Below are 121,763 nucleotides of genomic sequence, written 5' to 3'. Positions count from 1 at the left end.
AGCACGGATGGATGGCACAGGTGGGTGCCTGTGCTTGGAGCCACTTCCACAGGGGAAATCCCCCTGGCCCTGCCTCTTGGCTTGGCAGGGGTCCCCCTTCTGCTGCTGCTGCTGCTGCACTGGGTCAGGATGCACCAACTCACTCCCCTGCCACCCTGCATGCCCAAGGGGACCCCACACTCCATCGGGGTCTCTCCATGGTATTTTTGCGTTCCCCGGTTTAGCGTAATAAGTACTTAGTTTTCTCAGTGATTGGTAAGGATTAGCTCCAGAGCCTTTGTTCCAGCAAAGTCCAATCTTGTCACTTCACTTACAGTTGTTTCTTTTTTCGAGACTCTAGTACCCGGCAGGAGGTTCTGGGTACCAGATCTTACTTTTGTTATTTGAATTTACTGCTAGGGTGGATATACATGGGGTGTTCTCCACCGCCTCTGTATACTTCCCTCCCTCTCAACTGATACAAATTGTTTCGATTATTCATTTTTCCAAAATCCAACCTTCAGGTCTTTGGAGTGTTTTTGAGATATGTATGCTATCCCCTCTCAAGAGCTGCTCTGGAGTTAAACTCTCACTTCTTTAGGGCTATTTTTTTGCTGATTTAAGTTCTCCACAGATCCAGCAATTGGACAATCCTAATTCCGTTGCAATTTCTTGCATGAGGTCTATAAACAAGTTCTTGTCTGAGCCTGGCAATCTCTAATAGTTATATTGTTTTTCTAATTGATCATACTGCCCACTTAAGGTCTTTAATCTTTCTTGTTCCAGTCTTTTTTTTATTCTCATTTCTGATTTTTGTTTTTTTATATCTAAGGTCACCTATTTTATTTTGCTTTCAGGATTTATGCTTTCCCTGTTTCTTGAAAAACAGAAAGTCTTATTGAATTGTGTACAGTTTCGGTCATCATTTTCCTCAAGGAGGTCAATGAAGATGGGTTCACTGTTAGTGATTATCCTATTTTTATACCTGAAATTCTTGCTCACCCAGTACGTCTTGCCTCCCATGATACACATTTTTAATAGAGTATGGTCATAGCACAACTGATTTACTTAGAAGTAAGCCACAAACACTGACTTTTTCTTTCCCCTTACTCATACTGTACGGTTACATTGATCACATGTGGGAATGGGTGCTTGGTTTACATTTCTGTTCTGGATGTTGTAAGCAACTGTCTCTGACTGCCCGTTTCCATATCTTACCTTGATGTTATAACATGCTATTTTCCCATCTAATTCACCCCTTGCATATCGAGTGCCGTTAAAGGTACAATACCTGTCTTTTCCCCGGCTGCAGCAATTGGCTGGGGCAGGGTGTGCCGGGGTGTTAATCCGTTAATCCCCGCACTCATCACTGAGGCTTTGATCCACAGGGCTTGTGGAACTTCCTGGGTATGACTTAATCGGTTGGTAGGTGGCTAGGCTCAGGTTTACGAGGATTTCCCACAGGTATACTTCTCTGCCTTTGCCTACCCCCACTGGGTTGTCATCAGCAGTGAGGTGAGCCATCTTCTTGGCACCACAAGTATTCACAGGGGACCAACGCCCAGACCGAGCTGCAGACTGTCTCTTAAAGGCACCCACCTGGATAATTTGACCGTGTTTGCCCCGCTGGGTACTTTATTCGACCTTCGACACTTGACTGCTAAAATTTGAGCCCCGCCCTCCAGTTATCCACTAACCCCGTGCCGGTGCAAGAATAACCACACTGGAGAGTTTAATTCAATGAGATTCAAATTAGTGGCAAGTATGAGGAGTTCGTCAGTCAGAGACAGTTCTTCTTCGAGACACTTAGTACACAGAGCCTTAGGTCTCGCTCCTTTAATACAATGTGTGACCCAAACCTTGCAACAAATTTCGCACCTGAAATAGACAAACGGAAAACATGCCCACCTGGGTATTATACACCTTATTTGATCTCTATTCATTTACTTGACCGGTGCAACTTTATCTTGAGATCTCCTGGGGAGGAGGCAACTTTCCACTCGGGTGTCTCTTCCTTTGTCTCAATCTTTTTCACCCGAGAAGCGTCTGTCCAGCCCTTTTCTGCTGTCCGGACTGCTGTGTCTGTGGTCAAAAGGACAAGAAAAGGACCTTCCCAGTGAGGAGAGAGGGAGACCTCTTTCCAGGTTTTTATAAGAATTTGGTCTCTCGGTTGGATTTTGGGTATGGTGAACTCAAAAGGAGCATTTTGTGTTATAATTTCCTGTTTCCACAATTCTTGCAAATTTTTATTTATTGCTATTAGATAGGGTTGTATTTGTCTATCCTCTATCCTAGGATGTCCCACTGGCATTCTGTGGTCATAAGGCATTCCATATAACATATAAAAGGGAGACAACCTTGTTTCAGAGTTCGGTATAGTTTTGATATTTAATAATGTTAATGGGAAGCATTTTGGCCAGGATATTTTTGTGTCTACAATTAATTTTGATAATTGTGCTTTTAATGTCTGATTCATTCTCTCGACTTGTCCTGAACTCTGGGGATGCCATGGGGTATGATATTTTCACCAAATTCCCAAAGCTCCAGACAATTGTTTAATAATTTTTGAGGTGAAATGTATTCCATGATCTGAGTTTATAAAATAGATTATTCTGTATTGAGGAATAATTTCTTCCAGAAGAAATTTTGATACAGTCTGCGCTGTAGCCCTAGAGCTGGGGAAAGCCTCTATCTAATGAGTTAATTTGTCCACTAGTATTAGCAGTAAGGGGGCACCCAAAAGCCACAGCTCCATTTGCCTTCCCCAACTCGTTTGCAGTGACACAGCACCAAGAGATATGGTCAGACATGCCACTGCTCCCTGCAAAGAGCCCCCGAGTGCCCAACGCAGCCTTATGTCACTGGCCCAACACCCACAGGCAGCAGAGTCACTGCTCAGTGCCCCCTGAGACACCAACCATTGCCATGAGCCACCACTGTGGCTGCCACCACAGCCCTGCTAGCCCAGGATGCTCTGCCAGCACCCCAGGAGCTCCCCAGGGATCCGGCCATGAGGATCCCACACACGGCTCCCAGGAGCCAGGACAAGGCCCCAGCCCAGCAGGAGCAGTGGGGCACAGCGTGTCTGGCAGGACCAGCTCCCCTGTCCCAGCCCAAATCAAAGTGAGTGGGTGTCCTGAGCCCGAGGCTGCAGAGCTGCACCCACTGAACCCCTCGGGCTCTGCCGGCCCTGCAGTGCAGGGCGATGCTGCCCTGAGGATTTGCTGGAGCAGTGCTGGGCTCCCAGGGACTGCCAGCACTGTCAGGGTTCAGTGGAGCCAGCCCCTCGCTGTGCAGGGGGACAGGGGGCAAGGCTGGAAACAGTGCCTGCTGCAATCCCTTCCTGCAAATCCCCAGGTGCAGGGCAGGTACCTGAGCCACGACACACACCAAACACCACCACAGACCCACACCAGCAACGCCCTTTTTTTAGAGTTTTCAAAGCATCTACTGTTCAAAGCAATGCAAATCTGGTAATGGGGCCGCTGGGGGTCAGCAAGGTCTTTCCAGGTCCTGCAGTGGGAAGACACGAATCAGGCTGCTTGGAAGGAAGGAAATGTGCTTCTGTTCACTGGCAGTGGTCATCAGTTCTTCTTCTGGAAAGAATGCTTTCTGCTCTGCTTGTAGAGTTCCTCTATAAAGACAGGAATGTCATGTCCCAAAAGCATTGAGGCTGCCTGCTGATTAGGAGGCAGTGAGGAATTAAAGGGTTAGTTTGGCTTCAGAGAAAGCCCAAGGTACAGCCCCGTGCTCCCTCCTAGCACAGCCCAGCTCCCCTGACCTCCCCACTCACCAACACGGAAACAAACACCGAACATATCCACAATGAAATCTGCTTTGGGACGCTCTTGTGGTGGAGGAGAGGCTACAGATGTCAGCCCTGTTTTGGTAGCAAGAGGGAAACCTGCAGCTCTTGCAAAGACAGATTGAGGTGTGATGCCCCAGGAGCATGGAGGCTGCCTGTGCAGTGACCCAGCACTGGACACAGCAAACAACCCAGAGAGTTCAGAGGGATTCAGAGCAGTGAGGAGTTTAAGGGCTGGTTTGGCTCTAGAGCAAGCCCAGGATACAATCCAGTGTTCCCTGCCATGGAGATGAAGCCCAGCTACCCTGCCCTCCCCACTCACCAACACGGAAACAAACACCGAACATATCCACAATGAAATCTGCCTTGGGACGCTCTTCTGGTGGAGGAGAGGCTACAGATGTCAGCCCTGTTTTGGTAGCAAGAGGGAAACCTGCAGCTCTTGCAAAGACAGATTGGTGTGTTAGGCCCCAGGAGCATGGAGGCTGCCTGTGCAGTGACCCAGCACTGGACACAGCAAACAACCCAGAGAGTTCAGAGGGATTCAGAGCAGTGAGGAGTTTAAGGGCTGGTTTTGCTCTAGAGCAAGTCCAGGATACAACCCTGTGTTCCCTGCCATGGAGATGAAGCCCAGCTACCCTGCCCTCCCCACTCGCCGACCGACTGCAGCACGGCTTTTCCCCCGTTGGCAATGGCAGCTGTTGACATCATCTTGGCAGCGATGGAGCCAGCGGCGATGCCGGCTCCTGTGAGCCCCAGTGCGCCTATGCACGCTGGGATGCCAACCAGTGCCACTCCTTCAGGGAGGACAGAGCAGTATTAGGGTGCTTTCTGTGACCCAAATCTCCCCCTGCCACCAGCACCAGAACCAGCCTCCCCAAAAGCACCCAGGGACGAGAGCAGGGAGCGAGGGCTGGGGGTGCAAATGTGGGGACAACCCATGGGCAGCAGGAGAGGAGCAGTGTGCAGGGCTGCAGCAGTGGGGACAGGCAGAATTCCAGGCAGTGGCCAGTGCTGTCCCTTTCCCTCCACCTCCCTGCATCCCAATTCTCCCCAATCCTGGTTCTTTCAGCCCCAGCGCATTCCCCAGGACCACCGGGAACTGGGACCGGGCAGTGAACCCAAGCACTGCTCATCCAGTGCCAGATCCTCACCTGCTCCCACTGTGGCTCCAATGACAGTTTTAATGGCTCTGTTCCCTGAAAAGGAAAATGGCAGGAGGGCAGGAGGAACAGGAGCATGGACAGCAAAGCTCCCCTGAGCAGTGCAGAGCACTCTGTGCCAGGCAGAGCAGGATCCCAGGGCCAGCAGCAGCTGCTCCATCCTCCCCCTGCCTTCATCTTACTCCAGCCCCTGAAGACCCCTGGGAAGAGGCCCCTGGTGGGGTGAGTGCCATTGCCCTCCAGGGTGGGAGGAAAAGGGAGAAGGGGCTCACCCCAGAGTGCCCACCCACCCTGCCCTGCCCTGCCCTGCCCACCAGCCCGGAACAACACAGGACACAGGGCACATGTCAGCCCAGTCTGTCACCTGCCACCAGCACCAGATGAATCAGAGCTCATAACAAACTCAGCCACTGCCTTGCTAGCCCCTCCCTGTGCAGGGGGACAGGGGGCAGGGCTGGAAGCACTGCCCACTGGAATCCCTTCCTGGAGCACAGCAAATCCCAAGGCATTCAGCAGGTACCTGGGCCCTGACTGCACACCCAGCACCTCTGCAGCCCCAGCTGCACTTTTGCTTTCAGGGCCCCTATCACTCCAGCACATCCCCAGCTCTTCAGAGGGTGGCCAAGCTGCTGGGGCTTCCCAGTGCCTATCAGGCTGGATGTCTAACCTGGACACTTTCCCCTGCACTTTACCTGGACTTTTCTCATTCTCAGGACTGTCACCAGGATCATCCTTGGGTTTTTCACTAGGATTTGTCTCATCCCTGGGTTCCTCATCTGACGTTTTCTCCTTCTTGGGCTCTTCCACAAATTCCTCATTTGTAATTGTCTCCTTATTGGGTTCCAAATCCAGAGTTGGCTTCCTCTTGGACATCTTGGCATCAAGTGATGCCAAGACTATCTTGGACTCTCCTGCAACAAGTGATAGTAGAATAGATGTCAGCTCAATTTTGGCTCCGAGAGAGAAACCTGCAGACCCAGGCCACACTCTCACAGCAGCAATCCTGAGTCTCTCCAGCCCCAGCACTCGCAGCCCCCACCCTGGCAGTGAACCCAAGTGCCAGTCCTCCTTTACCTGCTGGGGCAAAGTGCTCCAGTGGCAGCTCCTTCACCTCTGTGTCTCACGGCAGGAGGGCAGGAGGGAGGAGAGGAAGATGAAAACGAAGAAGATGGGGAAGGTGGACGAGGGAAGGGAGCAGCGATGCCCATGCTGCCCGCTCTGCCCACCTGTCTGCAGCGCTGCTCACCTGCCCGCAGTGCCCACTGGCCTGGAACGGTCCCGATGCTCGCCCCGGGAGCGCCCTGGGACCGCTCTGTCCCAGCCACGCCTGGGAAGGAGGCAGAGGGCTGAGCGTGAGTCTTTATTGGGGGGTCAAATACAGCAACAGGGGCACGGGAGTGAGAGGGGTGGGGTCCCAGCCGGGGTACTGAGGGGTTCCAGAGTGCGGGGTCACGGCACACAGCTGCGAGGGTCCCGGTGTGTACCGGGGGTCACGGCACAGCAGCCACACCAGAGCCCTGTTGGGAGCCCTGGTGGCTGTGGTAGCTCAAGCCCTGCCAGCCCCAAGCACCTCGCAACCACTCGATCATCACCCACACCCCTCCACCCCCAGTCGGGATCAGGGAGAAAGTGGAAGAGTAAAAGCCAGAAAACTCGTGGGTTTAAAGAAACAGTTTAATAGGGAAACTAAAAGCCGTGCACACAAGTTTGCAACAAAGCCATGCAATGCCTGGATGGGAGCCAGTGGCCATGGTGAAGCAGAGGTGGTGCAGGGGCTGTGGGGAGCACCTCCTGCCCAGCCCCATTCCCATGCTTGGCCTCTGCCCAGTGCAGCCCAGGTGCAGGCACTGCTCATACGGCTTCTGTGCCCACAGCCACCCCAGAGCTGATATCCTTGTGTTTGGAGCCATGGCCAATGTGTGCCTTGGACTCAGAGCCCCTCAGTGGCTGCAGGGTGCTCAGGCTGGTGTTTTAGGGGATGGCTGCCTCTTGTGGGTGATGGGATGCTCCAGGATGCAGGCGAGGGTAAGTGGTTTAGGCTGTGGGGGCACCTGAAAAGCTTCAGTCCAGTAAGAGTCTCCTGAGACTGTGCCAGGGTCTGTACCTGCAGTGACCTGTGCTCCCTGAGCACATCCAACCCCTCTCTGCTTCCCCTTTCTGTCTCTCACCAGTGCTGCCAGTGGACACAGGAGTTCTTGCCACAGGTCAGACACCTGCCTGCAGAGCCCCTGATGCCCTCAGCCTTGATCCCTACCCCAGCAGGTCCTGCCTCTTCGAACCACATTGGGGATTGATCCCTTCAGTAGATTTAGGTTGGATTCAGACCAGTGAGGGGTTCAAGGCTCTACAGAAGCCTGTGATTTGGCTCTACAGGAAGCCCAGGATATATCCCCGTGTACCCTCCCAGCACAACCCACCTCTCCTGCCCTCCCCACTCACCAATTCGAAAACTGAAGGCAAAATACTTGGTATTCATAGAGAAGTTGATGGCCTCACCCTTTACCAGTGCTGCAGGGAGGACAAAGCAGTGTTAGGGTGCTCTCTGTGACCCACATCTCCCCTCTGGTGCCACCAGCACCAGAACCAGCCTCCCCAAAAGCACCCAGGGAGCAGAGCAGGGAGCGAGGGCTGGGGGTGCAGGTGTGGGGACACCCCATGGGCAGCAGGACAGGAGCAGTGTGCAGGGCTGCAGCAGCAGGGACAGGCAGAATTCCAGGCAGTGACCAGTGCTGCCCCTTCTCTCCCAGCAGTTCCACCAGTGAAGTCCATCACAGCTCATCCCGTGTCAAAATCTCACCTACAACTGCAGGTCTAATGATGATTCCAAGGAGGAATGCAATGGCAACTAGAAACCAATCTAAGAAGGAAAATGACATAAGGAGTGTGGACACTAGAGCTCCTCCTGGCAGGAGCCCAGTGCCCTGTGCCAGGCAGGGCAGGGACCCGGGGGCAGCAGCAGCTCTCCCAGCCCCACCCTCCTTCAGCCCTGCAGACACCCAGCAGGAGAGGGGAGAAGGGGAACCCCAGGGACCCTGTGCCCCCATCAACCTGCCCCACTGCAGGTTCTGTACCCTCAACCCCCTGAACCACCCAACTTACCCATGGTGGGCTGGGTGTGAGCAAGAGCTGAGATGAGTCTGCTCTAGGCCTGGTCCCTTGGGAAGCAAGAACAAGGCAGGCAGGGGGGGTCAGTGGGGCTTTGCTGCCCTGCATGATCATCCCCAGCCACCCCTGCCTGACCCAGGAAACCCCACGAATGCAGGTACCCCTCAGACCCCACCCAGGCTCCTGCCTGGCCCTGGGCTACCTGGCTGCTCCGCTGGTGTGCGTCCAAAGGAGGACAGGACTCAGACACACAGGGATATTGAGACGTACTGAGAGAAAGGAGCTGGTTTTACACCCTTCTTCAACACCCAGTATTTCCTTATGTAGGATTTTTTTTACTAAGTGACCTATCACAGATTGCCACGTCAGGAGCACTTTCTTTACAGGATGATAACATGTTGTTCAGGGACCTGGCAGATTCCAGCGGACTTCTCTCCCTAGAGCGTCTCCAAGCGGCATTTCCTCCCAAGGTCAGGGCAGATAAGCTTCTGTGTGCTGCCATGGCGTTCTGCAGGTGCATCCCACAGCCTGTAACTCAGTTCTATCTTATCTCACTCTCTACACCAGTGCAGCAAGGTGAGCAGCACCCTGTTATTGTTCCTCCCTTTAGAGAGAGGGTGCTGTCCCCAAACACCCCCCATGGAACCCAGCACACCACACCATGGACCTGTCCTGTGAGTACTGTGCTCTGAGGGTCAAAGTGCTGCAGGAAAGATCCCAACAGGGAATATCAGGACAGGTAATTTACAAGTAATTGCTTAATAACTGAGGTTTACTTTCATTCTCATCAACCCTTGATGTTGCTGTCTGTGCTGGAGCAGGGCTGGGGCTCCCCCATCTCCAGGACATTGAACCCTGGGGCTGTCCCTGTGGGAAGCTTGTTGCTCTTCCACTATGGGGAACACAAGAAATTCTTTTAAAAATAGATAATCTGGAAGGAAATTGAGTCAACCAAAATAACAGTGTATCTGAAAACCGTTTATTGACAACAAAAAAAATGAAGAAAAAAAGAAGTTATCCTACAAAAAAGTGCTAGAAAAGACAGAGAAGGAGAAAGGAAAATGGAAAAGGAATGGGGGGAGAGATAGGATTGGGGTGAGCTGGGTCAGACACAGATGGCTCAGGCAGGAGCACAGGGATGATGCACCAGACTGGCAGGCAGGAACACAGGGAGGTGGGACAGACATGAGGGTGAGTATGAGCCTGCGAGGGCAGAAGAGCCAAAAGACAGTCTGGAGCAAGGGCAAAAAGAACAAAAAGCAGGCTAGGGCCAGGGCAATGAAGCACAGAAGCCTGGCAGGCTGGAGTCAAAGCTGAACAGCAAGAATCACAGGCCTCCAGACTCAAAAAATCCCCGGAGTCAACAAGGCCCAAAAACAAAAGCACAAAGAATTCTCCTAGTCAAAGAGCCCCAAACTCAAAAGGCCCCAGAGCTTGTGGTGCAAGCCATACATCCCTCAGCATGCTTTGCCAGCACCCCAGGAGCTCCCCAGGGATCTGGCCATGAGGATCCCAGACACGGCTCCCAGGACCCAGGACAAGCCCCAGCCCAGCAGGAGCAGTGGGGCACAGCGTGTGTGGCAGGACCAGCTCCCCTGTCCCAGCCCAAATCAAAGTGAGTGGGTGTCCTGAGCCCGAGGCTGCAGAGCTGCACCCACTGAACCCCTCGGGCTCTGCCGGCCCTGCAGTGCAGGGCGATGCTGCCCTGAGGATTTGCTGGAGCAGTGCTGGGCTCCCAGGGACTGCCAGCACTGTCAGGGTTCAGTGGAGCCAGCCCCTCGCTGTGCAGGGGGACAGGGGGCAAGGCTGGAAACAGTGCCTGCTGCAATCCCTTCCTGCAAATCCCCAGGTGCAGGGCAGGTACCTGAGCCACGACACACACCAAGGAACACCACACACACACACCAGCCATGCCCATTTATTAAACCTTGCAAAGCATTTATTGCTCAAGGTAATCCAAATCTGTTAAAAGGGAAGCTGCAAGTCAGTGGCGGATTTCTAGCAATTGCTGTGGGAAGACACGAATACGGCAGCTTGTAAGGAAGGAGGGAAATGTGCTTTCGTTCTTGTGCTGTGGTCATCTGTTCCTCCTCTGGACAGCATTCCTTGGGCAGATGCTTGGAGAGAGGGCCTGTTCATTTCCCCCTATAAAGACAGGAGTGTCATGTCCCAGAAGCATCAAGGCTGCCTGCTGATGGACAAGAACGAGGCAGGGACAGCCAGAAATGTCTCTCCACCAAGGGTGTCCTCAATGTGTAACAGACACTTGGTCTGCAGCAAGTGCTGCTCCCTGAGCACATCCAAGCCCTTTCTGCTCCCCCTTTCTGTCTCTCACCAGTGCTGCCTGTGGACACAGGAGTTCTTGCCACAGGTCAGACACCTGCCTGCACAGACCCTGATGCCCTCAGCATTGACTCCTACCCCAGAAGGTTCTGGTTCTTCCCACCACATTGGGATTGATCCCTTTCCCAAAGTACAGGTACATTCAGACCAGGGAGGAGTTAATGAGCTGCTTTGCCTTCAGAGAAACCTCAGGGTACAGCCCTGTGCTCCCACCCCGCACATCTCAGCTCCCCTGCCCTCCCCACTCACCAGCTTCAAAAGCGAAGTCAAAAGATCCCGCGCGGTTCCTCCTTGCACCCATTCTCATCCTTGAACCATTTGCCGCTACTGCAGGGAGAAAAACACAGCATTAGGGTCCTCTCTGTGACCCACATCCCCCCCTGCCACAGGCACCAGAACCGGCCTCCCCAAAAGCACCCAGGGAGCAGAGCAGGGAGCGAGGGCTGGGGGTGCAGGTGTGGGGACACCCCATGGGCAGCAGGAGAGGAGCAGTGTGCAGGGCTGCAGCAGCAGGGGCAGGCAGAATTCCAGGGCCAGTGCTGCCCCTTCCGTCTCAGCAGCACCCCCATGTGCACCCCAGCACAGCTCATCCCATGCCAGAGGCTCACCTACAAGTCCAATTCCTACGACGAGCCCCACAAACAAGACAATGGCAGCTGGAAGAAAGGTTAAGAAGGAAAAATGACAGAAGAGCAGGAGTGTGGGCACTAGAGCTCCTCCCGGCTGCAGCCCAGTGCCCTGTGCCAGGCAGGGCAGGGGCCCGGGGGCAGCAGCAGCTCTCCCAGCCCCACCCTCCTTCAGCCCTGCAGACACCCAGCAGGAGAGGGGAGAAGGGGAACCCCAGGGTTTCTGTGTCTCCCCCCCACCTCAATCTCTCCCACTGCAGGTTCTGTACCCCTGGACCCCATCCCCCCAAGCCACCCAACTTACACATGGTGGGCTGGGCAGCGAGAGCTGTGATGAGTCTGCTCTAGGCCTGGTCCCTTGGGAAGCAAGAACAAGGCAGGCAGGTGGGCTCAGTGGCGCTTTGCTGCCCTGCACGATCGCCCCCAGCCACCCATCTCCCACCCAGCAGACCCCGATCCCCTCCCCTCACAAGAAATATCCCTCAGTCCACCCAGGCTCCTGCCTGACCCAGGACTCAGTGGCTGCTCCACCAGAGCAGTGAGGTGAGCAGCTCGCCGTTATTGTCCCCCCTCATAGGAAGGCTGCTGTCCCCAAATACCTACCAAGGGACCGCAGCACCCCTACACCACCAACCTGTCCTGCGTGTGCTGTTCTCTGTGTGGCCAAGGAGCAGCTGGAAAGATTGAGGCCTAGGTTCCGTCATGTCAGGTGATTTTCAAGAAGTTCAGGAACTGCTCCCTGAGTTTCACTTTCGCATTAACTCTTGATGTTCTGTCTCTGCCACAGCAGGGCTGGGGCTCTCCTGTCCTCAGGGTCAGACCCTGGCAGTGTCCCCCAGGGAGCCCTTTCACCCCGAACGCCTCTCACGGGAGGTGCAGGAGCTGAGGGGGAAGGACGAACCGGGCTGGGGGCTCCTCAGGCTGTGCCAGTGCTCCTGTGGCTTCACGGGGCATCTCCTGAGCAGGTTTGGGACCTCTGAAACTCCTCAGCTCTAACTCACACCCACAGCAGTCTGGAGGGCCGAGCTGCAGACACTCTGCCTGCCTCAAATCCCAGCCAAAGCCCAGCTCTGCACCCCCGTTTCTCCCCCTGCCTGCACCCATTCCTCAGCCCGAGCCCGCTCAGGGCAGCACGGCGGCAGCGGCGAGGGGCAGCGGGTGCTGTAGCTCATGTGCTGCTGCAGCTGGTTGAAGGGGACCAAATCCAGTTGCAAATTGATCTGGTTCCTTTTTACCAGCCCCAGGGATGCATTGTCTCTCTGGAGGAGCCTTCTGGACGCTGCTGGTCATGGGGGCCTCCGGCGTGGGGGTCCCAGCCCAAAAATACATACTTCTTAACATTCCATAACGCCGGCCGGCTCCATATGGGCATATGAAGAAGTATGTAGGGTTGGGAGGGAGAGAGGGTGCTGCGGGGCTGGGGGCACAGGGCACAGGGCTGTTCCTCTCCTGGCTGTGTCCTCCAGCTGCAGAGAGACCCTGGAAGGAGCCAGAGGCCATGGTGAAACACGAGACTGGCCAGGGGCTGTGGGGAGCAGCTCCTGCTCACTCCCAGTCCAATCTTCAGCCTCTGTCCACTGCAGCCCAGGCAGAGACACTGCCCACATGGGGCTTGTGTCCACATCCATCCTAGAGCTCCTTGTGCCTGGAGCCGTGGCAAATCCATGTGTGCCTCAAATCCAGAGTTTCTCGGTGGCTGGAGGGTGCTCAGACTGGTGTTTTGGGGGGTTGTTTCCTCTTTGTCGATGCTGGGATGCTCCAGGATGCAGCCGAGGCTGAGCAGTTTGGCAGTGGGGACACCTGGGGAGCTGCAGCTGTGAGGAGATGGAGGCACAGCCAAGGGCTGCATCCCATGAGCCCACACGGACCAGCACGGATGGATGGCACAGGTGGGTGCCTGTGCTTGGAGCCACTTCCACAAGGGAAATTCCCCTGGCCCTGCCTCTTGGCTTAGCAGGGATCCCCCCTTCTGCTGCTGCTGCACTGGGTCAGGATGCACCAGCTGATTCCCCTGCCACCATGCAAGCTCCAGGGTCCCCACACTCCAAATGTCCCTGTGTATTTGTTAGAGCAGTTGAAGGTTGCTGCAGCTGGAACAACATAGGAACGTACCCACCAACCACACCCCCATGCCCCTGACCAGCTCGTTTGCAGTGACTCAGCACCAGGAGCTGCATCCACATGCCCCTGAGCCCCCTGAGCAAAGAACCCCCCGGGTGCCAAATACAGCCTCATGTCACTGGGCCAGCACCCACAGGCAGCAGAGTCGCTGCTCAGTGCCCCCTGAGACACCAACCATTGCCATGAGCCACCACTGTGGCTGCCACCACAGCCCTGCTAGCCCAGGATGCTCTGCCAGCACCCCAGGAGCTCCCCAGGGATCCGGCCATGAGGATCCCACACACGGCTCCCAGGAGCCAGGACAAGGCCCCAGCCCAGCAGGAGCAGTGGGGCACAGCGTGTGTGGCAGGACCAGCTCCCCTGTCCCAGCCCAAATCAAAGTGAGTGGGTGTCCTGAGCCCGAGGCTGCAGAGCTGCACCCACTGAACCCCTCGGGCTCTGCCGGCCCTGCAGTGCAGGGCGATGCTGCCCTGAGGATTTGCTGGAGCAGTGCTGGGCTCCCAGGGACTGCCAGCACTGTCAGGGTTCAGTGGAGCCAGCCCCTCGCTGTGCAGGGGGACAGGGGGCAAGGCTGGAAACACTGCCTGCTGCAATCCCTTCCTGCAAATCCCCAGGTGCAGGGCAGGGACCTGAGCCATGACACACACCAAGGAACACCACATACACACATCAGCAATGCAATTTTATTAAAGCTTTCAAAGCATTCATTCCTAAAGGAAATCCAAATCTTATAAAGGTGCAGCTGGGGGTCAGCAGGGGATTTCTAGATTATGTTCTGGGAAGACACGAATTAGGCTGCTTGGAAGGAAGGAAATGTGCTTCTCTTCACTGGCTATGATCCCCAGGAGCTCTTCGAAAGCACAGCATGGTGCCTGCTGCTGCTTCCAGGACAGAGTCAGGTCTTTTGTTGATCCCAGCCCTTGTTTAGGTTGATATTTTCAAACTAAGGAAGAAATCACTCATATAATCTGAACACTGGCACCAAAGTCTCCCAGCAGCAGAGTTATAAGAACTTGCATTTTTATCTTCAGTTTCCCCGCCACAATCCCAAGGAGCATTCCAGAAGTGTTCTGTTGTGTTGTGCTTTCAGAGGGAGCAGTTTTGGACATTCCAGGAAGAACAAGTGGCAGAAGAGCTGTTACAAGGTGCTGGGAAGGTGCCTTGGGAAGGCAGGTAATTGATGGTACATGACAAAACACTAATATAAATATAAAGTCCCTCAGATTCATGGTTTTATATTCAAAACATCTCACTGAGGAGGTCCGTGATGCTCAGGCACTGACACCAGTGCTGCCTCTGCTCCAGGGAGTGTGGCACAGATGCAGAATGGTTTTTAACATCATAAAAGGCTCAAAGGAATTTGGGCAGCTTGGATTCCTCTAACCACAGAAGTGAAATGTCCATTGGACATCACATTCCCTAAGCTGATGGATTTTCAGCAGACATTCAGCTTTTATTAAAGAAACAAGACCTGGGATACCTGACTTTCACCTGCCAGGTGGGAGAAGGGAATTTATGACAACGAAGCAGTGAAGTTAGACAGAGCTTTACACCCCACATCTCAAAATGAACCCCAAGAACATGGTTTTAATCTTGGAATATTCAAGTGGATGTGGGCAGCACAAGCCACACACCCCAGCTTGGTTGTCTTGATTCTTAGTGAGCCTTTGGATATGCCAACAGGGGAGCTTGGGCCTGTGAGTCCTGCGCTTTTTACCCTCTCTTCTGCAAATTTACAGCACAAACAGCTGGAGCAATTTGCAGAGGTCTTTTTGTTCTGCTGGGAGCCAGGCTGCAGCTTTGAAGAGAAGGGTGAGGGTGATGTTACCTGAACTTTCTCCCCAGCTAAGGCACCAAATCATCCCCCAGCCCACAATTCCTGTCACTGCTGAGGACTGATGACACCTCATGTCTTGTCCCTTCCAGTCTGTACCTCGGCTGTACTCTCTGTAAATTGGCCAGACTTTCCTCCCTCGTTTAGGCATTATGAGGCAGAATTTTACAGGATGCTTTGCAGCCCTGTGATGAAAGGTGCTGTAAAACTGCAAAATGTTACTTCAGAAGATGTAACTAGGTCACCAGTGCATCAGCACCTGTATTAAACAGTCTTTTTCTTATACAAGAATTTCTAGATTTCAGTGTATGGTAATAAGTGAATTATTGAGAGCCTCAAAATAGTTTTTGTTTCAGTCATATCTGTATTCTGGAATAGTGATTAAAAACCTTTAACCTTAATTAAAGACTGCATCCATCCTCCTTTCCTGTATGATGCTGGAATCTAAAAGCAGTATGTAAAACCAATACACAGTTGAAAAGCAGAATCTCACAGATTTCATGTGGGGATGGTGCTCTTGGTGCTCTCTCACCCTCTAATGCCACCATCACCCAAGAGCTGCAGTGACACACAAACACCATCTCTGCTGCAGGAAAAGTGCCTTTATTGAGCACTTGTTGCTCAAGAGAATCCAAAGCTTTTGAAAGGGGAGGCAAAGCCCTGAGGGGTCTGTGGGGCTTTGCCAGCACCTGCCATTGTGCATTGCAAAGCCTTGGGGTCAGGCACCTGCTTGGCTTCTCCTGGGTTCCTCGTCTGGAGTTGTCTCCTCCTCATGTTCATCACTCGAGTTTCTTTTTCTTGGGTTTGTCACTTAGATTTTGGTCTTTTATTTTAGCTTTGCCTCTCTTGGACAGTAAAAAACCGTTTACTCCACCAACTTTGCTCTGTGCATGTGTTTGCCCAGTTTTGGTATCACGACACATGCCTGCAGCTCCTGCAAAGACAGATCGAGGTGTGAAGCCCCAGGAGCATGGAGGCTGCCTGTGCAGTGACCGAGCACTGGACACAGTCAGCGAAGAACCCTGAGAGTTCAGAGGGATTCAGAGTAGTGAGGAGTTCAAGGGCTGGTTTGGTTTGTTCCCTGCCCTGGAGATGAAGCCCAGCTGCCCTGCCCTCCCCACTCACCGACCGGTGGCAGCACGGCCTTTCCTCCACCGTCAGCGATGGCAGCTGCTGTAACCCCCTTGTCAGCGATGGAGCCAGCGGCGATGTCGGCTCCTGTGAGCCCCAGTGCGTCTCTGCATGCTGGGATGCCAACCAGTGCCACTCCTGCAGGGAGGACAGAGCAGTGTTAAGAGTACTCTCTGTGACCCAAATCTCCCCCTGCCACCACCCCCCAAACCTCCCAAAGCCCTTGCTTTCAGGGCCCCTGTCACTCCAGCACATCCCCAGCTCTTCAGAGAGTGGCCAAGCTCCTGGGGCTTCCCAGTGCCTACCAGGCTGCCTGGCAGAAATCTTGGGATCAGGCATCTCCTTGGCTTCTCGTGGGAAGTCACAAAGAATGACAGAATGAATTAGGCTGGAAAAGATATTTGAGATCCAACCTATGACCTGACACCTCCTCATCAACTAAACCTGACTGCCATGTCCAGTCCTTTTATAAACATGGTCTGGGGCAGTGACTCCATCCCTTCCCTGGGCAGATGATTCCAGTGCCCAATCAGTCTTTCAATCAAGAGTTTTTCCCAATGTCTAACATGGACACTTTCCCCTGCACTTTACCTGGACTAGCCTCATCATTGAGCTCAGCACCAAGATTTCCCTCATTCCCGGATTCCTCAACTGCACCTGTCCCCTTGTGCTCATCATCAGGTGTTGTCTCCTCCCCAGGCTCCTCATCTGAAGTTATCTCCTTCTTGGGCTCATCAAGATTTGTCTCATCCCTGCATTCCTCATCTGAAGTTGTCTTCTTCTTCGGCTCATAAGTAGGAGCTGTATTTTTCCCAGGTTCCTCATCTGAATTTGACCCCTTGGGATCCTCATCCGACTTCCTCCCGAATACTGCATCAAATGACAGCAGGATATATATCAGCCCAATTTGGCACCAAGAGAGAAACCTGCAAATCCAGGCCGGTGCTGTCCCTCCCTCACAGCAGCATCCTGAGTCTCTCCAGCCCCAGCACTTGCAGCCCCCACCCTGTCAGTGAACCCAAGTGCCAGTCCTTGGGCAAGTGCTCCAGTGGCAGCTCCTTCACCTCTGTGTCTCACGGCAGGAGGGCAGGAGGGAGGAGAGGAAAAGGATAAGGAAGAGGACGGGGAAGGTGGAAGAGGGAAAGGAGCAGCACTGCCCATGCTGCCCGCTCTGCCCACCTGCCCACAGCATTGCTCACCTGCCCGCAGTGCCGAACTGGAACCATCCCGATCCTCCCCCGGGACCGCCCCGTCCCAGGCACGCCCAGGGCAGAGGGCTGAGCGTGAGTGTTTATTTCGGGGGTCAGACACAGCAAGGGGGGCACGGGAGTGGGGGGGGATCCCAGCTGAGGAACTGAGGGGTTCCAGAGTGCAGGGTCATGGCACACAGCTGCGAGGGTCCCGGTGTGTACCGGGGGTCACGGCACACAGCTGCGAGGGTCCCGGTGTGTACCGGGGGTCACGGCACAGCAGCCACACCAGAGCCCTGTTGGGAGCCCTGGTGGCTGTCGCAGCTCAAGCCCTGCCAGCCCCAAGCACCTCGCAGCCGCTCGATCTTCACCCACACCCCTCCATCCCCAGTCGGGATCAGGGGAAGAGTGAAAGAGTAAAAGCCAGAAAACTCGTGGGTTGAAATGAGCAGTTTAATAGGGAAAGCAAAAGCCATGCACAGAAGCAAAGCAAAGCCAGGAATTCATTCCCTGCTTCCCATGGGCAGGGAGGGGTTCAACATCTCCAAGCCGGGCCCCTTCACACAGGCCAGACACTTGGGAAGAGAAACACCATCACTCCAAATGTGCCCCCCTTTGTCCATTCATTCATGTCACACCTGGGACAGCCCATCGGTCACCTGTCCCTGTCCCTGCCTCCCCCCAGCCTCCCACACGCTCCCAAAGCCCTCCCTGTGAGGGGCAGGACAGGCCTTGGCTCTGGGCAAGCTCAGCCATTACAAACTCATCAACCCCGTGCTCAGCACAAAACCAAAGCTCAGCCCCAGAGCAGCCCGTGGGAGGAAAATTATCTCTAATGCAGCAAAAAACAGCGTGATGACCGAGAGCTGTCAGGAGTCCTGGGGAAGAGGAAGAGAAATCAGTCCAAGGCCCCTCAGCTGCCCCGGCCTAAGCGTAGGGCCCCCACCATCTCCCCTAGCAAGGGAGAGCACCCCATGGGGGAGCAGAACCCACAGACCTCACCTCCCTGCTGCCATCAGGTGTCCCCACACCCAGGGCAGTGCAGGCAGTGGGGCCACACGGGGCACCCCTGAACCTGGACCCTGCTCCCAGGGCCACCCCAGGCCCTGGACATGCTGCTGGCACTGCCCTGGGAGGCCAGTGCTCAGGGTACTGGGGAAATACTGTGCTGCCTTGTTTAACAACGTTACATAATTGTATGTATTTCAGGAAAATAATAGAGAGAATATAGGAACTGAAATTCAGCTGAGTGTGGGGTCAGCCCTTAGGTGACACAAGGGGCACAGTAGAAGACACACAGCACTAGTCAACACAGTCTGTCACTGTCACCAGCACAAGGTGAATCCGTTTATAACAAAGCCATGCAATACCTGGATGGGAGCCAGTGGCCATGGTGAAGCAGAGGTGGTGCAGGGGCTGTGGGGAGCACCTCCTGCCCAGCCCCATTCCCATCCTTGGCCTCTGCCCAGTGCAGCCCAGGTGCAGGCACTGCTCATACGGCTTCTGTGCCCGCAGCCACCCCTGAGCTGAGATCGTTGTGTTTGGAGCCATGGCCAATGTGTGCCTTGGACCCAGAGCCCCTCAGTGGCTGCAGGGTGCTCAGGCTGGTGTTTTAGGGGATGACTGCCATTTGTGGGTGATGGGATGCTCCAGGATGCAGCCAAGGCTCAGGGGTTTAGGCTGTGGGGGCACCTGAAAAGCTTCAGTCCAGTAAGAGTCTCCCCAGACTGTGCCAGGGTCTGTACCTGCAGTGAGCTGTGCTCCCTGAGCACATCCAACCCATTTCTGCTCTCCCTTTCTGTCTCTCATCAGTGCTGCCAGTGGACACAGGAGTTCTTGCCACAGGTCAGACACCTGCCTGCACAGCCCCTGATGCCCTCAGCATTGACCCCTACCCCAGCAGGTCCTGGCTCTTCCCGGCACATTGGGAATTTATGCCTTCACCAGATTTAGGTTGGATTCAGACCAGTGAGGGGTTCAAAGGCTGATTTAGCTCCACAGGAAACCCAGGATACAGCCCCATGTTCCCTCCCAGCACAACCCAGATCCCTGTCCTCTGCAATCACCAATTCTGAAACAGAAGGCAAAATACTTGGAATTCATAGAGAAGTCCATGGTGTCACCATTTACCAGTGCTGCTGCAGTAGCAAGGACAGCACAGTTTAAGGGTGCTCTCTGTGACCCACATCTCCCCCTGCCACCAGCACCAGAACCAGCCTCCCCAAAAGCACCCAGGGACCAGAGCAGGGAGCAAGGGCTGGGGGTGCAGGTGTGGGGACACCCCATGGGCAGCAGGAGAGGAGCAGTGTGCAGGGCTGCAGCAGCAGGGACAGGCAGAATTCCAGGCAGTGACCAGTGCTGCCCCTTCCCTCCCAGTAGCTCCACCAGCAAAGCCCAGCACAGCTCATCCCATGCCAGAGGCTCACCTGCAAATCCAAATCCTAATGCTGCGGCGGCAAGTCCCACAGACAAGGCAATAACAGCTGGAATAAAGACTAAGAAGGAAAAATGACAGAAGAACAGGAGTGAGGGCACTAAAGCTCCTCCTGGAAGGAGCCCAGTGCCCTGTGCCAGGCAGGGCAGGGGCCCGGGGGCAGCAGCAGCTCTCCCAGCCCCACCCTCCTTCAGCCCTGCAGACACCCAGCAGGAGAGGGGAGAAGGGGGAACCCCAGGGTCCCCATGCCCCCCTGATCTGTCCCACTGCAACTTCTGTGCCCTCAACCCCCTGAGCCACTGAACTTACCCATGGTGGGCTGGGTGTGAGCGAGAGCAGAGATGAGTCTGCTCTAGGCCTGGTCCCTTGGGAAGCAAGAACAAGGCAGGCAGGTGGGGTCAGTACAGCTTTGCTGACCTGCATAATCACCCCCAGCCACCCCTGCCCCACCCTGCAGACCCCAGTCCCCTCCGCTCACAAGAAATATCCCTCAGTTCCACACATTCTCCTGCCTGGCCCAGGACTCAGTGGCTGCTCCACCAGTGCAGTGAGGTGATCAGCCTCCCCTTATTGTCCCCCCTCATAGGAAGGCTGCTGTCCCCAAATCCCGACAGAGGGATCTCAGCACCCTACACGACCAACCTGTCCGACGTGTGCTGTTCTCTGTGTGGCCAAGGGTCGGCCGGAAAGATTGAGGCCTAGGTAACCTCGGGTCAGGTCAATTGATTTTCGAGAAGTTCTGGAACCATTCCCTACATTTCACTTACCCATTAACTCTTGATGTTCTGTCTCTGCTAGAGCGGGGCAGGGGCTCTCCCATCCTCGGGGTCAGACCCTGGCAGTGTCCCCCAGGGAGCCCTTTCACCCCGACCGCCTCTCACGGGAGGTGCAGGAGCTGAGGGGGAAGGACGAGCCGGGCTGGGGGCTCCTCAGGCTGTGCCAGGGCTCCTGTGGCTTTACGGGGCCTTTCCCCACTGGTGAAACTCCTCGAGGGCCCCGGGCAGTCTGGATATCAGAGCTGCAGCCACTCTGCCTGCCTCAAAACCCAGCCAAAGCCCAGCTCTGCACCCCCATTTCTCCCCCTGCCTGCACCCATTCCTCAGCCCGAGCCCACTCAGGGCAGCACGGCGGCAGCGGCGAGGGGCAGCGGGTGCTGTAGCTCATGCGCCGCTGCAGCTGGTTGAAGGGGACCAAATCCAGTTGCAAATTGATCTGGTTCCTTTTTACCAGCCCCAGGGACGCATCGTCTCTCTGGAGGAGCCTCCTGGACGCTGCTGGTCATGGGGGCCTCCGGCGTGGGGGTCCCAGCCCAAAAATACATACTTCTTAACATTCCATAACACCAGCCGGCTCCATATGGGCATATGAAGAAGTATGTAGGGTTGGGAGGGAGAGGCGGGCACCGCAGGGCTGGGGGTGTGGGGCACAGAGCTGTTCCTCTCCTGGCTGTGTCCTCCAGCTCCAGAGAGACCCTGGAAGGAGCCAGAGGCCATGGTGAAACACGAGACTGGCCAGGGGCTGTGGGGAGCAGCTCCTGCTCACTCCCAGTCCCATCCTCAGCCTCTGCCCACTGCAGCCCAGGCAGAGACACTGCCCACATGAGACCTGTGTCCACATCCATCTTTGTGCCTGGAGCCAAGACACCAACCATTGCCATGAGCCACCACTGTGACTGGCACCACAGCCGTGCTAGCCCAGGATGCTCTGCCAGCACCCCAGGAGCTCCCCAGGGATCCGGCCATGAGGATCCCACACACAGCTCCCAGGACCCAGGACAAGGCCCCAGCCCAGCAGGAGCAGTGGGACACAGCGTGTGTGGCAGGACCAGCTCCCCTGTCCCAGCCCAAATCAAAGTGAGTGGGTGGCCTGAGCCCGAGGCTGCAGAGCTGCACCCACTGAACCCCTCGGGCTCTGCCGGCCCTGCAGTGCAGGGCGATGCTGCCCTGAGGATTTGCTGGAGCAGTGCTGGGCTCCCAGGGACTGCCAGCACTGTCAGGGTTCAGTGGAGCCAGCCCCTCGCTGTGCAGGGGGACAGGGGGCAAGGCTGGAAACACTGCCTGCTGCAATCCCTTCCTGCAAATCCCCAGGTGCAGGGCAGGTACCTGAGCCACGACACACACCAAGGAGCACCACACACACCCACACCAGCCATGCCCATTTATTAAAGCTTTCAAAGCATTTATTCCTATAGGCAATCCAAATCTTTTATAGGTGCAGCTGGGGGTCAGCAGGGGATTTCTACCTTATGCTCTGGGAAGACACGAATTAGGCTGCTTGGAAGGAAGGAAATGTGCTTCTGTTCACTGGCTGTGGTCCCCAGGAGCTCTTTGAAAGCACAGCATGGTGCCTGCTGCTGCTTCCAGGACAGAGTCAGGTCTTTTGTTGATCCCAGCCCTTGTCTAGGTTGATATCTTCAAACTAAGGAAGAAATCACTCATTCAGTCTGACCACTGGCACCAAAGTCTCCCAGCAGCAGAGTTATAAGAACTTGCATTTTTATCTTCAGTTTCCCCACCACAATCCCAAGGAGCATTCCAGAAGTGTTCTGTTGTGTTGTGCTTTCAGAGGGAGCAGTTTTGGACATGCCAGGAAGAGCAAGTGGCAGAAGAGCTGTTACAAGGTGCAGGGAAGGTGCTTTGGGAAGGCAGGTAATTGATGGTACGTGGCAAAACACTAATATAAATATGAAGTCCCTCAGATTCATGGTTTTATATTCAAAACATCTCACTGAGGAGGTCCTTGATGCTCAGGCACTGGCACCAGTGCTGGCTCTGCTCCAGGGAGTGTGGCACAGATGCAGAATGGTTTTTAAAGTCATTAAAGGCTCAGAGGAACTTGGGCAGCCTGGATTCCTCTAACCACAGAACTGAAATGTCCATTGGACATCACATTCCCTAAGCTGATGGATTTTCAGCAGACATTCAGCTTTTATTAAAGAAACAAGACCTGGGATACCTGACTTTCACCTGCCAGGTGGGAGAAGGGAATTTATGACAATGAAGCAGTGAAGTTAGACAGAGCTTTACACCCCACATCTCAAAATGAACCCCAAGAACATGGTTTTAATCTTGGAAGATCCAAGTGGATGTGGGCAGCACAAGCCACACACCCCAGCTTGGTTGTCTTGATTCTTAGTGAACCTTTGGATATGCCAACAGGGGAGCTTGGGCCTGTGAGTCCTGGGCTTTTTACCCTCTCTTCTGCAAATTTATAGCACAAACAGCTGGAGCAATTTGCAGAGGTCTTTTTGTTCTGCTGGGAGCCAGGCTGCAGCTTTGGAGAGAAGGGTGAGGGTGATGTTACCTGAACTTTCTCCCCAGCGAAGGCACCAGATCATCCCCCAGCTCACAATTCCTGTCACTGCTGAGGACTGATGACACCTCATGTCTTGTCCCTTCCAATCTGTACCTCGGTTGTACCCTCTGTAAATTGGTCAGTCTTTCCTACCTCGTTTGGGCATTATGAGGCAGAATTGTACAGGATGCTTTGCAGCCCTGTGAGGATAGGTGCTATAAAACTGCAAAGTGTTACTTCAGAAGATGTAACTAGGTCACCAGTGCATCATAACCTGTATTAAACAGACATTTTCTTACACAAGAATTTCTAGAGTTCAATGTATGGTATTAATAAGTGAATTACTGAGACCCTCAAAATAGTTCTTGTTTCAGTCATAACTGTATTCTGGCAAAGTGATTAAAAACCTTTAACCTTAATTAAAGACTGCATCTATCCTCCTTTCCTGTATGATTCAGAATCTAAAAGCAGTATGTGAAACCAATACACAGTTTAAAAGCAGAATCTCACAGATTTCATGTGGGGATGGTGCTCTTGGTGCTCTCTCACCCTCTAATGCCACCATCACCCAAGAGCTGCAGTGACACACAAACACCATCTCTGCTGCAGGAAAAGTGCCTTTATTGAGCACTTGTTGCTCAAGAAAATCCAAAGTTTTTAAAAGAGGAAGCAAAGCCCTGAGGGGTCTGTGGGGCTTTGCCAGCACCTGCCATTGTGCATTGCAAAGCCTTGGGGTCAGGCACCTGCTTGGCTTCTCCTTGGTACCTCGTCTGGAGTTGTCTTCTCCTCATGTTCATCACCAGAGTTCCTTTTTCTTGGGTTTGTCACTTGGATTTTGGTCTTTTATTTTAGCTTTGCCTCTCTTGGACAGCCGAAAACCGCTTGCTACACCAACTTTGCGCAGTGCAGATGTCAGCTCAATTTTGGTATCACGTGACATGCCTGCAGCTCCTACAAAGACAGGTGGAGGTGAAGACCCAGGAGCATGGAGGCTGCCTGTGCAGTGACCCAGCACTGGACACAGTCAGCAAAGAATCCAGAGAGTTCAGAGGGATTTAGAGCAGTGAGGGGTTCAAGGGCAGGTTTTGCTCTAGAGCAAGTCCAGGATACAACCCCGTGTTCCCTGCCATGGAGATGAAGCCCAGCTGCCCTGCCCTCCCCACTCACCGATTGCCTGCAGCACGGCCAGTCCTCCACCGTCAGCGATGGCAGCTGCTGTAATCACCTTGGCAGCGATGGAGCCAGCAGCGATGTCGGCTCCTGTGAACCCCAGTGCGCCTATGCACGCTGGGATGCCAACCAGTGCCACTCCTGCAGGGAGGACAGAGCAGTGTTAGGGTGCTCTCTGTGACCCAAATCTCCCCCTGCCACCAGCACCCAAACCTCCCAAAGCCTCCCCAAAAGCACCCAGGGAGCAGAGTGGGGAGCGAGGGCTGGGGGTGCAGGTGTGGGGACACCCCATGGGCAGCAGGAGAGGAGCAGTGTGCAGGGCTGCAGCAGTGGGGACAGGCAGAATTTCAGGCAGTGACAAATGCTGCCCCTTTTCCACCACCTGCCTGCATCCCAATTCTCCCCAGCCCTGGTACTTGCAGCCCCAGCCCAGCCCATTCCCCAGGACCACCGGGGGCTGGGACCGGGCAGTGAACCCAAGCACTGCTCATCCAGTGCCAGATCCTCACCTTTTCCCACTGTGGCTCCAATGGCAGCTCCATGTACTTTCATTCCTGAGAACGAAAATGGCAGGAGGGCAGGAGGAACAGGAGCATGGACAGCAAAGCTCCCCTGAGCAGTGCAGAGCACTCTGTGCCAGGCAGAGCAGGATCCCAGGGCCAGCAGCAGCTGCTCCATCCTCCCCCTGCCTTCATCTGCCTCCAGCCCCTGAAGACCCCTGGGAGGAGGCCCCTGGTGGGGTGAGTGCCACTGCCCTCCAGGGTGGGAGGAAAAGGGAGAAGGGGCTCACCCCAGAGTGCCCACCCACCCTGCCCTGCCCTGCCCTGCCCACCAGCCCGGAACAGCACAGGACACAGGGCACGTGTCAGCCCAGTCTGTCACCTGCCACCAGCACAAGATGAATCAGAGCTCATAACAAACTCAGCCACTGCCTTGCTAGCCCCTCCCTGTGCAGGGGGACAGGGAGCAGGGATGGAAACACTGCCCACTGGAATCCCTTCGTGGTGCACAGCAAATCCCAAGGCACTCAGCAGATAGCTGGGCCCTGACTGCACACCCAGCACCTCTGCAGCCCCAGCTGCACTTTTGCTTTCAGGGCCCCTATCACTCCAGCACATCCCCAATTCTTCAGAGGGTGGCCAAGCTGCTGGGGCTTCCCAGTGCCTACCAGGCTGCCTGGCACAGATCTTGGGAACAGGCATCTGCTTGGCTTCTCTTGGGAAGTCACAAAGAATGACAGAATGAATTAGGTTGCAAAAGATCTTTGAGATCCAACCTATGACCTAACACCTCCTCATCAACTAAACCTGACTGCCATGTCCAGTCCTTTTATAAACACATCCAGGGATGGTGACTCCATCCCTTCCCTGGGCAGATGATTCCAGTGCCCAATCAGTCTTTCAATCAAGAGTTTTTCCCGATGTCTAACATGGACACTTTCCCCTGCACTTTACCTGAACTAGCCTCATCATTGAGCTCAGCACCAAGATTTGCCTCATCCCTGGATTCCTCAACTGGAACTGTCTCCTTGTGCTCATCATCAGGAGTTGCCTCCTCCCCAGGTTCCTCATTTGAAATTGTCACCTTGGGTTCCTCATCCAGAGTTGGCTTCCTCTTGAATATCTTGGCAGACAATCCTGCATCAAATGACAGCAGCATATATATCAGCCCAATTTTGGCACCAAGAGAGAAATCTGCAAATCCAGGCCAGTGCTGTCCCTCCCTCACAGCAGCATCCTGAGTCTCTCCAGCCCCAGCACCCTCAACCCCCACCCTGGCAGTGAACCCAAGTGCCAGTCCTTGGGCAACTGCTCCAGTGGCAGCTCCTTCCCCTCTGTGTCTCACGGCTTAGAGGGAAAAAGGAAGGCGGGTAGGAGGGAGAAGAGGAAAAGGATAAGGAAGAGGGACAGGACAGAGAAGGGGGAATATGGAAGGGAGCAGCACTGCCCATGCTGCCCGCTCTGCCCACCTGACGCAGGACTGCCCACCTGCCCACAGTGCCAAACTGGACTGGAATGGTTCCGATGCTTGCCCCGGGGCTGCCCCATCCCAGGCACACCCAGGGCAAAGGGCTGAGCTTCAGTCTTTATTCGGGGGGTCAGACACAGCAAGGGGGGCAGGGGAGTGAGGGGTGATCCCAGCCAGGGTACTGAGGGGTTCCAGAGTGCGGGGTCACGGCACACAGCTGCGAGGGTCCCGGTGTGTACTGGGGGTCACGGCACAGCAGCCACACCAGAGCCCTGTTGGGAGCTCTGGTGGCTGTCGCAGCTCAAGCCCTGCCAGCCCCAAGCACCTCGCAGCCGCTCGATCATCACCCACACCCCTCCACCCCCAGTCGGGATCAGGGGAAGAGTGAAAGAGTAAAAGCCAGAAAACCCGTGGGTTGAAACAGTTTAATAGGGAAAGCAAAAGCCATGCACAGAAGCAAAGCAAAGCCAGGAATTCATTCCCTGCTTCCCGTGGGCAGGGAAAGGTTCAACATCTCCAATCCGGGCCCCTTCACACGGGCCAGACACTTGGGAAGAGAAACACCATCGCTCCAAATGTGCCCCCCTTTGTCCATTCATTCATGTCACACCTGGGACAGCCCATCGGTCACCTGTCCCTGTCCCTGCCTCTCCCGGGCCTCCCACACGCTCCCAAAGCCCTCCCTGTGAGGGGCAGGACAGGCCTTGGCTCTGGGCAAGCTCAGCCATTACAAACTCATCAACCCCGTGTTCGGCACAAAACCAAAGCTCAGCCCCAGAGCAGCCCCTGGGAGGAAAATTATCTGTAACCCAGTGCAAAACAGCGTGATGACTGAGAGCTGTCAGGAGTCCTGGGGAAGAGGAAGAGAAATCAGTCCAAGGCCCCTCAGCTGCCCCGGCCTAAGCGTAGGGCCCCCACCATCTCCCCTAGCAAGGGAGAGCACCCCATGGGGGAGCAGAACCCACAGACCTCACCTCCCTGCTGCCATCAGGTGTCCCCACACCCAGGGCAGTGCAGGCAGTGGGGCCACACGGGGCACCCCTGAACCTGGACCCTGCTCCCAGGGCCACCCCAGGCCCTGGACATGCTGCTGGCACTGCCCTGGGAGGCCAGTGCTCAGGGTACTGGGGAAATACTGTGCTGCCTTGTTTAACAACAATGTTACATAATGTATGTATTTCAGGAAAATAATAGAGAGAATACAGGAACTGAAATTCAGCTGAGTGTGGGGTCAGCCCTTAGGTGACACAAGGGGCACAGTAGAAGACACACAGCACTAGTCAACACAGTCTGTCACTGTCACCAGCACAAGGTGAATCCGTTTATAACAAAGCCATGCAATGCCTGGATGGGAGCCAGTGGCCATGGTGAAGCAGAGGTGGTGCAGGGGTTGTGGGGAGCACCTCCTGCCCAGCCCCATTCCCATGCTTGGCCTCTGCCCAGTGCAGTCCAGGAGGAGGCACTGCTCATACGGCTTCTGTACCCACAGCCATCCCAGAGCTGAGATCGTTGTGTTTGGAGCCATGGCCAATGTGTGCCTTGGACCCAGAGCCCCTCAGTGGCTGCAGGGTGCTCAGGCTGGTGTTTTAGGGGATGGCTGCCTTTTGTGGGTGATGGGATGATCCAGGATGCAGCCCAGGCTCAGGGGTTTAGGCTGTGGGGGCACCTGAAAAGCTTCAGTCCAGTAAGAGTCTCCCCAGACTGTGCCAGGGTCTGTACCTGCAGAGACCTGTGCTCCCTGAGCACATCCAACCCCTTTCTGCTCTCCCTTTCTGTCTCTCATGAGTGCTGCCAGTGGACACAGGAGTTGTTCTAACTTGCTAAACAGTAGACACCTGCCTGCACAGCCCCTGATGCCCTCAGCATTGACCCCTACCCCAGTAGGTCCTGGCTCTTCCTGTCACATTGGGAATTTATCCCTTCACCACATTTAGGTTGGATTCAGACCAGTGAGGGTTTCAGAGGCTGATTTAGCTCCACAGGAAGCCCAGGATACAGCCCCATGTTCCCTCCCAGCACAACCCAGATCCCTGTCCTCTGCAATCATCAATTCTGAAACAGAAGGCAAAATACTTAGAATTCATAGAGAAGTCCATGGTCTCACCATTTACCAGTGCTGCTGCAGGGAGGACAGCACAGTTTAAGGGTGCTCTCTGTGACCCACATCTCCCCCTGCCACCAGCACCAGGGAGCAGAGCAGGGAGCGAGGGCTGGGGGTGCAGGTGTGGGGACACCCCATGGGCAGCAGGAGAGGAGCAGTGTGCAGGGCTGCAGTAGCAGGGACAGGCAGAATTCCAGGCAGTGACCAGCGCTGCCCCTTCCCTCCCAGCAGCACCACCAGCCAAGCCCAGCACAGCTCATCCTGTGCCAAACTCTCACCTGCAAGTGCAGGTCTAATGATGATTCCAAGGAGGAATGCAACGGCAACTGGAATCCAACCTAAGAAAGAAAATTACATAAGAATAGGAGTGTGGGCACTAGAGCTCCTCCTGGCAGGAGCCCAGTGCCCTGTGCCAGGCAGGGCAGGGGCCCGGGGGCAGCAGCAGCTCTCCCAGCCCCACCCTCCTTCAGCCCTGCAGACACCCAGCAGGAGAGGGGAGAAGGGGGAACCCCAGGGTCCCCGTGCCCCCTGATCTGCCCCACATCACGTTCTGTGCCCCAACCCCCCAAGTCACCCAACTTACGTGTCGTGGTGTGTGTGGGAGCGAGAGCTGCCATGAGTCTGCTCTAGGCCTGGTCCCTTGGGAAGCAAGAACAAGGCAGGCAGGTGGGCTCAGTGGGTCTTTGCTGCCCTGCATAATCACCCCCAGCCACTCATCTCCCATCCAGCTGACCCCGGTCCTCTCCCCTCACAAGAAATATCCCTCAGTCCCACCCAGGCTCCTGCCCGGCTCAGGACTCAGTGGCTGCTCCACCAGTGCAGTGAGGCGAGCAGCTCCCCGTTATTGTCCCCCCTCATAGGAAGGCTGCTGTCCCCAAATACCCACCAAGGGACCGCAGCACCCCATGGCACAAGCCTGTCCTACGTGTGCTGTTCTCTGTGTGGCCAAGGGTCGACCGGAAAGATTGAGGCCTTCGTTACTTCGGGTCAGGTCAGGTGATTTTCGAAAAGTTCTGGAACTGCTCCCTGCGTTTCACTTACTCATTAACTCCTGATGTTCTGTCTCTGCCACAGCAGGACTGGGGCTCTCCTGCCCTCGGGGTCAGACCCTGGCAGTGTCCCCCAGGGAGCCCTTTCACCCCGACCGCCTCACACGGGAGGTGCAGGAGCTGAGGGGGAAGGACGAGCCGGGCTGGGGGCTCCTCAGGCTGTGCCAGGGCTCCTGTGGCTTCATGGGGCATCTCCCGAGCAGGTTTGGGATTGCTGAATGTCCCCGGCTCTTATCAATCACCCACAGCAGTCTGGAGGGCCGAGCTGCAGCCACTCTGCCTGCCTCAAAACCCAGCCAAAGCCCAGCTCTGCACCCCCGTTTCTCCCCCTGCCCGCACCCATTCCTCAGCCCGAGCCCGCTCAGGGCAGCACGGCGGCAGCGGCGAGGGGCAGCGGGTGCTGTAGCTCATGCGCCGCTGCAGCTGGTTGAAGGGGACCAAATCCAGTTGCAAATTGATCTGGTTCCTTTTTACCAGCCCCAGGGACGCATCGTCTCTCTGGAGGAGCCTCCTGGACGCTGCTGGTCATGGGGGCCTCTGGCGTGGGGGTCCCAGCCCAAAAATACATACTTCTTAACATTCCATAACACCAACCGGGTCCATATGGGCATATGAAGAAGTATGTAGGGTTGGGAGGGAGAGGCGGGCACCGCAGGGCTGGGGGTGTGGGGCACGGAGCTGTTCCTCTCCTGGCTGTGTCCTCCAGCTCCAGTGAGACCCTGGAAGGAGCCAGAGGCCATGGTGAAACACGAGACTGGCCAGGGGCTGTGGGGAGCAGCTCCTGCTCACTCCCAGTCCCATCCTCAGCCTCTGCCCACTGCAGCCCAGGCAGAGACACTGCCCACATGAGACCTGTGTCCACATCCATCTTTGTGCCTGGAGCCAAGACACCAACCATTGCCATGAGCCACCACTGTGGCTGCCACCACAGCCCTGCTAGCCCGGGATGCTCTGCCAGCACCCCAGGAGCTCCCCAGGGATCCGGCCATGAGGATCCCAGACACAGCTCCCAGGACCCAGGACAAGGCCCCAGCCCAGCAGGAGCAGTGGGGCACAGCGTGTCTGGCAGGACCAGTTCCCCTGTCCCAGCCCAAATCAAAGTGAGTGGGTGTCCTGAGCCCGAGGCTGCAGAGCTGCACCCACTGAACCCCTCGGGCTCTGCCGGCCCTGCAGTGCAGGGCGATGCTGCCCTGAGGATTTGCTGGAGCAGTGCTGGGCTCCCAGGGACTGCCAGCACTGTCAGGGTTCAGTGGAGCCAGCCCCTCGCTGTGCAGGGGGACAGGGGGCAAGGCTGGAAACACTGCCTGCTGCAATCCCTTCCTGCAAATCCCCAGGTGCAGGGCAGGTACTTGAGACATGACACACACCAAGGAGCACCACACACACCCACACCAGCCATGCCCATTTATTAAACCTTGCAAAGCATTTATTCCTATAGGCAATCCAAATCTTTTATAGGTGCAGCTGGGGGTCAGCAGGGGATTTCTAGCTTATGCTCTGGGAAGACACGAATTAGGCTGCTTGGAAGGAAGGAAATGTGCTTCTGTTCACTGGCTGTGGTCCCCAGGAGCTCTTTGAAAGCACAGCATGGTGCCTGCTGCTGCTTCCAGGACAGAGTCAGGTCTTTTGTTGATCCCAGCCCTTGTCTAGGTTGATATCTTCAAACTAAGGAAGAAATCACTCATATAATCTGAACACTGGCACCAAAGTCTCCCAGCAGCAGAGTTATAAGAACTTGCATTTTTATCTTCAGTTTCCCCACCACAATCCCAAGGAGCATTCCAGAAGTTTTCTGTTGTGTTGTGCTTTCAGAGGGAGCAGTTTTGGACATGCCAGGAAGAGCAAGTGGCAGAAGAGCTGTTACAAGGTGCAGGGAAGGTGCTTTGGGAAGGCAGGTAATTGATGGTACATGACAAAACACTAATATAAATATGAAGTCCGTCAGATTCATGGTTTTATATTCAAAACATCTCACTGAGGAGGTCCTTGATGCTCAGGCACTGGCACCAGTGCTGCCTCTGCTCCAGGGAGTGTGGCACAGATGCAGAATCGTTTTTTGAAGTGATGAAAGGCTCAGAGGAACTTGGGAGCTTGGATTCCTCTAACCACAGAACTGAAATGTCCATTGGACATCACATTCCCTAAGCTGATGGATTTTCAGCAGACATTCAGCTTTTATTAAAGAAACAAGACCTGGGATACCTGACTTTCACCTGCCAGGTGGGAGAAGGGAATTTATTACAATGAAGCAGTGAAGTTAGACAGAGCTTTACACCCCACATCTCAAAATGAACCCCAAGAACATGGTTTTAATCTTGGAAGATCCAAGTGGATGTGGGCAGCACAAGCCACACACCCCAGCTTGGTTGTCTTGATTCTTAGTGAGCCTTTGGATATGCCAACAGAGGAGCTTGGGCCTGTGAGTCCTGGGCTTTTTACCCTCTCTTCTGCAAATTTATAGCACAAACAGCTGGAGCAATTTGCAGAGGTCTTTTTGTTCTGCTGGGAGCCAGGCTGCAGCTTTGAGAGAAGGGTGAGGGTGATGTTACCTGAACTTTCTCCCCAGCTAAGGCCCCAAATCATCCCCCAGCCCACAATTCCTGTCACTGCTGAGGACTGATGACACCTCATGTCTTGTCCCTTCCAATCTGTACCTCGGTTGTACCCTCTGTAAATTGGCCAGACTTTCCTACCTTGTTTGGGCATTATGAGGCAGAATTGTACAGGATGCTTTGCAGCCCTGTGATGAAAGGTGCTGTAAAACTGCAAAGTGTTACTTCAGAAGATGTAACTAGGTCACCAGTGCATCAGCACCTGTATTAAACAGACTTTTTCTTATACAAGAATTTCTAGATTTCAGTGTATGGTAATAAGTGAATTATTGACAGCCTCAAAATAGTTTTTGTTTCAGTCATATCTGTATTCTGGAATAGTGATTAAAAACCTTTAACCTTAATTAAAGACTGCATCCATCCTCCTTTCCTGTATGATGCTGGAATCTAAAAGCAGTATATAAAACCAATACACAGTTGAAAAGCAGAATCTCACAGATTTCATGTGGGGATGGTGCTCTTGGTGCTCTGTCACCCTCTAATGCCACCATCACCCAAGAGCTGCAGTGACACACAAACACCATCTCTGCTGCAGCAAAAGTGCCTTTATTGAGCACTTGTTGCTCAAGAAAATCCAAAACTTTTGAAAGGGGAGGCAAAGCCCTGAGGGGTCTGTGGGGCTTTGCCAGCACCTGCCATTGTGCATTGCAAAGCCTTGGGGTCAGGCACCTGCTTGGCTTCTCCTGGGTTCCTTGTCTGGAGTTGTCTCCTCCTCATGTTCATCACCCGAGTTACTTTTTCTTGGGTTTGTCACTTGCATTTTTGTCCTTTTTTTTAGCTTTGTCTTTTCGAGCTTTCTTGGACAGCAAAAAACCGCTTGCTCCACCAACTGTGCTCAGTGCAGATGTCAGCCCAATTTTGGTACCGAGAGAGAAACCTGCAGCTCCTGCAAAGACAGATCGAGGTGTGAAGTCCCAGGAGCATGGAGGCTGCCTGCTGAGTGACCAAGCACTGGACACAGCAAACAACCCAGAGAGTTCAGAGGGATTCAGAGCAGTGAGGGGTTCAAGGGCTGGATTGGCTCTAGAGCAAGCCCAGGATACAATCCTGTGTTCCCTGCCATGGAGATGAAGCCCAGCTACCCTGCCCTCCCCACTCACCGACCGACTGCAGCACGGCCACGGTGCTGCCGGCAGCCACTCCTCCCCCGTTGGCAATGGCAGCTGCTGACATCATCTTGGCAGCGATGGAGCCAGCGGCGATGCCGGCTCCTGTGAACCCCAGCGCGCTGATGAACAACGGGATGCCAACCAGTGCCACTCCTGCAGGGACAATGGTGTTAGGGTGCTCTCAGTGACCCAAATCTCTCCCTGTCACCAGCACCCAAACCTCCCAAAGCCTCCCCAAAAGCACCCAGGGGCCAGAATGGGGAGCAAGTGCTTGGGGTGCAGGTGTGGGGACACCCCATGGGCAGCAGGAGAGGAGCAGTGAGCAGGGCTGCAGCCGTGGGGATAGGCAGAATTTCAGGCTATGACCAGTGCTGTCCCTTCCCTCCACCTCACTGCACCCCAGTTCTACCCAGTCCTTGTACTTGCAGCCCCAGCCCCAGCCCCAGCCCATTCCCCAGGACCACTGGGAGATGGGACCGGGAAGTGAACCCAAGCACTGCTCATCCAGTGCCAGATCCTCACCTGCTCCCACTGTGGCTCCAATGACAGCTCCAATGACTTTCTTTTTCTTCCCTGAAAAGGAAAATGGCAGGAGGGCAGGAGGAACAGCAGCATGGACAGCAAAGCTCCCCTGAGCAGTGCAGAGCACTCTGTGCCAGGCAGAGCAGGATCCCAGGGCCAGCAGCAGCTGCTCCATCCTCCCCCTGCCTTCATCTGCCTCCAGCCCCTGAAGACCCCTGGGAAGAGGCCCCTGGTGGGGTGAGTGCCACTGCCCCCCAGGGTGGGAGGAAAAGGGAGAAGGGGCTCACACCAGCGGGCCCACCCACCCTGCCCTGCCCTGCCCACCAGCCCGGAACAGCACAGGACACAGGGCACATGTCAGCCCAGTCTGTCACCTGCCACCAGCACAAGATGAATCAGAGCTCATAACAAACTCAGTCACTGCCTTGCTAGCCCCTCCCTGTGCAGGGGGACAGGGAGCAGGGATGGAAGCACTGCCCACTGGAATCCCTTCCTGGTGCACACCAAATCCCAAGGCACTCAGCAGGTAGCTGGGCCCTGACTGCACACCCAGCACCTCTGCAGCCCCAGCTGCACTTTTGCTTTCAGGGCCCCTATCACTCCAGCACATCCCCAGCTCTTCAGAGCGTGGCCAAGCTGCTGGGGCTTCCCAGTGCCTGCCAGGCTGCCTGGCAGAGATCTTGGGATCAGGCATCTGCTTGGCTTCTCTTGGGAACTGAATGAACTAGGTTGGAAAAGATCTTTGAAATCCAGCCTATGACCTAATACCTCCTCATCAAGTAAACCATGGCACTGAGTGCCACGTCCAGTCCTTTTTTAAACAGTCCAGGGACGGTGACTCCACCCCCTCCCTCGCCAGCTGATTCCAGTGCCCAATCAGTCTTTCAGTGAAGAATTTTTTTCTGACATCTGACCTAAATTCCCCTGCATTTTACCTGGACTATTCCTACCCTTGGGACTGCTACCAGGATCATCCTTGGGACTGGCACCAGGAGTTGTCTCATCCCCGGATTCCTCATCTGAAGTTGTCTCCTTCTTGGGCTCGTCACCAGGAGTTGGCTTTTTCTTGGGCATCTCGGCAGACTTTCCTGCACCAAGTGACAGCAGGATATATGTCAGCCCAATTTGGGCTCCAAGAGAGAAACCTGCAAATCCAGGCCAGTGCTGTCCCTCCCTCACAGCAGCATCCTGAGTCTCTCCACCCCAGCACTTGCAGCCCCCAGCCTGGCAGTGAACCCGAGTGCCAGTCCTTGGGCAACTGCTCCAGTGGCAGCTCCTTCGCCTCTGTGTCTCACGGCTTAGAGGGAAAAAGGCAGGAGGGACAAGAGGAAAAGGATAAGGAGGAGGAAGAGGACGGGGAAGGTGGAAGATGGAAGGAAGCAGCACTGCCCATGCTGCCCGCTCTGCTCACCTGCTCGCAGCGTTCCTCATCTGCCCGCAGTGCCAAACTGGAACCGTCCCGATCCTCCCCCGGGACCGCCCCGTCCCAGGCACGCCCAGGGCAAAGGGCTGAGTGTGAGTGTTTATTCGGGGGGTCAGATACAGCAAGGGGGGCACGGGAGTGAGGAGGGATCCAAGCCAGGGTACTGAGGGGTTCCAGAGTGCGGGGTCACGGCACACAGCTGCGAGGGTCCCAGTGTGTACCGGGGGTCACGGCACAGCAGCCACACCAGAGCCCTGTTGGGAGCCCCGGTGGCTGTGGCAGCTCAAGCCCTGCCAGCCCCAAGCACCTCGCAGCCGCTCGATCACCACCCACACCCCTCCATCCCCAGCCAGAACAGGGAGAGAGTGGAAGAGTAAAAGACAGAAAACTCGTGGGTTGAAATGAGCAGTTTAATAGGGAAAACACAATAAAGGGCCTCAGTCAAACAGCACCAAGCCCAAAAGCCTGCAGAGCTTATGGTGCAAGCCCTGCTAGCCCAGGATGCTCTGCCAGCACCCCAGGAGCTCCCCAGGGATCCGGCCATGAGGATCCCACACACGGCTCCCAGGACCCAGGACAAGCCCCAGCCCAGCAGGAGCAGTGGGGCACAGCGTGTGTGGCAGGAGCAGCTCCCCTGTCCCAGCCCAAATCAAAGTGAGTGGGTGTCCTGAGCCCGAGGCTGCAGAGCTGCACCCACTGAACCCCTCGGGCTCTGCCGGCCCTGCAGTGCAGGGCGATGCTGCCCTGAGGATTTGCTGGAGCAGTGCTGGGCTCCCAGGGACTGCCAGCACTGTCAGGGTTCAGTGGAGCCAGCCCCTCGCTGTGCAGGGGGACAGGGGGCAAGGCTGGAAACACTGCCTGCTGCAATCCCTTCCTGCAAATCCCCAGGTGCAGGGCAGGGACCTGAGCCACGACACACACCAAACACCACACAACACCACACCCATACCAGGAAAGGTCTTTTATAACAGGTTTCTAAGCATTTACTACTCAAAACAGTGCAAATCTTTTCATTGAGCAGCTGAGTGTCAGAGGCGGATTTCCATTTCCTGCACTGGGAAGACACACTTGCAAGGCAGGAAAGGTGCTTATCTTCATTAGCAGTAATTATCAGTTCGTCCTTTGGGCAGCAAGGCAAGGGCTACTGCTTGCAGAGCAGTGTCAGGCCATTTGTTTTCCCCCTACAAAGACAGGAGTGTCATGTCCTAGAAGCATCAAGGGTCCCTGCTAATGGACAAGCACAAGGCAGATACAGCCAGAAATGTCCCTCCACCAAGGGTCTCCTCAGTCTGTGCCAGAGACTTGGCCTGAAGCAAGCTCTACTCAGCAAATCCAAGCGCTTTCTGGTCCCCTTTTCTGTCTCTGGCCACTGCTGCCAGTGGACACAGGAGTTCTTGCCAGAGAGCAGACACCTGCCTACGCTAACACCCTCAGCCTTGTCCCCTACCCCAACAGATCCTGGGTCTTCCCAGCACATTGGGATTGATCCCTTTCCCTACATTTTGGGTGAATTCACACCAGGGAGGAGTTAAAGGGCTGCTTTAGCAGCAGAGTAAGCCCAGGGTACAGTCTCGTGTTCCCACACAGCACAGCCCAGCTCCCCTGACCTCTCCACTCACCAGCTTCAAAAGTGGCGCCAAAAGATCCCTTCTGCACACAAATTTTCATCCCTGAACCATTTTTCACTGCTGCAGGGAGAAAAGCACAGCATTACGGTTCTCTCTGTGACCCACATCTCCCCCTGCCACCAGCACCAGAACCGGCCTCCCCAAAAGCACCCAGGGAGCAGAGCAGGGAGCGAGGGCTGCGGGTGCAGGTGTGGGGACACCCCATGGGCAGCAGGAGAGGAGCAGTGTGCAGGGCTGCAGCAGCAGGGGCAGGCAGAATTCCAGGGCCAGTGCTGCCCCTTCACTCTCAGTAGCTCCCCGGAGTGAACACAAAACCGTTCAAAAACTACTTATCCCATTTTAGACTCTCACCTACATATGTTCCTGCAGCGACCACTGCCAAACCGAGTACAACAACAGCTACAACGACGACTGCACTTCCAGTTGCAGCTGTACCTGCAACTTTAGCTGCAACTGTACCTGCAACTTTAGCTGCAGCTGCGGCTTTACCTGTAGCTGTAGCTGTAGCTGCTGCTGAGAATGAAGAAGAGAGAAGAGCTGGAGTGTGGGCACTAGAGCTCCTCCTGGCAGGAGCCCAGTGCCCTGTGCCAGGCAGGGCAGGGGCCCAGGGGCAGCAGCAGCTCTCCCAGCCCCACCCTCCTTCAGCCCTGCAGACACCCAGCAGGAGAGGGGAGAAGGGGAACCCCAGGGTCCCCGTGCCCCCCTGATCTGTCCCACTGCAGGTTCTGTGCCCCTCAAACCCGTGTGCCACCCAACTTACCCATTGTGGACTGGATGTGAGTACGAGCTGCTATGAGTCAGCTCTAGGCCTGGTCCCTTGGGAAGCAAGAACAAGGCAGGCAGGTGGGGTCAGCAGGGCTTTGCTGTCCTGCATAATTGCTCCAGCCACCCCTGTCCCACGCAGGAGACCCCATAATGCAGAGACCCCTCAGACCCCAACCAGGCTCCTGCCTGGCCCTGGGCTACCTGGCTGCTCTGCTGGGGACAGAGGCAGGGTCTCAGCCTCACGGAGATTCTGAAAAATTGAGAGAAAGGAGCTGGTTTTATACCCTTCTTCAACACCCAGTATTTCCTAATATCTTTTTTTTCACTAAGCGTCCTATCAGACATTGGCACGTCAGAAACACTTTCTTGATGTCCTTCTATAGGATGATCACATGTTGTTCAGGGGTCTGGCAGATTCCTGCAGGCTCCTCTCCCTAGGGCGTTTCTTCCCAAGGTCAGGGCAGATAAGCTTGTCTCTGCTGCCATGGCATTCTACAGGTGCATCCCACAGCCTGTAACTCAGTTCTATCTTATCTTGCTCTCTACACTGGTGAAGCAAGGTGAGCACCACCCCGTTATTGTCCCCATTTCAGAGAAAGGCTGCTGTCCCCAAACACCTCCCATGGGACAAGAGCAGCCACACCATGAACCTGTCCTTCGAGTACTGTGCTCTGAGGGTCAAAGTGCTGCAGGAAAGATCCCAACAGGGAAATTTATAACACAGGTAATTTACTACAAATGGCTCAATCACTGAGTTTCGCTTTCATTCTCATTGACTCTTGATGTTACAGTCTCTGCTGGAGCAGGGCTGGGGCTCCCCCATCTCCAGCACGCTGGACTCTGGGGTTTTCACCGCAGGAAGCCTGTTGCTCTTCCACTGTGGGGAACAGGGAGGAATTCTTTTAAAAATAGATGGTCTAGAAGGAAATCAAGTTAACTGAAATAACAGTGTATGTGAAAACCATTTATTGATAAAGGAAAAACAAGACTAAAAAAGAAGTTACCCTACAAAAAAGGAAAGGCAGAGAAGGAGAAAGGAAAATGGAAAAGGAGTGAGAGGCGAGAGAGAGAGGAAGAGCGAGACAAAAAGCAGGAGCTGCCAGCAGCAGATGGGGCAGTGCTGTCGGTGTGCACAGAGCACGGGATGTGCTCGCTGCCCACCTGGGGACGGACACGCGGTGGGTGAGCGGGGCTGGGGCAGGAGGGGAGGGAGCCTGGAACGGGGCACGGCGGGGATCAGGCGGCAGGGTGGGCTGGATCGGGGTGGGCAGGGTGGGCTGGATCGGGGTGAGCAGGATGGGCTGGATCGGGGACGGGCTTAGTTGGACACAGATGGCTCAGGCAGGAACACAGGGTTGATGCACCGGTCTGGCAGGCAGGGACACAGGGAGGCGGGACAGACGTGAGGGTGAGCAAGAGCCTGCGAGGGCAGAAGATCCAAAAGGCAGGCTTGAGCCAGGGCAAAAAGGACAAAAAGCAGGCTGGAACCAGGGCAAAGGAGCAAAGAAGCTTGGCAGGCTCATGGCAGAGGAAAACCGCAAGACTCAAAGGCATCCAGACTGAAAAAATCCTCAGTCACCAAGCCCCAAAAGCAAAAGCACTAAGAAGCCCCCCAGCGAAATAGCCCGCAGCCAAAAGCAGTTCTCATAAGCCCCCAGAGCTTGTGGTGCAAGCTGTGATACCTCAGGATGCTCTGCCAGCACCCCAGGAGCTCCCCAGGGATCCGGCCATGAGGATCCCAGACACGGCTCCCAGGACCCAGGACAAGCCCCAGCCCAGCAGGAGCAGTGGGGCACAGCGTGTGTGGCAGGACCAGCTCCCCTGTCCCAGCCCAAATCAAAGTGAGTGGGTGTCCTGAGCCCGAGGCTGCAGAGCTGCACCCACTGAACCCCTCGGGCTCTGCCGGCCCTGCAGTGCAGGGCGATGCTGCCCTGAGGATTTGCTGGAGCAGTGCTGGGCTCCCAGGGACTGCCAGCACTGTCAGGGTTCAGTGGAGCCAGCCCCTCGCTGTGCAGGGGGACAGGGGGCAAGGCTGGAAACAGTGCCTGCTGCAATCCCTTCCTGAAAATCCCCAGGTGCAGGGCAGCTACCTGAGCCCCGACACACACCAAGGAACAGCACACACACACACACCAGACATGCATTTTTATTAAATTTTTCAAAGCATTTACTCCTTAAGGCAATGCAAGTGTTTTGTAAGGGACAACAGGGAGTCAGAGGGTGTTTTCCTGGTCCTGCAATCTAAAGACACGAATCAGGCTGGTTGGAAGGAAGGAAATGTGCTTCTGTTCACTGGCAGGGGTCACCATTCCTTCTTCTGGCCAGCATCCCAAGGGCTGCTGGTTGGAGCGCAGGCATTTTCTTCCCCGCCTATAAAGACAGGAGTGTCATGTACCAGAAGCATCGAGGCTGCCTGCTGATGGACAAGCACGAGGCAGGGACAGCCAGAAATGTCTCTCCAGTAGGGATCTCCTCAATGTGTGACAGACACTTGGCCTGCAGCAAGCTCTGCCCCCTCAGCAAAACCAAGTTCAGCATTTTCTACTCCCCATTTCTGTCTCCGGCCAGTGCTGCCAGTGGACACAGGAGTTCTTCACACAGAGTAGACAGCTGCCTGCACATCCCTGATGTCCTTAGCCTTGAGCCCTACCCCAGCAGATCCTGACTCTTCCCAGCACATTGGGATTGATCCCTTTCTCCACAGTTTGGGCACATTTGTATCAGGGAAGAGTTAAAGAGTTGGTTTTGCTTCAGAGTATGTTGAGAATACAGCCCCATGTTCCCTCCAAGCATAGCCCAGCTCCCCTGCCCTCCCCACTCACCCACACGGAAAATCAGACCACAGCGATTCACAGTGAAGAACACATTCTGACTCTTTGCTGCTGCTGTAGAAAGGACAGCACAGTTTCAGGGTGCTCTCTGTGACCCACATCTCCCCCTGCCACCAGCACCAGAACCAGCCTCCCCAAAAGCACCCAGGAACCAGAGCAGGGAGCGAGGGCTGGGGGTGCAGGTGTGGGGACACCCCATGGGCAGCAGGAGAGGAGCAGTGTGCAGGGCTGCAGCAGCAGGGGCACGCAGAATTCCAGGCAGTGACCAGTGCTGCCCCTTCCCTCCCAGCAGCATCACCAGTGAAGCCCAGCACAGCTCATCCCGTGCCAGATGCTCACCTACAATTGCAGCTCCTACAGCAACTCCCACAAGGAATGCAATGACAGCTGGAATAAACGCCAAGAAGGAAACTGACAGAAGAGCAGGAGTGTGGACACTAGAGCTCCTCCTGGCAGGAGCCCAGTGCCCTGTGCCAGGCAGGGCAGGGGACCGGGGGCAGCAGCAGCTCTCCCAGCCCCACCCTCCTTCAGCCCTGCAGACACCCAGCAGGAGAGGGGAGAAGGGGAACCCCAGGGTCCCCATGCCCCCCTGATCTGCCCCACATCATGTTCTGTGCCCCCAACCCACCAAGCCACCCAACTTACACATGGTGGGCTGGGTGAGAGCAAGAGCTGAGATGAGTCTGCTCTAGGCCTGGTCCCTTGGGAAGCAAGAACAAGGCAGGCAGGGGGGGTCAGTAGGGCTTTGTTACCCTGCTTGATCACCCCCAGCCTTCCCTCTCCCACTCTGGAGATTCCCAGTCCTCTCCCCTTACGAGAAATATCCCTGAGACACAGCCCAGTCTCCTGCCTGGCCCACGGCTACCTGGCTGCTCCTCTGGCATGTGAACGAAGGAGGCAGGGACTCAGAACCGCAGGGATACTGAGAAATTTATTGAGAGATAGGAGCTGGTTTTATACCCTTGTTATACACCCAGTATTTAATTATATAGGTTTTTTCACTAAATTGCCTATCACACATTGCCACGTCAACCACACTTTCCTGATGTCCTTCTATAGGATGATCACATGCTGTGCAGGAGTCTGGCAGATTCCCACTGGGTCCTCTCCCTAGGGCGTCTCCAACTGGCATTTCTTCCCAAGGTCAGGGCAGATAAGCATCTCTGTGCTGCCATGACATTCTACAGGTGCATCCCACAGCTTGTAACTCAATTCTATCTTATCTCTCTACACCAGTGCAGCAAGGTGAGCAGCACCCCATTTTTGCCCACCACATCAGAGAAAGGCTGCTGTCCCAAACACCTCCCATGGGACCAGAGCACCCCACACCATGAACCTGTCCTGTGAGTACTGTGCTCTGAGGGTCAAAGTGCTGCAGTAAAGATCCCAACAGAGAATGTCAGGACAAATAATTTACTAGAAATGGCTCAATCACAGAGTTTAACTTTCATTCTCATTAACTCTTGATGTTACAGTCTCTGCTGGTGCAGAGCTGAGGCTCCCCCATCTCCAGGACATTGGACCCTGGGGTTGTCCCTGTAGGAAGCTTGTTGCTTTCTACTGTGGGAAACAAAGAGAAATTCTTTTAAAAACAGATGGACTGGAAGGAAATAAAGTCAACTGAAATAACAGTGTACCTGAAAAGCATTTATTGATCATGAAAAAAACAAACACAAAAAAACCCTAAAAATCAAGGTACCCACAAAAAAAGTGCTAGAAAATTCAGAGAATGAGAAAGGAAAATGGAAAATGAGTGGGGGGGAGAGAGAGGGAGAAAGAGACAAAAAGCAGGAGCTGCCAGCAGCAGATGGGGCAGTGCTGTCGATGTGCACAGAGCACGGGATGTGCTCGCTGCCCACCTGGGGACGGACACGCGATGGGTGAGCGGGGTTGGGGTCGGAGGGGAGGGAGCCTGGAACGGAGCACGGCGGGGATCGGGCGGCAGGGTGGGCTGGATCGGGGTGGGCAGGGTGGGCTGAATCTTGTATGGATCCCAGACACGGCTCCCAGGAGCCAGGACAAGGCCCCAGTCCAGCAGCAGTGGTGTGAGAGAGCTTGTCTGGCTGTCAGAGCATCCCTGTCCCAGCCCAAATCAAAGTGAGTGGGTGTCCTGAGCCCGAGGCTGCAGAGCTGCACCCACTGAACCCCTCGGGCTCTGCCGGCCCTGCAGTGCAGGGCGATGCTGCCCTGAGGATTTGCTGGAGCAGTGCTGGGCTCCCAGGGACTGCCAGCACTGTCAGGGTTCAGTGGAGCCAGCCCCTCGCTGTGCAGGGGGACAGGGGGCAAGGCTGGAAACACTGCCTGCTGCAATCCCTTCCTGCAAATCCCCAGGTGCAGGGCAGGGACCTGAGCCACGACACACACCAAACAGCACCACACACTTGCACCATCCATGCACTTTTATTAAAGCTTTCAAAGTGTTTATTGCTCAAGATAATTCACATCTGTGAAAGGGGCAGCTGGGGGTCAGTGTGGTCTTCCCAGTTGCTGCAATTGGAAGACACGAATCCGGCTGCTTGACAGGAAGGAAATCTGCTTCTGTTCATGGACACGGGTCATCTTTCATTGTTCTGGCAGACATAGCTTCGGTTTCTGCTTGGAGCCAAAGCAAATAGGCATCCCCCTATAGAGACAGGAGTGTCATGTCCCAGAAGCATCAAGGCTGCCTGTTCATGGACCAGCACCAGGCAGGAACAGGCAGCAATGTCTCTCCACCAAGGGTGTCTTCAGGTTGTGGCAGAGATTTGCCTTACATTGAGCTCTGCTTCCTTAGCACATCCAAGCTCAGTCCTTTCTGCTCTCCCTTTTTCCTCTGTCCACTGCTGCCAGTGGACACAGAAGTTCTTGCCACAGAGCACACATCTGCCTGCACAGCCTTGATGCCCTCAGCCTTGATCCCTACCCCAGCAGGCCCTGGCTCTTCCCACCATATTGGGGATTTCCCCTGTACAACAGTTTGGGGAGATTCAGACCAGAGTGGAGTTAAAGAACCATTTGGGTTTTAGAGGATACCCAGGAGAACCCTGTGTTTAGAGGAACCCTGTGTTCCCATCCAGCACAGCCCAGCGACAGCAAAAGCCTTAGTCTTGCTAACCTGCTTGTCAGGGAGGTCCTCTGGCACACCACCTGCTAGTGCTGCTGCTGCAGGGCGGACAGTACAGTGTTAGGGTGCTCTCTGTGACCCACATCTCCCCCTGCCACCAGCACCAGAACCAGTCTCCCCAAAAGCACCCAGGGAGCAGAGCAGGGAGCGAGGGCTGGGGCTGCAGGTGTGGGGACACCCCATGGGCAGCAGGAGAGGAGCAGTGTGCAGGGCTGCAGCAGTGGGGACAGAGAATTCCAGGCAGTGACCAGTGCTGCCCCTTCCCTCCCAGCAGTTCCACCAGTGAAGCCCAGAACAGCTCATCCCATGCCAGAGGCTCACCTACAAGTCCAATTATTGCGGTGACTCCCGCAGAAAAGGCAATGAAAACCGGAAGACAGGCTAAGAAGGAAAAAGGACAGAAGAACAGGAGTGTGGGCACTAAAGTTCTTCCCAGTTGGAGCCCAGTGCCCTGTGCCAGGCAGGGCAGGGGCCCAGGGGCAGCAGCAGCTCTCCCAGCCCCACCCTCCTTCAGCCCTGCAGACACCCAGCAGGAGAGGGGAGAAGGGGCAAACCCCAGGGTCCCTGTGCCCCCCTGATCTGTCCCACTGCAGGTTTGGTGCCCCTCAACCCCCTGAGCCACTGAACTTACCCATGGTGGGCTGGGTGTGAGCAAGAGCTGAGATGAGTCTGCTCTAGGCCTGGTCCCTTGGGAAGCAAGAACAAGGCAAGCAGGTGGGGTCAGTGAGGCTTTGCTGCCCTGCATGATCGCCCCAAGCCTCCCCTCTCTCACCAGGAGATCCCATAAAAGCAGAGACCCCTCAGACCCCACCCAGGCTCCCGCCTGGCCCAGGGCTACCTGGCTGCTTCTCCGGTGTGTGAATAAAGGAGGCAGGGACTCAGACCCACAGGGATACTGAGACACCTATTGAGAGAAAGGAGCTGCTTTTATACCCTTCTTCAACACCCAGTATTTACTTATATGGTTTTTTTCAATAAGTGACCTATCAAGCATTGACCCATCAGCAACACTCTGTTAACATCCATCCAGAGGGTGATCACATTCTGTGCAGGGGTCTGGCAGATGCCCTCAGGGTCCTCTCCCTAGGACATTTGCCAAGTGACATTTCTTCCCAAGGTCAGGGGAGATAAGCATCTCTGTGCTGCTATGGCATTCTACATATGCATCCCACAGCCTGTAACTCAGTTCTGTCTTGTCTTGCTCTCGACACTGGTGCAGCAAGGTGAGCAGCACTCCATTATTGTCCCACCCTCAGAGAAAGGGTGCTGTCCCCAAACACCCCCATGGGACTACAGCAACCCCCACCATGAACCTGTCCTGTGAGTACTGTGCTCTGAGGGTCAAAGTGCTGCAGGAAAGATCCCAACAGGGAATGTCAGGACAAATAATTTACTAGAAATGGCTCAATCACTGAGTTTCACTTTCATTCTCATTGACTCTTGATGTTGCTGTCTGTGCTGGTGCAGGGCTGGGGCTCCCCAATCTCCAGGACATTCTGGGCCTGTTCCTGCAGGAAGCCTGTTGCTTTCCACTGTGGGGAACAGCAAGTACAGTAATTCCTCAATTATAAGCCACACTACCGGGTGTTGACAACTTTTAGGTCTTTGTCCATATATAAACCGCACTGAATTATTAGCCACACTTTCGTTGGCAGCGACGATCCGCGTGCAACTTTCACAAAGTTGCCAATTAGTAACAGAATCGCGGGATCACGGGGTTTACTGGTTCAACTCGGGTCTGGGCAGGCTCCAGCTCTGGGGCTGCTGCGGGCTCGCCCCTCCAGGTTGACAAATTTCTGAACTTTGTTCATATATTGGACGCTCCAGATTATAAACCACAATTCCAGGTTCAGACCAAAATTTTAGTCAAAATGGTGTGGCTTATAACAATGAAATTACTATAATTATTTTAAAAATAGATGGCCTAGAAGGAAATCAAGTCAAGTGAAATAACAATGTATTGTGAAAAACATTTATTGATAATAAAAAAACAACAAAAAAAGAAGTTACCCTACTAAAAAGGAAAGGCAGAGAAGGAGAAAGGAAAATGGAAAAGGAGAGTGGGGGAGAGAGAGAGGAAGAGAGAGACAAAAAGCAGGAGCTGCCAGCAGCAGATGGGGCAGTGCTGTCGGTGTGCACAGAGCACGGGATGTGCTCGCTGCCCACCTGGGGACGGACACGCGGTGGGTGAGCGGGGCTGGGGCCGGAGGGGAGGGAGCCTGGAACGGGGCACGGCGGGGATCGGGCGGCAGGGTGGGCTGGATCGGGGTGGGCAGGGTGGGCTGAATCTTGTATGGATCCCAGACACGGCTCCCAGGACCCAGGACAGGCCCCAGCCCAGCAGGAGCAGTGGGGCACAGCGTGTCTGGCAGGACCAACTCCCCTGTCCCAGCCCAAATCACAGTGAGTGGGTGTCCTGAGCCCGAGGCTGCAGAGCTGCACCCACTGAACCCCTCGGGCTCTGCCGGCCCTGCAGTGCAGGGCGATGCTGCCCTGAGGATTTGCTGGAGCAGTGCTGGGCTCCCAGGGACTGCCAGCACTGTCAGGGTTCAGTGGAGCCAGCCCCTCGCTGTGCAGGGGGACAGGGGGCAAGGCTGGAAACACTGCCTGCTGCAATCCCTTCCTGCAAATCCCCAGGTGCAGGGCAGGGACCTGAGCCACGACACACACCAAGGAACACCACGGACACACACCAAGGAACACCACGTACACACATCAGCAATGCAATTTTATTAAAGCTTTCAAAGCATTCATTCCTAAAGGCAATCCAAACCTTTTAAAGATGCAGCTGGGGGTCAGCAGGGGATTTCTAGCTTATGCTCTGGGAAGACACTAATCAGTCTGCTTGGAAGGAAGGAAATGTGCTTCTGTTCACTGGCTGTGATCCCCAGGAGCTCTTCGAAAGCACAACACAGTGCCTGCTGCTGCTTCCAGGACAGAGTCAGGTCTTTTGTTGATCCCAGCCCTTGTCTAGGATGATATTTTCAAAGTACGATAGAAATCACTCATTTTATCTGACCACTGGTACCAACTTCTCCCAGCAGCAGAGTTGTAAGAACTTGCATTTTTATCTTCAGTTTCCCCGCCACAATCCCAAGGAACATTCCAGAAGTGTTCTGTTGTGTTGGGCTTTCAGAGGGAGCAGTTTTGGACATGCCAGGAAGAACAAGTGGCAGAAGAGCTGTTACAAGGTGCTGGGAAGGTGCTTTGGGAAGGCAGGTAATTGATGGTACATAACAAAACACTAATATAAATATGAAGTCCCTCAGATTCATGGTTTTATATTCAAAACATCTCACTGAGAAGGTCTGTGATGCTCAGGCACTGGCACCAGTGCTGGATCTGCTCCAGGGAGTGAGGCACAGATGCAATATGGTTTTTAACATCATAAAACGCTCAAAGAAACTTGAGCAGCTTGGATTCCTCTAACCACAGAACTGAAATGTCCATTGGACATCACATTCCCTAAGCTGATGGATTTTCAGCAGATTCAGCTTTTATTAAAGAAACAAGACCTGGGACACGTGACTTTCATCTGCCAGGTGGGAGAAGGGAATTTATGACAATGAAGCAGTGAAGTTAGACAGAGCTTTACACCCCACATCTCAAAATGAACCCCAAGAACATGGTTTTAATCTTGGAAGATCCAAGTGAATGTGGGCAGCACAAGCCACACAGTTTAAAAGCAGAATCTCACAGATTTCATGTGGGGATGGTGCTCTTGGTGCTCTCTCACCCTCTAATGCCACCATCACCCAAGAGCTGCAGTGACACACAAACACCATCTCTGCTGCAGCAAAAGTGCCTTTATTGAGCACTTGTTGCTCAAGAGAATCCAAAGCTTTTGAAAGGGGAGGCAAAGCCCTGAGGGGTCTGTGGGGCTTTGCCAGCACCTGCCATTGTGCATTGCAAAGCCTTGGGGTCAGGCACCTGCTTGGCTTCTCCTGGGTTCCTCGTCTGGAGTTGTCTCCTCCTCATGTTCATCACGCGAGTTACTTTTTCTTGGGTTTGTCACTTGGATTTTTACCCTTTTTTAGGTTTGTCATTTGGAGGTTACTTGGACAGGGCGCCAGCTGCTGCACCAACTGTGCTCAGTGCAGATGTCAGCCCAATTTTGGTACCGAGAGAGAAACCTGCAGCTCCTGCAAAGACAGATCGAGGTGTGAAGTCCCAGGAGCATGGAGGCTGCCTGCTGAGGGACTCAGCACTGGACACAGCAAACAACCCAGAGAGTTCAGAGTGACTCAGAGCAGTGAGGGGTTCAAGGACTGGTTTGGCTCCAGAGCAAACCCAGGATACAACCCTGTGTTCCGTGCCATGGAGATGAAGCCCAGCTGCCCTGCCCTCCCCACTCACCGACCGACTGCAGCACGGCCACGGTGCTGCCGGCAGCCACTCCTCCCCCGTTGGCAATGGCAGCTGCTGACATCATCTTGGCAGCGATGGAGCCAGCGGCGATGCCGGCTCCTGTGAACCCCAGTGCGCCTATGCACGCTGGGATGGCAACCAGTGCCACTCCTGCAGGGACAATGGTGTTAGGGTGCTCTCAGTGACCCAAATCTCCCCCTGCCACCAGCACCCAAACCTCCCAAAGCCTCCCCAAAAGCACCCAGGGAGCAGAGTGGGGAGCAAGGGCTGGGGGTGCAGGTGTGGGGACACCCCATGGGCAGCAGGAGAGGAGCAGTGTGCAGGGCTGCAGCAGACATGGGGACAGACAGAATTCCAGGCAGTGACCAGTGCTGCCCCTTGCCTCCACCTCCCTGCACCCCAATTCTCCCCAGTCCTTGTACTTGCAGCCCCAGCCCCAGCCCAGCCCATTCCCCAGGACCACCGGGAACTGGGACCGGGCAGTGAACCCAAGCACTGCTCATCCAGTGCCAGATCCTTACCTGCTCCCACTGTGGCTCCAATGATAGCTCCAATTCCACTCATCCCTGAAAAGGAAAATGGCAGGAGGGCAGGAGGAACAGGAGCATGGACAGCAAAGCTCCCCTGAGCAGTGCAGAGCACTCTGTGCCAGGCAGAGCAGGATCCCAGGGCCAGCAGCAGCTGCTCCATCCTCCCCCTGCCTTCATCTGCCTCCAGCCCCTGAAGACCCCTGGGAAGAGGCCCCTGGTGGGGTGAGTGCCACTGCCCCCCAGGGTGGGAGGAAAAGGGAGAAGGGGCTCACCCCAGAGTGCCCACCCACCCTGCCCTGCCCTGCCCACCAACCCGGAACAGCACAGGACACAGGGCACATGTCAGCCCAGTCTGTCACCTGCCACCAGCACAAGATGAATCAGAGCTCATAACAAACTCAGCCACTGCCTTGCTAGCCCCTCCTTGTGCAGGGGGACAGGGTGCAGGGCTGGAAACACTGCCCCACCCTCCTTCAGCCCTGCAGACACCCAACAGGAGAGGGGAGAAGGGACGAACCCCAGGGTCCCCGTGCATCCCCCTGGTCTCTCCCACTGCAGGTTCTCTGCCCCCAACCCCGCAAGCCACCCAACTTACCCATGGTGAACTGAGTGAGAGCGAGAGCTGAGATGAGTCTGATGCAGGACTGATCCCTTGGGAAGCAAGAACAAGGCAGGCAGGTGGGGTCAGTGGGGTTTTACTGCCCTGCATAATCACCCCAGCCGCCCCTCTCCCACCCAGCACACCCCGATCCCCTCTCCTCACAAGAAATATCCCTCAGTCCCACCCAGGCTCCTGCCCAGCCCAGGGCTCAGTGGTTGCTCCACCAGTGCAGTGAGGCGAGCAGCCCCTGTTATTGTCACCCCTCAGAGGAAGGGTACTGTCCCCAGAAATCCACCATGGCACCGTTGCACCCCCCATCACTAACCTGTCCTGCGTGTGCTCTGCTCTCTGTGGCCAATGGTCGGGAGGAAAGATTGAGCTCTCGGTTACGTGATTTTCGAGAAGTTCTGGAACCGCCCCCTGTGTTTCACCTTCTCATTAACTCTTGATGTTCTGTCTCTGCTAGAGCAGGGCTGGGGCTCCCCCATCCTCGGGGTCAGACCCTGGCAGTGTCCCCCAGGGAGCCCTTTCACCCCGAACGCCTCTCACGGGAGGTGCAGGAGCTGAGGGGGAAGGAGGAGCCGGGCTGGGGGCTCCTCGGGCTGTGCCAGGGCTCCTGTGGCTTCACGGGGCATCTCCTGAGCAGGTTTGGGACCAGTGAAACTCCTCAGCTCTAACTCACACCCACAGCAGTCTGGAGAGCAGAGCTGAAGCGCTCTGCCTGCCTCCTTCCCATAAGGCAGCATCAAACCCAGCCAAAGCCCCACGGGGCTGTTCCTCTCCCAGCTGTGTCCTCCAGCTGCAGTGAGACCCTGGAAGGAGCCAGAGGCCATGGTGAAACACGAGACTGGCCAGGGGCTGTGGGGAGCAGCTCCTGCTCACTCCCAGTCCCATCCTTTGCCTCTGCCCGCTGCAGCCCAGGCAGAGACACTGCCCACATGGGCCCTGTGTCCACATCCATCCTAGAGCTCCTTGTGCCTGGAGCCATGGCCAACCCATGTGTGCCTCGAACCCAGAGCTTCTCGGTGTCTGGAGGGTGCTCAGACTGGTGTTTTGTGTGGTTGTTTCCTCTTTGTGGATTCTGGGATGATCCAAGATGCAGCTGAGGCTGAGCAGTTTGGCTGTGAGGGCACCTGGGGAGCTGCAGCTGTGAGGAGATGGGGGCACAGCCAAGGGCTGCATCCCGTGAGCCCACACAGACCAGCACGGATGGATGGCACAGGTGAGTGCCTGTGCTTGGAGCCACTTCCACAGGGGAAATCCCCCTGGCCCTGCCTCTTGGCTTGGCAGGGGTCCCCCCTTCTGCTGCTTCTGCTGCTGCTACAATGGGTCAGGATGAACCAACTCATTCCCCTGCCACCATGCAAGCCCCAGCGACTCTACACCCAAATCCCGCTGTGCATTTGTCAGAGCAGTGGTTGAAGATTGCTGCAGCGAGGCCAGCACTGGGGTCACCCACCTCCCACACTCCCGTTCCCCTGCCCAGCTCATTTGCAGTGACTCAACAACAGGAGCTGTGGCCACCCACACCAATAGCTCCCTTCAAAGAGCGCCCAGGTGCCAAATACAGCCTCACATTACTGGCCCAGTAACCCACAGGCAGCAGAGTCGCTGCTCACTGACCCCTGAGACACCAACCATTGCCATGAGCCACCACTGTGGCTGCCACCACAGCCCTGCTAGCCCAGGATGCTCTGCCAGCACCCCAGGAGCTCTCCAGGGATCCGGCCATGAGGATCCCACACACGGCTCCCAGGACCCAGGACAAGGCCCCAGCCCAGCAGGAGCAGTGGGGCACAGCGTGTGTGGCAGGACCAGCTCCCCTGTCCCAGCCCAAATCAAAGTGAGTGGGTGTCCTGAGCCCGAGGCTGCAGAGCTGCACCCACTGAACCCCTCGGGCTCTGCCGGCCCTGCAGTGCAGGGCAATGCTGCCCTGAGGATTTGCTGGAGCAGTGCTGGGCTCCCAGGGACTGCCAGCACTGTCAGGGTTCAGTGGAGCCAGCCCCTCGCTGTGCAGGGGGACAGGGGGCAAGGCTGGAAACACTGCCTGCTGCAATCCCTTCCTGCAAATCCCCAGGTGCAGGGTAGGTACCTGAGCCACGACACACACCAAGGAACACCACACACCAATACCACCATAGCGCTTTTATTAAAGATTTAAAATAATTTAGTGCTCAAAGCAATCTAAATATCTTAATTGTGCAGCTTAGGGTCAGAAGGCACTTTTCAATTCCCACAGTGGGAAGACACATATCAGGCTGCTCGGAAGGAAGGAAATGTGCTTCTGTTCATTGGCAGTACTCATCAGTTCTTCCTCAGGACAGCAAGGCAAGGGCTACTGCTTGCAGAGCAGAGTCAGGCCTTTTGTTTTCCCTCTATAAAGACAGGAGTGTCATGTCCCAGAAGCATCAAGGGTGCCTGCTGATGGACAAGCACGAGGCAGGGACAGCCAGCAATGTCCCTCCACCAAGGGTCTCCTCAGTGTGTGCCAGACACTTGGTCTGCAGCAAGCTCTGCTCCCTGAGCACATCCAAGCCCTTTCTGCTCCCCCTTTCTGTCTCTGGCCAGTGCTGCCAGTGGACACAGGAGTTCTTGCCACAGAGCAGACACCTGCCTGCACTAACACCCTCAGCTTTGTCGCCTACCCCAGCAGGTCCTGGCTCTTCCCAGCACATTGGTATTGATCCTTTTCTCTACAGTTTGGGCAAATTCAGACCAGGGAGTGATTAAAGGGCTGCTTTAGCAGCAGAGTAAGCCCAGGGTACAGTCTCGTGTTCCCACAAAGCACAGCCCATCTCACCTGATCTCCCCACTCACCAGATTCAAAATAGAATTCAAAAGATCCCTTCCTCACACCCATTTTCATCCTTGAACCATTTTTCACGGCTGCAGGGAGAAAAGCACAGCGTTAGGGTGCTCTCTGTGACCCACATCTCCCCTCTGGTGCCACCAGCACCAGAACCAGCCTCCCCAAAAGCACCCAGGGAGCAGAGCAGGGAGCGAGGGCTGGGGGTGCAGGTGTGGGGACACCCCATGGGCAGCAGGAGAGGAGCAGTGTGCAGGGCTGCAGCAGCAGGGGCAGACAGAATTCCAGGCAGTGACCAGTGCTGCCCCTTCCATCTCAGTAGCTCCCCCGAGTGAACGCAAATCTGTTCAAAAACTGCTCATCCCATTTTAGACTCTCACCTACATATGTAAATCCAGCGACGATGCCCACAATGATAAAAGCGAATGCTGCAAGGGCGACTGTACTTATACCTGCAGCTGCAGCTGTAGTTGTAGCTGAAGCTGTAGCTGAAGCTGTAGCTGTAGCTGTAGCTGTAGCTGTCACTGTCGCTGTCGCTGTTGCTGTAGCTGTAGCTGTAACTGTAGCTGTAACTGTAGCTGCAGCTGCAGCTGCAGCTAAGAATGAAAAAGACAGAAGAGCTGGAGTGTGGGCACTAAAGCTCCTCCTGGCAGGAGCCCAGTGCCCTGTGCCAGGCAGGGCAGGGGCCCGGGGCAGCAGCAGCTCTCCCAGCCCCAACCTCCTTCAGCCCTGCAGACACCCAGCAGGAGAGGGGAGAAGGGACAAACCCCAGGGTCCCCGTGCCCCCCAACCTGCCCCACTGCAGCTTCTGTGCCCCCAACCCCCCGAGACACCCAACTTACCCATGGTGGGCTGTGTGGGAGTGAGAGCTGAGATGAGTCTGCTCTAGGCCTGGTCCCTTGGGAAGCAAGAACAAGGCAGGCAGGTGGGGCCAGCGGGGCTTTGCTGCCCTGCATGATCATCCCCAGCCACCCATGTCCCACCCAGCAGACCCCGATGCCCTCCCCTCACAAGAAATATCCCTCAGTCCCACCCAGGCTCTTGCCTGACCCAGGGCTCAGTCACTCCTGCACCAGAGCAGTGAGATGAGCAGCCCCTGTTATTGTCCCCCCTCAGAGAAAGGCTGCTGTCCCCAAACACCCACCGTGGGACCTCCTGAAGGCCTCCTCTTCTGTGAGGGACCAGGGACAGCTGCAATGGCACGGTCAGCTGATATTCGACAAATTCTGGAACGGCCCCCTGAGTTTCATTTTCTCATTAACTCTTGATGTTCTGTCTCTGCTAGAGCAGGACTGGGGCTCTCCTGTCCTCGGGGTCAGACCCTGGCAGTGTCCCCCAGGGAGCCCTTTCACCCCGACCGCCTCTCACGGGAGGTGCAGGAGCTGAGGGGGAAGGACGAGCCGGGCTGGGGGCTCCTCAGGCTGTGCCAGGGCTCCTGTGGTGACAGCGGTGGAAAAGAAGGGACGGGGTCTTCATGATTTGCAAGGAGCCATGAAGCTGTTTATTGATCCACAAAGCAAATTTTATATACTTTTTCTATTGTTACTAAAAATAGCGCACCAATAATATTCATGTCACTAAGGTATATTCCTTCATTGTAACTAGATAATATTGCTCAATCTAGGCCCCGTTTAAGCTAGCCAGGTAGATACAACATTTCCCGCAAATCCCCATAGAAACTGCAGGCTAAGCACTCTGTACCAAACTAAAGACCTTTTTATCTCATAGTTTCTTTCTCCAAAATCCTGCTTTCCTCTGCCAAGGCTTGGGCCTACGCCCTCCTGCCGAGCCTTGCGGCCTGCTACAGCTGACAGATCCACATCGGCTGTGACAAGCTGAGCAGTACCAGCAGTTCTGCTCTCCAGTTGTATTCCCACATTGTGGCTTCACAGAGCATCTCCCAAACAGCTTTGGGATTGGTGAATGTCCCCGGCTCTTATCAATCACACCCACAGCAGTCTGGAGAGCAGAGCTGAAGCGCTCTGCCTGCCTCCTCCCCCCGGGGCAGCGTCAAAACCCAGCCAAAGCCCCACGGAGCTGTTCCTCTCCCAGCTGTGTCCTCCAGCTGCAGAGAGACCCTGGAAGGAGCCAGAGGCCATGGTGAAACACGAGACTGGCCAGGGGCTGTGGGGAGCAGCTCCTGCTCACTCCCAGTCCCATCCTCAGTCTCTGCCCGCTGCAGCCCAGGCAGAGACACTGCCCACATGGGCCCTGTGTCCACATCCATCCTAGAGCTCCTTGTGCCTGGAGCCATGGCCAACCCATGTGTGCCTCGAATCCAGAGCTTCTCGGTGGAGGGTGCTCAGACTGGTGTTTTGTGTGGTTGTTTCCTCTTTGTGGATTCTGGGATGATCCAAGATGCAGCTGTGGCTGAGCAGTTTGGCTGGGGGGACACCTGGGGAGCTGCAGCTGTGAGGAGATGGGGGCACAGCCAAGGGTTGCATCCTGTGAGCCCACACAGACCAGCACGGATGGATGGCACAGGTGAGTGCCTGTGCTTGGAGCCACTTCCACAGGGGAAATCCCCCTGGGCCTGCCTCTTGGCTTGGCAGGGGTCCCCCCTTCTGCTGCTGCTGCTGCAATGGGTCAGGATGAACCAACTCATTCCACTGCCACACTGCAAGGTCTGGGAATGCCGCACTCCAAATCTGCCTGTCTATTTGTTAGAGTAGTTGAAGACTGGTGCAGCTGGGCCAGCACTGGGGACACCCACCAACCACACCCCCATGCCCCTGCCCAGCTCGTTTGCAGTGACTCAGCACCAGGAGCTCTGGCCACATCCCCCACAGTACCCTGCAAAGACCCCCTGGGAGCCAAGTACAGCCTCACACTACTTGTCCAGCACCCACAGGCAGCAGAGTCGCTGCTCAGTGCCCCCCTGAGACACCAACCAATGCCATGAGCCACCACTGTGGCTGCCAACACAGCCCTGCTAGCCCAGGATCCTCTGCCGGCATCCCAGGAGCTCGTGCATGGCTTCTGCTCCCCAGGGATCCGACCATGAGGATCCCAGACACAGCTCCTCAAACCCACAAAAAACCCCTGTCCAGCAGCAGTGGTGTGAGAGAGCTTGTCTGGCAGGACCAGCTCCCTGTCCCAGCCCAAATCAAAGTGAGTGGGTGTCCTGAGCCCGAGGCTGCAGAGCTGCACCCACTGAACCCCTCGGGCTCTGCCGGCCCTGCAGTGCAGGGCGATGCTGCCCTGAGGATTTGCTGGAGCAGTGCTGGGCTCCCAGGGACTGCCAGCACTGTCAGGGTTCAGTGGAGCCAGCCCCTCGCTGTGCAGGGGGACAGGGGGCAAGGCTGGAAACACTGCCTGCTGCAATCCCTTCCTGCAAATCCCCAGGTGCAGGACAGCTACCTGAGCCACGACACACAACAAGGAACACCACACACACCCACACCAGCCATGCCCATTTATTAAACCTTGCAAAGCATTTATTGCTCATGGTAATCCAAATCTGTTAAAGGGGAAGCTGGGGTTCAGTGGCAGATTTCCTCTTACAGCAGTGGGAACACATGAATTGTGCTCCTTGGAAGGCAGGAACTGTGCTTCTGTTCACTGGCAGTGGTCACCAGTTCTTCTTCTGGACAGCATAGCTTGGGTTGATGCTCGGGGCCAAGGCCTTTTGTTTTCCCCCTATAAAGACAGGAGTGTCATGCCCCAAAGGCATCAAGGCTGCCTGCTGATGGACAAGCCCGAGGCAGGGACAGTCAGCAATGTCTCTCCAGCAAGGGTCTCCTCAGTCTGTGCCAGAGACTTGGCCCGCAGAAAGATCTGCTCCCTGAGCACACCCAAACACTTTCTGCTTCCACTTTCTGTCTCTGACCAGTGCTGCCACTGGACACAGGACTTTTTTCTAAACATCACACACCTGCCTGCACAGCCCTGATGCCCTCAGCCTTGACTCCAGCCCCAGCAGGTCCTGGCTCTTCCCACCACATTGGCATTAATCCCTTTCCCCACAGTTCAAGAGCATACAATAAGGAGTTAAAGTGCTACTTTACCTTCAGGGTAAGACCAGGGTACCACCCTTTGTTCCCTCACAGCACAGCCCATCCCTCCTGCCCTTCCCACTCACCAACACGGAACCGTGCACCCTGGGTATTCACAGAGAAATCCACAGTCTGATTCTTTGCAGATGCTGCAGGGAGGACAGAACAGCGTTAGGGTGCTCTCTGTGACCAGCATTTCCAGCCACCAGCACCAGAACCGGCCTCCCCAAAAGCACCCAGGGAGCAGAGCAGGGAGCGAGGGCTGGGGGTGCAGGTGTGGGGACACCCCATGGGCAGCAGGAGAGGAGCAGTGTGCAGGGCTGCAGCAGCAGGGACAGGCAGAATTCCAGGCAGTGACCAGTGCTGCCCCTTCCCTCTCAGCATTAGTACCAGGGAAGGCCAGCAGAGCTCATGCCATGCCAAAGTCTCACCTAAAAGTGCAACTCCTACGACGAGTCCCACGAGGAAAGCAACAGCAACTGGAATAAAGGCTAAGAAGGAAAATGGCACAAGAACAGGAGTGTGGGCACTAAAGCTCTTCCCAGCTAGAGCCCAGTGCCCTGTGCCAGGCAGGGCAGGGGCCCGGGGGCAGCAGCAGCTCTCCCAGCCCCACCCTCCTTCAGCCCTGCAGACACCCAGCAGGAGAGGGGAGAAGGGGAACCCCAGGGTCCCCGTGCCCCCTGATCTGTCCCACTGCAGGTTCTGTGCCCCTCAAACCCGTGTGCCACCCAACTTACTCATGGTGGGCTGAGTGGGAGCGAGAGCAGAGATGAGTCTGATGTAGGACTGATCCCTTGGGAAGCAAGAACAAGGCAGGCAGGTGGGGTCAGCGGGGCTTTGCTGTCCTGCATGATCGCCCCAAGCCTCCCCTCTCCTACGCAGGAGACCCTGATCCCCTCCCCTCACAAGAAGAGACCCCTCAGTCCCAGCCCAGCCTCCTGCCCAGCCCAGGGCTCAGTGGCTGCTCCACCAGTGCAGCGAGGTGATCAGTCTCCCCTTATTCTCCCGGCTCATAGGAAGGCAGCTGTCCCCAAACACTCACCAAGGGACGACAGCACCCCACACCACCAACCTGTCCTACGTGTGCTGTTCTCTGTGTGGCCAAGGGCGGGTAGGAAAGATTCAGCCCTAGGTTACGTCGTGTCAGGTGATTTTCGAGAAGTTCAGGAACCACTCCCGGAGTTTCAGTTTCTCATGAACTCTTGATGTTCTGTCTCTGCTAGAGCAGGGCTGGGGCTCCCCCATCCTCGGGGTCAGACCCTGGCAGTGTCCCCCAGGGAGCCCTTTCACCCCGACCGCCTCTCACGGGAGGTGCAGGAGCTGAGGGGGAAGGACGAGCCGGGCTGGGGGCTCCTCAGGCTGTGCCAGGGCTCCTGTGGCTTCACGGGGCATCACCCGAGCAGGTTTGGGACCAGTGAAATGCCTCGGCTCTAACACACACCCACAGCAGTCTGGAGAGCAGAGCTGAAGCGCTCTGCCTGCCTCCTCCCATTGGGGCTGTTCCTCAAAAATCACTCACGGTGCTGTGCTTCTCATGGCTGTGTCCTCCAGCTGCAGTGAGATGCTGGAAGGAGCCAGAGGCCATGGAGTACCAGGAGATGCATCCACATGCACCAGAGCCCCCTGCAAAGAACCCCCTGGGTGCCAAATACATACTCATGCCACTGGGCTACCACCCACAGGCAGCAGAGTCACTGCTCAGTGACCCCTGAGACACCAACCATTGCCATGAGCCACCACTGTGGCTGCCACCACAGCCCTGCTAGCCCAGGATGCTCTGCCAGCACCCCAGGAGCTCCCCAGGGATCCGGCCATGAGGATCCCAGACACAGCTCCCAGGACCCAGGACAAGCCCCAGCCCAGCAGGAGCAGTGGGGCACAGCGTGTGTGGCAGGACCAGCTCCCCTGTCCCAGCCCAAATCAAAGTGAGTGGGTGTCCTGAGCCCGAGGCTGCAGAGCTGCACCCACTGAACCCCTCGGGCTCTGCCGGCCCTGCAGTGCAGGGCGATGCTGCCCTGAGGATTTGCTGGAGCAGTGCTGGGCTCCCAGGGACTGCCAGCACTGTCAGGGTTCAGTGGAGCCAGCCCCTCGCTGTGCAGGGGGACAGGGGGCAAGGCTGGAAACACTGCCTGCTGCAATCCCTTTCTGCAAATCCCCAGGTGCAGGGCAGGGACCTGAGCCACGACACACACCAAGGAACACCACATACACACACCAGACATGCACTTTTATTAAAACTTTCAAAGCATTTATTGCTCAAGGTAATTCAAATCTGTGAAAGGGGCAGCTGTGTGTCAGCCGGGTCTTTCCAGTTGCTGCAATTGGAAGACACGAATCAGGCTGCTTTGACAGGAAGGAAATCTGCTTCTGTTCATTAGCACTGGTCATCATTCCTTCTTGTGGCAGGCATAGCTTGGGCTGCGGCTTGGAGCCAAGGCCATTAGGTTTCCCCCTATAGAGACAGGAGTGTTATGTCCCAGAAGCATCAAGGCTGCCTGTTCATGGACCAGCACAGGCAGGAACAGGCAGCAATGTCTCTCCACCAAGGGTGTCTTCAGGCTGTGGCAGAGATTTGCCTTACATTGAGTTCTGCTCCCTTAGCACATCCAAGCTGAGCCCTTTCTGCTCTCCCTTTTTCCCTCTGCCCACTGCTGCCAGTGGACACAGGAGTTCTTGCCACAGAGCACACATCTGCCTGCACAGCCCTGATGCCCTCAGCCTTGATCGTTATCCCAGCAGCTTCTGGCTCTTCCCACCATATTGGGGATTTCCCCTGTCCAACAGTTTGGGGAGATTCAGACCAGAGTGGAGTTAAAGAACCAGTTGGGTTTTAAAGGAAGCCCAAGAGAACCCTGTGTTTAGAGGAACCCTGTGTTCCCATCCAGCAGAGCCCAGCACCCTGCCCACCCCACACACCGACCGTGATAGCAACAGCAAGAGCTTTAGTCTTGCTAACCTGCTTGTCATGGAGGTCCTCTGGCACACCACCTGCTACTGCTGCTGCTGCTGCTGCTGCTGCAGGGAGGACAGTACAGCATTAGGGTGCTCTCTGTGACCCACATCCCCCACTGCCACCAGCACCAGAACCAGCCTCCCCAAAAGCACCCAGGGACCAGAATGAGGATCGAGGGCTGGGGGTGCAGGTGTGGGGACACCCCATGGGCAGCAGCAGAGGAGCAGTGTGCAGGGCTGCAGCAGCAGGGGCAGACAGAATTCCAGGCAGTGACCAGTGCTGCCCCCTTCCCTCCTAGCAGCTCCCAAATGAAGCCCAGCACAGCTCATCCCATGCCAAACTCTCACCTGCAACTGCAGCTCCTACGAAGACTCCCGCAATGAATGCAATGACAGCTGGAATAAATGTCAAGAAGGAAAATGACGGAAGAGCAGGAGTGTGGGCACTAGAGCTGCTCCTGGCAGGAGTCCAGTGCCCTGTGCCAGGCAGGGCAGGGGTCCGGGGGCAGCAGCAGCTCTCCCAGCCCCACCCTCCTTCAGCCCTGCAGACACCCAGCAGGAGAGGGGAGAAGGGACGAACCCCAGGGTCCCCGTGCCCCCCTGATCTGCCCCACTGCAGCTTTTGTACCCCTCAACTCCCCGAGACACCCAACTTACCCATGGTGGGCTGGGCAGGAGCGAGAGCTGAGATGAGTCTGCTCTAGGCCTGGTCCCTTGGGAAGCAAGAACAAGGCAGGCAGGTGGGGTCAGTGGGGCTTTGCTGCCCTGCATGATTGCCCCAACCCTCCCCTCTCTCACCAGGAGATCCCATAAAAGCAGAGACCCCTCAGACCCCACCCAGGCTCCTATCTGGCCCAGGGATACCTGGCTGCTCCTCCAGTTTATGAACAAAGTAGACAGGGACTCAGACCCACAGGGATACTGAGACACCTATTGAGAGAAAGGAGCTGGTTTTATACCCTTCTTCAACACCCAGTATTTACTTATATGGTTTTTTTCAATAAGTGACCTATCAAGCATTGACCCATCAGCAACACTCTGTTAACATCCATCCAGAGGGTGATCACATTCTGTGCAGGGGTCTGGCAGATGCCCTCAGGGTCCTCTCCCTAGGACATTTGCCAAGTGACATTTCTTCCCAAGGTCAGGGGAGATAAGCTTCTCTGTGCTGCCATGGCATTCTACAGGTGCATCCCACAGCCTGTAACTCAGTTCTGTCTTGTCTTGCTCTCGACACTGGTGCAGCAAGGTGAGCAGCACCCCGTTATTATCCCATCCTCAGGGAAAGGGTGCTGTCCCCAAACACCCCCCTGGGACTACAGCAACCCCCACCATGAACCTGTCCTGTGAGTACTGTGCTCTGAGGGTCAAAGTGCTGCAGGAAAGATCCCAATAGGGAATTTCAGGACAAATAATTTACTAGAAATGGCTAAATCACTGAGTTTCACTTTCATTCTCATTGACTCTTGATGTTGCTGTCTGTGCTGGTGCAGGGCTGGGGCTCCCCGATCTCCAGGACATTCTGGTGCTGTTCCTGCAGGAAGCCTGATCCTTTCCACTGTGGGGAACAGCAAGTATAGTAATTTTACAATTATAAACCGCACCTGATTATAAACCACACCTCTGGGTGTTGGCAACTTTTCATTCTTTGTCCATATATAAACCGCACTGGATTATTAGCCACACTTTCGTTGGCAGCGACGATCCGCGTGCAACTTTCACAAAGTTGCCAATTAGTAACAGAATCGCGGGATCGTGGGGTTTACTGGCTGGACTTGGGGCTGGGCGGGCTCCAGCTCGGCTCAGGGCTGCTGCGGGCTCGCCCCTCCAGGTTGACAAATTTCTGAACTTTGTTCATATATTGGACGCTCCAGATTATAAACCACAATTCCAGGTTCAGACCAAAATTTTAGTCAAAATGGTGTGGCTTATAACAATGAAATTACTATAATTATTTTAAAAATAGATGGCCTAGAAGGAAATCAAGTCAATTGAAATAACAATGTATTGTGAAAAACATTTCTTGATAATAAAAAAACAACAAAAAAAGAAGTTACCCTACTAAAAAGGAAAGGCAGAGAAGGAGAAAGGAAAATGGAAAAGGAGAGTGGGGGAGAGAGAGAGGAAGAGCGAGACAAAAAGCAGGAGCTGCCAGCAGCAGATGGGGCAGTGCTGTCGATGTGCACAGAGCACGGGATGTGCTCGCTGCCCACCTGGGGACGGACACGCGGTGGGTGAGCGGGGCTGGGGCCGGAGGGGAGGGAGCCTGGAACGGGGCACGGCGGGGATCGGGCGGCAGGGTGGGCTGGATCGGGGTGGGCAGGATGGGCTGGATCGGGGCTGGGCAGAGTCAGATGCAGGTGGCTCAGGCAGGACCACAGGGATGATGCACCGGTCTGGCAGGCAGGGACACAGGGAGGCGGGACACACGTGAGGGTGAGCAAGAGCCTGTGAGGGCAGAAGATCCAAAAGGCAGACTGGAGTCAGGGCAAAAATGACAAAAAGCAGGCTGGAGCCAGGGCAAATAAGCCTGGCAGGTTGGAGCCAAAGGAAAACCGCAGGACTCACAGGCCTTCAGACTGAAAAAATCCTCAGAGTGACCAAGTCCAAAATGTAAAAGCACAAAAAAGCCTCCCTGCCAAATAGCCCTCAGCCAAAAACAGGTCTCATAAACCCTCAGAGCTTGTAGGGCAAACCATGCACTCCTCAGGATGCTCTGCCAGAACCCCAGGAGCTCCCCAGGGATCCGGCCATGAGGATCCCAGACACGGCTCCCAGGAGCCAGGACAAGGCCCCAGCCCAGCAGGAGCAGTGGGGCACAGCGTGTCTGGCAGGACCAGCTCCCCTGTCCCAGCCCAAATCAAAGTGAGTGGGTGTCCTGAGCCCGAGGCTGCAGAGCTGCACCCACTGAACCCCTCGGGCTCTGCCGGCCCTGCAGTGCAGGGCGATGCTGCCCTGAGGATTTGCTGGAGCAGTGCTGGGCTCCCAGGGACTGCCAGCACTGTCAGGGTTCAGTGGAGCCAGCCCCTCGCTGTGCAGGGGGACAGGGGGCAAGGCTGGAAACACTGCCTGCTGCAATCCCTTCCTGCAAATCCCCAGGTGCAGGGCAGCTACCTGAGCCATGACACACACCAAACACCACACAACACCACACCCATACCAGGAAAGGTCTTTTATTACAGGTTTCTAAGCATTTACTACTCAAAGCAGTGCAAATCTTTTCATTGAGCAGCTGAGTGTCAGAGGCGGATTTCCATTTCCTGCACTGGGAAGACACGCTTGCAAGGCAGGAAAGGTGGTTATCTTCATTAGCAGTTATTATCAGTTCGTCCTTTGGGCAGCAAGGCAAGGGCTACTGCTTGCAGAGCAGTGTCAGGCCATTTGTTTTCCCCCTACAAAGACAGCAGTGTCATGTCCTAGAAGCATCAAGGGTTCCTGCTAATGGACAAGCACGAGGCAGATACAGCCAGAAATGTCCCTCCACCAAGGGTCTCCTCAGTCTGTGCCAGACTTGGCCTGCAGCAAGCTCTACTCCCTCAGCAAATCCAAGCGCTTTCTGGTCCCCTTTTCTGTCTCTGGCCACTGCTGCCAGTGGACACAGCAGTTCTTGCCACAGAGCAGACACCTGCCTGCACAGCCACTAACACCCTCAGCCTTGTCCCCTAACCTAACAGATCATGGCTCTTCCCAGCACATTGGGATTGATCCCTTTCCCTACATTTTGGGTGAATTCACACCAGGGAGGAGTTAAAGGGCTGCTTTAGCAGCAGAGTTACCCCAGGCCACAGTCTCGTGTTCCCACACAGCACAGCCCAGGTCCCCTTACCTCCCCACTCACCAGTTTCATATGTGAAGTCTAAAATTCCTTTCACCTTCACACAAAATTTCGTCCCTAAGCCCCTTTTCACTGCTGCAGGGAGAAAAGCAGTGTTAGGGTGCTCTCTGTGACCCACATCTCCCCCTGCCACCAGCACCAGAACCGGCCTCCCCAAAAGCACCCAGGGACCAGAACAGGGAGTGAGGGCTGGGGGTGCAGGTGTGGGGACACTCCATGGGCAGCAGGAGAGGAGCAGTGTGCAGGGCTGCAACAGCAGGGGCAGACAGAATTCCAGGGCCAGTGCTGCCCCTTCCCTCTCAGTAGCTCCCCAGAGTGAACACAAAACAGTTCAAAAACTACTTATCCCATTTTAGACTCTCACCTACATATGTTCCTGCAGCGACCACTGCCAAACCGAGTACAACAACAGCTACAACGACGACTGCACTTCCAGTTGCAGCTGTACCTGCAACTTTAGCTGCAACTGTACCTGCAACTTTAGCTGCAGCTGCGGCTTTACCTGTAGTTGTAGTTGTAGCTGTAGCTGCAGCTGCAGCTGCAGCTGTAGCTGTAGCTGCTGCTGAGAATGAAGAAGAGAGAAGAGCAGGAGTGTGGGCACTAGAGCTCCTCCTGGCAGGAGCCCAGTGCCCTGTGCCAGGCAGGGCAGGGGCCCGGGGGCAGCAGCAGCTCTCCCAGCCCCACCCTCCTTCAGCCCTGCAGACACCCAGTAGGAGAGGGGACAAGGGCGAACCCCAGGGTCCCCGTGCCCCCCCGATCTGTCCCACATCATGTTCTGTGCCTCCAACCCCCCGAGTCACCCAACTTACCCATGGTGGGCTGGGTGGGAGCGAGAGTTGAGATGAAACTGCTCTAAGCAAGAACAAGTAGCAAAGTGTGTCACAAGGGTTTTGCTACCCTGCATGATTGCCCCCAGCCACCCCTGTCCCCCCAGCAGATCCTGGTCTCCTTTCCTCACAACAGGAGACCCCTCAGTCCCCACCCAGGCTCCTGCCCAAAACAGGACTTGGTGGCTGCTCCACCAGTGCAGTGAGATGAGCAGCCCCTGTTATTGTCACCCCTCAGAGGAAGGGTACTGCCCCCAGAAATCCACCATGGGACCGTTGCACCCCCCAGCACTAACCTGTCCTGCGTCTGTTGTTCTCAGAGGGGCCAAGGGAGGGATGGAAATATTACGCTAGTTTACATCCGGGTAGACGGTTTTCGAGAAGTTTCTGAAAGCGCTCCCTGAGTTTCACTTTCGCATTAACTCTTGATGTTCTGTCTCTGCTAGAGCAGGGCTGGGGCTCCCCCATCCTCGGGGTCAGACCCTGGCAGTGTCCCCCAGGGAGCCCTTTCACCCCGACCGCCTCACACGGGAGGTGCAGGAGCTGAGGGGGAAGGACGAGCCGGGCTGGGGGCTCCTCAGGCTGTGCCAGGGCTCCTGTGGCTTCAAGGGACATCTCCTGAGCAGGTTTGGGACCAGTGAAACTCCTCAGCTCTAACTCACACCCACAGCAGTCTGGAGGGCAGAGCTGAAGCGCTCTGCCTGCCTCGTCTCCTTGGAGCAGCCCCAAAACCCAGCCAAAGCCCCACGGGGCTGTTCCTCTCCTGACCGTGTCCTCCAGCTGCAGAGAGACCCTGGAAGGAGCCAGAGGCCATGGTGAAACACGAGACTGGCCAGGGGCTGTGGGGAGCAGCTCCTGCTCACTCCCAGTCCCATCCTCAGCCTCTGCCCAGTGCAGCCCAGGCAGAGGCACTGCCCACATGGGCCCTGTGTCCACATTCATCCTAGAGCTCTTTGTGTCTGGAGCCATGGCCAACCCATGTGTGCCTTGAACCCAGAGCTTCTCGGTGTCTGGAGGGTGCTCAGACTGGTGTTTTGTGTGGTTGTTTCCTCTTTGTGGATGATAGGATGCTCCAGGATGCAGCTGAGGCTGAGCAGTTTGGTTGTGGGGACACCTGGGGAGCTGCAGCTGTGAGGAGATGGGGGCACAGCCAAGGGCTGCATCCCGTGAGCCCACACAGACCAGCACGGATGGATGGCACAGGTGGGTGCCTGTGCTTGGAGCCACTTCCACAGGGAAATCCCCCTGGCCCTGCCTCTTGGCTTGGCAGGGATCCCCCCTTCTACTGCTGCTGCTGCTGCACTGGGTCAGGATGCACCAACACATTCTCCCGCCACCCTGCACTCCCCATGGTCTCCACACCCAAATCCCCACGTCCATTTGTCAGAACAGTGGTTGAAGATTGCTGCAGCGGGGCCAGCACTGAGGGCACCCACTTCCCACATCCTCGTTCCCCTGCCCAGCTCATTTGCAGTGACTCAACAACAGCAGCTGTGGTTACCCACACCAATAGCTCCCTTCAAAGAGCACCCAGGTGCCAAATACAGCCTCACATTACTGGCCCAACAGCCACAGACAGCAGAGTCGCTGCTCAGTGCCCCCTGAGACACCAACCATTGCCGTGAGCCACCACTGTGGCTGCCACCACAGCCCTGCTAGCCCAGGATGCTCTGCCAGCACCCCAGGGATCTGGCCATGAGGATCCCAGACTCAGCTCCTCAAACCCATGAAAAGGCCCAGTCCAGCAGCAGTGGTGTGAGAGAGCTTGTCTGGCTGTCAGAGCACCACTGTCCCAGCCCAAATCACAGTGAGTGGGTGTCCTGAGCCCGAGGCTGCAGAGCTGCACCCACTGAACCCCTCGGGCTCTGCTGGCCCTGCAGTGCAGGGCGATGCTGCCCTGAGGATTTGCTGGAGCAGTGCTATGCTCCCAGGGACTGCCAGCACTGTCAGGGTTCAGTGGAGCCAGCCCCTCGCTGTGCAGGGGGACAGGGGGCAAGGCTGGAAACACTGCCTGCTGCAATCCCTTCCTGCAAATCCCCAGGTGCAGGGCAGGGACCTGAGCCACGACACACACCAAACAGCACCACACACCCACATGAGCAATGCACTTTTATTGAACCTTTCAAAGCATGAGCATTGCTCAATGTAATGCAAAATTATTGAAAGGGGCAGCTGGGGGTCAGCGGGGTTTTCCAGTTCCAGCAGTGGGAAGGCATGAATCAGGCTGCGTGGAAGGATGAAATGTGCTTCTGTTCTCTGCTGTGATGACCTGGAATTCTTCCAAAGGACAGTATGGTGTCTGCTGCTGATTGCAGGGCAGAGTCAGGCCTTTTGTTTTCGCCCTGTAAATACAGGAGAGTCATGTCCCAGAATCATCAAGGCTGCCTGCTGATGGACAAGCACTAGGCAGGGACAGCCAGCAATGTCCCTCCACCAAGGGACTCCTCAGTCTGTGCCAGAGACTTGGTCTGCAGCAAGCTCTGCTCCCTGAGCACACCCAAGCCCTTTCTGGTCCTCTTTCTGTCTCTGGCCAGTGCTGCCAGTGTATACAGGAGTTCTTGCTAAACAGCAGACACCTGCCTGCACACCACTGATGCCCTCAGCATTGACCCCTAACCCAGGTCCTCCCAACATGTAGGTGATTTATCCTTTTCCCACCTTTGGGGCACATTCAGTCCAGTGAAAAATTAAAGGGCTGGTTTGGCTTCAGAGTAAATCCAGGATAGAGCCCTGTGTTCCCTCCAAGCTCAGCCCAGCTACCTGCCCTCTACACTCACCAATTGCAAAAGACATGGCAAGAGATATGGTCTTGGTAGCTGCCACTGCACAGAAAGACACGGGCATACCACCTGCTGCTGCTGCAGGGAGAAGAGAATGGCATTAGGGTGCTCTCTGTGACCCACATCCCCCCCTGCCACCAGCACCAGAATCAGCCTCCCCAAAAGCACCCAGGGACCAGAGCAGGGAGCGAGGGCTGGGGGTGCAGGTGTGGGGACACCCCATGGGCAGCAGCAGAGGAGCAGTGTGCAGGGCTGCAGCAGCAGGGGACAGGGGCAGGCAGAATTCCAGGCAGAATTCCAGGGTCAGTGCTACCCCTTCCCTCTCAGCAGCTCCCAAGTGAAGCACATCTCAGCTCATCCCGTGCCAAAGTCTGACCCACGACTGCAGCTCCTACGACAATTCCAACGGCGAATGCAATGGCAATGTCTTTGGACTCTAAGAAGAAAAGGACAGAAGAGGAGGAGTCTGGACATTAAAGCTCCTCCCAGCTGGAGCCCAGTGCCCTGTGCCAGGCAGGGCAGGGGCCCGGGGGCATCAGCAGCTCTTCCCGCCCCACCCTCCTTCAGCCCTGCAGACACCCAGCAGGAGAGGGGAGAAGGGGCGAGCCCCAGGGTTTCTGTGTTGCCCTCAATCTGTCCCACTGCAGCCTCTGTGCCCCCAACCACCCAAGCCACAAAACTTACCCATGGTGAACTGGGTGTGAGTTGAGATGAGTCTGGTCTAGGCCTGGTCCCTTGGGAAGCAAGAACAAGGCAGGCAGGTGGGGTCAGGGGGGCTTTGCTGCCCCGCATGATCATCCCCAGCCATCCCTCTCCCATCCAGCAGACCCCGATCCCCTCCCCTCACAAGAAATATCCCTCAGTCCCTGCCCAGGCTCTTGCCTGACCCAGGGCTCAGTCACTCCTGCACCAGAGCAGTGAGATGAGCAGCCCCTGTTATTGTCCCCCCTCAGAGAAAGGCTGCTGTCCCCAAACACCCACCAAGGGACCGCCTGTGGGCCCCCTCTTCTGTGAAGGACCAAGGGCTGCTGCGAAGGTCATACCAGGAATGGCATGGTCAGCTGATTTTCGAGAAGTTCAGGAACAGAGCCTCGAGTTTCACTTTCGATTAACTCTTGATGTCCTGTCTCTGCTAGAGCAGGACTGGGGCTCCCCCATCCTCGGGGTCAGACCCTGGCAGTGTCCCCCAGGGAGCCCTTTCACCCCGACCGCCTCTCACGGGAGGTGCAGGAGCTGAGGGGGAAGGACGAGCCGGGCTGGGGGCTCCTCAGGCTGTGCCAGGGCTCCTGTGGTGACGGCGGCAGAAAAGAAGGGACGGGGTCTTCATGATTTGCAAGGAGCCATGAACCTGTTTATTGATCCACAAAGCAAATTTTATATACTTTTTCTATTGTTACTAAAAATAGCGCACCAATAATATTCATGTCACTAAGGTATACCCTTCATTGTAACTAGATAACATTGATCAACTAGATCTCGTTTAAACTAGCAGGTAGATACAATATTTCCCACAAATCCCCACAGAAACTGCATGCTAAGCACTCTGTACCAAGCACTTTTTTATCTCAAAGCTTCTTTCTCCAAAATCCTGCTTTCTTCTGCCAAGGTTTGGGCCTACGCCCTCCTGCCGAGCCTTGGGCCTGCTACAGCTGACAGATCCACATCGGCTGTGACAGGCTGAGCAGTACCAGCAGTTCTGCTCGCCAGTTGTATTCCAAAACTGTGGCTTCACGGAGCATCTCCCAAGCAGGTTTGGGATTGCTGAATGTCCCCGGCTCTTATCAATCACCCACAGCAGTCTGGAGAGCAGAGCTGAAGCGCTCTGCCTGCCTTGTCCCCACAGGGCAGCCTCAAAACCCAGCCAAAGCCCCACGGGGCTGTTCCTCTCCCAGCTGTGTCCTCCAGCTCCAGTGAGACCCTGGAAGGAGCCAGAGGCCATGGTGAAACACGAGACTGGCCAGGGGCTGTGGGAAGCAGCTCCTGCTCACTCCCAGTGCCATCCTCAGCCTCTGCCCAGTGCAGCCCAGGCAGAGGCACTGCCCACATGGGCCCTGTGTCCACATTCATCGTAGAGTTCCTTGACCCTGGAGCCGTGGCAAATCCATGTGTGTCTCGAACCCAGAGCTTCTCAGTGTCTGGAGGGTGCTCAGACTGATGTTTTGTGTGGTTGTTTCCTCTTTGTGGATGATGGGATGATCCAAGATGCATCCAAGGATGAGCAGTTTGGCTGTGGGGACACCTGGGGAGCTGCAGCTGTGAGGAGATGGGGGCACAGCCAAGGGCTGCATTCCGTGAGGCCACACAGATGGATGGCACAGGTGGGTGCCTGTGCTTGGAGCCACTTCCACAGGGAAATCCCCCTGGCCCTGCCTCTTGGCTTGGCAGGGGTCCCCCCTTCTGCTGCTGCTGCTGCTGCTACAATGGGTCAGGATGAACCAACTCATTCTCCTGCCACACTGCAAGGTCTGGGAATGCCGCACTCCAAATCTCCCTGTGTATTTGTTAGAGTAGTTGAAGACTGGTGCAGCTGGACCAGCACTGGGGGCACCCACCAACCACACCCCCATGCCCTGCCCAGCTCATTTGCAGTGACTCAGCACCAGGAGCTCTGGCCACATCCCTCACAGTACCCTGCAAAGACCCCCTGGGAGCCAAGTACAGCCTCACACTACTTGTCCAGTACCCACAGGCAGCAGAGTCGCTGCTCAGTGCCCCCCTGAGACACCAACCAATGCCATGAGCCACCACTGTGGCTGGCAACACAGCCATGCTAGCCCAGGATGCTCTGCCAGCACCCCAGGAGCTCGTGCATGGCTGCTGCTCCCCAGGGATCCGGCCATGAGGATCCCAGACACGGCTCCCAGGACCCAGGACAAGGCCCCAGCCCAGCAGGAGCAGTGGGGCACAGCATGTCTAGCAGGACCAGCTCCCCTGTCCCAGCCCAAATCAAAGTGAGTGGGTGTCCTGAGCCCGAGGCTGCAGAGCTGCACCCACTGAACCCCTCGGGCTCTGCCGGCCCTGCAGTGCAGGGCGATGCTGCCCTGAGGATTTGCTGGAGCAGTGCTGGGCTCCCAGGGACTGCCAGCACTGTCAGGGTTCAGTGGAGCCAGCCCCTCGCTGTGCAGGGGGACAGGGGGCAAGGCTGGAAACACTGCCTGCTGCAATCCCTTCCTGCAAATCCCCAGGTGCAGGGCAGGAACCTGAGCCACGACACACACCAAGGAACACCACACACGCACACCAGCCATGCACGTTTATTAGAGTTTTCAAAGCATTTATTGCTCAAGGTAATTCAAATCTGTTAAAGTGGAAGCTGCGAGTCAGTGGCGGATTTCTAGCTGCTGCTGTGGGAAGACACAAATCAGGCTGCTTGAAAGGCAGGAGGGAAATGTGCTTTTGTTCACCTGCAGTGGTCATCTGTTCCTCCTCTGGACAGCATAGCTTGGGCAGATGCTTGGAGAGAGGACCTGTTCATTTCCCCCTATAAAGACAGGAGAGTCATGTCCCAGAAGCATCAAGGCTGCCTGCTGATGGACATGCATAAGGCAGGGACAGACAGAAATGTCTCTCCACCAAGGGTGTCCTCAGTCTGTGCCAGACACTTGGTCTGCAGCAAGTGCTGCTCCCTGAGCACATCCAAGCCCTTTCTGCTGCCCCTTTCTGTCTCTCACCAGTGCTGCCAGTGGACACAGGACTTCTTGCTAAACAGCAGACACCTGCCTGCACAGCCCCTGATACCCTCAGCCTTGACCCCAGTCCCAGCAGGTCCTGGCTCTTCCCAGCACATTGGGATTGATCCCTTTCCCTAAGTCCAGGTGCATTCAGACCAGGGAGGAGTTAATGGGCTGCTTTGGCTTCAGAGAAACCTCAGGGTACAGCCCTGTGCTCCCACCCCACACATCTCAGCTCCCCTGCCCTCCCCACTCACCAGCTTCAAAAGCGAAGTCAAAAGATCCTGCGCGGTTCCTCCTTGCAGCCATTCTCATCCTTGAACCATTTGCTGCTACTGCAGGGAGAAAAGCACAGCATTAGGGTCCTCTCTGTGACCCACATCCCCCCCTGCCACCAGCACCAGAGCCAGTCTCCCCAAAAGCACCCAGGGAGCAGAGCAGGGAGCGAGGGCTGGCGGTGCAGGTGTGGGGACACCCCATGGGCAGCAGGAGAGGAGCAGTGTGCAGGGCTGCAGCAGCAGGGGCAGACAGATTTCCAGGCAGTGACCAGTGCTGCCCCTTCCGTCTCAGCAGCACCACCAGTGAAGCCCAGCACAGCTCATCCCATGCCAGAGGCTCACCTACAAGTCCAATACCTACGACGAGTCCCACAAACAAGACAATGGCAGCTGGGAGAAAGGCTAAGAAGGAAAAGAACAGAAGAACAGGAGTGAGGGCACTAGAGCTCCTCCCGGCTGCAGCCCAGTGCCCTGTGCCAGGCAGGGCAGGGGCCCGAGGGCAGCAGCAGCTCTCCCAGCCCCACCCTCCTTCAGCCCTGCAGACACCCAGCAGGAGAGGGGAGAAGGGGAACCCCAGGGACCCCGTGCCCCCCCGATCTGCCCCACTGCAGGTCCCGAGGCCCCCAACCCCCCCAAACCACCCAACTTACACATGGTGGGCTGGGCAGCGAGAGCTGAGATGAGTCTGCTCTAGGCCTGGTCCCTTGGGAAGCAAGAACAAGGCAGGCAGGTGGGGTCAGTGGGGCTTTGCTGCCCTGCACGATCGCCCCCAGCCACTCCTGCCCCACCCAGCAGACCCTGATCCCCTCCCCTCACAAAAGAGACCCCTCAGTTCCCGCCCAGGCTCCTGCCCGGCCCAGCACTCAGTGGGTGCTTCTCTGGTGCAGTGAGGTGAGCAGCCTCCCCTTACTGTCTCCGCTAGGAGAAAGGCTGATTTACCCAAAAATCTACCGAAGGGCTGCAGCACCAACGTCCTGTGGGACTGCTGCGCTCTGAGGGCCCGAGGAGGGGCCGGAAATATCCACAGCCAGGGATGGGCAGGGTCAGCTTATGCGCCAGAAGTTTCTGGAAGCGCTCCCTGAGTTTCACTTTTGAATTAACTCTTGATGTTGCTGTCTCTGCTAGAGCAGGACTGGGGCTCCCCCATCCTCAGGATCAGACCCTGGCAGTGTCCCCCAGGGAGCCCTTTCACCCCGACCGCCTCACACAGGAGGTACAGCAGCTGAGGGGGAAGGACGAGCCGGACTGGGGGCTCCTCAGGCTGTGCCAGGAATCCTGTGGCTTCACGGGGCATCTCCCGAGCAGGTTTGGGACCAGTGAAACTCCTCAGCTCTAACACACACCAACAGCAGTCTGGAGAGCAGAGCTGAAGCACTCTGCCTGCCTCCTCCCCTCGGGGTAGCCTCAAAACACAGCCAAAGCCCCACAGGGCTGTTCCTCTCCCAGCTGTGTCCTCCAGGTGCAGTGAGACCCTGGAAGGAGCCAGAGGCCATGGTGAAACACGAGACTGGCCAGGGGCTGCGGGGAGCAGCTCCTGCTCACTCCCAGTCCCATCCTTTGCCTCTGCCTGCTGCAGCCCAGACAGAGACACTGCCCACATGGGTCCTGTGTCCATATCCATCCAAGAGCTCCTTGTGCCTGGAGCCATGGCCAACCCATGTGTGCCTCGAATCCAGAGCTTCTCGGTGGCTGGAGAGTGCTCAGACTGGTGTTTTGGGGGGTTGTTTCCTCATTGTGGCTGATAGGATGTTCCAAGATGCATCCAAGGCTGAGCAGTTTGGCTGTGGGGACACCTGGGGAGCTGCAGCTGTGAGGAGATGGGGGCACAGCCAAGGGCTGCATCCCGTGAGCCCACACGGACCAGCACGGATGGATGGCACAGGTGAGTGCCTGTGCTTGGAGCCACTTCCACAGGGGAAATCCCCCTGGCCCTGCCTCTTGGCTTGGCAGGGATCCCCCCTTCTGCTGCTGCTGCTGCTACAATGGGTCAGGATGCACCAACTCATTCCCATGCCACCGTGCAAACCCCAGGGATTCTACACCCAAATCCCCCTGTGCATTTGTCAGAGTAGTGGTTGAAGATTTCTGCAGCGGGGCCAGCACTGGGGTCACCCACCTCCCACAGCTCCATTCCCCTGCCCAGTTCATTTGCAGTGATTCAACAACAGGAGCTGTGGTCACACACACCAATAGCTCCCTGCAAAGAGTGCCCAGGTGCCAAATACAGCCTCACATTACTGGCCCAGCACCCACAGGCAGCAGAGTCACTGCTCAGTGCCCCCTGAGACACCAACCATTGTCCTGAGCCACCACTGTGGCTGCCACCACAGCCCTGCTAGCCCAGGATGCTCTGCCAGCACCCCAGGAGCTCCCCAGGGATCCGGCCATGAGGATCCCAGACACGGCTCCCAGGACCCAGGACAGGCCCCAGCCCAGCAGGAGCAGTGGGGCACAGCGTGTGTGGCAGGACCAGCTCCCCTGTCCCAGCCCAAATCAAAGTGAGTGGGTGTCCTGAGCCCGAGGCTGCAGAGCTGCACCCACTGAACCCCTCGGGCTCTGCCGGCCCTGCAGTGCAGGGCGATGCTGCCCTGAGGATTTGCTGGAGCAGTGCTGGGCTCCCAGGGACTGCCAGCACTGTCAGGGTTCAGTGGAGCCAGCCCCTCGCTGTGCAGGGGGACAGGGGGCAAGGCTGGAAACACTGCCTGCTGCAATCCCTTCCTGCAAATCCCCAGGTGCAGGGCAGCTACCTGAGCCACGACACACGCCAAGGAACACCACACACACACACCAGTCTGCAGTTTTATTAAAGTTTTCAAAGCATTTATTTTACAACGTAATAATATTGTTTTAAAGGGGCAGCTGGGGGCCAGGGATGCTTTCCAGTTGCAGCAGAGGGAAGGCAGGAATCAGGCTGCCTGCAAGTTAGGAAATGTACTTCTGTTCACTGGCAGTGTTCAACATCCCTTCTTCTGGAGTGCATTGCTTGGACTGCTACTGGGATCGTTGTCTTTTTCTTCTCCCCCTATAAAGACAGGAGTGTCATGTCCCAGAAGCATCAGGGCTGCCTGCTGATGGACAAGCACGAGGCAGGAACAGCCAGCAATGTCTCTCCAGTAGGGATCTCCTCAATGTGTGACAGACACTTGGCCTGCAGCAAGCTCTGCTCCCTGAGCACACCCAAGCCCTTTCTGCTCCCCCTTTCTGTCTCTGGCCACTGCTGCCAGTGGACACAGGAGTTCTTGCCACAGGTCACACACCTGCCTGCACAGCCCTGATGCCCTCAGCCTTGACCCCCCACCCCAGCACATCCTGGCTCTTCCCAGCACATTGGAATTGATCCTTTTCCCTACAGTTTGGGCACATTCCGATCAGGGAGGATTGAAAGGATTGGTTGGGCTTCAGAGTAAACTCAGGGTACAGCACTGTATTCCCACTCAGCACAGTCCAACTGCCCTGCCCTCCCCACTCACCAACAGATAGATAAAGACCATCACGACTGTTACAACGGATAATCAGTTTCTTTTTTGTTACCAGTGCTGCAGGGAGAAAAGCACAGCGTTAGGATGGTCTCTGTGACCCACATCCTCCCCTGCCACCAGCACCAGAACCAGCCTCCCCAAAAGCACCCAGGGAGCAGAGCAGGGAGCAAGGGCTGGGGGTGCAGGTGTGGGGACACCCCATGGGCAGCAGGAGAGGAGCAGTGTGCAGGGCTGCAGCAGTGGGGGCAGGCAGAATTCCAGGCAGAATTCCAGAGCCAGTGCTGCCCCTTCCATCCCAGCAGCTCCCATGTGAAGCCCAGCACAGCTCATCCCATGCCAGATGCTCACCTACAATTGTTGATCCTACGATAAGTCCCACAAAGAATGCAGCGGCAATTGCAGGAAAGGCTAAGAAGGAAAAAGACAGAAGGGCAGGAGTGTGGGCACTAAAGCTCTTCCCAGCTGGAGCCCAGTGCCCTGTGCCAGGCAGGGCAGGGGCCCGGGGGCAGCAGCAGCTCTCCCAGCCCCACCCTCCTTCAGCCCTGCAGACACCCAGCAGGAGCGGGGAGAAGGGGTGAACCCCAGGGTCCCCGTGCCCCAACCCCGGCCCCTGATCAGCTCCACAATCAGGGCCCACACCCCTGATCCCCCAAACCACAAAACTTACCCATGGTGGGCTGGGCAGGAGCGAGAGCTGAGATGAGTCAGCTCTAGGCCTGGTCCCTTGGGAAGCAAGAACAAGGCAGGCAGGTGGGGTCAGCGGGGCTTTGCTGCCCTGAATGTTCCCCCATTCCACTCCTCTCCCACTCAGCACGCCCTGGTCCCCTCCCCTCACAAGAAGAGACCCCTCAGTCCCCACCCAGGCTCCTGCCCAGCCCATCACTCGGTCACCCTGTGCCGGTGCAGCGAGGTGAGCAGCCCCTCGTTACTGTCCCCCCTCATAGGAAGGGTGCTGTGCCCAAAAACCCACCCTGGGAGCGCTGCACCACACACCACCAACCCCTCCCGTGTCTGTTGTTCTCTGAGAAGCCAAGGGCGGGCCGGAAACATTGAGCTAGGAGATATCCGGTCTTTGAGAATTTTCTAGAACCGCTTGCTGGGTTTGACTTTCTATTAACTCTTGATGTTGCTGCCTGTGCCAGGGCAGGGCTGGGGTTCCCCTGTCCTCGGGGTCAGACCCTGGCAGTGTCCCCCAGGGAGCCCTTTCACTCCGACCAGCACGGGAGGTGCAGGAGCTGAGGGGGAAGGATGAGCCGGGCTGGGGGCTCCTCAGGCTGTGCCAGGGCTCCTGTGGCTTCAGGGGCATCTCCCGAGCAGGTTTGGGACCTCTGAAACTCCTCGGCTCTAACACACACCCACAGCAGTCTGGAGGGCCGAGCTGCAGCCGCTCTGCCTGCCTCAAAACCCAGCCAAAGCCCAGCTCTGCACCCTCGTTTCTCCCCCTGCCTGCACCCATTCCTCAGCCCGAGCCCGCTCAGGGCAGCACGGTGGCAGCGGCGAGGGGCAGCGGGTGCTGTAGCTCATGTGCCGCTGCAGCTGGTTGAAGGGGACCAAATCCAGTTGCAAATTGATCTGGTTCCTTTTTACCAGCCCCAGGGACGCATCGTCTCTCTGGAGGAGCCTTCTGGATGCTGCTGGTCATGGGGGCCTCTGGCGTGGGGGTCCCAGCCCAAAAATACATACTTCTTAACATTCCATAACGCCGGCCGGCTCCATATGGGCATATGAAGAAGTATGTAGGGTTGGGAGGGAGAGGCGGGCGCTGCAGGGCTGGGGGTGTGGGGCACGGAGCTGTTCCTCTCCTGGTTGTGTCCTCCAGCTCTAGAGAGACCCTGGAAGGAGCCAGAGGCCATGGTGAAACACGAGACTGGCCAGGGGCTGTGGGGAGCAGCTCCTGCTCACTCCCAGTCCAATCTTCAGCCTCTGTCCACTGCAGCCCAGGCAGAGACACTGCCCACATGGGCCCTGTGTCCACATCCATCCTAGAGCTCTTTGTGCCTGGAGCCGTGGCAAATCCATGTGTGCCTCGAATCCAGCAGTCCTTGGCGTCTGGAGAGTGCTCAGACTGGTGTTTTGTGTGGTTGTTTCCTCTTTGTGGCTGATAGGATGCTCCAGGATGCAGCCGAGGCTGAGCAGTTTGGCTGTGGGGGCACCTGGGGAGCTGCAGCTGTGAGGAGATGGGGGCACAGCCAAGGGCTGCATCCCGTGAGCCCACACAGACCAGCACGGATGGATGGCACAGGTGAGTGCCTGTGCTTGGAGCCACTTCCACAGGGGAAATCCCCCTCAGCCTCCCTCAGCTTCACAAGTGGCTCCCCTTCTGCTGCTGCTGCTGCACTGGGTCAGGATACACAAACTCCTTCCCTGGCCCCCTGCACCCCCACAGGACCCCCAAACTCCACATCCCACATCTGTTCATGTGCCAGAGCAGTGGTTCAGGCTGTCCCACATGGAGCCAGCATAGGGGGGCACCTCCCACATCCCCCTTCCCCTGCCCACCTCATTTGCAGGGCCCAGACACAGGAGTCTGGACACTTGTCACCCCCTCCCCACGCAGCAGTTCTGGACAGGGAAGGCTGGAGGTGTTTTTGCCCATGGAAGGAGGGATTCAGCTGAGAGCTCCAAGGCTTGAGACCCTAAGGGGATCGTGAGGGGCTTCCTGTCCCCAACACAGCTTGGTCATGGCAGGGTGACACAGTACACACCTTGACTTCAGCGACCTTCCCAGCTGTAAATCTGCAGCTGGAACGGGACAGTGGCAGGTACAGTCAGTGTTCCTGGGTCCCCAGGGCTGCCCCCTCTCAGGACAAGGCAGTGAGGGGTGTGTGGGGGTCTGGCTGTGGGCAGGAGGGGTGGTTGGACACGGCGTGGCCGTGACTCAGCACTGGGAGCCGTGGCCACACACACTGCAGCTCCCTGCAAGGAGCCCCCGGGTGCCAAGTACAGCCTCACGTCACCAGCCCAGCTCACAGCACCCACAGGCTGCAGAGTCACTGCTCTGTGGCCCCCCAAGACACCAACCATTGCTGGTGGGTACAGCATGACACAGTCATGTCCCCCCAGGATGCTCTCCCAGCACCCCAGGAGCTCCTGCATGGCTTCTCCCCAGGGATCCAGCCGTGAGGATCCCAGACACGGCTCCCAGGACCCAGGACAAGCCCCAGCCCAGCAGGAGCAGTGGGGCACAGCGTGTCTGGCAGGACCAGCTCCCCTGTCCCAGCCCAAATCAAAGTGAGTGGGTGTCCTGAGCCCGAGGCTGCAGAGCTGCACCCACTGAACCCCTCAGGCTCTGCCGGCCCTGCAGTGCAGGGTGATGCTGCCCTGAGGATTTGCTGGAGCAGTGCTGGGCTCCCAGGGACTGCCAGCACTGTCAGGGTTCAGTGAGAGCCAAAAGCTTGTGGCTGCACCCACCCTGAAATCACAAAGCCAGGGCACAGCGTCCGGGCTCTCACATCGCAGCCGAGTTCATCTCCAGTCACCTCGGCTGACCTTGGGCAGCCTCCCAGGACTGGGTATCTCTAATACCCCAGCCCGAGTGGCTCACACAGCCCCACCCCATGGCACGGTCCCCACAGCCCTCGGCCGGGCTCTCCCAGTGACCTTGGAGCCTGCACCGAGCTCCACGGGATGCTCGCTGCACCCGGGGCACCTCGTGTCCCCAGCTCCAGCCCAGGCCACCCCCATCTGTTCCCACCACCCCTCCTCACCCCTGCCCTGTTCCACAGACCGGCTCTACCCCACTGCCCTCTCTGTGCCCAGATATTCCCAGTCATCTCCACCAACCCCTCTGCAGCCCTGGGCGTGCCCCCACCATCTAAACCATGCCTGAGCCCTCCCCAGCCCCAGCGCTGCCTTTGGCAGCTGTAGACCCCGAGTCGAAACCCACCAGGGAGCTGTGGCCTGGGGCAAACCCTCTTCCACGAGTTCTCCATGCCCGCAGACCGGCTGTGAGTTCCCGGCCGGGGCAGCCCCCCGAGGTCTCCGCCTTTCCCGAGAGCAGCTCCCTGCCCGGGCAGGGTGGTTTGTGGGCACCTGGCTCTGCAGGGGGAGGCGGAGGAGCCGGGGGGCTGCCGGGGCCGGCCGTAGTGGCACCCACGCGCCCGCAGGCACCCAACAACCCCAGCTTGGCTATAAAAGGAAGAGTTTTTTTTTTTCCCCGGCTCCGCCAGCGCCGCGTCCCTGGCCGAGCTCTGCAGCCGCTGCCCCGCAGGGCCTTTCCAAGTTTTCCCACCCAGCGCTGCCCCCCCAGCCGGCTTCCCCCGGCTCATCCAACCCCGGAAAACCCACTGCAGCATCTGCTGAGTGACTTATAAAATGCCAAGAGGCCCAGCAAGGAGGAGGGAGGTGGGTGCAAGGGGAGCGCTGGCCCAGTGTGCCTGGGGGAGCACCCGGCTCCCGTCCTGCCGTCCCTTCGCCCCGGCACTGCCCGGGTCAGGGCAGCGAGCTCATGACCCTGGTGCACCCGGCCGTGGTGGTCAGCACTTCCTTCCGTGCGAGTCCAAAATGCGATGCCGAGGTGCCCAGAAGTTGGGTTTCCCTTCCCTATCCCACAGGCGTGGGGTGTCCCCGCTTTGTGTGGCCGAGGGCACCTCGGCTCCCTGGGGAGGGGGCGGCCGGGGGACACTCGCAGGCAGAAGGGCCGGGTGCTGCCCGCAGAGCAGAGCACTCACCACCCAGGACTCCTCTGCAGCCGGGACCTGCCGGGGGAACCCCACTGTCCCCCAGCCACACAGAGACTTGCTGCTGCCCCCCACTCCTCCGCCTCCACCCGGGCTGGCCCCAAGCAGGGGGGGCTGCCGTGACCCCCTCCCCGCCCACGCCGAGCCGCTGCCGGCGCCAGCAGCAGTGGCATCCCCGGCGAGCTCAGCACCGGCCGGGCTCGCTGAAGGTTAAACCTTGGCGGCGGGGAAAGCCCCGCTGCCCCCCGCAGACCCCGCACCTCCCTCCCGCAAGGCCACTCACGGTCCTGGAGGTGACAGCGGCCGCAGCAGGCTGGGCTGGCGGCAGCGGGCTGCGGTGACACCCGGCATGACCACGCTGCTTCTTCGCTCGCCTTGACTTTGCCACAGGACTCCTCCGGCTCGTCCGCAGGAGCTTGCAGCATCCTCCAGTTCAGCGAGAGAAGTTCCTCGCCAGGGAGGGAGGGAGGAGGGAGGGATTTAAAGCAGACCCTGCCTGGGATGTAACATCTACGGGTGCAGTTGAAGACCCCTCGCTCGCTGGGCACCCCGAAACTCCCTCCTCGCTCGCCCCATCCTGGTCTCGGTGTCCTGGCACGTGTGCCCAGTTCTGGGGATGCTGCGTGGGGATCTCTGCTGAGAAACCCTCTCCCTCCCGGACCGAGGCAGTCTGGGCTGCCACCAGCATCAGGCAGCTCTGCCACTGCCCCACGTCCCCCGTGTGCCCGGCGGGGCTCCCAAAGCCGTGCCGTGGGGGGAGCCGGCACACACCACTGGGCCCAGCAGCAGCCCAGGGCAGCTCCAGGGCAAAACAGAGCTCGTGGAGCGCACAGAAGGGTGAAACCTGTCACCATCTCAGCCACAGGACATCCGCTTGGGGTGTCCCCAGCACGCACGGGGCGGTTGTTCCAGCATTCCCAGCCGCCAAGTCCGGGGGTACAGGGCTGCTCTGCTCACCCGGAGCCCCGCCGGTCCTACCTGCGCTGAGCTGGCAGGGCGAGGGGGACCCCCTGCCCGGGGCAGGATGCTGGGAGACACCTTAGTGTGGTTCCCAAAGGGAAAAGCCAGGACCAGCAGCGTGGCATCCCTCCCGCGGCAGTCCCGGCGGCTCCCTGCCTGCCACGACACCCTCCCCACCCCGGGTGCGCTCTGTTTGCCTGCTATTTTTGGCAGCCTCCTAAGAGCTCCTCTCAGGCTATTAATAATGAGAGTGAGAAATTCGTTTGGCCTCTCCTATATAAGGAAAGGTAGAGGCTTAGAGGCAGCTAAATATACTGGCGCGTGCGGGAGCGAGCGGGGAGCCTTTGGCACCGCGTGTGGAAAAGAGATTGTTTGAACAATGGAAAGACGGACTCACTCGGCGCACGGGGCCCCGCGTGGACTGACGGGCGGACGGAAGGATGGACAGAGGGCGGCGGTGCCCTCGGGCCTCCACCGCAGCACCCTCATCGTCCCCGATGCCCCTCGGGGCTCTGCTTCAGCAGGAGAGGGGAAGCAGGAGCAGGGATGCAGCGAGCCAGCCACGCTCGCCCCAGAATGCCTGTAACAACCCCCACTGGACCAGCAGCGATCCGGGGAGTGAGCTGGGTCTGTGTCCGGTCAGGAGGGACCGGAGGGATGCTGGCGGGCTGTGGTGGGGCGACCAGTTCCCACTGGGACATGGCTGGCACAGGGTCAGTCCTCCAGATGAGCCCCCTGCAAATCCCGGCGTCACTCCAGGCTGTGACCAACGCTCCTGCCCGGCTCTGGAACAGCCCCGGGGTGCCAGCAGTGCCACAATGTGTCCCCAGCTCGCAGGGAGCCACCAGCACCCCTGCAGTGTGCCCGCTCCTGCGGTGCGGGAATAATTTAAAGAGCACATCGTTATTGAAACTGTGTCCCCCCCGTGGCTAAGGGGGACCCGGGCGAGGTGCGGGAGCTCCTGTCAGTGCCGAGGACAGGGAGAGCCCGGCTGGAAGGAGGAAAGCAGCAGCAATCCAGGGAATCCTAATGACAGGAAGGCGCTGGGGAGCAGCGCCAAATCCACACGGTCGGAGCAAGGACAGCACATGCAGCAGGATGAGTACAAAGAGAGGAAAACCGTGCTCCTCTGCCTCCAGAAAGAGCCTTTTGGTTTTTTAACTCTTCGTAGCCCCGGGTGCTGCTTAGGGAGGCACAAGTGGTGTAGCTGCGACTGCAACCCCGATCTGCCCGGCTCCGCCAAGGTCTTGGCATCGGTGCCCGCGGCCAAATCCCTGCACATCCCCAGGGACTGCGGGGATTCCCCGGGCTGCTGAAACACCGAACCACCGGGACAGCCGTGGGCAGAGTCCTCGAGCTGCTGCCCTGGCCACCGCCGCAGCTTCCTGAGCTGTGAAATTCCAGCAATAAAATCCATTTCACAGACTTCGAGCCTGGGGCTGCTCCGAGGCTCCAGCCCTGATTCCTCCCTGGGGATGTGACACACACCAAAAACTGCTGGAGGCAGGAGCAGCTCTTTGCCCTCAGGGCAGTGAGAAACCCCATTCTCCTCTTTCGGTGCTGCTGCAACTTGTGCTGCAAGTTCTCCCCACCCACCAAGCGGAGCCCGCAGCCGGGAGCTCAGCACATTTGGCTTCCTCTGTCCTTAGGTGACATCAGGAAAGCGAACTCCAGCCCACCCCCTGCCCACTGAACTCTGAAGGTGAATCTCCTCCCCTCTCCCAAAAATCTGTGTCCCAGAGTGCCATCGGGCCATGGTGCTGAAGTGTGTTCCCTGCACAGCCAGCCCCAGCGAGAGCTGGGTGGCCACAGTCATCTCCTTCAAGGATTCCACTAATTAATAAATGTTCCTCTGCTGCATGAGGGGGTGCTGCTATTCAGGTGTGGGGCAGCTGCTATTTTGCTTTCCTGTAAAATCAAGTCTTTGGTGAGAACTGTTCCACAGCTGAAACTGGAGAAAGAAGCAAGACATCTTTTCATTTCCAATAAACATTTTGTTAAAAAAAAAAAAAAAAAAAAGACTTTTAGTCTTGACCCAAGTAACACTGGAATCACCAAACATCATTAACCAAAGTGCAGACAGGTTGGGCACTCCTAGCTACACAGCAGGATGTGGAAAAGATTTAAGAGCAAACTATTTCAAAACTAGAATTTGCCTCAAACATCTTCACCAGCACTTGAATACGTTAAAGGAAACAAAACTGAGTGAAGGTGCTGGTTCATCTGACAGATGTCTCAGCCTTTAACTTCCACAAGTGGGCAACTTGTAGCCAGTGTCTAATTGTGAAATCATAAAGCATAGCAATGCAGAAACCTTCCTGAGCAAGGTCACGCTCACGGTGCTCGGGTAACAAACCGGCAGCAGAATTAGTGACGCTGCAGGAGGAGGAGAGCAGGGAAAGGGATTCCAAAGCCCCAGGGAGGTTCTGTGCACACACCTGGGGAGAGCTGTGCTCCTGGGCCAGTACACAGACAGCCCACCCTGCTACCTTGGGCCAGAAGTTCCCACCTTCAGCCTTGGGAGCATCTTCACCTCTGTCAGCCCCACACGTCCTTGTGCTCCCCAAAGCTGGGGTGCAGAGCTGCCTGTGCCCATCCCTGAAGGCTTGGTGGCACTCAGGGTTAACATGTGGAGGGGGAAGAGGCTGCACAGCCAGGGAATACTAATGGGAGCTAGGAATCTGTGAGCTTGTGCTGTGCTGTCACAAACCTGCACTCAGAGATGGCAAGTGACTACAAGTCATTGGGCATGGAGGGAAGGCCAAAGCCCTCCCCAGAGCCCAACCTCGGGTACAGCATCCCCACCTGAAGGGCAGTGACCCCACAGGGGTGAAGGAAACAAAGATGTTGTTGCAGCTGAACAAAGGTGTTGGAGGTAACAGCTGCAGAGATTACAATTCCCTCTCCTGTACCAAGCAGCCAGGCTCACTGAAAGCCCACCCTGTGTCTGCTGGAAGGGCACTGACCCCTGCACAAACCAATGCCCAGTGGCTGAGCCCCCATCTGCTGCTGGGGGCCCTCCCTGGGATGGGCAGAGGGGCTCAAAAAGCACAAGCCCTAAGGACCAGAACCAGGTAGAGCCCAACATCTCCCCACTCCCAGCACAAGTGCTCCCAGGTGCAGCCTCAGGACCACACCTGCTCAATCCCTGCAGCTCCAAACCCTCCTATTCCCACAGTTTGTTCACTTACACCTAAATGAAGGGACATGCAGAGGGTGGGTGTCACCCAAGAGTTAAGTGTGAGGCCATGGGACATGCAGAGCTGGGCTGTGCCCTCTGAGGAGCATCCCGGGGTCAGCCCTCCCCGTGTGTGGTCCTGGGCGGGTTTTGAGGGAAGGAGCCCTGGGGAGAGCGGGTGCAGGAGCCTCCAGGAAGGGGAACCCTGAGCCAAGCCCCAGCTGTGTGCCAGACAGCCCAGGCAGAGGGTGGCCTGTGCTGTGACGCCAGCAAATGCCGTGGTCTCGGCACTGGAAGAGCTGCAGGCTCCAGGGCTGGGCCTGAGGAACAGCTGATTGCCCAAAAAATAAACTCAGCAGCAGCCATGACTACATTCAGTGAGGGAACATCCCCTCACGTTCAATAGTGTTTAATCCTCATCTAGCTCAACACAAATCAGTAGTGCAGCAATATAAATACAACTGAGGAACTTAAAGCCTTTTGGCTTTCATAGTTCAATAAGAAGGAAAAAAAAAAAGAAGCCAATGAAACCAGTTTCCAGTTTTTAAATTAAACACAAAGAAAGGCAATGAATGCCCACCCATCCCCAGAGAAGCAGTGGTATCCTTCATGCCAGCACGAGGCTGAGTTCTGCACGGGTGCAACTCATGACAGCAGCACAGTGAGATAAGGGAGTGGGAACGGAAAAGGACCCCCCCACCCCACCTGCCCTTGGGGTCAGGCAGCAGGGACACAGTGACACGCTGTGCCACGTGCTGCTGGCACTGCCCACTGCCCTTGGGTACCCAGAGTTCCCTTTTCCACCACAGCTCTGCAGCCACAAGTGAGCTGCAAGGCTGAGGGAGCAGCCAGCTGGGGACTGCAGAGACCAATCCCCATCACCTGGGATGTGCAAATTTTAAGGGGGAAAAAAAAAACCTCAAACCAAAAAACCACAGTACATAGTGTTCCATAACTGAGATATGGTTAACATCCAGCCTCACGGACGGCCTGGTGACCAACAGAAGGTGCTGGGGCCACACAACATGTCACAGCTTGGAATGAAGCCAGATGTTGGACACAGGTACCAAAGGTGGGTGTGTGTGTCCCCACCTCTGGTACCCAGCAGGACTTTGCTGCAGGAGGGGTCTCCCAGCCTGGGCAGTAACCACAGGTCGGATTTTCACACATGAACAGGCACCAAGTCCCCAACATTCCCCATGAGAGCGGCCTGACAGCGATTTAGAACAGCCACAAACCCCTCTCCTACCTGCAAACTGCCAGAGTGTGACCAGTGTGTTTACATTCCCCCTCCTCTACACTCCAACAGCAGCCAAGTGCATGTGAAAGGACAAGTCTACATTAAAATAGTGCTTAAACCATTAGGGAAGGTGGGAGTAAAGGAGAAGAAAATTGTTGGACAGCACAAGTAGCTTGTGGTAGGCTATGGGAGCCTGAAGGGAGCTCAGAGCACAGCTCAAGGACTTGACCTTCCTTCCCCAAGGAGCCTCAAGGCAAGTGAGCTGGAAGTCCACAGGTGCTCCCTCCGCTGCCATCTGAGTGGCTTAGGAGGGTCCTGCACATTCACAGTTGCTCCAAGTGGTTCTGTCCTACTCTCCAGATGCCAGCTCTGTCCTTTTCTGACTCTTCTCCTGGGGTTCACAGTTGCCTTCTCCTCCCTTTGATTTCCCTTGAAGTTCAAATTCAAGTACAACCAGTTATAACTGAATGCAAAGAAACCCACAAAACCGAAGTTAATTTCTGTGAAACAAGTTAGCAGCGTTGTCCTAGTCAAAGTGGCCTCTGAAGGCCCTGGTAGGACAGGGACAGGACAGGCCTTCCCTGCTGAGCTCCAGCCAAGGCTGCCCAAGAGGAGCTATAGGATTTCCTCCCTCTGGCTCTTGGGTTTGAGTGTCAGCTGTCCATTGCGCAGGGAGCCGTTCTGGCTGCGGAGCAGTTTCCCTTTTTCCCGGTCAGGCCATGTGAAGATGGCTTCATCACTGTCCAGCTCGGACTCTGAGTGCATCAGGCTCGTGTTGAGGACTTGAGCTTTCTGTCTGCCACCTTGAAGGAGAAACATTCCCAGGTTAGAAATGCTTTTAACACCAGTGAACCACCTCACCTTGCTCCATCCCCTCTGTCTCCTTTTCCGATCACATCTAAGAGGCAGCAGAATCTGACTTTGCTCTGTGTGTCTCTTATTCCCTCTGATGCTGAAGCCAAAGTGATCCTGTCTCAGACACTCAGGCATGTTAGAGGTCACAACAACACTCCAAGACAGCATAAAGCCCAGGAAGGCAATGATGTGACCAGAAGGGGCTGTGAGCACACGTGGGAGCTGTGTCTCCCTGACCTTGCTTGGGGCATTGCCTAGAAAATGCTTGGAGGGCTCACGGCTGGAGTCAGAGAATATGCAGGTGTGTGAGGGAAGATCTCTGCCATCTCACTACCTCTCCCTACTCTCCTCTCTGCTACTGCTGCCTGCAAAGAAAGAGAGATAAATTAGCAGGATGAATTTAGATTAATGCACAAGGACAGGAGAGAGACATTTACTGATATTGTCAGCAGAGGAAATATTTAAATTTAGCTTTTCCTTAATGGAGAAATGCAACATTTTCTCTGTTAGCAGAAAGCTCCCTGGACATATCTAGCAGAGAAAAAGACTTCAGTCAGCAGCCAGCCTCAGAAGCAGCAAGATGAGTTTAGTTACCAGAGAGCAAGTGGTGAGGCACATTTAGTACATTTATTGCACAGCAGCTCCGAGGTGACAGATGGTCAGATTAAAGCAGAGTTGGGTGCTGAGGGAGGGAAACACACCCGGGTTTCCTGCAAGGGTATCAGTGTTTGAGCAGTTGGGACAGCCTGGTCTTCAGAGGAACAGCTGATGAGTCTGTCAGAGCAATGCCCTCCATGCTGCTCTTGGGCACTGCTCACTTTGCTGGAACACCATTAAATGGGATAATGCTGGGAGGAGCGGTTATTTTCCACCAGCAAACAAGGATCAGGGACTCTTTTCCATGCACAGCTAACACATCCCCTTCTCTAAACAAAACCAGGACACATTTTGATAATGAAACCCACACTCAGCAGCTGCAGAGCTCCCTGGCATTCAGCAGGGCTGTACTTGGCACATCCTTTCCAACACTTCCCTCTTTTCCTGGGCAGTCAGCAGGTGACCACGGCTTGGTTCATGTATCAGATAAAAACACTCCAGCCTGAAATAACTCCCTGATTCTTGCAAAGCACCTGACAAGCACGCTCAGGACAGCAATGCAGACAGGAGAGTGCTGGCTAAGAACACTGAAGACAAATCCTGCCTTTCTGGAATGGGCCAACATGCCACATGGAGCACTGAGGAATTCATGGATCTCCCTCTGAAATGCACTTGCTTACTGGAAAACTAGAAGATGAGCTAAAATGTGAAATTTTCACAGCCTGATGTGCACAAGAGCAAGAATAAATAAGCTGATGAATCAGTTGTTTGTGGTGGACAAGTAGCAGAGCAGAAATAAACCTCAATCTCTCCAATACACAAATATTTTCAGACTGTTTTCAGGTGTTGATCAGTTTAGTGTAATGTTTAGTGCCACAGAATTCCTGGTTTGCTGTAGAGAATGACCAAAGAACTGCATGCTTGCAAAAAGGGAGCCAGAACTCAGGGGAAAATTAGAGAAGAAGTTATAGTCAAGTCCAAGTTTTGGGCTTCCTGAGTCAGGCTGTTCTGCACAGCTTCAGTGCATCCACTTCCTACTTCTGAGGTACCAAGTGGAGACATCAGGATCAGGACAGTTTCAGTCCTAATTTCCAAACCTAAAAGTTAGATGACTTTACTAAATATCCCATATTCAGATCTGAGACAAGCTCTCAAATCTTCTGAGACCCCTCTGTCAGACCCTACATATTTGTTTCACTGTGATTTTGAGTCTGCTGAGGAAGAGTCCTCAGTCAGCATTCTGGAAGTGCTGAGCTCTTCTCTCTCATATTTTACCTGCTTTGGGATTTGGTTTTAATTCCAGGCTTTCTTGATCCGTTGCATCCAAAATCTTGTATTTGCTTTTTCTTTTGGATTTTCCTTTCCGTCTAAAGGGGAGGAAAAGGAATTAAGAGACAGTCCATTTCCAAAAGAGCCAGAAGAAAAACATCTCTGATCTTCAAAGATAAAGCACTTGCTATTTAGGATAATGTTCATATTACAAAGTGAAACATTAAAATGTTGCTAAGTTGCACATTTATAGGTTAATCCAAATTTTGCCTCTTAACATAACACAGAGTTGTGGGACTTCAACATTTAACTTGAAACATTTAAGTGAGAAAACCCAACATCCCAAGGCTCAGCAGATGACCTGCTGGGACAATGGGTTTGAATCTTTAACCTCCTACAGCAGACACTTGGCTGTGAAACCTGGATTCAGCAGGGGTTTGGTCTCAGCCCCACCTCTTGCAGCAGCAGATCACCATCCACGACAAGATTCCAAAGGCAACCACGATGACGAAAGATGCAATGATCACATACAGCACACTCCACTCTGCAAGTAAGACCCCAGAGATAAACACGTTTTGGTACCTCATACAATTGACAGTGCATGTTTTAGGGGACTGTTCTTGGGAAAGAAAAGGCAAGGCCAAGAATTAGAGGCTGGCATTCCCCACTGCAGCACCACCAGATCCCCTTGGACAGCTCAAGATCCAGTGCATGGACTCACTGGGCAGTTATCACCATATGTTGGTTTATAAAATTTGCTTTCCTGTGGCAGAAAAGCCTCTGTACAGATGTGACAGAAGAGAGCTGTGATTTATACACCCAGAATGGACTCAACTGTTAGTGAGTGTTCACTGGGAGGGTCTGAAGGGGACTCACTCCCCTATCAAACATCAGCCCAGGTGAGACAAGGGAGTGTGTCCTGGTGTCAGCATCTCATCAGAGCAACTGGGAGACAGGAGGTGCCTGGCACTGTGCCCACCCTGGGGGGGTTCTCTGCCAAGGTGCCCACCCTGGGGGGTTCACAGCTTACATACCACAGTTGCTTTCGCCGTCCCCCATCTGCACCCTGAGGAAATTCTCCATCCAGAACGGGTCACACACACAGCGCTTGGTGAAGGAGTCACAGCGCCCGTGCTCAGAGCAGTTCAGCTGACAGGCTGGGGGCCAAAACCAGCAAGGTGAACTAAATGACTCACAGGTCAGGCAAAATTGGGACAAAATAGTTCAATACAGCCAACCCCTGCTGCAGGCTCTGAGCTGAATGTGGCCCCTCTGTAGCTCATTCATAGCTCAGCCTAATCACAAGAGGTGAGAAGTGCAAACGTAAGCACCTGGGCCTCATGCCAAACTGAAACATCCCACTTCACCAGCAACACACATTTTGCCTAATAAATCCTCATTTTTATATACATGTTATGCAATTTGTGTATTTGTCAAAGAAATGTTTTCAAACAAAGTTTTGATTTTCCAATTCAAACCCTGCCTGTGAGACAGACAAGAAACAAACAGATCCTTTGGAGAGACCAAACAGAACTGAAAAATTGCTTCTGAAGGCCACAATATGGTAAGATCAGGAAGTAATGAAAATAATTACTTCACACAATTCTAGTTTCAATTCTCTAACTGATCAGCAAATGATCCTCACAGGATGGATCTCATAAAAGAGTGCTAATGTAAAGATGTAAAATAATGATAGAAGGGGAACATTTCCTGCAGACTGATGTTTGTGCTGCACAGGAAACGAGTGGATTCACAGCCACCAAGATGTGCAGTTTACTATTTTCAGGATGACACTAATTTCAGTGGCTGGAGTCCATTAACACTGTATTTTAGTTTCATAAATATCACTCTCCTTTTCATTTTGTGGACTCTTCACAGCAACACTGCAAGCAATTATTTGTAAGAAGTTGAATAGTGAATAGATGGAATTAATTGGTAAATAAGTGATCAGTAAATAGTCTAATAGAATTCATTTTCTGTTTCCCATTTATTAACATGAAAGCTCCTGCAGTGAGTGTAAGTGTGTGGGCACGTGGGTGTTTTTAGCAGCCTTATTCTGTCAGCTGAAAAGAAGGTAAAAGATGTTCAGTCTGTCCCAAGACTCTCACTTACTGACTGTGTTAATCTCCAGGGCCCGGAAGATGAGGAAGTCTGACTGTTGTTTCCGCAGCTCGTTCTTCAGCGTCCAGGCCACCTCTCGTCCTTTGAATATCTGATGGGGAGGCTGGTTCTGCACAAAGAACACCATCTTCGTGCTGGAAGAAAGGCAAGAATTATTATCTGCTGCTTCACACTCTCCAGTCTGTCATTAGAGGGACTTACTCAGAATCCCAAATTTATCTCAAGACCAGACTTCTGGCTCTGTTTGAAAGCAGTAATGGCAGACCTGGTCCTACAGTAGGAAACCCTTCAGCATCTCTGATCCATTCATGTTTTCCAAGCTAGAGTTGAACTGTTCTTGAATTTGCACATTAAGCAGATCTTTGCATGTTCATGCTAAGCATCAAATCCCCAAATGTTAAGGTCCTGCTGTTTTCATATTCTCCTCTCTTCCTCCCTGGGGGACTTTACTACACCTGGAACTTGAGGGTCCATCTACCTACTCAGCACAGAGCACCAGACAGTGGAAGTTTACAGTCTTTTGCAGAGTTGAGTTTGAATGCACCAAGTATTATAGCCCAAAAACAACCCAGGTGTGAAGGATTCTGTATTCTTCAGCTTTTACTGCATTAACTTTATGATAGAAGAACTTGTTCCTCATGGCTTGCTCACCTTGCAGAGCCCTGTGGATCCTTTAGACTCACAAAAGGATGCATGAAGATTTATTATCACTAGTGAGCTTATGAGTCAATGGGATATCAGTGAAACCCTCAGAGTATGTGAAAAAGAACAAGCCAGCAGTCAGAGGAAAAAGCTCTTTTTTAAACAGAACAAGTTACTTTGATAGTGAAAGCAAAAATGGGATCTTAAAGCCATCTGTCAGGAAACAATCTCTGCTCTTTATAACACTTCCCACTCTTTAGTCTGCTTGAACATATAAACAGATGAAGCATTAATGACAAGAATCCCTTGCTTGCCTTACTCAGGGGTGACTGGCTTGCTCCTGGCAGAGACACAGAGCTAATGTTACAACAGAAGTGCTGGCTCCTCTGTTCTCAGCTCCCTAGGTTTGCATGGACAATGAATTCTGATTTTCCTGCTACAGCAGGCCACGTGGACATGAAGGAATCGATACATCACAGCACTTAGGGAAGTGTAAAGTAACAGCAGATTTATTGCTGACTTGCTGCAGGACTTAAAGCATGTCCCTTAAATCTTCTGTGCTTTAGGTACTTTAAACTACTCCCCTTTCAATAAAAACTAAGTGCAATATTGCACTTATTTCAACAGATTGCCACTCTCCAGGCAGGTAACACCACCCTGCTCAGCAGCCAACTTCCATGCGTTTAGGAGAAATGCAGTTTTCTGTAAGCCAACCAGTAATCAAAACCAAGCTCTTCTATCTCTTCAAACAGAAATTACATCAGCTTTCAACATTTTTTCATACACTAAGTCGAAGCAGTTGTGTAGGCAATAAAGTTACTGCAGAATTAGTGGAAGGTGTCCCTGCCTGTGGCTGTGTGGTTGGGACTGGATGATCCTTAACGTCCCTTCCTACCCAAACCAGTCTGGGATTGTATGAACACCAATGAAGGTGAGGAGGGTTGTTACACACTCTGGTGTGCTGTAAGTGTTTCAGCAAACTCCTGCACCAAGCCCCATTACTTCAGTTACAGATCACAGCTGCAGAACATCCCTTCACACAGTCTCCACAATTTTCAAAAAACAAAGCAGATTTGTTCTTATTTTACAGGTTTGAGGTGAAAAGACATTAGCAGCAACAGTTTTCAAGGGCAATGCACCATCACCAGCGGGGAAAGATACTCAAGACCTGCTTGGCAACTCTGATCTGAGCAGGAATATCAACGTTAAGCACCAACTCCACATGTTCCGATGACCCAATCTGCTTTCCAAAAGGCCTTGATTTTCCAAATCCTCAAGCAATTCCTCACTGTGTACCCTCCCAGGTGAGTCCCACCTTTGCTCAGTGTATGGCTGGATCTTCTGCACGGTGATGTCTGAGTCAAGGACCCCCAGCAGCACCCCTATCTGCCGGATGAGCATCCCCTTCTGCCGCTCCGTCAGCTGGCTCACGTTCACATCCAGAATTATCTCCACCAGGTTATTCTTCCTAGGATCTAGAGAGATTGTAGATAGCACAGATCTTTAGAGTTTAGCAGCCTGGGCACAAGGCAGGGCTTTAGCTATCTTTCCAGGATGTTTCTGATTTGAACACAGAACTACACAGTGGCACTGTGGGAAGAGATACAAGTATGACTTTCACAGCTAAGAGAAGCAGTGAGAGTGTCAGCCCTCAAAAACCACAGGAAAACACAACCATATCCCCCAAAACTTTTCACATTTGCAGTTCTAAACTGGACTAGATGACACATTTTCATTCTAGTATACTGTATCCAGATGGCTGCAGGTAAATGTGGTACAAAACCCAGACTCACCAGGTTTGACCTCCACTGTGGTCCTTTCCACATCACTCTCTCCTTTGGCATCTGTTACTCTGAGGTGAAATGTGTAGGTCCCTTCTACCAGATTAGACAGGAGGAGGACAGGATGCTGGTCTGAATTATTTAAGACTTCCTGGAAGGCAGAACAAAGTATGAGGGAACAAATTATCAAAGTAGCACCATGTATCATCTTATTTCAGGATATGACAGAGTAACAGCCCAACAATGAGCTCTGCATTTCCTCAGGAGCTGTCAACACTACCTTGCACTGATTTTTGAGATCCTTTACAAAAGAAAGCTCACCCCAGCTGCAGGACTCCCCTCATCCCGGGTCCACAAGTAGCTGACAATCCCCTTATCATCAGAGGACTTGGATCCATCCAACTCTGCTGTGTTTGTGGGCAAGGTGATGACAACGTTACCAGCAATCTTTGCAACGGGCGGCTTGTTTATCTCTAAATAAACAGAGAGAAAGCACTTGGAGAAAGATCTTGTAATGCCCCAACCAAAAATTACTGCATTAGATCTCCAATGTACCCCAGAAACCCCTGTCTAACCCTAGGGAAGAGAAGGGAAGTACTGCAGGACTAAGCTGAAGATACTGTTCTTCCAGAAAAGGGCAAACCTCAAGGCCACTACAGTGCTCTCCACATTGTCTCCCTCCATTCTTTACTTTTATTGTGTCTCTGAGCACAGGTTTTGCTGAACTGCTCAGAGAGAACCTGTGGCTGAGCAGCTTTGCTTGTGGCTGGATGTACCTTCTTTGACGATGACGTTGACGGAGCTTTGGCTCTGCAGGTTCTTCTCATCTTTCACTGTCAGGGTGAACTCGTATGTCCCAACCTGGAGGCCTGTGACAGTGGCAATGCTGCTGTTGGCATTCTCCAGCTTCACACCATCTGGACCCCTAACCAAGACACAAGGGGTTTGGTTAGTTTTTGGCCTTTTTCAGGGGTTTTGATCTGTTTAAACTTTGCAGAGAGCACTGGAGGCAGCCTTGCTCTAAACAGGAGCCTGGAAATAAGAGTCCATGATAAAAAGCAAAAATGTTCTCCAGTTACAGCAAGATAATCTGAAGAGTAAATGCAGGATCCAGAACAAAAAGCAGAATTTCTGGCAGTTTAACATTTTGGTTCATTTTAAACCAGAGGAACACTGATAACAGCATTTAGGTGGTGTTTACAAATAGTGGTACTGTCAGCAAATTGGTTTGTGAACTGCACAATGAGCCAATTTTGTAAAAAAAAAAAAGGTGCAAAGCAAAAACAGTCCTTTATTTCTAGGGCTTTGCACAGACTTTGCATTAGCAAGCAGAATAAGCTACTGCAAGTTGCTCATAGGCTTTTTCCTGAATTCCCTAAAGCATTTCAAGGAATTTAGAGTTGGAAGACTCATTTAAATAAATTGCAGAAGCACTGAGTTAAGAGGCCCTGCTGTTGTTTCAATTACAAGGGTCAGTCTCTCCATGAGACCAAGACAAAGCTCCACTGCTGTGAATGGAAACACTGCTGAGCCACACCACACTCAGAGTGGCAGTCAAGTCTAGAGATGAAGGCAAAGCTATTTCTCATGCTCAAAGAAAATTCCACTTCTTTCCAATCAAACATAAATCCTTGTCGTATTCAGGTCACTGGTAAAGCTTGTCAGGCCCAATGTGATCATGACTGAACACAGGGGAGGTGTGAGGGTTGTTTTAAATGAAAGATTTAGATACACAAGAACATGGAAGGGCATACACACCGTGTTTTTTCCCAAAGAAAGAAGACTATCTTCTGGTCATCCGAGCTCTTGCTGCCATCTAGAGTGGTGCTGTCCACAGGAAGAGTCAATTCTTTATCTGGACCAGCATCTGCCTTTGGGGGTTTGTTGTTCTCTGGAAAAGAATGCAGGATTTCTCATACACACACCATAAAGGTGAAACTTAAAACAGCACCATTAAGATTTCTCCATCTCTTGCCCACTACCTTGTACTCAGATAAAGTGAGTAGAATTCTGTGAAGAATTCCAATGAGCATTTCATTCACACATCTGCAATAAAATGAGACTGAAAACTAGGAGTTCTGATTTTTGCTGTCATTCTCCAAGTACTGCTCCATTGTTCCTGCCCCCACCCCAGGAACCAGCACCATGGGCAGACACAGCTGTTTGGAAATACAATCCTGCCTTTATTGCAGGAAAATATCAACTAGGTTACATTGTGTGAAATAATAGAATGGCCTACAAAGGAAATATTCCTACAAGCTTTATTTTGCTCATTTATCAGCAATATACCAGCCCAGAATGGCCCTAAATCAGAACAGTTTTTTTGAAAATCAAGGTTGCTGACAGATTGCTGCTCACCTGCAACCCCTGGAAGGGAAGCAGCAGCAGCAGGTAAAGGCAGCTTACCTGGTTGGACTATCACAGTGACCTCTGCAGTGGACTGGTGCCCAGCAGAATCAGTCACTATGAGCTGGTAGGTGTAATCACCTTCCTGCATTGCAGAGAGCTGCAAGACTGGTGTCCTCACACCCTGTGAGAAAAGATATTCATGGATTAAAAACAATCCCCACACAGATGATGATGGACCAGAAGACTCTGAATCTAAAGTAACTATTACCAGCACATTCTAGGGGGTTATGAACAACTCCTGCTAGGGGAGCAGGAGTCTGTGCCACTTCAGCATGCAAAGCTCTTGCAGCTGAATTTATGCACACTGCAAGGACACTGCTGTGGGACATAACAAAAGTAATGCCATACAAGCAGACCTTCTGGGATTCAGTAGTTCCCAACTCCAGTAAAATCTCTGGGGAGCCCTGTGCAAATCCCACACATTGTGAACCTGATTCATGGACTTTCTTATGCTATAAATTTTACAGTATTAATAATGTTTAAAATAAAAATGACACAGAAACAAGTTCCAACATTTACTGTTTAGCACTGAGGAGAGTCTGGCCAGTATCAGCAAAATTTAGACTGCAAGATTCAGCTCAAAAGTTCCCACCTCTCTCAATCCCCCTTCTTCAGCATGATTTAAAACTGCATTGCTCAAGAAAGGAACATGATGCCAGTGGTGAGGCTGGTGCACCAGCTCAGCCACCAAACCAATAGCAGCTTCACACAGATTTAGCTTTAAGCACACACTTAATCATCACACATTTGCTCCGTAGGATTCTAAAAGACATTTACTAACCATGGTGTTATTATAGATAAAAACCCAGCTAGTGAGCCATCCAGAACACTGGAGAGCTGCACTGACCTGCATCTCCATCACCTTCCCTTTGCTGTTGGGGCTGAGCAGCCACTCGTAGCTGACAATGCTGTGGTCGTCCGTGCTCTGGTTGCCGTAGAGCGTGATGGAGTTCTGGGGCAGGGTGATCACCTGGTTTGGGCCAGCATTGGCCACTGGGGGATAATCCACTGCCTTCTTCACAGTCAAGTTGGCAGTGGTGGAGTTGCTGGCACCATCTGAGTCCACGACTGTTAGACTGAAGAGGGAAAAGAGAAGTGAAAGCACTGAAGAGTGATGGTGATCAGAGCTGAATACATTCTTTTCTGAATACAAACTTCCCCTAATGTCCAATTACCAGCCTCAAAGTTCAAGGAATTCAACAGCCACATCCATCTCTCACTTGAAATCTAACAACCAGTTCCAAGGTAAAACACAGAAGTGCATTACTAACCCACAAGTGGCCTGGACACAGCACATCTCCTCAGGTAGGGTGGTACCACAAAACACAACAGCTTTTTTCTAAATCTAGATCTGAACATGGATCTGATTAGTGCACATGCCAACTGTTTACCAAGAACGCAGCATTCAGTAAGAGATACTCCAGTTTATCTTACTTTAAATAGATCTGCTGATGCAGTGATGGACATCACACCAAAATGCAGACCAAAACAAAAACACAGGACAAATACAAAAGTAAAATCAGTACCACCTATTGCCCAGGTTGTACATGAAACTATTAGGCCTCATTCACTTATCTGAGACAAACACATTGCATTTAAAAACTGGAATTGAAGACTGCATTTCTTCCTAAGCCTTCACCCAAAGAGTTTAGATTTGACATTTCAAGAGACATTTTGCAGCACTGACAGACCAGCCATCATCTTAACCAGGGCTACAAGCCAAGAATAAGAAGTAGCTGGACAGCTTATCTCTCCTGAAGTGCCAGCCTACAAAACTACTTGAAAGTGTAGGAGTGGAGAGAGAGAACATCACAAAACTGAGTCCTCTCCATGCTTTGTTTTGTTTGTTTTTTAACCAGATGAACACTTTAGGAATTTCATACATTTCACTCTTAAGGGATGAGAGCTGATGGACTCTGGCAGGTGTGACCTACCTGAATGTGTAATTGCCAGGTACCAGGTTGGTCAGTGTCAGGATGGCAGTGTCACTGGAAACCTTCTCCTCCCGCAGGGGACCCTTCAGCTCTTCCCAGTGGTAGCTGATAATTTTATCATCATCCGTGCTTTCTGTTTCAGTAAAGGAGGAAAACACACACACAAGGAGTTGGAAAATGCTGCTTCACAGATTCCAGATGGTCAGTCCCTACTTCTGCCCTGGGCTTAGTAGGCAAAGATATTTTTGGTCCAAGCCCAGAGTCTGTGTTGTGCTCACACACCCAAACTGTAACAAATCAGTGCTAGCTGGGGCTAAGACAACCTGAATTTGCTTAAAGGAACTCCTGAAAAGCTCTAGTGCAGGTCAAGATCACTGAAGGTGGTGTGTCAGTAACTTACATGTTTGAAGTTCAGCCAAGAGCCCAGTAATTTTGACTGACAGTAATTATTTTTTGATTCTAAGCAGCAACCTCCAGAGCTTTTCCTTTTTTAGGAGATTAGCTCAGGCCAGTGCCCTTCAAAAGGGAACACAGAGAGGTGATGTTGTGTGTGTGTTCTGCTCTCCTGGCCAGAGAGGCTAATTCTTTTCACTGAATTGTGTTTGACAGTGTCACTGTTTCTCTTAAACTTTATGCAAAAGGCCAGCCCAGGACCAAACACAAACCAGCCCTGCTGGATGCTGCACTCAAACCTGCAGATACTCACTGCTGCCATCGATGAGAGTGGAAACGGTCGGCAGGGAGATTTCCTGGAAAGGTGGGGACACGATGGCAACTGGAGGCTGATTCACCCGGGGCTCTGCAACAACAACCCAGCTGTTAGCATGACAATACAGGCACAAAGCCCTGGCCAAGGAACTGCAAAACTATCAGCAACAGTGATTTGTGCTTCCAGCATGTTCTACACCAGCTTGGGGAATCCATGCTACCAAAAGGGAGTTCAAACAGTGTGGAGGTGAACAGCCAGCACACCAGAGCTCTGGGAAGGCTGCACTGCATAGGTTTTCCTCTACTGGGTCAAGCACCTACAGCTTCTTGCCACAGTGTGACTGCTGCTCTGAAAATTGAAGGATTTCGGTGCATGCTGCCAGCTGCAAAGTCACTGCTTATAAGGAAATGATCAGCCACAGCACCCAGAAGACCAGCCACACACTCCTGCTAATTTAGGGAGAGCAAGAACCCTTCTTTGCCCACAAAGCTTGTACAAGAAGTCTTGCTGAAGACTGCAAAATGAAGGGGTTTTATTGAAACCTGTGACTGTCTCTTTACACAGGCCACCTAAAAGGTGAGGCAGTCAGGACAAGATGCTGTATCTCCACCAGTTCATCTGCAAATCATGTCTTACAATAAGGAATGAGATTTGACTTAACCTGCCTATGGTTGGGAATGATATTCCTTACTGGACAGGGAAGAAAGCAACCTCCAAAGGAGCTGCAAAACTCTGGCTTCTCTTCAGCTTTTGTTCCTGCTGCTACAAGTCTTTTGTCAGACTGCAGCTAGTTTTTATAGAAGCAGTGGCCTTTCAGGGTGAGGTGCTTGCTGAGCACTTCCCTATCAGCATTACAGCTCTTTTATCAAGTGGTTGGCTTGATGCAGTACAGCAAAAATAGCTGTGTATTATCATCAGCTTCCCATCTCAAGAAATTATTTAATACACACATATGTGTGTGTGTATATAAACATATATATACACACACTGCAAGTTCACAGCACAATGAATTATCACCACACCAAACCAAACAATCTAACCACATGGTACAGCTGCCTTGGCCTGTCAGAGATGGGTGAAGTCAAGGAAAATCCAATTCCAGCACTGACCTGGATTCACTGTTACATTCACATATCCCTCTCCATGAGCATTTTCCCCATCAACCACGACTTTGAACTCGTACAGGCCAACAGTAAGCTAAAAAAAGAAAAAGAAAAAGATTATTTACCTACAGGTTGGTGGCACCTCGTCAGTACCTATTGGAAGGTCAAGTTCCTGTGCTTTGGCACAGGAGCACCCAGGTAATTGTGCTTCAGCCTCTGCATGCACAGCAAAGGGTGGTTTCTAGGTCAAAATGGTATCACACATATTTCAGTTTACAATGGCTATGCAGAAACCAAAGACTCGTATTTCTCTCTGTCACAGGACTGTCAGTCAAGCTTTATTTTCCAGCAACAATAGGCAAATAGAAGAGAGATAACAGAGATTAGTTCAGGTTGTCTGGCTACTGGAATCTGTACTAGCAGATTGCATTTGAGGTGAGAAAGGCTATATGTAAGAAGAAAATCTCTTCTTGTGTGTTTTTATAAATGCAAGTGTTTCTTCTCTTCCTTCTAGGGGACATGAGCCAGGCAGTCACCTCTTCACCATTCCCTGTTGAGCCCAAATGAGAGGGTGAGGGACCAGGTGCTGGATAACAATCTTGATACCCAAAAAGCTGAAACCCTGACAGAGACCTGCATGCTCCTTTCAAAGGTCTCGCTCTGCATTATATCCTTACTAAAGCCTGTACATTTTTTTTCTGAGTGCAGTAGAATCCAGGCTGCTGGAAGGAATGTCTCAAGTACAGAACTGTATATTCACAGTACTTAGAGTCATTTCCTTGTTAAGAATCCCCATGTGCAGGAACTGGCAACCCTTTCCCTGTCAGAGCTTGTCTAAGAGCAGCAGCCAGGGACATGCCACGAGGTATTGCAGGGCTCTTGTTAATGGAAGCAGCAAGTTCCTCTTCCAGTGGGCAGTAGAAGGCTCACACCTAATCAGACTACCACACTGTTCCAGGAATATTCCCACCCTTTGCTCCTGCTAATTTCTGCCATTTGTGTGCCTTGTCACACTTCTTGTAGGCAGCTTGTACCTCCTGAAATCAATTCCTTCTTTCCCTCGTGCCAGATCAATGTCCTTTTTCTATAAGCCTCAGAAGAGGGCTTGCAGTCAAATGTTGGCTGCCTGCCCATCATGCAATTTCCTATTCATCCTGAAATCCCATACAAGTCTTTCCTGGCTGCTGGGGTCCCCATCTTCTCCACTGGCATTTAATACAACAGGATACAAAGCAGCCAAAGCTTTACCTTAGACAACTTCAGGGTCTGGGAGTCTGGCTTCCCTGCCATTTCCCCACTGTAGTCTTTTGGATGAGTAATCAACTCCCACTCATAGGAATATGTGGTTCCTTAAAAAAAAAAAAAAAAGAAAAGGTCCAGATGTTTGTTTTCAAAGCCTGTCTTTCTGCCACACTAAAGAACTGCAAAGGTATTAAACATTTACAAGGCACATTCTGCTGTACTGTGGAGAAATGAGACAGCTTGGGTTGCGGCTTTTTGGGAATATACCCAGGAAAAGAGACAATCTGTGCTTCTAAACTCATTTACTCTGGAATCAAAACTCATCTTTCAGCCTCCAAGGCAATAAAGAGCTTTGGAACAATCACAGCTCCAGGATAATAAGAGAGAAAAGCCTTATCACATCCTGAGATCCTGCAGACACAGGAATGCCAATTTTTGAACAGGAATGAATCAATCCCTGCTGCTGCACAACATGGAACACACCTGCCTCTGCAGCTCCCACTGCCAAAGTGGAGACAGTTAAGATAAGAACTTTAAAAATACCTGCCAACAATTTGCATGATGAAATGAGGAGTGTATAGAACGTGTTCCTCAGCAGGCAAATACCCCAATTTAGATTTCAATTACTTGCTAATACAGCTCAGTTCCTATCAGCAAACATCAAGAATAGATGCTAAAAATCCAATTCTTCCTCATACACTACCCTGACAATTCGCCATCTCTTCCCACAATCTCCCAAATCCACTGGTTTTGTAACACTTTCCATTTTTTTGTGTCCTGCTATTTTCTCTAAGAGGCAGCACGAGGTAGTAACTGCATATGAAACATTTCCACAGGAAAGTGCTCTCTGACAAAAGACATTTTCAAGACTGCCCTCATTGCATGCCATACATAATGACTGTTTGCCTTTTCACATCCCAAGCCCTTAGCAGAACTCCCAGGGAAGCCTTACCAGGTGGTGGTTCAGGAAGCACAAATGCATTTAGCTGAACTTCATTCTTTGGCAGGGTCACTTCGACGCTGTCTCCAGCAGAAACCACCAGTTCCTTCATGGCTGAAAGGGACAAATACAGAATTGGAAGAGGAACAGGAAAAAAAAAAAGTAAATAAATCCACCTTGGTTTCAGTTTATGGAATAAACCCCAGCTATAAATGATGATGTATTTTGTAAACATCCTGTTCAAGAGACCTCCCATTTCAGATTTCCCTCTGTTTGTCAATGCAAAAGCACTAATGGGGGTTTACAATTTTTAGACAAGCCCAAAATAACTCAGTCACCTCTCTCTTTGCAGATACTGTGCTGAAATGTGGCTCTTGGGCCCTGCACAGGGGAGTCTCTTCACCCAGGTCCAGCAGGATGGGAAGGGCTTGATTTGACAGCTTTTGGCAGAGAACTCAGCTGCAGGCTCATGGCACTGCGAGACAAACACTGCTACTTCCACCCTGCAACTCCAGAGCTTCACAAATATATAAAGAATCCACAGAATTCCTTTTCTGAAAAATTGCTTGAGGGCTCAGAGAACTTTTTTAAACCTGCATAGCTGCCATGGAAGTTCAAGATACAAACCTGGTCCTTTTATTTGTATTTTCTTTTCCACCCCCGCTCAAGAATTTTCTTACCATTCCATTTCAAATAAACTGACAGGTTGCTTTTAAAGACTACAGGGTAACCTTGAAAACTATGGCCAGGGACATATTTTTTCTGCTTTTTATTAGCATTAAGATAACCAGAAAATTGAACACACTTCTTAAAAACACTTCTTGGCCTCCTCATCTCCCTCTTCCCATTTGCTTTATATTTGTCTTTTTATTATTGGACCTGAGAATCATGCATAGAAAATATGCTTTCTTTGGTTTGACCCTGTCAAAGACAATGTTTCAGAGGTATGCACAAAAAATCCAAGTTCAAAAAAATGCGAAAAAAAGGACCTTAAACATTCAGCTATTTTCCCATCTATTATTTATCTATCTTCCAATTTTAACAGCTTGTGGAATTAATCACCTTTCTTTCCCCTCTCAAATCCTCCATCAGTCTTTCATCTGCAAAGAGTTCCAAAGCAAAAAGAAAATCAGATCTCATTAGGAAATAATAAAAACAAAACCAACACAAACAGATTTTAAAAAACTGGAAAAACTTGGTAGCTTGGGAAAACTACACTTTACATCATCTCTGCATTTGTTAGCAAAACCAGGAGGCCCTGGTCATGTTAGTCTTCCAAGACAAGCCAAGGAAGATGTTTAAAGTGTATTTTCCACTTTTAGCTGGGGTAAGCCCTTAGAAAAAACCCAAACCATTAACTTGTCAGCACAAGCAGCCAATGAGCTTCCTGCCAAAAAACATCTCTGGATGCAGTGCTTCCCTTATACTTTCCATTTGTTCCCTTGTAAGGGAAAGGAGCCCTAAATTCAAAAGAAATTCAGCTGTGAATGCTTCAGCACACTGGATTAAGTGAGTTCTGAGACAGCACACGAGCAGTACACGCCATTCCCTGTGCGTAGCCAGCCCTACAGGGAGAGCTGACAGCCTGCCTGAGGGAACAGAGCTGCCAAAGGGCATTTTGGCCTTTATGCATTTTCAACAGTCTGTTTTAGGAAATAGCAGTGTGAACAGAAACATCATCATGCTGCAAAGCTGATGGCTAACAGCCAAGTACACTGCTCTCCACGGCTGAACTGTGCAGAGACACTTCAGGGACAGAAAATAATCAGTTACACCCTTCTCTGAGCACATTAAGATTGCTGCTCGGATTGATGGATAGCAGCATGCCAAGGCTACTGGAAAAACACTTCCTGGGACTCTGCCCCACATCACATCTCAGCCTTCACTTTGGCAATTAAGATATCCCCATTAGTTCCCAGCTGTCCTCACATGCAATGGTCACATGCAGATTTATGATGCCCAAGTCCCATTCCAGACCTCAGGAGTTACTGGGATTCAACAGCACACATTCTGACACAGGTGGCTCAGCATTTTCTCCAAGGTACCACAATTATCTCCTATTTTTCCACACTGCTTTGGCTTGAAAAAGCCTGAGCAGGTGACATTTGCTGGAGACCTGCAAGTCCTCACCTGGCGTGGTGGCAGGAGTGCTTGGGGCTGCAGCAGTGCTGCTCTGGGCTGTAGGAACACTGCCATTTGTGGGGACTCCACTGGGCACAGAAGTGGCTGCCTGTGCCTTTGCTGTGCTTTTCACTGGCACAGGGTTGTCTGTGGGAAACACCTCAGAGTGAGGATGGGCATCATCAGGCTGCCCAGGCTTCTCAGTCTTCCCTGGAGCTGTCAAGTCCAGTGCCACAGGGCTGGAGAACGTAGCCACCACTGAGGGTGCTGGTGCAGATGTTCCTGTGTGGATCTGTAAAGGAAAAAGTTGTCTGAGTTTGACCTGAACACTGAATGGCAGTTTTACATTGCCCTTCTCCTCCTCCACAGTTATGGAGGCTGAAAAATCCCTGGTTTGTTTTTCCAGAAGGAATTATTACAGCTTCCTCTTCTGTCTTCTGAAGTGTTTCTCCATGCTCTTCCTCCACAACAGACAGACCATTTCTACCCCAGCTGAACACCAGTTAACACCAGACTTAGCTACAGCATTAAACAAGGCTGTTGATGTGGCAAATATAAGAGAAGATCCAGATTCAAAACTGCAGTGAGGGGAGCTAAAAGTACAGAAAGGTGGGATAAGACAGACCCTAAAGACAGGGACCACAAACTGGGGTTCATTTACTTTGGCTGTGATTTCTTTTTCCTGAAGCCATGCAGTTGGTCAACACGAAGCAGGAGGATTGCAGTAGCATTTTTATGTAATAACTGAATTGTTACAGCAAGAGGAAATTTATTTTGGAATTGCTTTTCAAAGCAAGGTGAGCTGACACACTGAGTTCCCTGCGTGCCTGCCCCAGGAGATGCTGCTGGGCCAGGGAGAGGAGCTGGAGGGCAAAAGGTTTGCTGACATCCACACAGGATGAGCCACTTGATTGAAAATAATCAGAACAATTTCCTTTCTTTCATCAGAAAATTCCTTTTACCTGGCTCCATTCCAGTTCCTAGCCTACCAGGCCACACTCCTGACAATTTACCCTCCACCGTGAAGTCCATGTGTGTAGCACCTTTCTTTTAGCTAACTCTATTTTGAGAACAGCTGCTAAATATTTAAAATGGAGCAATTTACCATCTTTGAATCAGAAAGTGCTTTGGAACTGAATTTCCCATCACTACTCCCCATTAGAGGAGTGATTAAAAACTCATATTGAAGAAAATATACTCAAGCTTTCAGACCATGCTGTTGGTATTCCGTCCAGGAAACAGGAACTGCAAAAACACTCCAGACCATGGTGGGCAACATCCTTGTCAATAAATGGGCTGGGCTTTAGAAAATACTAAACGTTGGTTGTAAAAATAAAGGTGTGCTGCCCACACTGAACAACCAGCCAAGGCAGGTGCAGCACTGAAGGCACTGAGGGCTTCTCTGCAAGGTTTTTGTTTCAGCTTTAGGCAAATAATTTCCTTCTCTCAGCTCACTTTGCTCTCAGAATGTAAAACAATTGTTTGATTAATATCTGAGCTTTATGGAGCAAAGAATCAAACACTATTTGTTAGTGTTACAGACATAAGCTGTCTTCCTTTATTTGGTTACTTGTTAATGGCTTATTCAAACAAAAAAATGGATTCTGTGGAATCTATGCAGGAAAAATCTGGCATGCTGTTCTTCCTCATTGGCCTCAGGACAGTTGGATGTCCCAAGCTGTATCACCTTCCACCCACTGACAACTTCAAAGGGTACTGATCCCCCTTCCCCAAGATCAAGTTTGAAATGCTGGCAGGAGAAAGAGGGGAACAACCAGACAGGAACTCAAGTGAGACAAACTCTTTAGGAAAGGCACAGGAGCAGAATGTTTCCTGACTTCCTACCACTATAGGAAACCACTTTTTGCTTCTCAAGAATCCACCCAGAAGGGTGACAAGAGTGACAAACAACACACAGGAGATCCACATTCACCTGCTGGCCACAGCAGAGTCCCCACTTTGCTTTGCAATATTTCCAGTGAGCTGAATGCTTTCTTGACTCACTTTTAAATCCAAATAAAACCCCACTTTACAGTTAAGAGAGATCTTCTTCCTTCCAAAAGTCTTCAGGATGAATTGACAGCTAAATGTCTGTGGAGAGCTCGAATGAGATAAGCTTTCCCTGGGGCAATATAACAGTCAAAAATGCCTCCAATGCTTGCAAGCTGAGACATTTCTTATCTTTGCTCCATAACTCTGAATTCTTTAAAGCAAAGAACAGATTATTTCATTCTTGGGGATAAACGACAAGGAGACTAGAAGTTTGCCAGCTGTCCTATCTTATTAGCTTAGAAAATAGAGAGAAGTGACACATCGGCCTGAGTCAACACAGGAGCCTCTGACAATTTTGATTCCAACCCCTGAATGCCTTTGGCCTGAGACAAATTGCCTGGTGTCCTTGTCTGAGAGTCCCATGTCTGTTAGAGGGACAAGAGCAGCCCTGTGCATCAGAATCCACAGCAAGCCCAAGTTACTTGAGAGAAAAATACCTCTGTCCTGGAATTTACTTTTATTTTTCAATTTAAATAGCCCTGATCTGAATTTACACAACGGGCTCTTCTCAGTTTAGATGATGTCCCTGCTGCAGTAAGTGCCACATCTGAGAAGACTCTTAAGACACTAAAATGTAGGTAATGTCACAAACCATTACAGAGTTAGTGCTGGTGGTGAAGAGAGACATTTCCTTGCTCCTCATGGATGAAAAGCACCCAGCCCTTGCAGGAAGTGTGACAGCAAGAGCCAAACAGGGGCTTTGATGTGAGAGCAGGAATGAGGTCTCTGGCTCTGTTGCAATGCTCTGGCTCCAGCCTTTCCCACTCTGCCTGCAGAGCTGCTGCAGTGCTGCAGCAGCCTCACTCAGCAGCAGTGTTGCACTTAAATGCTTCTCCTGACTGGCTATAAAATGTGTTGCTATATTTTAAAATTGACAAGGAATTCTACAACGAGACATAAAAAACCTGGTGCCTAGAAAATATCACTCACTTTAATGAAAAAGTGGTAATCTCCCTTAGTTAAGGGCTGATGAGCAGGATGCACTGTGGTTTATCCTGGTTCCATAGCATGGATACAGTAAAACCAGAAATAAATAATCACTGCAGATAAGCAAATGCCATTGCAGATGGCTGTGGAGCCATCAGAACTGCAAGAGGAAAATTCAAACCCGCAGAGGCAGTGTTTACCCAAAACTGTCATTTTCCCTCTCTCTGAGCCTACAAGAGCACAGGAAAAGATTTGCCTTCCACACATTCAGTGCTCAGCAGAGGACAAAAAGCACTTTGATTTCAAATGTCCTTTCCTGCTTGAGGCATTTGATGCTCTCAGGTATGAACAGCCAGCAGTGTCCCCATTTTCCAACCTTTCCTAAAGAACAGCATTAAACACCCAGCCATGTGCTCCATGGATTGGACCAAATGTAGCCAGGAGAAATTCTAGTGATTTCAGCATGGGTGTAACTTTATTTTGGTCCATAACCAACCCTCCTGGAAGGTCTGGCCATGTCCCAAGAACACATCCTCCAATGTTGTATCCTTGGCTCACATTAAACTGCTCTTGGATTTGAAGTGCAAGGACAGCTGCAGAGTTGGCTTTGCATTTTGCAGGTAAAGTTGGATGGTTCAATAATCCCAGAATTAGCCCAGGTGGATATTTTAATTCTTCCTTCTCCTCAAAATCTCCATCCTAAACCTCAAAAATGCAAATGCCAGGAATTCCATCATGCCCCTATATTTTAGTAGAAAGTTTTTATTTTTATGAATTTGCATTTTGTTAAGAGACATGGACTTTCTTATTAGGAAATATCATCAAGGAGAGTAAAAACCTTTCCCCAGCACACATCCAACAGTGCACATTAATGGCAGTGGGAGCAATTTCTAAAGATGGGAAATCCTGCATGTTCAGCAACATTCAGAAACTCATTAATCAGTGTAATTTAATATTTGCAACCAGTTTACTAGACACACACTGGACAGTAATAGTAGGATAACCTGGAAAGCAAAACTGCAAACAGAATAAGCAGGGAGATGTAAAAGCTGGTCCCCAAGAGCAAGAGATTTTTTAAGAGTGGCTGCAAAGACATCTGCTCACATGTGTGACAGCTGAGAGAATGGGGTCACCCTGCTCAGCTCAACTGCTGGGAGTAGAAAAGAACAAGGAGGGTGGAAAGGCTGCAGCATTGCAGGGGAGAGAGAAAGCTGAGCTCAAGTTGGCCCCAGGTGCTGGGGGGGTTCTGGAAAATCAAACATTTGTCAAGTTTTAGTGCCTGGTTTCACCCTGGCAGCCTGGGAGCTCTCAACAGTGTCCCTTGGCTGCTTGCCACATCCTGCTGCAGGGTGGTGGCTCAGGCAGTCACAGCCCTACCTGCAACCAGGATTTGAAAAATTCAGTCATTTCCAGAACCACAGGCACTGGTTTTGTACAATGCCAAATCCCTGAAACACGGCAAAAGCTATTTCAGGAACAGTTTAACAAAGTAGAACTGTATTTCACCATCAGGAGTGCACAAGCATTTTTGAGATAAGGCTCAAAAAACTATTTGCAGATGTAAAAATACAAATATCACTTAACAATTCAAATGTGCCAAATTCTCTGTAATATCAAGATGTACTGGTTTAACACTGTATGTATTTGGAGTAGAGATTAAACTGATTTCATTCACCCTGTGCCAAGGTAAGCTTTGGTGGATTTGAGAAACAGGAGCACTCTTCAAAAAAGAGAACATTTGGCATTAAGATGCCAACTCAAGCAAGCAGATTGACATAGAAATACACTGTGAGTGCTATGCATGACTCTATAAAATAACACAAAAACAAATAATGTATTTAATGCCTTGATTCAGCATTAAATGAACACAGTTTATTTTACTGCGTGGATCTGAACAGGTTCTTTTACAGGTAACAGCTTTCAGCTCCCAAACAATTCCCACTGACATGTTACCATTCCTTCCCATCTGGGCAAGCACACTGTGTGATTATACAGAGGATAAGCATTATCACAGACTCCACCATGCCTCACCTTTATCCCACCTAAGAAAAAGGGGAGAGGGGAAACCTACCCCAAAACCCAAACAAAACCCCAACCACTGGCCATGCTTTGTTGACAGGAGGCTGAAAACTGGTAACCTGGAAAGGTATCCCATCACTTGGGCAGTTCCAAGTCAAAATCCACCTGAAACCAAACTGAGGATGGGGACAGCTGTCCCAGACAGCCCCAGCAATCACTTACCTGGGGCAAGTCGTCAGCATCCTGTGACCTGTTCACATTATTGCTCTTAGGAGGGAGTGCACTTCTGGGGTTCTGTTCTCTTGGATTCTGTCCATTTTTCAGCAAGTCTTGCTTTTGGTTTTCTTTCTCAGGAGCAGCTCTGTCTGCCACTAAGTGCCTCAGGACCTGATCCTTCAAGCGCTCTGCTTCACTTTGGCTGCTCCTGGAGCTCTCTGCCAGATCCCTTCTCAAGAGCTGCACGCTGTTACCTGCCAACCTCCACTTCTGGAATGATCTCCTCAGTCTTTTCTTCCTCTGGACAGGGATATCCCAGTCCAACCACTTGTGACTCCAAGGCTTCACACCACCTTCCATATGGAAGTTTAACAAGTGCGCTGTGCTTTTTGATTTCTTTAAAAACACCAAAACAGAATCTGAAAAGCCAGTCTTGTTGGCCTGACACGTGCCAGGCATGGTGCAGTTCACCTGGATGCACATATTCTCCAAGAACCAAAAGGCATCACAGGTGGGGTGCTGGCAGCAAGTGGTCTGACAGGAGCTCAGAGTATGGAACCCTTCCAGAAGCTGCAAATGGTGACCTGCCCACGATGTCAAACGGCTGCCAAGCAGGATCTTCCCCAGCTCACATTTAGATCTGTTCCAGTTTGCATCTGGGAAAGAGGAGGAAAGACAGACAGACAACTCTCAATCCTTTAAAGCAGTGGATGATAGATCTCACCACTATTGCCAAGATGAATTTGGGGCACAGGAGAATGGATACAGGAATGTAAATCTGACTTCTCAGAATCTCTATCTGGCCTCACTATCCAGTAGTCACACAAGATTTTAAGGAACAATCTGCTCCTCCTTCCTAAGCCACCACCATCCCTTCCAAGAGGGATGGAGAAGCAGAAGTGAAGACAGAAATGTTCCTGTTTCAGAGGAGCCCATAATTCCCACACTGAGCACTGGGACAAAGGTCACACCATGTTCAGAGACAGAAACTGAACCCTGAAATCCCAAGTGCAGTTATTTACTCCAACCAGTTATGGTCTTGCCTCTCTGCCCATAGTCTGCCTAGAAAGAAAACACTGCAAACAGTGGCACTGGTTTGGTGAAGAGTACAGAGGCATTTTTAACTCTTCCATGCTGATATTTGACATCAGTTGCCTATTCTGACTGAATTTGCTCCACTTGGGAAGTTGTTAACAGCTTCTAGAAAAGGGTTCTGCAAAGCAAAGCCTTGCAACTTACCCTGCCACAGTGTTTTTCATTAAAAACCCTCCAACATTTGGCATAATTTCTGTTAAGAGTCAAGTTACTTCAGGTCTCAGCTCTGCAGTAAAGCAGCAACTGCTTTGCATATGCATTCTTTTTTTCTTAGCATGAAAATTTTGCAGGGATCAATGGATTAAAAGGCTTCCAAAATTCAGAGCTCTGCAGATTAAGAACTCCCTAAAAATAGCCTAATGACCTATGGGACTGTTACACTGTGCTGTGTTCAGCATCCAAGTGATAATAGGTCATTGGAAGATTACTTTACAAACAGTGTTGCTGGGCTGGGAGTTGTGCAGCTGGAGAATATGCTCCAGATCTGGCACCCTCTCTGTAAAGAATGGAGTTCTTGAACACAACACAATTGGGAAACATTTTGCTCCATTAAAATAAAGTCTGAATTTAAATTACAATATTCTGATTGAGAATGGACTCAAGTTTAGTGACCAAGTCATGGCAGACAGAGCTCTGAACCCACCACTGTGCAGAAGGGAGAGAAGCTCCTCACTTGAGCAATGAAACAGTGTAAAAAAAAACTCTGCAAATGTTCAACAGCAAGAGAAGGTGACAAAAGCACCTTTAAAAACCTCAGCACCCTTGTCACACCTCATCAACACACAGCACTCCCTTGCAGAGAGAGAAGACAGGGAATCTGTGTGCCCAGGGCAACAGCCAAGCACATCACACCTGAAATGCCTGGACAGCCAGAGCCTGGCACCACTGTCACAGCCACAGGCAGGGACAAGCTCCTGGCACCAACCTGATGGAGCTGGAATTAGAACAGAATATGGAATCTGTGTACACACCAAACCCACGTGTATGCACACACACTCTCCAGACTTGGAGAAACAATAACAAATTGAAAAATTACAACATTGCTGTGAATTTCAGCAGGATCTCATCCACTCAGATTTATGTTTTGCCTGTAAAATTCCTTTTCTGTTAAAGGTGAATCACGTCCCTAATATATCCTGTGCATGAGGGAAGTGTGCTGCTTCCCACATTCCTAAAATCCTTCCTCCTCCACCACTGCTCATCCATCTCTCCTCATATGTCAGGCATGGCTCACACATACCACTCAAATTAAGGCTTGATATGGAAGCAGTGAAATTCAGCAGCAGTTTCTAGTACCAGGTTTAGAACTGGGGCACACACAGAATGGGGCACATTTAAGAGAAAAATATTCCCAGGGAAGCTATCCCTTGTGACAAATCACTACATAACACATGTGCTATATTTATTCATCTCAAATGTAAAGCCTGGATCCGCAGAAACATCTCCTCAGCATGTCAGAGCTATGACTTAGCCTGGATGACACACCACTATCATGCTGAGAGCATTCTGCTGCTCTTTTAACACACTGCTAAAACAAGATTTGAATAATATTTTGGCTACATTTCATTTCCAGAACTCTGCTAATGGCCACTTGGGACATGTTTATTTGAAATTAGCCAGTATGTTCTTCTGAATTGCTGTACATGGACAGCTTAAAACTCAGATAACTCTCAGGAATGACAGAAGTGAACATGCAAGCCCCAGAGTGCCAGCCCAGCATTCCAGATGTGGATTTTCCACAGAGACATACTGATTTTCACTTGCTCTGGGAGAAAACAGAGTCTACACTGACATTTCATCTGTGGAAATCAGAAACATTCCTGAGGATGAGTTCCCTCCTAAGCTCAGCACCACACAAGTCACAAGACACCTGCACAGTGGGTGTGCTTAGTCACTTTTCCATATTGTTTTTGTCACATCAGTGGAGAAAATTGCTCTTCCCAGGAACCCAGGAGTTCCTGTCCCAGGGATGCAGCTCACAGCTTTGCTGAGCAGCAGGGGAATGGAACACACAGGAACAGCTTCTATTAATAACTTCAGGTTTACAGACTTGCCCAGGCAGTTAATCCTGCTGGATAGCAGATTAATGATTAAAGACTTGACTGTGAACTTTTTAAACCTGCCACACGTCAGTCAGTTATGTCAACACAGTCCCCCTTGCGTAACTCCACATGACCACGCTCGTTTCAGCCATAACTTCACAAACTCCGCTGCCTCAGTGACACAAACAAGCCCAAAATAACAAAAACTCTGCAATGGAAAAAATGTCCACATCAGGGTAACCATGTCCATATAATTATATTTATTTCTGCACACGCAAAAACCTTAATTTAATGGACTCTTCACTCATTTAACCGTTGGACTTGATGATCTCAGACCTGCACTGGTCCAACTTTAACAATTCTTGAGTCCTGGCTTTAACTCTTCCAAGCAGAGCAGGCCTTAAATACACCAACACCATCTAGAACACCCTCTATGAGTCTCACAGGAGCTCTAACTCTAAACTTCCAAGAAATTACTAAAGCCAGGAAATGCATGCAGGAAGCCCAGCTGATAAGGAAACACTCACCATTCAAACACACAACCCTTTGCTAGGACCAGGAATACAAACACGTCTTTCCAGGGTCTAGATTAACTGATTAAGATCACACAGCTCATGAGCTTAATCAAATCTGCCACTGGGAACTGTCCAGGAAGGTCCAGTAATACAACAGGGACGCTGCAGCTGCCTGGAGAACACGTCCACATAACTGGGAAACAAAGCAAACCAACCCCTTCCCAAACCAAACATCACACAATCCATTAGAGGAAAACTTCTAAGTAACCTGGTTATTTACTTGAGCAGGAGATTGGTTGCTCAAGTTTGAACAGGAAATAAAAAAAACAAACATAACCATTGTCAGTAGGCAAATAAAGACTTCTGACACACTGTTCTTGGGAAGAGCGTTAAACACCTTAGGGCTAAAAAACACTCTTGCTTTTCCAGGTCGTTTTCCTTAAATTATTTTCCAGATTATCACTTGTTCCTTTTGTCAAAAATTAAGTTTAGAAAAAGCGCTGAGATATAAGCTACACTTTTGAGAGCTCATTTAGTAACTGCTAAGGGTGGTGCTTTGTTTGGTTTAAAAAATAAGCAACAGCTTTGGTTTGTTAGTTTAAAAAACTCAATTAAAAAGCAAACCAATTAAAAAAAAAAAAAAACGCTACCATGTCTACCAAAAAATCATTTCACTTTTCTCTCAGAATATTTTAAAAAAGTAAGAGGTATAAAGACTACAAAAACCCATACACACAGTCCCAGAGAGAACAAAAGAGTCACCTGCATTGGAGCACAAGGCACACAGGCAAGTGCACAGGTAGAACAGCTGCAGGACTCCCAGCTCCCTCACAGCTTTGCCCAGGCAGTATCGTGACAGGAACCAGGCGCTGATGCTGGGCTTGGCTTCCAACCTCTTCTCCATGGCCTTTTTGGGCAGCAGTGGGGTTCTAGAAACATGTAGGGTATGAGACACAAAACATCCTGTGGCAATTGAAATGTTCCTGTACAGATCCAGCGAGACTGCAAAACGAACAGAGCATTTGTGGTGGAAAAGAAATGTCTTATCAGCTGTGATTAGTCCAGCTGTTGCTAAGGAACTATCAATGTCTGATATCCAAATGAAATCTGTAGTGGCACAGCTCCCAGTGCTGAGTGCAGAGGTCTTTCCCTTGTGGTTTTCTCCTCCAGACCCCATTTTTCATCTGGTATCACAGTAGCTGTCCACCGGATTCCAAACGGGCATTGGGGAAATTTCAGTTTCAAATGTGCCTGAGGATTGGACACCCAGGCAGCAGCACGAGGATAATACAGGCAGTGACAACCCCTGCACATCTGCCTGGCAATGTCACTGCAGGCACGTCTGTGTTGGCTGGTGCCAGCCAGAAAAGGGAAACGAGAGCACAACAACGCCGGGAAACTGGGATCTAACGCCCTGGTTTGTTCCTTATTCTGCTCCACAGGTCAGGGATCGCCAAACTTCTCTGCCTTTCTAATGCTAAAGGTTATTTAATAGCCTCATATGCTAATTGAATGTAAATTATCTCTAGGTGATGCGGTAGGAGAACATTAATTATTACACAGGTAATAAACGGTATGTATTTTAACGGAGCAATGAAAGCACCATTAGGCACTAAATGGCACTAAATCTGCCACTTCTGAAGAATCCAAAGAAAATGCTGCTACAGGGAATGCTGCTACAGCCAGATCCACCAGCGCTCCTCAAGCACTCTGAGCTTGTTACACCTCAAGGAACGGCACTCAACCGTCCGCAGCAGAAGAGGAACACACAAGCGAGGAAAACTTCACGGGGATAACCCCGCGCCTGCTCAGCCAACAGGTCCTTGAGGAAACTTTCCGCCGCCCCAGACCCCCGGTCCCCGCACCTGCCCGGCCGGAGCCCCCGGGGCCGGGCCCGGGCCCCGCGGGAGGCGGCAGCGCCCTGTGCCACCGGCGAGTACGTACCAAGGGCGCATGGCGAGGCTCGGCGGCTCCTCAGCGGCTCCTCGGCGAGCTCAGGCGGGCACCGGGCGCCGGGCACGGCCGGGGCTCCAGCGCGACGGGCCCGGGGGCACCGCGGCCTCCTGCCCCGCGGCCATGGCAGCGCCCGCGCACGCTCACCCGGAAGCTGAACCGCCGCCTGCCGGCACCAGGGCTGGGTCCGGCTGTGCGGGCAGTGCCAGGGCTGCGGAGCCGCAGGTTCCTGCCGCTCGCTCCCCGCCGCCTGTCCCGGTCGCACCGGGCGGGGCGGGCGCGAAGGCCGCGCAGCCACAGGTGATTTGCCCACAGTTCCGCGCGGAGGCGGCGGCTTCGAGCACCGCCCAACAAGGCCGCACACGATTGGTCGGCGGCGCGGGGGCGGCGCGCGGATTGGCTGGGGCGGCAGGTGGCGCGCGCCGGCAGGCGGGGCGCTGTGAGGGGAGGGGCTGGAGCCGGAGCCGTGAGGGAAGCGGCTGAGGAGAGGCTGTCCGTGTTTCTCTCCGGTCCTTCAGCCGCGCTTCCCGGCCATGGCCTCGGACTCCGGGGATGGGCACGCCACGCTGAAGCGGTGCCTCGGTGTGCTCAGAGACGCGAGGAACGACAGCGAGCAGTTCGCAGCGCTGCTCCTGGTAAGGAACCGCGGAATCGCAAAGGGAAGGCCAAGCAGCCTGCTGGACACGGGAGTGCCTGGGGGACGCGGGGAGGGGAGGATTGGGAGCTCGGAGCGAGCTGCTTCAGAGCTTTGGGGTGCCCTTCAGCAAAGCGAGGCAGCCTGGCACTGACCTGGCTGTGCGGAGGGTCGGTCAGTGCTGCCACACTTTTGGAGCACCGTGGTAAATCTCTGGATTAGCACTTGGGCCAAGTGCCAGCTCAGTGGGCACTTCCCTGCACTAATTAAAGTTGTTTTGGCATCTGATTTGCGACAGTTCCATCCTGATATGTACCAAATCCTTTTGCTATGCTTACACCCACTCTTGTTTTGCCTCATAGGTGACCAAAGCAGTGAAAGCTGGAGAGGTGGACGCCAAGACCCGTCGCCAGATCTTCGATGCCATCGGATTCACATTCCCGACCCGCCTGCTGACCTCCCGGCAGCCCCCAGCCGGCTGCCCCCCGCACACCTTCCGTGCCCTCGGCCTCACCCTGCTGGCCTGTTTCTGCACCGACCCAGAGCTAGCTGGGCACTCCCAGATCCTGAACAAAATCCCGACCTTCAATGAGATCCTGCTTTCCCCCTGCGACTCAGACAGCACATCCATGGTTGATGATGTGTACCAGTGCCTCAGCGCTGTCCTGGCCACGGCCAGGGGTCCCAGGGAGTTGGTGACCAAAGGGACAGTGTCTGCCCTGTGCCAGGCCTACCTGAATGGTGGTCACGGCTCTGACCGTGCCCTCACACTGCTTGTGGGGCTGTTGGCCATAGCAGAGGCCAAGTGCTGGCAGAGGGATGCTCCACAGCTCCTGGCTGTGCTCAGCAAGCTCTCTGGTGACTTCCTCAAGGCTGAAGACATGACCAAATTTGAGCTGTGTGAGGTTCTGCCTCACTTCATCCCCCTGTCACCTCCTCTCACAGAGAACTCGGAGGGCTCTGAGTGCCTCTGCAGACTTTACAAAGGGCTGGCTGATGTTTTGGGCAGTAAACTCAGCCAGTCACAGCGGGACCCCGCTCTGAAGCTTGCAGCTGGCCTCGTGCAGGCCTATGGGGCTGAGTGGATCCCAGCAGGGAGTGCTGGCAGCAAGTTCCTGGCCCTGCTGGTGAACTTGGCTTGTGTGGAGGTCCGCCTGACCCTGGAGGAGCCAGATCCCATGGAGATGGAGGGGAAGAAAGAGGTGATGACAGCTTGCTATGTCCTTATGGAGATGGGGATCCAGGAGTGCCTGAGGGAAGAGAACCCTCTGCTAGAAAATGTGCAGAAAATGCAGCTCATGAGGATTATGGAGGAGGCATTTGGAGCTGTAATATTCTACTTGAGACAGGTAATGCAGGGCTTTTAACAAAGAGCAGGTTGGGAGGGGGTGTCTGTGTGGAGCAAACTCTGCCTCTTAGCCCACTGTGGTTTCTAGATGTGTGGTAATTGATGTACAGTGACAATAATGTGTCACTTTGCTTTCTTCATGCAGGTTAAACAGGAGGAGCTGCAAGATCCTTTCATCTTTGCCTCTGTTCGAGTCCTTGGAGCTTGGATGGCAGAAGAGACATCCTCCCTCAAGCAGGAAATCTGTGAGCTCTTGCCTTTCCTTGTTGATTATGCCAGAAAGCTTTTCAAGGAGGGCAGCCCAGCTGTGAGTCTTCCCCAGGCAGAGCTGGACAGCACCAAGGGCTCTGCCTTACCCCAGGATGCTCTGAGGTGAGCATTTTAAGCACACATTTGTTGCATTTTAACGCAAACCTGCTCAAATATTTTTTTCTATTTTCACTGTCCCTACAGTGCCAGTTCTGTGGGGCTTTCTCCCCCAAGATGGATGTAAATGTAGGGCTTCTTCCTCATGGTCCAAATTTCTTTCCTGTTCCAGATTTCTGCTACCTGGATTTTGCCATTTGACAGCAGAGGACAGGCCCCGGGACATCCTCATCTCTGAAGGGGCACCAGCACTGCTGTGTGAGTACTTCCTGCAGCAGTGGGAGGTTCTGACCTCCAAGTCCACGGCCCCAGCACCCCTGACAAGCACTGAAATGAGTCTCCAGACCGTGTGTGGGATTTTCCTTAACCTGGTTGTGACTGCTCCAGACCTGGTCAGGTAACAGAGCTGTGGGAGCTGGCTCCGAGGTTGGCAGTGGGAAGAAAGGATGCTTTGTGCATCGAGCTTGAGGATCTGTTAACATGCTATGCTGAAAAGGGATGTTCCTTTTTCAACCCCAATTCCATTACATTTTTGGTGCTCTCTTTAACCTTAACATCCTCAGGTGCTTCTGGCTCTGCTCAGGAAATGTGCCAAAAAGGGTTTATTTTTCTCTCTAGGTGTGACAAAACCTTTTCCTCATTGATGGATGTGTTGCTGACCTCTCTTCCACTTCTGCTACCTCAGAAGCATCACCTGGTTCTGTCAGCAAACGTGGCCACTCTGGGCCTGATGATGGCCAGGATCCTCAAGGGGTCAGCAGGTAAAGGAAGTTCCCATTGGCAAAGCCCACTTTGTGCTGCACGGGCAGGGACCAGGAACCAGGAGTTTGGGAAAGCAAATATGAGGAAAATTGGTCCAGTTTGCTGTTAAAAAAGGGGTGAACCAAAAATGTTCAGGAGCTAGGAATTTTTGAAACATTCAGCAGGCTGATGTACTGGGATGAAGAGATTTCTAGGGCAGGAAGATTTTGTACCGCTCCACACAGCCCCACCTCAGGGCCCTTCTTTGAGTTAGCAATCTCTGCATTGTGAAATTCATTTCCTTTTCCTTTCAGCCCTCCAGGGAACGAAGTCTGCTGAGAAGTTTTTTGGAGCTGCCATTCGCTTCCTCTCCGAGGCCCACACGGCCCAGGCAGACCCCAGCAGCGATGGCCTGGCCATGGTGGTGTCACCCACCTACGTGAGTGCCTGGGATGACATCTGTGAGCTCTGGTTCCTGGGAATGCAGGCCCTGGCTGGCTGCATCCCCCTTTTCCCCTGGCTGCCACACACCATTCTCCAGGCGCACTGGCTGCAGGGGCTCTCGCAGTTGCTGTCCCGCGTTGTTCCCTCCTCTGTGGATTTTGAGCTTGTCACAGCTTTCCAGGCCGTGCTGGTGGAGCTGGCCAGAGCCAGTGAGCAGTGCAGGGATGTGATCCTGTCCCACCATGGCACAGAGTGGGCCAGTCTGTATGGAATGGCAGCTCTGGAACAGTGTCTGGCCGAGCAGGGAGGAGCCAGCAGCAATCCAGGTGGGAAATGAAGCCAGACACCTCAACACTTCTGCCGTGCTCTTTGCTGCCAGATGGGCACAAAAAAAAAACATTTAAATGACCAAACTTCACAAAACTGGAGTGATCAGCACTGCCTACATCAGTGTGCAGAACTGCTGCTGCCTCAGAACATTTCACCATGCCCTTGCTCAACCTGTTGTGAGGATTTCTCTGTAAAAACAGCCTGTTTTGTTATTAAAGACATTTTGTCAGTTTGTTTTTCAGACTCCTCAGTGCTGGGGTTTCTTTCTGCCCAGGGCCCTGACAGCTTGCTTCTCCCATTAATAGGGTCACAGTTTTGTCAAAGTAAGCCCTGCAGGTTTTCACCTTATTTTCTCTGAGTCCTGCACATGTTAGTAAATAACTTGGCACTACACACAGAACCCTGAAAAAGGCAGAAATGGGAAAAGCTTTATTATTTACTGATAGCACTAGAAATAACTCCTTGTGACTTGAAGATGCCATGCTGCTGGATGATCCCCCAGTTCATACCCACTACTGGTACCATCATCCCAAGTTCACACCTAGAAAACCTTCCCAGCACCACTTGCTTTGCCTGTTTTGCCCCATGAAACTCTGCACAAAGTACATCCATGTGATTTTCAATTTGCTCCCTCTCGCTGCCAGGATGGGATAAACAGGGAGAGTTTTCCACTCTTGAAGGATTTAGTTTGCCTCTCCTCCATTTAGGGTGTGAAATCCAAAATGAGTGAATTCCCCATTGCTGATTCCCTGCAGACAAAAGAACATCTTGCTTTACAGAAGAGAAAGGCCACACGAACCATGGAGTAAATTTCTTGTAGCACTGACTTTACAGCTTGGCCTTCCAGTTCTCAGGTCCCGGGTTATCCCGAGGATAGTTCCCAGGGGGAGCAGCTGCACAGGGCGGCTGCTGAGGCTGAGGCTGATCCGAGCAGCGCTCCCTGCTCCTGCTTTTCCACCAGGTGTCAGCCGAGGAGTTCTCTGGGAGCTGCGCCTCGCTGGGCCCGGCTCTGCTGCCAGCCCAAGGCGTTGATCAGAACTCATTGCAGGGGGCTGTGGAATTGTCTGATCAAGAGAAAATCAAGCACGAAGCTGACTCAAAAGGAGGGCTGGCTCTGAGTGTATTCCTGCTTTATGCTGTGGTTTTGGCTCGCTGCTTTATTAGAGCAAGTGCCTTACACAACTGGAGAGGAGGCTGTTGCTCAGGGAAAGTATCTTTAGATCTTTTCAGCTCAGCCCTGAGCAGCCAGCACAAGTTGGAACAAAGGCAGGTGCTCCCAGTAGAGCAGTGTGAGCCAAACAGGCAAATGAGCCTCCTGGCCTTGGAAAAGAGCAGAACTTAGTGGAGCTGGGCTGGGAGAGGCTCCTCAGCCTGCCAGGAACACATCCCTGCACCACAGGGAAACACCAGCAGGAAAAGTTCAGAATACAGTGCAGTAAAACCACCCAAACCCTCAAAGCCTTTCCCTTCAAGTGTTCCCAGTCCTGTACACTGTCTTGCCTCTGGTCAGCGGTGTGGCTTCCCGTTAATGGCAGCCACTAATTAGTGCTGTCACTAATGAGAGATATGACCTGTATCAGCAGGAGGATGTTCTGCTATCCCCAGTGCAGTGGGCTTGCTATGGGCAGCTGGTCTGGTTTGGCCATGGCTCATTGCTGTGGCAGTGCCTGGAGCTCCCACAACACCAGAGCAGAGATCCAGCCTGGGCCCACAGTGCCAACACTAGCACAGTCCTAACCCAGAAGCCTTTACTTACTGGTCTTTAATTCCTTGAGAGGCTACATGGGAGCAAACTAAGAGCCCAGGAAGTCCTCCAGTTTTATCTTTCACCACATCTTGGAGAGTGGAGTTTGGCCACCAGCAGGTGCCTAGAGAGGAGCATCTGCACCTCATTCTCACACTCTCTGGTGTAAAGTCTCCTCAGGTCTGAGCAGGTCCATCCATGCACTGCCAGAGCTGGACCCTCCCTGAGACCCTGATGTCTTGTCATTCACTTGTTTCTTTGCATGAAACAAAATACTCTCCTTGTGAGCCCCTCACAGCTCCTGAGCTGACAGGGGAAGGGGTGAGACACTCACCTTGCTCTGGGACATTTCCAGGCTAAATGCCAGTGGAGATGGCAGAGCTCCTTGAGCAGTATCACTGCTCTCCTATCCCAGGGTACTTTCCAAACATTCTTGCACAGAGCATCTCCAAAAAAACTGTTTTACCTCCCCAAGACTGATCACTGACAGCAGTGAGCACTGCATGTTCAGGAGGGGAGGGCACTGGAGCTGTTGGAAGCCTCTTGCCACGTGGGCATCACCTTTGGCTCCATGTGTGCCAGTCCACAGGCCCCAGCACGCCCGGCTGGCTCAGCCCACGCGAGGGAGACGGTGCCCTGGCAGCCTGGCCAAGGCTTCAAAGGCTGCAGGCTGTCCTCAGCCACCCCAAGCTTTGCAAGCCCAACCACAGGTTCTGCCCCTGGCAGTTGGCATCCACAGGCACAGATGATCTGGTTCCAGAGAGGTGGATGTGGCATCATCTAACGTCCCCTCTCTGCCAGCGTTTGAGATCCCAGCACGGAGTGGGATTGCAGCCAGCAGCACCCAAAGCAAACCGTCCTTCATCTCCCATTGAATTTCCAACAGTAGGACAAGATCTCCAGGAGCAACATGATTGTTCACTGTGCTCCAAGATGGACAAGGCCCCAGAGGAGCAGATCTACATTCTATTTCTCTTTGACAGTTTAAATGTCATAATGCCATTGCAAACCTGACCATGCTATACATTATTTAACAGCATTTACTCATCTCACCCCAAAATACTGGCAATAAAATTAAATGTTTCATAAGGTTGTTACTTGGCTGCTGTGCGGCCAGAACCCAGCACAGCCCCCTCTCTCCTGCCATGAGATGTAGCAGGGATGGTGAGAGTGGAGGTCTGAGGAGCAAGGGGGCTGCCACACTCCCTGCCCACCCCTCAGCAGGGTCCCTGATCTCCCCAAAGCCCTGCCTGGCTTTCCAGATCCATAGCAAGGAGATTGCTTCTGAGAAGGGGATGTAGGAATTAACAGCAGCAGCCTGTATTTCACTGAGGTGCTGATGGGGGCTGAGCTTCTGGAGAAGAACTGGTTCATCTTTGACTAGGGAAGAGCTCTGCTCACATATTTTAGTCTCGGTGCTCTCATCTCCTGCTCCACCAGTTCATGTGTCACTGACCCTCAGGAGCAGAAGTTGCTGCCTCAAGCCCCTCGCGTGCTCCTGGTGGTGCTGGGGGTTTCCTGAGAAGGAGCTCTGGGACCTTTGCTACAAACCCAGTTTTCCAGAGATTTCTAGCTTGGGTCCCTGTGCAAGAAGTGATCCCTGGAGTGGAGACTTTGCCCAGACTCACAGTGAATACTCCCTGTAGCTGGGGGGCAGCTCTGGCGTTGAGGTCCTCAGCAGGACCACATCACTGTTAGGACACAGAGGATGTTTGGCAGAGCAAAACACAAACACAGCTGGACTTGTGGTCCTTAAACAGGGATGTTAAAGAACAGGTAGCAAGGAGTTGTGTTTGAGCCTCCTGTGGTCAGGTGACCCCAGCAATTGTCCTGGCCAGGTTGAACCAGAAACAAAACCAGGCACCTGGGAGTATGTGTTGGCAGCCCCCTGTGTGACAGTCCTGGGCCCTGCCTGGGACCTCAGGACAGCAGGTAAAAGTGAATGTGAATAAATGTTCATCATCAGCACTGGTGGCTTAATGAATGTCTCCTGTCCATGAGAGGCCCCATGAGAGGGGTTTGGTTTGCCCTCATCATCAGACAGATGCTGTACAGAGTCTGGGGCAGTGAAGGACTCGGATGGGTCTTGGACATCTTGCAAGGACAATTCTGCTTCTGGTAGGGCTCTGAGGGTGCTGCTGAGCAGGACCCCAGAGCTGGGAAGGTGCTGGTTGTGCTCCCAGAGAAGGTGAAGAAGGTACCAAGGCAGGGTAGCTCCTGGGGGTTTCCCAAAGCCCAGAGTCTTTTGCAAAGTCCCTTTTCTCCTCCCTGATCACTGCTGTGCTGTGCTGGGGAGGGTGACACCCCCCCACAGCCCTACAGCCCTACAACTCCAGGCTGCCCTGGCCCACTGCCCCAGCCTAATCTCACAATCCCAGTTCACCCAGCATGTTCCATGAGGGGTAGCAGGACAGCTCTGCTTTTCATTTTTCCCTCCCTTTGTCTGTCAGTGTTGCACGTTTCCTCTGCTCTGTCTCATTTTTGGGTGAAAACACAGCTTTCCTCCAAGCTGCTGCAAGGGACCATCCTCCTGCTTTTCTGCAGTCCTGTGCAGGCTGACTCACAACCCTCCCCGCCTGGATTTTGCACAGTTTCACCTCTTTCAGAGGAATAAAGACTCGACACTATACAGAGTAGACGAGCAAGGGACATTAAGAATGAACTGGAACATAACTGCAAAATACAGCATGTCCAATCCAATTTTTCCTAGCAAATGAAATGGATCTGGTGGAAAATAAATACAGAACTTCCAGGAGCAGCGTCCTTGAAGAACATTTGAGGGGGATGAAGAGATTTGAATGGATCAACCCTCTATACCTCTGCATATCCCTCCTCCCACTCTTAAATGCCGTCTTTAGCAGAAATAAATTAGAATAAACGATCAGCCGTTGCCTCCTAAAGACAGGTGGCAGGGTAATATTAAAAGAAATGAATAAAAATTCATTTAATGAGCATTGTTAATTAAACCTGGAAATCAAAGAGGTCTGAGTTGTGGGAATTCAGAGGAAAAATGAAAATGAAGGGAGCTGTAGCTCGGGGCGGGAAGAGTGGAATTAAATTAGCTGCAGTGTGGGGCTGTGTTTGTTGATGTCGATCACACAGCGCGGCGTTTTACAGCTGGGGGTGAAGGGTTTGTGCTCTGCTCCACCTAAAACACGAGCTACCAATGCAACATCCCGTCCAGCGATGGGCGGCCGGCACCCTGCGGGTGGCACGGTGAGACCGCGGGGACCCGCGGGTGACACGGCACCGCACAGCCCGGCCAGGGGGAGCTGTGACCGCGGTGTCCGGGCGCGTGTCGGGGTGTGAGAGTGGACACCTCAGCCGTGGGACCTGCGTGGCAGTGATACGGAGGAGGGAGGGATGTCACTGGGGTCACTCAGTGCTTCCCGTCTGCCCGGCTCGCCCTGCGGTGCCCGGTACCGCGCTCAGGGACTCGGTGTTGCGGACCCGCCTCGTCCTGCCCCGGAGGGAGGGCTCAAACAGAGAGTGAGGGAGGGATGGAGAGGCGGAGGGAGGGATGGAGAGGCGGAGGGATGGATGGAGGAGGGCGGAGAGGCAGGCATGCTGCCCGTCGGTGCTCCCCGTTTTCCCCTGGCTCTGTTGCACCCGGCGCCCGTGCTCCCGTCCATCTCTTCGGGCCCGGAGCACCCCCAGACACTTTTCGCGGTCCCCAGTCCGGGATCCAGCACCCCGCTCCCCGTCGGGGAAGCGCCCCGGGAGCAGCCCCGAGCTCTCCCGGCAGGACCGGCCCCGAGCCCCGCTCCGCTCTCGGGAAGTCGCAGCTGCCGCCGGGGCCCTCGCAGAGCTCCCGGAGGGGCCCCGCGCCCGGCTCGGGCTAATAAAGTCAAACCGTAGAGCATCGCCGCGGCCCCGCAGCGCGCCCGCACCCTTGGGCTCTCCCGACCCTCGGGGCTCGCTCCCCGGGGCGATCCGCGACAGAACTCTCAGGCGGCGCGGCCCGGGGCAGAGGGACCCGGGGCGGAACGGGGCGGAGGGTGTGCAGTACCGTGCGACAGGGGACCGGGGCAGCCCGACGGGGCGGGGGTAGCATCAGCCACGCTCCCAGGGGGCGGTGGGTGCCCCTCGACCCCCGGCCCGGCCGCCTCCCGCCGCCGTCCCGCCGCGC

General features: G+C 53.6%; 7 protein-coding genes and 5 long non-coding RNA genes across 20 annotated transcripts; 1 reads left to right on the top strand and 11 right to left on the bottom strand.

Moving 5' to 3' along the window:
- Positions 1-4,363: 4,363 nt before the first annotated feature.
- Positions 4,364-8,150, bottom strand: LOC117007697. Its single transcript, XM_033081020.1, has 6 exons — positions 8,047-8,150; positions 7,745-7,804; positions 7,387-7,455; positions 5,640-5,858; positions 4,939-4,983; positions 4,364-4,581 (listed from the first exon to the last, which is right to left on the bottom strand). The coding sequence occupies exons 1-6, from the start codon at positions 8,048-8,050 to the stop codon at positions 4,364-4,366; spliced, it is 615 nt and encodes a 204-aa protein (XP_032936911.1). The 5' UTR covers positions 8,051-8,150.
- A 1,886-nt stretch (positions 8,151-10,036) lies between these two features.
- Positions 10,037-11,063, bottom strand: LOC117007504. Its single transcript, XR_004420141.2, has 3 exons — positions 11,004-11,063; positions 10,645-10,722; positions 10,037-10,197 (listed from the first exon to the last, which is right to left on the bottom strand). It is a non-coding gene; the product is annotated as an uncharacterized LOC117007504 (long non-coding RNA).
- A 21,201-nt stretch (positions 11,064-32,264) lies between these two features.
- LOC117007696 (interferon alpha-inducible protein 27-like protein 2A) lies at positions 32,265-34,630 on the bottom strand. The gene is made up of 4 exons (XM_033081019.1): positions 34,492-34,630; positions 33,557-33,607; positions 33,026-33,187; positions 32,265-32,811 (listed from the first exon to the last, which is right to left on the bottom strand). Exons 1-4 carry the CDS (start codon positions 34,628-34,630, stop codon positions 32,657-32,659), a joined length of 507 nt encoding a protein of 168 aa, XP_032936910.1. The 3' UTR covers positions 32,265-32,656.
- Positions 34,631-39,502: 4,872 nt separating this feature from the next.
- Positions 39,503-41,179, bottom strand: LOC117007511. Its single transcript, XR_004420149.1, has 4 exons — positions 40,849-41,179; positions 40,543-40,614; positions 40,195-40,257; positions 39,503-39,742 (listed from the first exon to the last, which is right to left on the bottom strand). It is a non-coding gene; the product is annotated as an uncharacterized LOC117007511 (long non-coding RNA).
- Positions 41,180-47,092: 5,913 nt separating this feature from the next.
- On the bottom strand, positions 47,093-49,189 carry LOC117007497 (interferon alpha-inducible protein 27-like protein 2). The gene is made up of 5 exons (XM_033080719.1): positions 49,131-49,189; positions 48,800-48,855; positions 48,196-48,240; positions 47,663-47,824; positions 47,093-47,448 (listed from the first exon to the last, which is right to left on the bottom strand). The coding sequence occupies exons 2-5, from the start codon at positions 48,801-48,803 to the stop codon at positions 47,360-47,362; spliced, it is 300 nt and encodes a 99-aa protein (XP_032936610.1). The 5' UTR covers positions 48,804-48,855; positions 49,131-49,189; the 3' UTR covers positions 47,093-47,359.
- Positions 49,190-50,935: 1,746 nt separating this feature from the next.
- Positions 50,936-52,834, bottom strand: LOC117007495 (pneumococcal serine-rich repeat protein-like). Its single transcript, XM_033080717.2, has 5 exons — positions 52,756-52,834; positions 52,454-52,463; positions 51,992-52,207; positions 51,623-51,691; positions 50,936-51,180 (listed from the first exon to the last, which is right to left on the bottom strand). The coding sequence occupies exons 2-5, from the start codon at positions 52,455-52,457 to the stop codon at positions 51,161-51,163; spliced, it is 309 nt and encodes a 102-aa protein (XP_032936608.1). The 5' UTR covers positions 52,458-52,463; positions 52,756-52,834; the 3' UTR covers positions 50,936-51,160.
- A 2,328-nt stretch (positions 52,835-55,162) lies between these two features.
- Positions 55,163-56,393, bottom strand: LOC117007513. Its single transcript, XR_004420151.1, has 4 exons — positions 56,344-56,393; positions 56,038-56,097; positions 55,693-55,755; positions 55,163-55,250 (listed from the first exon to the last, which is right to left on the bottom strand). It is a non-coding gene; the product is annotated as an uncharacterized LOC117007513 (long non-coding RNA).
- Positions 56,394-61,715: 5,322 nt separating this feature from the next.
- Positions 61,716-78,579, bottom strand: LOC117007499 (ice-structuring protein 4-like). 6 transcript variants are annotated; one of them, XR_004420135.2, is made up of 5 exons: positions 63,517-63,814; positions 63,203-63,245; positions 62,758-62,895; positions 62,397-62,468; positions 61,716-61,950 (listed from the first exon to the last, which is right to left on the bottom strand). XR_004420135.2 is itself a non-coding variant. In XM_033080722.1 (4 exons), exons 1-4 carry the CDS (start codon positions 63,204-63,206, stop codon positions 61,931-61,933), a joined length of 294 nt encoding a protein of 97 aa, XP_032936613.1. In that variant the 5' UTR covers positions 63,207-63,244; the 3' UTR covers positions 61,716-61,930. The 6 variants fall into 6 exon arrangements, 2 of the variants coding, with proteins under 2 accessions (XP_032936613.1, XP_032936614.1); XR_004420133.2 differs by lacking the exons at positions 61,716-61,950; positions 62,397-62,468; positions 62,758-62,895; positions 63,203-63,245; positions 63,517-63,814 and adding exons at positions 72,735-72,971; positions 73,420-73,485; positions 73,777-73,836; positions 74,096-74,151; positions 78,391-78,579; XR_004420134.2 differs by lacking the exons at positions 61,716-61,950; positions 62,397-62,468; positions 62,758-62,895; positions 63,203-63,245; positions 63,517-63,814 and adding exons at positions 72,735-72,971; positions 73,481-73,485; positions 73,777-73,836; positions 74,096-74,151; positions 74,399-74,820.
- On the bottom strand, positions 65,380-66,741 carry LOC117007509. Its single transcript, XR_004420147.1, has 4 exons — positions 66,685-66,741; positions 66,377-66,436; positions 65,998-66,078; positions 65,380-65,562 (listed from the first exon to the last, which is right to left on the bottom strand). It is a non-coding gene; the product is annotated as an uncharacterized LOC117007509 (long non-coding RNA).
- LOC117007501 lies at positions 69,275-70,957 on the bottom strand. 4 transcript variants are annotated; one of them, XR_004420136.1, is made up of 5 exons: positions 70,901-70,957; positions 70,600-70,652; positions 70,292-70,351; positions 69,929-70,006; positions 69,275-69,481 (listed from the first exon to the last, which is right to left on the bottom strand). It is a non-coding gene; the product is annotated as an uncharacterized LOC117007501 (long non-coding RNA). The 4 variants fall into 4 exon arrangements; XR_004420137.1 differs by having other exon boundaries at positions 70,860-70,903; XR_004420138.1 differs by lacking the exon at positions 70,901-70,957 and adding an exon at positions 70,775-70,857.
- Positions 78,580-82,614: 4,035 nt separating the features above from the next.
- On the bottom strand, positions 82,615-112,107 carry LOC117007479 (dyslexia-associated protein KIAA0319-like protein). The gene is made up of 21 exons (XM_033080695.1): positions 112,019-112,107; positions 110,837-111,003; positions 106,429-107,078; positions 101,218-101,500; positions 99,100-99,201; positions 98,154-98,254; positions 96,912-96,999; positions 95,800-95,892; positions 95,094-95,226; positions 94,007-94,235; positions 93,157-93,280; positions 92,509-92,641; positions 91,527-91,675; positions 91,072-91,223; positions 90,763-90,901; positions 90,285-90,444; positions 88,319-88,461; positions 87,241-87,363; positions 86,660-86,750; positions 86,213-86,304; positions 82,615-84,288 (listed from the first exon to the last, which is right to left on the bottom strand). Exons 2-21 carry the CDS (start codon positions 110,976-110,978, stop codon positions 84,101-84,103), a joined length of 3,315 nt encoding a protein of 1,104 aa, XP_032936586.1. The 5' UTR covers positions 110,979-111,003; positions 112,019-112,107; the 3' UTR covers positions 82,615-84,100.
- Positions 112,108-112,487: 380 nt separating this feature from the next.
- Positions 112,488-115,959, top strand: LOC117007481 (neurochondrin-like). The gene is made up of 6 exons (XM_033080700.1): positions 112,488-112,662; positions 113,024-114,010; positions 114,155-114,381; positions 114,548-114,772; positions 114,994-115,136; positions 115,431-115,959. Exons 1-6 carry the CDS (start codon positions 112,561-112,563, stop codon positions 115,895-115,897), a joined length of 2,151 nt encoding a protein of 716 aa, XP_032936591.1. The 5' UTR covers positions 112,488-112,560; the 3' UTR covers positions 115,898-115,959.
- Positions 115,960-121,763: the final 5,804 nt, after the last annotated feature.

This window comes from Catharus ustulatus, chromosome 26, assembly GCF_009819885.2.
Source record: "Catharus ustulatus isolate bCatUst1 chromosome 26, bCatUst1.pri.v2, whole genome shotgun sequence".
Classification (NCBI taxonomy): Eukaryota; Metazoa; Chordata; class Aves; order Passeriformes; family Turdidae; genus Catharus; species Catharus ustulatus.
This window is presented reverse-complemented; position numbering and strand designations above follow the sequence as displayed.

Excerpts from the sequence above, each read along its gene's own strand:
- LOC117007697 (XM_033081020.1), bottom strand. Across the intron at positions 7,456-7,744 it reads CATTAGACCTGCAGTTGTAG|CACTGGTAAAGGGTGAGGCC; the intron begins GTGAGATTTTGA and ends TCCTCCCTGCAG. Across the intron at positions 5,859-7,386 it reads TGCCTTCAGTTTTCGAATTG|GAGAGTCCAAGATAGTCTTG; the intron begins GTGAGTGGGGAG and ends CACTTGTTGCAG.
- LOC117007696 (XM_033081019.1), bottom strand. The coding sequence starts at position 34,630 with ATGCCCAAGAAAAAGCCAACTCCTGGTGACGAGCCCAAGAAGGAGACA. Across the intron at positions 33,608-34,491 it reads CAAGGGTAGGAATAGTCCAG|GGAAGAAAAAGAAAGTCATT; the intron begins GTAAAATGCAGG and ends TTTCCTTTTCAG. Across the intron at positions 32,812-33,025 it reads GGCCGTGCTGCAGTCGGTCG|GAGCTGCAGGTTTCTCTCTC; the intron begins GTGAGTGGGGAG and ends CTGTCTTTGCAG.
- LOC117007497 (XM_033080719.1), bottom strand. Across the intron at positions 47,825-48,195 it reads TGGAGCCACAGTGGGAGCAG|GAGTGGCACTGGTTGCCATC; the intron begins GTAAGGATCTGG and ends TTGTCCCTGCAG. Across the intron at positions 47,449-47,662 it reads GGCCGTGCTGCAGTCGGTCG|GAGCTGCAGGTTTCTCTCTC; the intron begins GTGAGTGGGGAG and ends CTGTCTTTGCAG.
- LOC117007495 (XM_033080717.2), bottom strand. Across the intron at positions 51,692-51,991 it reads CGCTGGATTTACATATGTAG|CCGTGAAAAATGGTTCAAGG; the intron begins GTGAGAGTCTAA and ends TTCTCCCTGCAG. Across the intron at positions 51,181-51,622 it reads TGAATTCTATTTTGAATCTG|AGGGAAAACAAAAGGCCTGA; the intron begins GTGAGTGGGGAG and ends CTGTCTTTATAG.
- LOC117007499 (XM_033080722.1), bottom strand. Across the intron at positions 62,469-62,757 it reads CGCTGCAGGAACATATGTAG|CAGTGAAAAGGGGCTTAGGG; the intron begins GTGAGAGTCTAA and ends TTCTCCCTGCAG. Across the intron at positions 61,951-62,396 it reads AGACTTCACATATGAAACTG|GGGGAAAACAAATGGCCTGA; the intron begins GTGAGTGGGGAG and ends CTGTCTTTGTAG.
- LOC117007479 (XM_033080695.1), bottom strand. The coding sequence starts at position 110,978 with ATGGAGAAGAGGTTGGAAGCCAAGCCCAGCATCAGCGCCTGGTTCCTG. Across the intron at positions 91,676-92,508 it reads TTTCTTTGGGAAAAAACACG|GGGTCCAGATGGTGTGAAGC; the intron begins GTGTGTATGCCC and ends TGTCTTGGTTAG. Across the intron at positions 84,289-86,212 it reads AAAACCAAATCCCAAAGCAG|GTGGCAGACAGAAAGCTCAA; the intron begins GTAAAATATGAG and ends TTCTCCTTCAAG.
- LOC117007481 (XM_033080700.1), top strand. The coding sequence starts at position 112,561 with ATGGCCTCGGACTCCGGGGATGGGCACGCCACGCTGAAGCGGTGCCTC. Across the intron at positions 114,011-114,154 it reads TAATATTCTACTTGAGACAG|GTTAAACAGGAGGAGCTGCA; the intron begins GTAATGCAGGGC and ends TTCTTCATGCAG. Across the intron at positions 114,773-114,993 it reads ACTGCTCCAGACCTGGTCAG|GTGTGACAAAACCTTTTCCT; the intron begins GTAACAGAGCTG and ends TTTTCTCTCTAG.